Source organism: Aotus nancymaae, unplaced genomic scaffold (assembly GCF_030222135.1).
Source record: "Aotus nancymaae isolate 86718 unplaced genomic scaffold, 86718_ANA_hifiasm-v0.15.2.pri h1tg000111l, whole genome shotgun sequence".
NCBI classification, from domain to species: Eukaryota; Metazoa; Chordata; class Mammalia; order Primates; family Aotidae; genus Aotus; species Aotus nancymaae.
In genome coordinates, this window is record NW_026988526.1 from 892,566 (window position 1) to 1,016,517 (window position 123,952).

The following is a 123,952-nucleotide window of genomic DNA, read 5'->3' on the forward strand; positions in this document are numbered from 1 at the left end:
GCATTTTAGCACTCATATGTAAAAGCTAACTTTTGCCATGTAGCATTTTCACACATATACCTGTATAATGTCTGTGTGTGTTTGTGTGTGTGTGTGCGCGCGCGTGTGCACACAGGCAAAAGAAAAGAGAGAAGGATCTTCGTTACTGCATAGTCTTTTGTGGTCAGCTCACTTTCGCCTTGCCTGCACTCAGCGTAGCAATTAAGCACTTAAAGTTCCCGGTCTATACATGGGGCTGTCTGCCAGGTACCACGTTAAAAACAAAGTTGAGCCTACTCCCAGCTTGTTGGAAAGCTCAGATAAACACAAATAAACAGACACAAATTCAGACAGCTCTCCTGTCACAGCCTATGTTTTGGGACACCCTAGGATGCCTTTCCCAGATTCAACGCTGTGACCCACATAGTCATCATTCGTCGTAATCAAGACTGAACCTCAGGTCTCAGATGTGGTCCTAACGTGCCACTGGTTCTAACTCAAAAGGTTGTTTATCTACCTAAGCAGACTTAGGGGTAAGCAGGATTCCTGTTTCAAATACAGGATTCTGGGAAGTTGGTTCTTTCTTGACTCGGAGCCAAACTAAATGCGAGCATAAGCTTCATCAACAAAGTAGTTGTTTGTATATTATGCAACTTCCTTAATGCCTCTTAATTTCTGCTGAAGACGCAACCAATGCTACAGATAAGAAAATTTAAAAGACACACAGACATAGCATCACAAATCAAGATTTTGCCAAATTAAATTAGTTTTAAAAATGATTTTCGCCACTGACGGGCTACAAGACACTGTTTATCTTTGGCTGCTGTGAACACTGAGGAAAATTCCAGTGGTTTTGAAGCAGTCGCAAGGCAATGTTCTGCAAATGGCCTGGACTCAGAGTCAGAGGGCTTTTAATCCCAGCCCGCCGCTGACCAGCTCAGTGGCCCCAGGATGGTTCTTCATCTGCAGAGGTAGGCTAATGAATCCAGAGCCCCTGTTTCACGGTTGTTGCTCCATAAATGAACACCTAGAAAGTTATGCAACAATACAAAAATATCAGATAAAAATTTACTTGTTTGTAAATCTATCAATCCATGCATCCACTCACCCATCCATCTATTCATCCATTTTTCTAGCCACCCATCCATCTATCCATACACCTATTTATCCATCCATCTAATTATCCATCCACCTACCCACATATCCATCCACCCACCCACCCATCTACCCATCCATCCATTCATTGATACATCCATTCATCTACACATCCACCCACCAATTGACCAGACTCTCCATCCATCCATCCATCCATCCACCCATCCATCCATATGTCCACTCACTTGTCCATGCATTCACCCACCCATCTACCCATCTGTTCATCCATCCATCCATCCATCCATCCATCCATCCATCCATCCCTGAATATGTCCACTCACTTGTCCATGTATTCACCCACCCATCTACCCATCTGTTCATCCATCCATCCATCTACACACCCATCCATTTCCCCATTTATCCATCTGTTTATTAATCCATCCATACATTCAGTCACCCATTTACAAAACCCTTAACTATCCATCCATCCATCCATACATCCCTTTATACACCCACCCACTCATCCATCCATGCACCCACCTACCCATGTATTTATCCATTCATCCACACATCCCCCTACCCATTCACCAAACTCTCCATCCATCCATCCATACATACATCCACCCATCCCTGCATATATCCACTCACTTGTCCATGCATTCACTCACGCATCTACCCATCTGTCCATCCATCCATCCATCTACAAATCCATCCATCCATCTACCCACCCACCCATTTCCCCCTTCATCCATCCATTTATTCATCCATCCACACATTCAGCCACCCATTTACCAAACCCTTAACTATCCATCCATCCATCCATCCATCCATCCATCCATCCATCCCTTTATACACCCACCCACTCATCCATCCATGCACCCACCTACTGCTGTTTTTATCCATCCATTCGTCCCTCCATCCACACATCCACCCACCCATTCATCCAACCCTCCATCTGTCCACTCCTCCATCCACCCACCCATCCCTCAATCCACTCACCCACACATCCACCCACACATCTACCCATCTACCATCCATCCATCCATCCACTCACCCACCCATTTGTCCACACATTCATTCATCCAGCCATTTATTCATTCATCTACCCATTCATCTCTCAATCAATCCATGCGTCGAGCTGTCCGTCCATTTATTTATACATCCACAACCTCCACGCATCCACCCATCTGTACATCCATCCTCCCTCCCACTGACTCAGGAAACTACAGTTGAGCATCTGTACCTCAGACATTGAGTGTGGCTCAGACTCCTCTTAACTGCCTTGGCTGCCCGCAGGACCTCACAGGAGGTCTCTACTATACATTGAGCTCAGCCCCTGGCAATGGAGACCAGAAATAAAAAGTGATTTAAATAACACTGAAACAAACCTGACTTCTTAAACAGTAAGATTAAAAACGTACTCCTCTGTCCTGTAGTGAGATCAGGAGTGTTGGTCTGGGCCTGGCATGGCCATCTTGCAGTGTCACCAGCCACCCTGGCACCTTTGATCCATATACTCTTAGAATAGGATTTCTACCCTCTAGAGGACTTCCTGCTCTAAGCTAGCTGCTGGTGCTCCAGACATCACATCATTATTCCAGGCAGGCCCAGTATGAGGCAGAGAAAGCGAAAAGTGGGCTTGTTCATCATCAGTCCCCCTCTTAAGGGACTCCTCAGAAGTTTCACCCAATAACTTTGGTTTACATTGATTTTATTTATTTACTTATATTTATTTATTTATGAGATGAAGTTTCACTCTCGTTGCCCAGGTTGGAGTGCAATGGCATGACCTCGGCTCACTGCAACCTCCGCCTCCCAGGTTCAACCGATTCTCCTGCCTCAGCCTCCCAAGTAGCTGGGACTACAGGCACCCACCACAAGGCCCAGCTAATTTTGTAACTTTAGTAGAGATAGGGTTTCTCCATGTTGGTCAGGCTTGTCTCAAACTGCCAACCTCAGGTGATCCGCCCACCTCGGCCTCCCAAAGTGCTGGGATTACAGGTGTGAGCCACTGTGCCTGGCCTGCATTGATTCTATTAGCCAGAACATAGATTTTTGGTTACACCTAACTGCAAAGGAGAATGAGGACATCACGTTTCAGCTGTCACATTGCCAACATGAGTAACTTCAAGGTTCCTTGATATAAAGGAAGAAGGAAAGGATACAGGATAGGCAGCTGTAGTCTCACAGGTGCATGAGAAATGGATGGATGGACAGACGGTGGACAGCGGTGTGTATGTAAATACTGTATCAATCTTCTCAGGCTGCCATAATAAAGTGGCATAGAGCGGGTGCTTAACACAAATATACTTTCTCACAGTTCTGGAGACTGGCACGTCCAAGATCAAGGGGCTGGCTGTTTCAGTTGCTGGTGAGAGCTCTCTTCTTGGTTTGCTGCGTTCTCACATCGGGGAAAGAGCAAGCAAGCTCTCTGGTGTCTCTTCCTATAAAGGCACTAACTTGGCCGGGCGCGGTGGCTCATGCCTGTAATCCCAGCACTTTGGGAGGCTGAGGAGGGTGGATCATCAGAGGTTGGGAGTTCGAGACCAGCCTGACCAACACGGTGAAACCCCGTCTCTACTAAAAATACAAAATTAGCTGGGCATGGTGGTGTGTACCTGTAATCCCAGCTACTTGGGAGCCTGAGGCAGGAGAATCGCTTGAACCTGGGAGGCAGAAGTTGCAGTGAGCTGAGATCGTGCCATTGCACTCTAGCCTCGGCCACAAGAATGAAATTCCCCACCCCCCCCCAAAACGGCACTAACTTTACTGCATAGGGCCCTAACTTTATGATTTCATTTAACCTTAATAATTTTCTTGCTGCAAATACAGACACGTGGCGGGCAGAGCTTCGACACAGGAATTTGGGGAGTAGAGACAACTCTGCTTATAGACGCATGCATCCCTGCTACATGGATGTGGGTGCTTTCCGTGAATGGAAAGATAGGAAGCCTCGTTAATAGCACATATGGGCCGGGCGCGGTGGCTCACGCCTGTAATCCCAGCACTTTGGGAGGCTGAGGCGGGTGGATCACGAGGTCAAGAGATCGAGACCATCCTGGTTAACATAGTGAAACCCCGTCTCTACTAAAAATACAAAAAATTAGCTGGGCATGGTGGCGCGTGCCTGTAATCCCAGCTACTCAGGAGGCTGAGGCAGGAGAATTGCCTGAACCCAGGAGGCGGAGGTTGCGGTGAGCCGAGATCGCGCCATTGCACTCCAGCCTGGGTAACAAGAGCGAAACTCCGTCTCAAAAAAAAATAATAATAAATAGCACATATACGCACACATACTATAGGTACGTGTGCCTGTGTGTGTATGGAAAGAGAGGAAGCCTCGTTATCTAAATGCCTAGCCTTTGGGGTGAGCTGATTTTTGTTGTGTATGCATTCAATTGAGCAATTAAGCTTCTCAAAGCCTGCGTTTCTTTGTTGAGCTTTTCGTCAGGTGCTAAGGTACAGAGACGCCACTGCTCTACAACTTACTGGGAGGCTCAGATAAACACGAGGAAGTCTAAATAAACACACATAAATTAAGGGCTATGAAAATAAACACTTGCTGCTCTCAGAAGCACAGCCACGGCTGTTTGATTTTACTGCTGTATCTCACAGAGCAGATGCTCAAAAAGCTTTGTTGTGGCCGGGCCTGGGGGCTCATCCCGGTAATCCTAGGATCTGTGGAGGGCTGAGACTGCAGGACCACTTGAAGCCAGGGGTTTGAGACCAGCCGGAGCAACATAGTGAGTTGCGCACTTTATTTGTATTATGATTACACTGTAATGTATAATGAAATAATTCTACAACTCACCATAATGTAGAATCAACGGGAGCCTGTGTTAGCCCATTTGCACACCGCTATAAAGAACTACCTAAGACTGGGTAATTTATGAAAGAAAGACATTTAATTGACACATGGCTCCAGAGGCCATACAGGAAGCTGGAGGCCTCAGGAAACACAATCATAGCTGCAGGTGAAGGCGGCACGTCTCACAGTAGGAGAGAGACGCTGAAGCGGGGAGGTGATCCACACTTTTAAACAACCAGCTCTCTTGACAACTCACTATCACGAGAACGGCAAGGGGGATGTCCAACCCCATGATCCAGTCATGTCTCGCCAGGCCCCTCGTCTGACACTAGGGATTAGAATTTGCACAGGAGATTCAGGTGGAGATAAAAATCCAAACCATATCAGAGCCCTGAGCTTGTTTTCCTGCAACTAGACGGTCTCATCTGGGGGTAATGGGAGACAGGGACAGATCATCAGGCTTTGGATTCTCATAAAGAACGCACAACCTAGACCCCTCGCATGCGCAGTTCACAGTAGGGTTTGTGCTCCTGTGAGGATGTAATGCTGCCGCTGACCTGACAGGAGGCTGAGCTCAGGCATTAATGCAGGTGATGGGGAGCAGGTGTCAACACAGATGAAGCTTCTCTCACTTGGCCACTGCTCACCTCCAGCTGTGTGGCCTGGTTCTTATAGGGCCATCGACAAATACTGGTCCGTGACCAGGGGTTTGGGGACCTCTGGGTTCGAGTGACTCCATCAATTATTTGGGATCATTCTTCGTGGAGGGGGCGGTTGTCTCTTCTTATTTACATATCTATTCAAACAACACTCTTGATGTACAGAAGTTGTTTGGCACTCAGATCCTCTAATCCCTTGGAGAGCTTTCCGCCTGCAGCCCCTGTTGGCAGAAGCTGGGTTTGATCTCTGCCCACAACACTTTGTGACCTTTTTTGTCATCTGCTTGTTTTTCTAGAACATACAGACAGCATATCCTGGAATGCCAGTGACTCCAAGGATGCATCTCCTGTGGATGGTGATTCTCAGATTCCTTGTCCTGTGTGTGTGTGTGTATATATATATATAAACATATTTAATATGTTGTTTATTAGATTTACTAAATAAAATATAAATGTTATATTTAATTTAGTAAATAAAATACATAAATATATTTAATTTAGTAGATATAATAAACAACATATTTATTAAATATAATAAAATAAAATATTTATTGAGTATATATTATATTGTTATATAATTTAATATTATCTGTGTGTGTGTATATATATATATATATTTGAAAGTTATTGGATTCTTTCTCACCTTCTCCATTCAAGATCATGTGAAATTCTTTCTTCCCGCCTCGGAGCTGCCTCTCGGCTTGATGTGGTTGAGTGGATGAACCTGATAATACCCATGGCATCTCTTTATTTACTGAGGGTGTTTGGTATGCTTGCCTTGAGATTAAAATATGAAATTTTTTGGTGGAAAAGTTATCTTAGAAAAATGAAAATTTATATTCTTTGTAGTATCAGTACTAGAATTAAGTCAGTTCTTGGATAAACACTAATAGGAATCCTTGAATCGACACATTAGAATCTGCTTAAATAGGCTGGGCGCGGTGGCTCACACTTGGAATCCCAGCACTTTGGGAGGCCGAGGTGGGTGGATCACCTGAGGTCAGGAGTTCGAGACCAGCCTCACCAACATTGTGAAATTCTGTCTCTACTAAAAATACAAAAACTAGCCGGATGTGGTGGTGTGCGCCTGTGATCCCAGCTATTTGGGAGGTGGAGGCAGGAGAATCGCTTGAACCCGGCAGGCAGAGAGTGCAATGAGCCGAGATTGCACCATGGCACTCCAGCCTGACTGACAGAGCAAGACTCTGTCAAAAAAAAAAAAAAAAAAAAGAATCTGCTTAAATGAAAGGAAACCTGACCGTGTGCTTTCTGGGAAGTGTGGAATCTGCAGAGGCATTTTGGCAAATGAAATCTTCCTATGCCCATCAGCCAGGCTTTCACCTGCAGAGGTGGGTGTGTGCACATTCAAACTTTGCCTGGCACGAGTAGATATCTTAACTCCAGCTGCAGACCTACCCCCTGTGTCTTGCGGGGTTCCAGGCCCAGCCTTAGCTCTGTGTGTCAGGGGCTGAACTGTGTCAACTCAAAATTCCCAGGTGGCAGTTCCAACTCTGAGGACCTCAGAATAAGACTGTATTTGGAGATGGGGGTCTTTAAAGAGGGGATCACAGTAAAATGAAGTCACTAGGGTGGGTTCTGATCCAATAGGACTGGTGTCCTTATAAGAAGAGGAGGTGAGGACACACACACGCACAGAGGGAGGACCCTGTGAGGACACGGGGAGAAGACGGCGCCTACAAGCCCAGGAGAGAGGCCTCAGGAAGAGCCGGCCCTGCCCACAGCTGGATCTCACAGCTCCAGCCTCCAGGACTGTAGGAGAATCAATGTCTATTGTTTATAAGCCACCCAGTCTATGGTGTTCTGTGACAGCAGCCTGAAATGGGCTCAGATACCTCATAAGAAGAGATGAGGACACAGACACACACAGAGGGAGGACCCTGTGAGGACACGGGGAGAAGACGGCATCTCCAAGCCCAGGAGAGAGGCCTCAGGGGGAGCCGGCCCTGCCCACACGTGGATCTCAGACCTCCAGCCTCCAGGATCGTGATGGAATAAACATCTGCTGTTTTAGCGGCCCCGTCTCTTGGTTTAGGCAGCCTAAGCAGGTGAATACACTGTGAAATCTATGATGATAGGAAATGATGGCTGCCCCTGGCCTGTCTGAAGCTGACCACTGGCCACGGATCTTTGGGAGGCGTCGGCAACCTGGGCCGAGATTCGCTGCCAACCACAAGCTGTTGTTCTCCAGATGCTCTCCCTCCCGTCACACCAACCTCTTCCTTTGACTTCTGAAAACAAGTCTGCCTTTGTTTTAGAAGGCTCCCCAACACTCCCCAGAAAGTCTCCCTGACTCCCCAAAACTGAAGTGAACAGCAGGGTTCCAGGTGCACAGAGGAAAGTAATGTCAAAACTCACCAAAGGTAACGCAGAGAGAAAACCAGTATTTCATCGCCGACAGAACCAGAACACAACCGCACCCGCCTCCCGCAAATCCTGAAAACAACAGCAACAAGAAACATGGACAATCTGAACCAAAAACAAGGGGAAGCCGAGGGAAGACCCTCCTCCTGGGACGTGGACACGATTCTTCAAAAATCATTATTCAGAGAGAAAGAGAGGGCTGGGTGCGGTGGCTCGCGTCTGTGATCCCAGCACTTTGAGAGGCTGAGGCAGGCGGATTACTAGGTCAGGACTTCGAGACCAGCCTGACCAACATGGAGAAACCCTGTCTCTACTATAAATACAAAAATTAGCCGGGTGTGGTGGCAGGTGCCTGTAATCCCAGCTACTCAGGAGGCTGAGACACGAGAATTGCCTGAGCTGAGGTGGAGGTTGTAGTGAGCCGAGATCCCGCCATCACTCTCCAGCCTCAGCGACAGAGTGAGACTCTGTCTCAAAAAAAAAAAAAAAAAGGGCGGGGCGGGGTGGCTCACGCCTATAATCCCAGCACTTTGGGAGGCTGAGGCGGATGGATCACCTGAGGTCAGGAGATCGAGACATCCTGGTCAACATGGTGAAAACCCTGTTTCTACTAAAAATACAAAAATTAGCTGGGCATGGTGGCGCATGCCTGTAGTCCCAGCTACTCAGGAGGCTGAGGCAGGAGAATCGCTTGAACCCAGGACGCGGAGGTTGCGGTGAGCCGAGATAGTGCCATTGCACTCCAGCCTGGGCAGCAGAGCGAGACTCAGTCTTGAAAGAGAGAAAGAGAGAGAAAGAAGGAAAGAAGGAGAAAAAAAGAAAAAGAAAGAGAAAGACAGAGAGGGAGGGAGGGATGGAAGGAAGAGAAGAAAGAAAAAAAGAAAAGAAAGAAAGAGAAGGAGGGGAAAGAGAAAAGAAAAGGAGAAAGAGAAAGAGAGATGGGGAAGGAGGGAGGGATGGGAGGAAGGAAGAGAAGAAAAGAAAAAAGAGAGAAAGAGGTGGGGAGGGAAAGAGAGAAGAAGGAAGGAAGGAAGGAAGAAGGAAGGAAGGGAGGGAGGGTGGGAGGAGACGGGAGGGAGGGAGGGAGGGAGGAGATGGGAGGCAGGGTGGCAGTTTTCTTGAGGAGACCAGCATCATTAGTTGCTTCTCGAATTGCTCTAAAGAGATAACTAAGGCTGGATAATTTCCCAAGAGCTGTCAGGGGCTCATGGTTCTGCAGGCTGCACAGGAAGCAGGGCAGGATGGCCTCAGGGAACCGATACTCAGGGTGGAAGGTGGAGGGGAAGCAGGAATGTCTGACATACGGAGAGCAGGAGGAACAGAAAGCGGGGAGGCACCACACGCTTTTCAACAGCCAGCTCTGACAACAGTCACCCACTCTCTATTGCAAGAACAGTACGAGGCGGGTGGTGCAAAACCATTCGTGAAGGATCTGCCGCCTCATCCGATCACCCCCCGCCAGGCCCCACCTCCAACACCGGGGATTGCAGTTTGACACAAGATCTGCGTGGCGACGTAGCTCCAAACCATATCGCCACCAGCACAGCACGAAGCATCTTGCCGCTCAGAAAGAATGCCTGAATTCCTCCTAGACATATTTAATTTTAATTTTATTTATTTATTTATTGAGATGTAGTCTCGCTCTGTCAGCCAGGCTGGAGTGCAGAGGCGTGGTCTCGGCTCACTGCAACCTCCACCTCCCAAGTTGAAGCGATTCTCGTGCCTCAGCCTCCAGAGTAGCTGGGATTACAGGCACTCGCCACCGTGCCCGGCTGTTTTTTGTATTTTTAGGAGAGATGGGGTTTCACCATGTTGGCCAGGCTGGTCTCGATCTCCTGATCTCAGGTGATCCACCCACCTTGGCCTCCCAAAGTGCTGGGATTACAGGCGTGAGCCCCCGCGGTGCCCAGTACAGACGTATTTCCTTCAAGGGTGCACTTATCGCTGGAAATGGTGCTTTCTGACAACTCCCTGTCTCAGTGCTTTCCTTCCTGTTCCATGGAGCTCTGTGTTCTGAGTTGTGTAGTTTCATTTTCAGCCTTCCTTCGAGTTCTGCCGCTGTGTATTTAGACCCATTTCCCAGGCCAGTAAACAAAGCCCTGTAGACAGGAAACCAGAGATTCCCCCCAGGAGGTGGGAGAAAAGGCCAGTCCGTTGTGATGTGTGCATACGTGTGTGTGTGTGTGTGCGCACGCGTGCATGTGTGTGCACGAAGATGAAATATAATCATAACCTGCATGTGTGTGCAGTTATAAAACTGGTTTGGAGAGCAGGGTGTGAGAAGTCCAAAGTCAGAAGAACTAATCCTTGGCCAGGTGCGGTGGCTCTCACTCGTCATCCCAGCACTTTGGGACGCTGAGGCCGGCAGATCACTTGAGGTCAGGAGTTCGAGACCAGCGTGGCCAACATGGTGTAACCTCATCTCTACTAAAAGAAAACAAGGCCGGGCGCGGTGGCTCACGCCTGTAATCCCAGCACTTTGGGAGGCTGAGGCGGGTGGATCACGAGGTCAAGAGATCGAGACCATCCTGGTCAACATGGTGAAACCCCGTCTCTACTAAAAATACAAAAAATTAGCTGGGCATGGTGGCGCGTGCCTGTAATCCCAGCTACTCAGGAGGTTGAGGCAGGAGAATTGCCTGAACCCAAGAGGTGGAGGTTGCGGTGAGCCGAGATCGTGCCATTGCACTCCAGCCTGGGTAACAAGAGCGAAACTCCGTCTCAAAAAAAAAAAAAAAAAAAAAGTTAGCCTGGCATGGGTGCCCATTAGCCCCAGCTATTCAGGAGACTGAGGCACAAGGACTGCTTGAACCTGGGAGGCGGAGGTCGCAGTGAACCGAGATCGCGCCACTGCACTCCAGCCTGGACGACAGAGTGACATTCTGTCTCAAAAAATAAACAAAAGAACTAACTCTTAAAAATTAAAGACACATGGAAGATTTCCGCAGGAGGCCGGGAGCTACCAAGGGTTACGGTTGAGATGCGCAAAGTGGCCACTTGGGTCCCTTGGAAATGGTCAGAACTTCCTTATTTCCTGAGCGTCCCCTGGTGAAATAAACAGAACACATGGAGGCTGCCCCAGCAGGGAGCTCCCCATCACTCACTCAGCCTGGCTCGTGGCCTTCAAAAGATGCTTCTCATGGCGTCTGGATACAATTCGGAATTCAGAAGTCCTTTTCAATTAATTTAATTCGTCTGGATACAATTCAGAAGGCCTTTTCAATTAATTTTCATTCTGCAGGTGAGAGTCTCCTGGTGCCAGCTGCAGAGTGTCTGCAGAATATTATGGAAATTCGTATTTCGAGCCAAGGAAAGGTAGCATTAAAAACAAGAAAGAAAGAAAAGAAGGCAAAAGGCATCTGAATAAATGAATTACAAACAGACGTGTCGCAAATGCTTATCTGTGTGACCATAAATACAAAGCCTCAAAGCCTGGCCTTCAGAAGCCTCTGTTCTGTCTTTATTATGGCGGGTGACAGCGACCTCTGGCCCTCCCTGAAAGGCAGCCAGATTCCAGGCTCTGCTGGAACAGGACAGACGGTCAGAGAGAGGCTTCAGCTGCAGTGCCGTCCAAATATCAGAGGCTGGAGGCGGTCCAGGCTAGGGCATTTCGTTTGGAGGTAACGGGTGAGAAGCAGCAAGCTCTCGGGGAGAGGGGTGTTTGGCGTTTGAGACAGCACGGAGACCCGGGTTTCTTTTCATCTCTGCTTCATCCCAAGTCGGAGTTGCTTCATGACGCCAAAATCCCTGGCGAGCTGCAGCATCCCCTTGCTTCTCCAAGAGAGCCACCAAGGTCCTCCTGCTTGCCTTGACACAGCCTCCCTCGACCCCAGCCCAGGACTACAGCCATGGAAAAAGAAAGTGCTGACTAGGAGACAGTCAGTGGCACATGGGGGTCGTGGGACAGGTGCAGGAGGAAGTGTCAGGGCAGGGTCCCCAGGTGAGTAGTTCATCCAGGTTCACTACAAGACGCAACACTTTGAAGGTGATGCTTCCATGAAGAACGACTGCATTTCTCCTCATGCTTCTACAGTGCAATCACATCGCTGGGGTTTTGCTGGCTGAAAAGAAAACGAAAAAGAAAACATGTATCCTCCTTATATGCAGGTGTGCAAGGTCACACTGTCAGTTTTGAACACACGCATCACTCACACAGCTGAGCCGGTCCCTGGGGTGCAGGTTTCTGACCTAGGGGCGAAGGTGGCCTAAGAAGGGGTGGGCATGGCGGCAGGCAGGGGATGGCTCAGAGCCCCTGGCCCAGCTGGCTGCACAGCAGGTGTGCCGGGCCAGGAATGGGCCGGTAGATGGCACAGGGTTTTGTAAACCAAAAATACAAGTCTTTGGAAGGCCGGGATGGGCGGATCACTTGAGGTTAGGAGTTCAAGACCAGCCTGGCCAACATGATGAAACCCCATCTCGACTAAAAATACAAAAATTTGCCAGGCTTGGTGGCGGCACCTGTAGTCCCAGCTACTCAGGAGGCTGAGGCAGGAGGATAGCTTGAACCTGGGAGGTGGAGGTAGCAGCGAGCTGAGATCACGCCCCTACATGCCAGCCTGGGCAACAGAGTAAGACTCCATCTCAATAAATAAGTAAATAAATAATAAAATTCTAAGCCCCGCCTCCCCGCCAGTCCCACCTTCAAAACCATCTGAACGGACTTTCTCCTCAGCCACACATCTTTTAAAGTTTAACCAGAGAGACTGTTTGAGGCGGTGATGGGAAGTGCGGTGGAACATGCCTCATGACACCTCTGTGGTGAAAGAAAGCATTTTACGGCCTCTTCTCTCTGAAGTGGCAGCTGAAGGCTGCCTGCTGGAAGGAGAACTTGGGTCTCCACAATCGTTTACCTTCACTCAGACACTCCTTTCCACTGATCCCAGGTCTTTAGAGAAACGCAAGCAATTGTCAATCAGAAAGTTCTAAAATCTACCTATAAGCTGGAAGCGCCCTTGCTTCCAGTTGTCCTGCTTTTCTGGATAAACCAATGTGTGTGTTAAATGTATTTGATTGCTGTCCCATGCCTCTCTAAAATGTGTAAAACCAAGCTGCGCCCCGAGCACCTTAGCACATGTTCTCAGGACCTCCTGAGGGCTGTGTCACAGGTCATCGTCACTCATATTTGGCTCAGAATAAATCTTTTCAAATATTTTACAGAGTTTTTGTTTTGTTTTGTTTTGTTTTTGAGATGGGGTCTCGCTCTGTCACCCAGGCTGGAGTGCAGTGGCCTGATCTCTGCTCACTGCAACCTCCACCTCCCCGGTTCAAGCTTTTCTCCTGCCTCAACTTCCTGAGTAGCTGGGACTACAGGTGCAAGCCACCACACGCAAGACGGGGTTTCACCACGTTGGCCAGGCTGGTCTCGAACTCCTGACCTCAGGTGATCCGTCTGCCTCGGCCTCCCAAAGTGCTGGGATTACAGGCGTGAGCCACCGTGCCCGGCCTAGCTGGACTCTTTTCGTGGGCAGTTTGAAGGGTGGAATGCAAGAATACTCGTGGGCAGTTTGAAGGGTGGAATGCAAGGGTGGGATGCTTCTCAGGCTGCAAAGTTGTTCTGCTGCCCTGCAGGAAAATGGCTAGAATCTTAGGCTTAGGTGTTCACAGAAAGCATATTGTTAGTGTGGGGAGGCCTGCAGACGGCGCGACAGGGGATCTCTAGACTCAAAACCCACTGGAAGGCGAGTCGCCAATGACCAGGGCTAGGGCCCAGGTGCCCCAGAGACGGAGGCGACCAAGTTCCCTATTGTCCCCCACTAATCCCCATGACTAGGAGTCCTCACTCCCAACCTTGTCCTGGGGTTTTGGTGGGGGGAGGTGGTTAAACTGCCTGAGCACAGAGGCGCCTCCAAGGGTCCTTGTTGGTCCTGTGCAAAGGGGGTGTCCGCCCCCGCCCCCGCCAACCCTCCTGGGTTCCGCCCCAGCTCGGATGCTCTAGAAAGGACATGGGGTGGGGGTCGCCTGTGGAGGCGGTGGGGGCCCACGCCTTCCTGAGCAAGGAGGGAATTGCTCTTTGCTCCTCTCGGGGATCCCCCTGAGATCCTCGGGAACAGCTGGGAGGGGCCCCCACACTTTTCCCAGCAGGGGAGCCTGGAGAGTGTCCTTTGCTCCCACTGCAGAGCAGGGGAAGGTCCCTGTTAGGGGCGGCGAAGGGGCTGCAGGGGTGAGGGTGGAGGGCTAGTGTTTCCAAGAAGGGCTGCAGTTTCGTTTCGCTGCAGTTAGAGGCGTGCATTTAGGGGTGTAGACAGGGAGGGACCCGCACTTTCCCAAGCAGGGGACAAAGTTTCTTTAGCTCCCACTAGAGACAGGGGTGTGGGGGTGCGAGTGTGGGGGTGGGATGGGGTGGGTGAGGGGTCCTTGTGAAAGGAGCGACGGGGCTGCAGGGGCAAGTAGGGAGAGTTACAGGTTTTCAAGAAGGGCAGCAGTTTTGTGTTGCTATAGTTAGAGGCGTGCATTGAGTGGGTGTAGGGAGGGAGGGACCGCACTTTGCTGAGCAGGAGACCTGGGAGTTTCTTTTGCTCCCACCACTGACCAGGGGGCGAGGGGGTCCTTGTGCAAGGGGCGGAGAATAGGCTGCAGGGGCGAGTCGGGAGGGGATTTGGGGGCTATAGGTTTCCAAGAAGCGCGGCAGTTTTGTGCCACTATACTTAGGGGCCTCCGTGGGGCGTGCAATTTACGGGGGTGCAGAGAGGTGGGGGATCCGCACTTTCCTTCACTTTGCTCCGGGTCGGCGCCTCCTGGGCGTCCTGGAGACGGGACTGTGGGTGTGGGGACTCCACAGTGTGCTGGGAAGGGAGGGGGTGTCCCGTGCTCCCCTCGGCCCTGCCCGCCTCCTTCTCGGTCCCCTCCCCCGGCCCGGCGTTCCCGCCCCTCCTAAGCGCGCCGAGGCCGGGGTGTGGTGGGGCGGGGCGGGGCGGGCGCAGCCGGGGCTGAGCCTGCGGGGCGGCTCCCCTCACCCGCCCTCTTCGGGTCCTTCCGAGCTCCGCCCCACACGGCCCGGGGGTGCCAGTCCCGCCGCCGCCACCGCCCGCGCGCTGCACTCGGGAGCGTCCCTGCGCGCACTGGGCGCACCATGGCCCGCGGGTCTGCGCTGGCGCTGCTGCTGCTCCTCGGCCTGCTCCGCGGTTTGGTGGCCGCCCCGGGTGAGCCAGCGGCGGGATTCGGGGGGCGCGGGCCGGGCCTGGGGATCCGCTCGCGGGTGCGGAATTGGGGGGCGCCCCGCGGGGACACGGGGACCCCCGTTCCTAACCGCGGCGGGACGCGCTGTGGCCGGGGGCGGGGGGTCCAGGCACGGAGGAGGCGCCCGCTTTCTCCCCAGTTCACTCCCTGGGGCCGGGTGGGAGTCGCATTCCAGAGGGAAAAGGTCAGCGTTTGTTGTCGGAGGCGCAAACTCTTAAAGGTGGGGGGGACCTTGGGAGAGGTGGCATTTCATTCTTCCTCATCCCGGCGACTCTCTAACGGATCCCTGCCCATTGGCATCAGCCCCTGACCCCACCCCGCTCTGTCCCCCCAGGGTCTGGGACTCGCGTCTTTAGGCCGCGCGCCGAGGCCGCGCTGGAGTCGCCTCTCGGAGCCACGCCCTGCGTCCCGGGCCTAAATTTGGAATCGCTGGGAGCCCGGAGGATGGGGGGAGGGGAAGGCAAAGTTGGAAACAAACTTCGAGCCCTGAAACTGTTCAAAGATCCTGTGTGGATGCAGGCCCCGGGGATTTCGGAAGGAAACGCGTGGTTAGGAAATTCGCCATCTGTAGCGCTGGAGAGTTGGGAAAACAGAAGAAGTATCCAGAGAGGCGGGAGCCACGGTCACCCTCCCGCGCCCTAAACCGGGCCTCGTTCTGGTTATTATTATTTACTCGTGTTTTTCTGTTTCCCTCGCGTCGAAAGGGAAACGGGGACCCCGCTGGGTGCGATGTGCTATCCATTCCACTAGCCGGTGCGTTTCTGCCCCTTCCTGTGGGCAGGCTTTTAAGAAGAGCGGCTTGCAGGCGGTGTAGACTTGACCGGCCTTATCAGGGCTGGACGAATTGAGGAATGAGAGGCGGGAACGCCCAGCTCTGGGAGGGCAGAGGAGGCCCGGTCTGTGCCGCGAAATTTCCTGCTGGTGTTGACAGGACGTAGCTCAGCCCGGAGCTGCGGTGACGAGGCCTGGTCTCTGTTTTTAGGGAGGAGCTGCTAATGGGTTTACACGCTCTTTAAACGCTACCCGGCGGCGCTTTCACTTGGTAGAGTGGACAGACGGTGTAGCCGGCTCCGTTTTGTAAAACTTGGAGGCGTTTTACAGCCCGCAGGGAGGTTCCAGACGCGGCTTCCTGTTTCTCTCTTTTTTCCTTAGCAGGCTGCGCCGCCGGCGGGACGGCTCTGTGGGGTTTGATCAGCTGCATTTGCTCCCCAGGCACCTGCAAAGGGCGTTTTCCCTCGTCTGTGTGCTAACGCATTTCTTCATCCTTCATGCATTGATTCCGTCCCTCCTTTGCAGCTGCTGTGTGCTGGGGGTCGGCAAAATATATACAAAAGAGTTCTGGTGTCTGAAGAATGTAGTTTCCAGAAGAGAGGCAGCTAAACAGGCGGACAGGAGACGGGGCGACAGGGACCGCTGTAGTCCAGCACTAAATAACTCAGGCGTTCCAAGTGGTGGAGCTTGGTGAGGGGCTTGGCTGGGTTTTGAAGCCCTGGGGACAGAATTGCCGGCTGGTCCGGCTTTACTAGTCATTAAAGGAGAGAGGGGGGTAAAGCCTTATCTTCTCTGAGCGCAAGACAAGCTATTTGCACACTTTTTAAGCCCACAGTAGTGTTCATCTGGAGCTCCCTGGTTTTGGAAGCAAACTGAGCTTAGGGACCCCGAGACTGCTGAGACTTTGCGTCCAGGGAAGGGTGGCTGCATAGGGAGCGGGTGGGTGCGGAGGGCAGCGGACAGGGAGATAGCAGGGGCCAGTCTCTCCTTCCAATCGCAGACGAAGGCTGGGTCCTCAGCGCGGCTGGATGTCCTTGGGGGACCCTTCTCAGTGCCACCCTACTAGAGATGGAGATGGAAACCCCCTGTCCCAGTCATATTAATACACGTGTTGTTTCATCAGGAAACTTCACCTTTGAGTTGGTGATGCTCAGACACACACAGACACACACATGCGCACACACACAGACACACCGACACACACAGACACACACACGGAGCCTGGGGGGAGGGCCTCACACAGATGCCGACAGCCCTGGCCTGATCTCAGACACACACAGACACACAGACACACACAGACACACAAACACACAGAGACACACACAGACACACACACGGAGCCTAGGGGGAGGGCCTCACACAGATGCGGACAGCCCTGGCCTGATCTCAGCGTTTTGGGGACCCAGGCCCCTGTATTCCTTGGTGTCTTCATAAATACTCAGGGGCATAGATGGGACGGATGGAGGAGGCGGGAAGGCTGCAGAGGAAACGAGGAGGCACCAGCTTTGTAGAGAGGAGGACATCCCCCCCAGGGCGACATTGGCCCTCAGAAGACGGTGGGACCTGCCACCATCCTGCCGTGGAAAAGGCTGCTCAGGGAAGCCTCTCAGAACCCTTTGAGGCCCAGGACAGCTCCCAGCACAAGGAACTCATCTGGTGCCAGGTGCCAGTCGTGTTGAGGGTGGAAAACCGGGAGGAGGGCTTGGGAGTTGTATGTATGCACAGATTTAGGGCTGGCCCTGCGGTTGGGAGTGTCCCATCCCTGACGGTAGCGTAGAACACACCCGATGCATCCCTGCTCTCCAGAAAAGGCTGTTTTGACCCCGGCAGGCACAGCAGCCTGGGCAGTTTGAAAACCTCCAGACGCCTACGTGAGCCACATCTGTGGAACCATACCAGGTCTCTTCAGGATTCCTTCACCCCAGCAGAGCAAGCCTGCGCTTCGCTTTCTCGGCCTCTCCTGCGCTCCTGTCTGCTGCCCCTGGGGGTGCGTAGAGGTTATTAGGGGAACGTTTCTGCCTTCTGGGCAGAGGAAGTGGGTTTTATCCTCCAGCGAGTTTGCCTTGATTTTCGGCCAGCCGTTTGGCTCTGGTAAAAGTTGATTGTTTTGCATTTAACTGCCTGCTTTTAGGCCGGGCGAGGTGGCTCACACCTGTAATCCCAGCACTTTGGGAGGCCAGGGCCGGTGGGATCACATGAGGCCAAGAGTTCCAGACCAGCCTGGCCAACGTGGGAAACCCAGACTCTACTAAAAAGAAAAATTAACCGGGCGTGGTGGTGCACGCCTACAATCCCAGTTACTTGGGAGGCTGAGTCACGAGACTTGCCTGAGCTCGGGAAGCAGAGGTTGCAGTGAGCTGAGATCGTGTCACTGAACTCCAGCCTGGGCGACACAGAGAGACTCGGTCTCAAAAAACACCTGGGTAACACAGAGAGACTCAGTCTCAAAAAACAAACAAGCAAATAAAAAACCTCCCTGCTTTAGCTCTTTCTCCTTTCTCTGTCTGTGAGACACAGTTTTCATGTAAGGACAAATACTTGTGTTTACACTTTGGAGATATTCAAGAACCTGATTTTTCATTTGTTTGTTTGGAAGCCACTTTTCTTCTGGAAGGCCCTACAGTGGTTTCATGCTGTCATTTAGAAAGAAATGCAGCGCATACGACACTTTCACCAATTCAGCACTTAGGAATCGTGGCAGGATTTCATGGATGCGGTCTGGAACGCTTTCTAACTTAGGTATCTTCCCCAAGGGAGATGGACTTCTCACTAGCCACATGGAGCGTGTGGTGCTTTTCAGTTGGGCTGAACATTTTCAGATCACTCTCGTTACTTTAGGGGAAAAGAATCGTGTCCTTTGTGATGTATAGACACGGTAAGAAATAAGACCTGTGTGTCTTTAGGGGTGCAAAGGAAGAGCAGTTTGATTTTGTTTTTTTATAGATGGAATCTCTGTTGCCAGGCTGGAGTGCAGTGGTGCCATCTCGGCTCATAGTTCAAGCAGTTCTCCTGCCTCAGCCTCCCAGTTAGCTGGGATTACAGGCATGCAACGCCATGTCTGGCTAATTTTTGTATATTTAGTAGAGATGAGGTTTCGCTATGTTGGCCAGGCTGAAAAATATTTTTTTGAGGTTGGAGGTCTTGCTCTGTTGCCTAGACTGGAGTGCAGGGGTTTGATCAGGGCTCACTGCAGCCTCCACCTCCTGGGCTCAAGCAATCCTCCCACCTCAGCTTCTGCAGTAGCTGGGACTACAGGCACACACCACCATGCCTGGCCACTTTTACATTTCTTTGTAGAGACAGGGTCTTGCTATGTTGCCCAGACTGAAAAAAAACTTTTTTTTTTTTTTTTTTTGAGACAGTCTCGCTGTGTCACCCAGGCTGGAGTGCAATGGCAGGATCTCGGCTCACCGCAACGTCTGCCTCCTGGGTTCAGGTGGCTCTCCTGCCTCAGCCACCCGAATAGCTGGGATTTCAGGTGTGCACCAGCACACCTGGCTAATTTTTGTATTTCTAGTAGAGACGGGGTTTCACCCTGTTGGCCAGCCTGGCCTCGAATTCCTGGCCTCAAGTGATCTGCCCACCTTAGCCTCCCAAAGTGCTGGGATTACAGGTGTGAGCCACCTGAAAAATCATTTTTAAAATCAGCTGTCCTGCATTCTTACTTGGAAGGGACTCCTGTAACCAAAGACGGCTTAACAAGGGGAAAACAAAGCAAACTTTGTCATGCGCTTTTCACTGATACATGGGGGAGACCCAGGCATGGGTCCTTTTCAAGGAGGAGGGTTGGAATTCCAGCTGCTCTAGTGTCCTCAGCAAAGGACAGTCCGTTTTTAGAGCATTGGCAAGACAAAGACGAAGGACTCTGAGTCTTCCGGGGAGAGAACGAGATGGCAGGGAAGCTTCCTCATTCCGAGTCCTGCGGTTCAGCATCCCGGCCTGTGAGGTTTTATTTTCACCTGCCGTCAGTGGTTCCGTGGTTCCGTGGTTCCCCTGTGTTCTCCCTGCTGGGGAGGTGGGGTGGGGATTGCTGGTGACCGTGGGCTCCTGGAGCTGCGGGCTGCACGCTGGCCAGGGCTTGAGGCTTTGCTGCTGTTCTTTTTTGATTGAGCCCAGTCTCTTGGCTGAAACACGGTTATTCACCACCATTTCTAGTACTGTTTGTCCAACAGATACCTTTCACATCTCTAGAGACCAGAAGGACTTCCTCTTCTTGAATTTCCTGTTGGGTATTCTTTCTTGGCGTGGTTCCTTGGCGAGTTTTGGGGAGATGGCCATGGGCGTGTTTCTCGGGTTTGTTTTTAGAATGAGTCACGGTTGCCACCACGCCTCACCTCGTGCGGTCTCCCAGTCATCGCAAGAACATTTCCGCCAAGCAGGAAGCCAGAAACTTCCTTTCTTCTCCCCGCCGAGTCAGATTCAAACCAGCGTTTTTCAAGTGGGCTGCGAAAGGAGCGTGCAGCCACCGGCTCTGCAAAGAAAATTCATCCGAGGAGAGGAGAAAATCCTCGCGGGGTGCGTGGAAAGCCTTGCTGAAGAAGCAGGACGGGCAAAGCTTGTTCTGCGCTCTCTGTCCGGGTGGGCTGGGCTGAGATCGAAACCCTGTCTGTCACCGCAGGCAGCAGCTGGATGAGTTTGAAAGCGGTTGCAAACCCCTTTAAAGCACTTTGCTTTCTCAACTTTTAGTGGTGTTCTAGGCTGGGGTGGGCCCTCTGTTTTTGACAAGCATCTGGAGGAGTGCTTTGCTGCGACTTTTTGGGGAGCAAAGCCGTTTCTCTGAGGGCACGGTTTAAAAGCTGATAACAGTGTAACTGGGGCCGGGCGCGGTGGCTCACGCCTGTCATCCCAGCACTTTGTGAGGCCGAGGCAGGCGGAGCACGAGGTCAAGGGATCGAGACCACCCTGGCCAACATGCTGAAACCCCATCTCTACTAAAAATACAAAAATTAGCCATGGTGGCAGGTGCCAGCTACTCGGGAGGCTGAGGCAGGAGAATGGCTTGAACCCGGGAGGCGGAGGTTGCAGTGAGCCGAGATGGCGCCACTGCACTCCGGCCTGGTGACAGAGTGAGCCTCCGTCTCAATAATGATAATAATAATGTAATCAGTTGAGCTGCCGGTCCTTCCTGAGGCGGCAGCAGACCAGCCAGAGCTGTTACATTGCAGAGACTCTGCACGCCTTACTCGTGGGACACAGTGCAGCCGGAGAAGGCTCTGTTTGTGTCTGCTTTGCCTGACCCTGCAAAATCATCGTCTAAATGCGCCCTGGCAAGCATTGATCCACGAGGGGATGCTGACCCGAAGGAGCCTTCGTATCTGCGGGAACACGATGGACGGGAATGATGACAAGAATAAACACACTGCACTGTCCTTCAGGGCCAAGGGACTTCTGGAGGCACAGAGATGTTATAACTACTGCCAGGTCTCAAAGATTGCCAGTCAGCCTCTCCTGCGGCTGCTGCTGGTTTTATTCTTCTGGGGGGAAGGGGTTGGTTCTAAATGTGAATTAACACGGGGCTGTCTTCGATGAGTTCAGCACGAAACGTTCTCAGCAGTTGAAGGGACACACACACAGAGTTAGGCATTTAATGCAGAGATTCACACCTAGAATAGCAGGACGGGGAAGGTTTGGATGTGGCAAGCAGGAGACAGATATGAACACGCGACTTCTGCGGACCCTGCAGAGGCCACCATGAAGGTAGAGGGCCTCCCATGTTGAGGTCTTTACTCAAGAGGCTGTGGTTGTGGTCTAACGTAGCGTCCAATAGACACACAACACGGACAGCTACAGCCACGTCTGGGAAGCGGCTTCCACTCTTAAACCGCAAGCCCCTTACACACTCATCATATCATAAACGTATCACTGGGCGGCGGCCTGTAATCTTTTTTAAATTTTATTTTAAACTTTCCCAGGCTGGAGTGCAGTGGCATGATCGTAGCTCACTGCAATCGACCTCCTGGGCTCAGGTGACTCTCTCACCTCAGCCTTTTGAGGAGCTGGGACCACAGGCATGTGCCACGCTCAGATTTAATTTTTTAAATCTTTTTGTAGAATAGGGGTCTCACTATGTTGCCCAGGCCAGTCTCGAACTCCTGGGCTCAAGAACCCACCTCAGCCTCCCAAAATGCTGGGGTTGCAGGCGTGAGCCACCATGCTCAGACTGCAATATTATTATTATTTTTTGAGACAGGATCTCACTCTGTTGCCCAGGCTGGAGCGCAGTGGTGTGATCTCGGCTCACAGCAGCCTCGAACCCCCGGGCTCTGAGCCTCTTGTGTGTAGTTAGAGACAGAGTTTCGCTCTGTTGGCCAGGCTAGTGGGCACATTTTAATATTTTAATCCTACAGAGTCCAGGCTAAGAACACACTAGCATCTGTGACGCCCGTCCCTCCTGCATTCCTGATTTCTGGGTGACGGTTTCAGATGCAGACCTGCTTGACCCCCGTCCATTGGCTCTTGCTGACCTAGATCCGAGGTTCTCAGCTTTGGCCCCGTTGCAGGAAGCTTGGAAAAGTCACTCTTGCCCAGGACTTTCTGGGTAGCCTGCTTTATAGATGTGTTAGGCGTTTTTATTTTAATTTTTTGAGGCAATATTTTTTTTTTGTAGCGACAGGGTCTTTCTATGTTGCCCAGGCTAGTCTTGAACTCCTGGACTCAAGCCTTCCACCTGCCTTGGCCTTGCAAAGTGTTGGGTTTACACCCCGCTCTTAGGAATTTTCAGAAGCTCCTCGGAGGCTCTGCATGTGTGGCTCAGTTGCCAAACCCACTGAATTGTTATTCTAGCGGATATTCTGTTTATCCCCTCCTACGTGCGATTTCCCATGACTGGTTCTCGAATGTGAATGTCTGTGCTGTGGACTACATTATTCAAAGAGCATTCAGTCTGTTCTCTTCAGCAAGCCCTTAAGATATATCTCGTGGGATTTTTGTAGATAAAGACGCTGGGGTTAGAGAGTTCAGGAGCTTGCTGGTGATCACGTAGTCAGCGTGGGGAAAAATGCTCATGGACATGAGTCCATCCATCCGTCCATCCATCCACCCACCCATCCACCCATCCACCCATCAACCCACCTGGGCATAGGGGCTGCTGGGCCTGGGAGTTGGTAGCTGCATGTGCAGGGTGAACAGACCTCTCCAGGCCCAGCCTTGTGGACCCTGAGGGACACCTGCCTTCACCACTTGTGTGACTTGAAGGGGAGGAGAATGTCCTGAATCAGCAATGGGCATTTTGATATGGAAGAAAACTCCCTTGAATCTTGTCTCAGACCAGTCACTGAGGCCTCTCCAGCTCCTCAGGGTCTCTGTGTTCTAGGTGTACATATGTCCTTCCATCCATTTACCCATTCATCCATGCATGTATGCATCCATCCATCCATCCATTTATCCATCCATCCATCAACCCATCCTTCCATTCACTTTGCATCCATCCATTCATCCATGCATCCATCCATCCAACCTCCCATTCATTTATGTATCCATTCATGCACCTGTCCATCCATCCATCCATCCTCCATCCATCCTCCCATTCATTTACCCGTCCATTCATGCATCTGTTCATCCATCCATCTATCCATCTACCCATCTTTCCATCCACACATACATCCATCTATTCATCCACACTTTTAGTTCATCCAGCCACTCATCAATTGGTAGTCATCTATCCATCACTCATCTATCCATCCATTAACCCATTCTTCAACAGTTTACCCGTCCATCCATCCATTCACCCATTTATCCATCCATCCACTTATCTATTCATCCATCTATCCATCCATCCACCCACCTACCTACCAATCCATCCATCCACCTGCCATCTATCCACCCACTCATCCACTCAGCTACCCCTCCATTTATTCATTCATCAATCCATCCACCCACCCACCCATCCACCTATCCATCTATCCATCCATCCACCTATCTATCCATCCATCCATCCACCTATCTATCCATCCATCCATCCATCCACCTACATACCCACCTACTCATCAATACACACAACCATCCATCCACCTATCTACCATCCATCCCATCACTGCCCATCCTTCCACTCATCCAGCCAACTACCCATCCATCCACCCAACCATCCACCTACTCATTAATTTATCCACTCACCCACCCATACATCCATGCATCCATCCATGCATCCATCCATCCATCCATCCATCCATCCACGCACCCACCCACCCATCCATCCATCCACGCACCCACCCACCCATCCATCCACCTATCTATCCATCCATCCATCCACCTATCTATCCATCCATCCATCCGTCCATCCACCTATCTATCCATCCATCCATCCATCCACCTATCTATCCATCCATCCATCCATCCACCTATCTATCCATCCATCCATCCACCTATCCATCCATCCATCCACCTATCCATCCATCCATCCATCCACCTATCCATCCATGCATCCATCTACCTTTCCATCCATCCATTCACCTATATACTCACCCACCCATTCATCAATTCACCCATCCACCTATCCACCATCCATCCCATCACTGCCCATCCTTACACTCATCCAGCCAACTACCGATGTATCCACCCAACCATCCACCTACTCATTAATTTATCCACTCACTCACCCATGCATCCATGCATCCATTCATCCATTAATCCATCCATCCATCCACGCACCCACCCACCCACCCACCCACCCATCCATCCACTTACCTGCCGTTCATCCTCCCTCCCAGTCCTTGGCTCTTTTGTGTATTCCTTTAGCCAACATATGTTGAAGTTAAATGCTCCCTCTGTTCTTGGTGCTGTTTCCTGTGGGCACAGAGAAGACATACCTGGTCCCCGTTTTGTGTTCTCTGCCTGGGCAGTAATGACCAGGGTATCAGTTTGGGCATGGAAGCCCTGAATGTCTGGAAGCACAGAGCAGGGACCACACTCGCGCAGGGGGTCAGAGAGAGTTCTCCCAGGAGGGGTCCTCCCTGGAAGCTAAGCTTCCGAGAATGAGCAGAGGGAGGCAGATGTAAGGAAGACGAAGACTGTCTCACCCTGGTAGAGAAGCAGTGAGAGTGAGGATGGGGAAGCTGCAGTTCATCTCAGACTATAGGAGCTGCAGAGCCATATGGCCGCCTCTGTTGCCATTGCTGAGGAGTGCAGATGTGAGTTCCCCTGAACGGTTTGACGCAGACCCTTAACCTGCAGGCTCTGCAGGGACACTTAACATGCCGAAGGCCCCTCTTTGGGTGGTAGCACGGAGAACAGGTCGGAGGGGCCGGTGCTATTTTTAGCAGAGCCTGGATAAGTCAGCAGAGGTAGAAGAGAAGAGACAAGCTCTCTTTAGACATATTAAGGAAGTAAGAATCTGTAACAGGTGTCTGCCTGCAGAGTTGACCACACGTTTGCATCACATGGGTAGGCTTTAAAATATACACACCTGCATCTCACCTTGGAAAGTTTCTGATTTAATTGGCCCGGGCGTGAGGATTTAGGAAAACCCCTCCGATGTGTGTGATTTGCTGCTGGAGTTGAGAACTGAAGTCTGCAGCCGTGCTCCTTAAACTGTAATGCCCTTACAAATCGCCTCTTACACATGCTTGTGAGAAAGCACTTGGGTTGGCCACGGAAGAGGATCACAGAGGGCTTCCTGGAGAAGGTGACATTCTGCCACAGCCTTGAGGGGTGAGTAGAAGTTTTCCCGGTTCAGAAAGAAGGGATAGGCTTTCGTGGCCTGGTAGAGGATGCAGTGAGGCAGATGAGGGGCCCAAATTCTGTGACCTTCCTTCCACACACCAGGACACGCCTCTATCAGTCCCATGGTGTAACAACCTAATTCACAGGATGTTGCAGAGGGCGAGAGATTTTAAATTTTCTGAGAAAGCGAATGATATATTTTGGACACCATGACAAGTACTGTTATCGTTTTAACCTGTGTACACACAACCTTCATCATTCAAGGATTCTGTATTCGTGAACTTGCCCCCTCACTAAAATGTATTTGTAATCCTCTCATCAGTATTCCTGGCATTTAGTTTTTTTTTTATTTGGAACTTTCATTTTTGATTCGGGGATACACGTGAGAGTTTGTTACATAGGCAGACACGTGTCATGAGTGTTTGTTGTGCAGATGATTTCATCACCGTGGTATAAAGGCCAGACCCAGTCGTTACCTTTTCTGTTCCTCTCCTTACACTCGGCATTTTTTGTACATGCACAGAACAGCAGAAAAACTGAACTTTTTTGTTCAGTTTTTCTGAGATGGAGTCTCGCTCTGTCGCCCAGGACAGAGCTGGAGTGAAGTGGCACGATCTCAACTCACTGTAACCTCCGCCTCCCGGGTTCAAGCGATTCTCCTGCCTCAGCTTCCCGAGTGGCTGGGATGACAGGTGCCTGGGTAATTGTTTGTGTTTTTAGTAGAGACGGAGTTTCGCCATGTTGGCCAGGCTAATCTCGAACTCCTGGCCTCAAGTGAGCCACCCACCTCAGCTTCCCAAAGTGCTGGGATTACAGGTGTGAGCCGCCGCGCCCGACCAGAATTGAGCTTCTCAATACCACGTGTTCTCAGTTGAAGTTCAACAAAGCAAAACGCTGCCTTCTTGTGCCACCGCAGATGGTCGACAGGGTTCTTTTCAAGGTCTACTTGAGTGCTGGGTTTTGTGTTTTCCTGCTTTTTGTCAGCGAATTTGTGCTTTCAAATATCCCCAAGTCTTTGCTGACGTGGTACCTCACCTCCCTAAGTACGGGGAAAGCTAGGATGCTCTCCTGCGGAAATACACATCTGATGAGCTGCATTTAGGCACAAGTTTCAGCGCTGTTAGCTTCGAGACCAGTGCGAGTGGCTCCACGATGTGTATTCACTACGGTGTCTTCAAACAGAAACCCACGCAAGACGTGCTTAGGTATTGATGGGTTGATGACCTCTGGGAAGCCAGCCCGGTCTTTCCCTAGGAGCAACAGTTCACTGTGCGCTGATTCAGTGTTCGCTGAGTCTTCATGAAACGTCACTACTTTGAATAACAAAGCTGTGATGAACAATCTGAGCTGCTTTGTGTGTGTCTGTGTGTGTCTATGTGTGTGTCTGTGTGTGTCTCTGTGTGTCTCTGTGTGTCTCTCTGTGTGTCTCTCTGTGTGCCTGTGTCTCTGTGTGTGTGTCTCTGTGTGTATGTGTGTATGTCTCTGTGTATGTTACTGTGCGTGTGTGTCTCTGTGTGTGTCTGTGTGTCTATGTGTGTGTGTCTGTGTCTGTGTGTGTTTATGTGTGTCTATGTGTTTGTGTGTCTGTGTTTGTGTGTGTGCCTGTGTGTCTGTGTCTGTGTATCTGTGTGTGTGCCTGTGTGTCTCTGTGTCTGTGTGTGTGTCTGTGAGTGTGCCTCTATCTCTGTGTGTCTATGTATCTGTGTGTGTCTCTGTGTGTATGTCTATGTATCTGTGTGTGTGTGTCTGTGTGTGTGTGAGTGTGCCTCTGTCTCTGTGTCTGTATATCTGCGTGTGTGCCTGTGTGTCTCTGTGTGTGTGTTTGTGAGTGTGCCTCTGTGTCTGTGTATCTGTGTGTGTGCCTGTGTGTCTCTGTGTGTGCCTGTGTGTCTCTGTGTGTGTGTCTCTGTGTCTGTGTATCTGTGTGTGTGCCTGTGTGTCTCTGTGTCTGTGTGTGTGTGTCTGTGAGTGTGCCTATGTATCTCTGTGTGTCTATGTATCTGTGTGTGTCTCTGTGTGTATGTCTATGTATCTGTGTGTGTTTGTGTGTGTGTCTGTGAGTGTGCCTCTGTGTCTCTGTGTGTGTGTCTATGTATCTGTTTGTGTGTGTGTGTGTCTGTGTATGTCTGTGAGTGTGCCTCTGTGTCTCTGTGTCTGTATATCTGTGTGTGTGCCTGTGTGTCTCTGTGTGTGTCTATGTGTGTGTCTGAGTGTGCCTCTGTGTCTCTGTGTCTATGTATCTGTGTGTGTGCCTGTGTGTCTCTGTGTCTGTGTATCTGTGTGTGTGCCTCTGTATGTGTGTGCCTGTGTGTCTGTATGTGTCTGTGTGTGTCTGTGTCTGTGTATCTGTGTGTGTGTGCCTGTGTCTGTGTGTCTGTGTCTGTGTATCTGTGTGTGTGTCTGTGTGTGTGTCTGTGTATGTGTCTGTGTGTGTCTGTGAGTGTGCCTCTGTGTCTCTGTGTTTGTCTCTGTGTGTGTGTGTCTGTGTGTGTCTGTGTGTGTGTGTGTCTGTGTATGTGTCTGTGTGTGTCTGTGAGTGTGCCTCTGTGTCTCTGTGTGTGTCTCTGTGTGTGTGTGTCTCTGTGTGTGTGTCTGTGTGTGTGTGTGTGTGTGTTGGCCTTGCATCATTTTACAGAGACACCAAGGGCTCCGTGAAGGGCTAACAGTTGGGACCGGGGATCGGCGGAGGAGGGGTTATTTGGAGCTAGCCCCAAACAACAGGGCAGAGACCAGTTTGAGATAGCAGCTGGGAAGTGACTGGGGATGAGGCTGGAAAAAGTGCTGAGGACTCTAAGACAGTTTCCCGTTTCCACGTTAGCCTTGGGAGGTATGACTCAGTTTCCTGTAGGGACGTGGCCTGGAGCTAGCATCTGCCTGCGGAAGGGGTGACAGGGACAGAGAGTGGGGAGCCCTGGGCAGCCCTGCCTTGCTGTCCTCTGAGCCCCAAAACTCCTGAAGGTAGAGTCCTTCAGCATCACCCTAAAGTTTGTTAAAAATGCAGGCTGGGCCGGGCACGGTGGCTCATGCCTGTAATCCCGGCACTTTGGGAGGCAGAGGTGGGCGGATCATGAGGTCAGGAGATCGAGACCATCCTGGCCAACATGGTGAAACCCCGTCTCTACTAAAATACACACACACAAAAGTTAGCCAGGCATGGTGGCTCATGCCTGTAGTCTCAGTTACTCAGGAGGCTGAGGCAGGGGAATGGCTTGAACCCGGGAGATGGAGGTTTCAGTGAGCAGAGATCGTGCCAGTACCCTCCAGCCTGGGGACAGAGCAAGACTCTGTCTCAAAAAAAAAAATGCGCAGACTCATGAACCTCGCCCCAGACCACAAAATCAAAATGTCTGGGGGTGAGACCCAGGGTTCCTTGTCTCCCCAAGCCCCTCGCAGGAAGATTCCGAGAGCTGCTGGTGTGAGACGTGCTGAGCCCAGACCCAACCTTCACAGCATTCTCTGGCCTCATGTAAAACTTGGCACAGCTCAGGGGGCGGTCCCAGAGTGATGGCACGAGAACAAAAGAAAGCTTCCCACTTCTTACCTAACATATTATAAATTACAGAAAAGAGCTTGTTACATCACCTCTGCACCCTCGTGCTGTCGTCACAGGATAAAGCAGATACAGATGTTACCTTGGGCCACCTCAGACAAGGAATTATATGCAATTGAACCACCTGCATACACACACACACACACACACACACACATACACATAGAAATATATACATATAAAAGGCATGCTCAGCCCAGCCCAAACAAAACTCTTACCTTCAGTTTTGAGGCTCAAAAAAAAAAAAATATATATATATGTTTTTGAAATATATCACACACACATATATATGCAGGTGGTTAAACTGCATGTAATTCCACATATAAAACTGTAATATTTATATATTTTCCAAGTACATATATATATTTCTGAATACATATATATGTTTCCAAATACATGTATATCTATATTTCCAAGTACATATATATATATATTTCCAAATATACATATATTTCCAAATATATATATATATACACACACATTTTTTTTTTGAGACACAGTCTTGTTCTGTCACCCAGGCTGGAGTGCAGTGGCGCAATCTCAGCTCACTGCAACCTCCGCCTGCCGAGTTCAAGAGAATCTCATGCCTCAGCCTCCTGAGTGGCTGGGACTACAGGCACATGCCACCATGCTCAGCTAATTTAGTAGAGAAGGGGTTTCGCCATGTTGGCCAGGCTGGTCTCCGACTCCTGACCTCAGTGATCTGCCTGCCTCAATCTCCCAAAGTGCTGGGATTACAGGTGTGAGCCACCATGCCCTGCCTATTTTTTTGAGGCAGGGTCTCTGTCTGTTCTGCAGGCTGGAGTGCTGTGGTTCAATCTCAGCTCCCTGCAACCTCGGCCTCCCCAGACTCAGGCCATCCTCCCACGTCAGCCTCCCAAGTAGCCAGGACCATGGGTGTGCACCACCACACCTGTCTAATTTTTGCATTTTTTTTTTTTTTTGTAAAGACGGGGTTTCATCGTATTGCCCAGGCTGGTCTCGAACTCCTGGGCTCAAGCGATCCTCCCTCCTCGGCCTTCCAAAGTATTGGGATTATAAGTGTGAGCCATGGTGCCTGGGCATCTGTGTATAGTTTTCAAGCTTGTAAGACAGAGAGGTGAGTTTAACTATCGCTAGAGACATGAAGCCCATTCTTATGTATAGCTCACAGGCAGAGAGAGTTTCCGGAGCCCAGCGGCCACTGCCAGCCTCTGCTTTCGTGCCTTTCCCTGGCGTGAACAGACCGTGTTGGACTCAGTGGTCACATCTAAAGTGTAGGGTGTTGGGTGAACTTGGAATTCCTTGCTCTCGTCCGTAATCTGTTGCAGTGATTACGTCGTGTTTTCTATACTCAGTTATTCAGTCGCTGGCACAAGTCCACTTACTGACAGGACGCTGGAGGCAGCCCTGGGGTAGTTCTGCAGCTGTGATGCTCTGGTGTAGTGTATTTCAGAAACTATTTATGACAACAAAGATCTAGGAGCCAGATTTATTTTAATGAGGTGTTTCTTTCTTTTAATTGACAAATACACGCTGTATCTATTTATGCAGTGGCACGTGGCGTCTTGATGTATATGCGTTTATGGTGAATGACCTCACAGACTTTGCAGGATGTGTGTGTGTGTGTGTGTGTGTGTGGTGAGAACACTCACGACTGGACTCTTGGTCATTTGCAAATACTCCAGGCGCTGGCGCTAACTGCAGTCGCCATGGTGCGTCTCAGCTGCCCTGAAGTTACTTCTGTCTCCTGGAAACTGTATCCTGTGACCAGTCATCTCCCCGGTGACACATCTTGAAAAAGAGGACAGTACTTCCAGAGCAATTGTGTTTTTAGCAACAGAAAAATAAGGGTGTTTCGACTATTTGAATAAAATAGTAAGAAATGTGTCAGCTGCCTACTGGTGTTACCACACGAGACTTCAGCTGCTCCCTCCAATGTGCAGGCATTTTCTTTTTTCTTTTTGAGACGGAGTCTAACTGTGTCGCCCAGGCTGGAGTGCGGTGGCTCAACCTCGGCTCACTGCAACCTTTGCCTCCCGGGTTCCAGCTATTCCCCTGCCTCAGTCTCCCGAGTAGCTGGGTGTACAGGTGCTCACCACCATGGCCAGCTGATTCTTTCTTTGAGACGGAGTCTCGCTCTGTTGCCCTCTAAAGGGGAGGGGAGGGGAAGGAAGGGGAGGGGAGGGGAACAGAAAGAAGAGTATCCAAGTACCAGCTCTCCTCCTTAAAAAAAGATAAAAGGAAACAAGAGGAGGGGAGGAGAGGGGAGGGGGAGAAAGGAGAGGAGGGGGAGAGAGAAGGGGAGAGGTGAGGAGGGGAGGAGAGGGGAGGGGAGAGGTGAGGAGAGAGGAAGAAGGGAGGGGAGAGGGGAGAGGGGAGGGTAAAGAGGACGAAAGGAGAGGATGGGAGAAGAGTGGATGGGAAGAGGGGAGAGGAGTGGAGGGGGAGTAAGGGGAGGAGAGGGAAGAGGAGGGGAAGAGAGGAGAAAAGGGAAGGGGAGGGGAAGAGAGGAGGAAAGGAGGGGGAGAAAGGAGGGGTGGGGAGGGAAAGAGGGAGAAAGGAGGGGTGAGGAGAGGAGGAGAGGAAGGGAGAAAGGAGGGGAGGGGAGGAGAGGGGGAGAGAAGGGAGAGGGGAAGGTAGGGGAGGGAAATCCAGGTATTGGAGGTCAGGAGAGGGGAGGGGAGGGGAGAGGGAGAGAGGAGGAGGGGAGGGGGAGAAAAGAGGGAAGGGGAGGGAGACGGGGAGAGAGGAGGGGAGAGAAGGGAGAGGGGAAGATGGGGAGGGGAGGGGAGAGAGGAGGGGAGTGGAAGGGAGTGGGGAGGGAGAGAGGGGGAGGCAAGGGGAGTCCAGGTAGTGGAGGGGAGGGGAAGGGAGGGGGAGAAAAGAGGGAAGGGGACGGAGATGGAGAGAGAGGAGGGGAGAAAGGAGGGGAGGGGAGCGGGAGAGAAGAGAGGGGAAGATAGGGGAGGGGAGGGGAGAGAGGAGGAGAGGAGGGGAGTGGAAGTGGGGGGGAGGGGAGGGGAGGGGAGTCCAGGTAGTGGAGGGGAGGGGAGGGGAGGGGATGGGGAGACAGAGGGGAGGGGAGGGGAGGGGAGGGGATGGGATCGGATTGGATCGGATCCATGTAGGTACTCTGGGTTTGCCCAGGTGGAGCACGTTCCTGCCATTGCCAGGGTGGAGGGCATTCGTACTTTGTGCAAGCCCTGCTCACCTTCCGCAGGAGCTCAAATGCCCCACATGGCCTTGGGGACTTCACTGTGGGTCCCTCCTGTGTTTTGAGTTGCCTGGCTGATGTGAAACGAAAAACACGGTTTGAATCAGTAGAAAGTGTGTTCTCAGGGTGACTCATGACATCTGAGGTCCGTTCCGCCTTGTCCTGATGAGTTATGTGGCCTCGTCCCAGAAACATCTGGAGCTGCGAGGGGGCCCGTTAGAAACCACAGTGGCGGTCGGGGGTTCTGCTGAGGGTGGGGTGTCTTCGCAAGTTTGCAGAGAAGCTGAACGTTCCACACCGGCACCTGCGTCCTCTCCCGGGCTCCCTCTTCCTGAGGGCCTGCTTGCAGCTCCTGCTGGGTGGGTTTTGCTGGTGTTTTTTTCACATTTGTGGACCCTGGAGGTCAGTTTCAGGAGCGAAAAGGGAAGTAGGGGTGTCTGTGGGGAGCCCACAGTTTCCTGCCTACCACCCAAAAAGCCCAGGGAATGTGAGGAATTGGAAGACGAGGCCTCGGAAATAAAGAGAGCAGTGGACTTTGTTACGAGGTGGAAGATTCATTTAGAGAGATGCATTTACTCACTCTCGGGATCGGTGACTGGGTGTGCTTCCCCATGAGGCTTCAAGCCCATAGCACGTGCATTGGCATTCGTTTATACACACCTGGGAGACTGCAATTAATTTTAATTTTTAATGAAGTCCATATCTTGTTGCCATTTTGATGGCTATTTTATATATCTTTGTGTGTGTGTGTGTGTGTGTGTGTGTGTGTGTGTGAGACAGAGAGACAAACAGAGAGAGAGACAAAGAGAGACAGAGAGAGAGAGAGAGACAGAGAGAGAGAGAGAGAGAGAGACAGAGAGGACAGAGAGAGAGAGAGAGAGAGAGAGAGGACAGAGAGACAGACAGTTTCACTGTTGCCGCCCAGGCTGGAGGGCAATGGCGTGATCTCAGCTCACTGCAACCTCCGCCTCCCGGGTTCAAGTGATTCTCCTGCCTCAGCCTCTCAAGTAGCTAGGACCACCGGCACCCGTCACCACCCCTGGCTAATTTCTGTATTTTCAGTAGAGACAGAATTTTACCATGTTGGCCAGGCTGGTCTCGAACCCCTGACCTCAGGTGATCCGCACACCTCTGCCTCCGCAAGTGCTGGGATGACACCACCCCAGCCTTAGGGGGACTCCATCTTGAAAGCGGGCTGGGAAAAATGAGGCTGCCTGCATTCCCAGGAGGTCACACACACCTGGGGGGCTCCATCCCTCACACACACCTGGGGGACTCCATCCCTCACACACACCTGCGGGAGTCCATCCCTCACACACACCTGGGGGAGTCCATCCCTCACACACACCTGGGGGACGCCATCCCTCACACACACCTGGGGGAGTCCATCCCTCACACACACCTGGGGGAGTCCATCCCTCACACACACCTGGGGACTCCATCCCTCACACACACCTGGGAGAGTCCATCCCTCACACACACCTGGGGGACTCCATCCCTCACACACACCTGGGGGACTCCATCCCTCACACACACCTGGGGGACTCCATCCCTCACACACACCTGGGGGAGTCCATCCCTCACACACACCTGGGGGAGTCCATCCCTCACACACACCTGGGGGAGTCCATCCCTCACACACACCTGGGGGAGTCCATCCCTCACACACACCTGGGGGACTCCATCCCTCACACACACCTGGGGGACTCCATCCCTCACACACACACCTGAAAGGTCAGCCTCAGAGGTATCTGCCGCACCAGAGTCCAGCAGGGAGTGATCCCCTGAGTATGAGTGATGCAGGCTGCTATGTGAAACCGAGAGCTGGTCCCCTCCCTTTCTCCCCTACTCTCTATCACGTGGCGTTTGGGGAGCTGTCTTAAGTGTCACTCCTGGAGAAAACGGTGAGGGTGGAACTCCGTGTCTGGGGAAAGGAGGCGTTGCAGGCAGCGGAGGGCCTGCCCTGCTGTGGGAGATGGGGTCTGAGGTCCAGGGCCCGAGCTTCCTGATAGAGTGCTTGCGCTTGTCTCTCCTGTGGTGGCCTTGTCCTTCGGACGTCATGGAGTGACGCCGGCCCACAGATAAGACTGGGAGACAAGCTCCTGCCGCGGGACCGGGGGAGTTCTCCGGGGACGGGGGTTGAGCGCAGACGGCGGGAGAAGGGGCGGAGGCCGGGAGCGCACACTGTGTCCTTTGCCATGCACTCCCAGGCTTGTCTTGGACCCCGTTGGCTGAGCGTGGGGTCCCAGGAGCGGTGGGTTTGGGTACGCGGTGGTGACGTCAGCCGTAGCCCTGAAGCACTGGGAAAGCTGGCAGTGCGGACTTGGGCGGGGTGATGCCGGTGCTGGCAGGTCCTGTGCCCTCCCCTGCTACTGGGTTTGTGTGAGAGCCATGGAGGAGGGGTTGGGGTCAGTGGAAGGAACGCTCAGTGGGCCCGGGAGTCCTCACTGTGGGTGCAGCCTTGGAGGGCAGGTGGAGCAGGGGAAGGAGGGAGCGTCCCAGTGATACCGGGTTCCAGGTCAGTGGCTATGAACAGGATGGGAAGTCATGTGGAGGACGAGGCCGGCAGACTCGGGATGATGGAGGAGGATGGGAGGGGCAAGCTGGGCCAGGGAAGTGGCGGGCCATGGAGACGGTGTTATCAAGCAGACGGACAGACACACGTGTGCATGCACACATATACATGTGCGTGCACATACAGCAAACCACACATACACAGGCACACACACGATGCACACTCATGTAATGCATAGTCACATTAATGTACATGTCTTCTCCCACACAGCAAGCCACACGTGTACACATGAGCACACATGAAAACACAAACACATGCACATACTCCTGTAATGCGCAGGCATGCACATACATGCATGCACACTGGTGTGCATATTTCTCACACATATGCACACAAGCACACAGGCGCACACACACGAACATTTGCACACATACGTTCATGCAGTGCATTTGCACACATACACGTGCAAACAGATGTGCATTCAGCATACTCACATGGGTGCACATGAATGCATACGCACGTGCACATACATGCAACTGCACACACATATATGCATGCACACATATGTGCCCGTACCACACACCCACACATACCCGCATGAGCACACACATGCGTACACACACAGAAACCACATGAACACATAAGCATGCATCTGTGAAATACACGTGCACACATGAGCACATCCTCACGACGTGTGCACACACATGCAATGCACATACAGACACATAGGTATGCACACGTGTGTGCCCACACCACACACCCGTGCATACACACCTGGACACACACATTCCTGCACACACACAAACCACATGAACACATAAGCATGCATCTGAAATACACGTGCACACACGATCACATCCACACGTGCACATGCGCGTACACAGACATGCACACACACACCCAGGGCCTGCGTTGGAAAAATCCAAATTGTGTCTTGGTTGCAAAGAGCACATGAGGAGCTGGTGAAGCCAGAGGCTGCCCAGCAGGAAGCATGGATGGAAAGCCCAAGGTGGTTGGGGGAGGATTGGAGACATCTGGGTGTGCAAAACCCACCCTCTCCCCCCCAGCATACCCCCCCGCCCCCTTCCAAGGCCCAGGGACAGATGCAAAGACTCAGCAAACCAGGAGCCCTTTCCTGCCTGAGGGAAGCGTTGAGATCATGCTGTGTTTCCCTGGTGCCCTGCGATTTTGCACCTGACACGCCCTTTCGGTGGAAATGCGCAGCCATCCTCAGGCTTGGACTGCGTATTCTGTGTCCGGTAGCTGGGCGTGGCAGTGAAGGGGGTGGGAGGGAGCCTGAGAGGAGAGGTCCTGCTTTGTCTTCTGGTCGTGGGGCATCCTGGGGAATGAAGGCCACTATCCCTCCCCTAGCCCCCCCACCCCCAACAGGCCCAGGTGTGTGATGTTCCCCTCCCTGTGTCCATGTGTTCTCATTGTTCAACACCCACTTATGCGTGAGAACATGCCGTGTTTGGTTTTCTGTTCCTGTGTCAGTTTGCCGAGAATGACGGTTTCCAGCTTCATCCATGTCCCTGCAAAGGACATGAACTCATCCTTTTTCATGGCTGCATAGTATTCCACAGTGTCTATGTGCCACATTTTCTTTATCCGTGGTCTTAGAAACCTTCCGAGGAATGTGTCTCCTTCCCCGTTGACTGCTGTTTTCTGAGTATTTCCTGAAGCTTGCGAGGATGAGTCACTTGAAGGGGATTGTCCTATTTTGCTTTGTTTTGTTTCTTTAGTGATGGTGTCTGTGATCATCTCCTCTTTATGAGGGTGAAATTACAGAGATAAGAAGGATGACACATAAAAATAATACCCGTATTTCACTTTCACATGTGTGGGTTTGTTTTTTTTTTTTTTGTCACTGCTGCTGCATTTTTTTTTTTTAAGTATTCTGAGGTTTCTCTCTGTTTATTACTGAGTCCTCCTATCTTTCTAAAGAGCTTGTCTTTCCTTCTAAAGAATACGTTATCTACTCTTGGAATCTCTTTGTTGGGGCAGAGAGGGTGGGGACTGGCCGTCACTTGCTGGGAATACCCGTAAGGTTTAGAAGTCATGCCTATCGCTGAGGCAGTCACAGAGGTAAGCCTTCAAGGCAGCTCACGGTTCTGTCATTTCCGGGGAAGAGAGTTTCGAGGAAATAGAAACAAGGATTGATCTAGCAGTGTCTCTGTTATATATCTACATATGTAGACTTGTAGAGGTGACTTTGAAGCCTTCGGGCATTCCCAGCAAGTCAGGGCAAGTCCCCATATATAGATAGTTGGGATAAGAAAGGGAAAGGAATTCAGGATGTCAGAGAGACACTCTGCATTTCCGTGTCTATCGCATGCCATTGACAGCAGCCAAGACACGCAATCCACGGAACGGCCCATCAGGGGATGAACGCGTAAAGAAAACGGGGCACATCAACTCTGTCCATTCACTAAAAGTCAGGAATTTGCACACCTCGAATGAGTGCATTTCGTGGTAGGTAAACTGTGCCCCCATAAAGCTATTAAATGAAGAAAGAAAATATGGTATAGTCACAGTGGAATAGTATTCAGCCTTGAAAAAGAAGGAGGTCCTACCATTTGCAACAACATGGCTGGAACTGGAGGTGCTGGTGTTTGGTGAAGTAAGTCACGCACAGAAACGCTAATACCCTACGACCGAAACACACTCAGATGTAATCTAAAAACGCCCAGCTCATAGGAGCAGAGAGTGGCATGGTGGTTACCAAGGGGCTGGGGGAGAAGTGGGGAAGTGACGCTTAGTTAAAGGAGACAACGTTTCCACGACAGAGGAAGAGACCAGTTCAAGGGCTCTGTTGTACTCGTAGTGACTGTGGTTAGTAAGAACGCATTGTATGGCTTATCATCCTTTGGGTATATACCCAGTAATACGATTGCTCGGCCAAATGGAGTTTCTATTTCCAGGTCCTTGAGGAATCGCCACACTGTCTTCCACAATGGTTGAGCTGACTTACACTCCCACCAACAGTGTAAAGTGTTCCTATTTCTCCACATCCTCTCCAGCATCTGTTCTCTCCAGATGTTTTAATGATCGCCATTCTAACTGGCGTGAGATGGTATCTCAATATGGTTTTGATTTGCATTTCTCTAATGACCAGTGATGATGAGCTTTCTTTCTTATGTTTATTGGCCTCATAAATATCTTCTTTTGAGAAGTGTCTGTTCATACCCTTCACCCACTTTTTGATGGAGTTGTTTGTTATGTAACATTCAACTATAAAGACACATGCACACATATGTTCATTGCGACACTGTTCACAATAGCAAAGACTTGGAACCGACCGAAATGCCCATCAGCGATAGACTGATGATAAAGAAAATGTGGCACATATACACCGTGGAATACTATGCAGCCATAAAAACGGATGAGTTCACGTCCTTTGCAGGGACATGGGTGAAGCTGGAAACCGTCATTCTCAGCAAACTAACACAGGAACAGAAAATCAAACGCCACATGTTCTCACTCATAAGTGGGTGTCAAACAAGGAGAACAGATGGACACAGGGAGGGGAACATCACACACTGGGGCCTGTTCCCGGGTAGGGGGCTAGGGGAGGGACAGCAGGGGGTGGAGGGATTAGGGAGGGCTAACATTAGGAGAAATACCTAACGTAGATGAAGGGGTGATGGATGCAGCAACCACCATGGCACGTGTATACCTGTGTAATAACAAACCCGCGCTTTCTGCACATGTACCCCAGAACTTTATAATAATAAAAAAAGAAGACATAGTATGCTTGAAAATGCCTAAGACAGTAGATTTGAAGTGTTTGCACCACGAATAAATATGTGAGGTAAGATGTAAATAAATAAAAAAGATAATAAAACTTCGAAAAAGACAGTTAAAGATTTCTGTGTAAACATATGAACATGAATGGATGTATATACGTGTCTGTGTGCCTGCCTTATGGTTTACTCAGGATCAGTGGGATCCCCCCTTGCTGCTGTCTAAAGATCTGCCGTGAGCTGGGAGAGGAGCTGTATTTGCGTTTGTTGTGTCTGGCAAGCGCTCTGTTATAGAAACAGCCGTTTTGAAGCTCTGGGGTTGTGGAAAGGACTACTCTCTGATAGCTGGCACGGGGCCACAGGGGCTGATCTGTGGGTTTCCTCTACTTTCTACTCATGTTGATACACACGGAAGCACACACGCAGCCATAAGCACACACAGACACACACACAAGCATACAAGGAGACACAGGCACAGCTACACATACGGACATACTCAAAACACACCTATACATGCATATACAAACCCTTACACAACTACACGTGAGCACACACAAAACATGCACCTACACATATGCACAGATAGAAACACACCTGCACTCTATACACATCTACACATACACACACAAACCCATACACACATGTGCATACACAGTGACACGTGCACACACACAAAATGCATGCACACATGCACCTACACATGTGCACAGATGGAAACATCTGCACACTACACACATTTACACATGCACACACCCACAATGCACACACCTACACATGCACACACAAACACCTACACCTATACACACACTGACACATGCACATACACATATATGCCACTGCACATCTACACATGAAAAAGACATATACACACTGCACACACCTACACATACACTCACAAACCCACGTATACATGCATCTACACATAGGCACACATAACACCTACACCTGTGCAATACGCAACCCACACATACATGCATCTATCCATAGGCACATAGAAACACACACACTACGCACACCTACATATGCACACACAAACCCACATGAACATCCACTGACACCTATGCACACAAAAAACACCAATATACTACACACACGCATGCACACAGAAACCCACAGAATACACCTCTACATGTACACAAAACACATCTACACATATGCACACACAAACCCACATGAACATCCACTGACACCTATGCACACAAAAAACACCAATATGCTACACACGCATGCACACAGAAACCCACAAAATACACCTCTACATGTACACAAAACACATCTACACATATGCACATACACAAACCCACACATACATGCACCTGCATATATGCACACACACAACCACATACACATATACATACACAGAACCCACCTACACACCCGTGCATGCACACAAAACCCACACATACGTGCACTGCAGATGCCCAAATATACATGCACACACACACACAGACACACACCCCTCTGACATATACAGGCACACTCCATTTATGCACACAGAAGCTTAGACTGCTGGTGTGCACCTGCTGTGGAACTGGACACATCCCAGTGTTCATGGGGCTCCCGCGGGTGGTTTGTGGAGCCCTCACCACCCGCCACCTGCTGCTTCCTGACACTTGACAGATGTTCTGTGCGTTTGGTGCTGAGGAGTGGGATGCTGGATGTTGACGATTATCCTAACTCTTCCTCCAGTTGACCAAACAGTCCAAGTCGACTTTTCCAAATTTTCCCGAATTTGGCTTTTCTTCAGCATGTCGCAGACGGCCATGTTGAAGTAGTGTTGAAATTGTTTTAATAAAATATAGAAACAGGAGCCTACATCCATGCATGCATCCATCCGTCCATCCATCCATCCATCCATCCATCCATCCATCCATCCACCTGTCTATCCATCCATACATCCACCCATCCATACATCCACCTATCTATCCATCCATACATCCACCTAGCTATCCATTAATCCACCTATCTATCCATGCACCCATCCACCTATCTATCCATTAATCCACCTATCTATCCATCCACCCATCCACCTGTTTATCCATCCATCCACCTATGTATCCATCCACCTACCCGCCTATCCATCCATCCCTGCACCTTTCTACCCATCTATCCATCCACCTGCCTATCCATCCACCCATCTACCTGTCTCCATCCATCCATCCACCTGTCCACCCACCCATCTATCTATCCATCCATCCATCTATCCATCCACCTATCCATCAATCCATCCATCCATCCATCCATTCACCTACCTACTTACTCACCTACTCATCCATCCTCCTGTCCACCTGTACCTCCATCCATCCCCTCACTGTATTTCCTCCCACTCATCCACCTAACTATCTGTCCATCTGCCCAGCTATCCACACAACCATCCACCTACTCATTAATCTATCCACTCACCTACCCATGCATCCATGCATCCATTCATCCATCCATCCACCCATCTATCCATCTATCCACCTATCTATCCATCTATCTATCCATCCATGCATCCATCCACCTGTCTATCCATCCATACATCCACCTAGCTATCCATTAATCCACCTAGCTATCCATCCATCTACCTGTTTATCCATCCATCCACCTATTCATCCATCCACCTATCTACCCATCCACCTATCCACCTGTCTATCCATCCATTCATCTATCCATCCATCCATCTATCCACCTATCCACCCACCCATCTACCTGTCTATCCATTCATCCATCTATCCATCCACCTATCTGTCCACCTATTCATCCATCCATCCACCCACCTATCCACCTATCTATCCATCCACCTACCTACTCACTCACTTACTCATGCATCCACCTATCCGCCTGTACCTCCATCCATCCACTCACTGTACATCCTCCCACTCATCCATCTAACTACCTGTCCATCCACCCAGCTATCCACCCAACCATCCAGCTACTCATTAATTTATCCACTCACCCAGCCATGCATCCATGCATCCATCCAACCATTCATTCATCCATCCACCCACCCACCCACCCACCCATCCATCCATTTACCTGCCAGTCCACCCACCCTCCCAATTCTCATTATGTGGGATTTCATGAGATTTTTTTTTTAATGCATAATGGTGTGTCTTTCTGGGTTGTCTAGTGTTTCTACTATATTTTGGTTTGTAATGGCAGGAAAAATGTCAACAAAAAAGGGAGAATTTTGTTTCCCATGTTCTTTTCAGTACATAATCAAAATTGTTATTCATCTATTTCAAAGGAACTGCCTTTTAGGAATAATACTCACACAAAATGATCACGTTTTCCCACTATTTTAATTTCTACTCAGTCCGAAGGTCATCATTTATTTAAAACCTGGGCTAACATATTCTTACTTTTAGGCGTGAAGGTCAATGTTTAGAATGAGAAGAGAAATCACAGCACATTGTAAATTTTTAAAGTTGCTGTTTTACATATCACAAAAAGTCAGAAAATTGTATATCATTTATTGCTCTAGTTTTCGAATTCACTTTCATCTTCCTTGTATCTAAGTTGAGTCTTTTTTTCTCTTTCAGATGACGATTTTGATTTATCCGAAGCCCTCGGTGGTGAGTAACATCATTTTTTAAAATCCCGTCATTATTTGATATTAACATAGTAAACACAGGCACACCCCATACGTTCCTGGCTCGGTCCCAGACCCCCACAGTAACGGGAGTCATAGCAATTTTTGTCTTCCCAGTTCATATGTTATGTTTACTCTCGACTGTACTCTATTAAGTATGCAATAGCATTATCTCTTTTTGTTTGTTTTTTTTTTTGAGACGGAGCCTTGCTCTGTCGCCCAGGCCGGAGTGCAATGGTGCTGTCTGAGGCTCACGGCAACCTCTGCCTCCTGGGTTCAAGCGATTCTCCTGCCTCAGCCTCCCGAGTAACTGGGATTACAGGTGTGCCACCACGCCCGACTGATTTTTGTACTTTTAGTAGAGACGGGGTTTCACCATGTTGGCCAGGCTGGTCTCGAACTCCTGACCTTGTGATCCGCCCGCCTTGCTTCCCAAAGTGCTGGGTAGGCGTGAGCCTCTACGCCTGGCCAGCATTACTTCTAAAATCAGTATACTCTCATTGAAAATACCTCATTAGACCGGGCGCGGTGGCTCATGCCTGTCATCCCAGCACTTTGGGAGGCTGAGGCAGAGAGTTGCTTGAACCCGGGAGGTGGAGGTTGCAGTGAGCTGAGATTGCGCCGCTACAGTCCAGCCTGGGCTACAGAGTGAGACTCTGTCTTAAAAAAAAATAAAATAAAAAAAAAATACCTTATTTTTAAAAACTGCAGATACAGAGATGAAGTGGGCTCGTGCCGTTGGAAAAATGATGCCGAGGGTCTGGCTTGGTGCAGGGTGGCTGCAAAGCTTCCGTGTATAAAACACACACTATGTGCAAAGCAGCATAGGAGAGAGTGCGGGGAAGGAGGCCCGCCTGTGTGTGTCAACCTGCCTTAGGACAAAAACTATCCTCTTACGTGAGGAAGAAAAGCGAGATGCCCTCGTTAAGATCAATGGACCACCCTGGTGGAATAATTCACACTCCTGTGATGGTCCAATGCTGAGTCCCTTGGGGCTAGAGGAGGTGAGCAGGGGGAGGTCCCCAGGAGAGAGAGGGGCGTCCAGTCTTGTCTTCCTCCCTCTCGAAATCAGTACTCGCTCTCTCCATGGGTGTACGCCTTCCTTTTTCTTTGCTTCCTTTTTTTTTTGAGACGGAGTTTCACTCTGGTTGCCCAGGCTGGAGTGCAGCGGCTTGATCTCGGCTCACTGCAACCTCCGCTTCCCGGGTTCAAGTGATTCTCCTGCCTCAGCCTCCTGAGTAGCTGGGATTACAGGTGCCTGCCACCACGGCTGGCTAATGTTTGGATTTTTAGATTTTTAGTAGAGACGGAGTTTCTCCATGTTGATCGGGTTGGTCTCAAACTCCCGACCTCGGGTGATCCGCCCGCCTTGGCCTCCCAAAGCGCTGGGATTACAGGTGTGAGCCACAGCGCCCGGCCACGCCTTCCTTTTCCTGCAGCTCTTCCCGTCTCTCACTCCTCATCCACAGCCCTCACGGAAGGTCATGGGAAAAAGAGTGGAAGGAATTCCGTCTCATCACTGTCTGGCTCTGGGTCTTGTCGTCCCTTTGTATCTGTTTTCTGGGCTGCCATAAAAAAAGTACCACCAGCTGGGGCTTAAACCTCAAGGATGTGTTATCTTCCAGACCTGGAGAACAGAACTCTGAAATCAAGGTGTGGACAGGCCCACGCTCCCTCTGGAGGCTCCGTGGGAGGGTCCTTCCTCCCTCTCCCTGCTCCTGGGGGCTCCAGGCGTCCCTGGGTTTGTGGCCACATCACTCCAGCCTCGGCCTCCATCTCCAGGTGGACTCCTCTTCTGTGTCTCTGCCTCAGTTTCTTTCTCTTACAAGGACACTTGTCATTGGATTTAGGGCCACCTTACTCCAGGATAAACTCATCTCAGAGACTTGTATCAGACCCTATTTCCAAATCAGATCTCATTGACAGGTTCTTGGCTTTAGGATGTAGACAAATCTTTTTTGGGGACCACTGTTCAACCCACTACAGGTATATCCAGTTCTTTCGGCGGCTCTAGGGGAGGACCCTTCCTGCCTCTCCCAGCTTTTGAGGGCTGCCGGTGTCCCTGTGCTTGTGGTGCTCTGCCTGTGTCTACACTGCCGTCTTCCCTGTGTCTCTGTATATCCAAATAGCGCTCTGCCTGTGTCTACACCGCCGTCTTCCCTGTGTCTCTGTATATCCAAATAGCGCTCTGCCTGTGTCTACACTGCCGTCTTCCCTGTGTCTCTATATATCCAAATAGCACTCTGCCTGTGTCTACACTGCCGTCTTCCCTGTGTCTCTGTACATCCAAATAGTGCTCTGCCTGTGTCTACACTGCCGTCTTCCCTGTGTCTCTGTATATGCAAATAGCGCTCTGCCTCTGTCTACACTGCCGTCTTCCCTGTGTCTCTGTACATCCAAATAGTGCTCTGCCTGTGTCTACACCGCCGTCTTCCCTGTGTCTCTATATATCCAAATAGCGCTCTGCCTGTGTCTACACTGCCGTCTTCCCTGTGTCTCTGTATATCCAAATAGCGCTCTGCCTGTGTCTACACTGCCGTCTTCCCTGTGTCTCTGTATATCCAAATAGCGCTCTGCCTCTGTCTACACTGCCGTCTTCCCTGTGTCTGTGTATATCCAAATAGCGCTCTGCCTGTGTCTACACTGCCGTCTTCCCTGTGTCTCTATATATCCAAATAGTGCTCTGCCTGTGTCTACACTGCCGTCTTCCCTGTGTCTGTGTATATCCAAATAGCGCTCTGCCTGTGTCTACACTGCCGTCTTCCCTGTGTCTCTATATATCCAAATTTCCTTCTTTTTTTTTTTTTTTTTTTTGAGATGGAGTCTTGCTCTTGTTGCCCAGGCTGCAGTGCAGTGGGGCGATTTCAGCTCACTGCAGCCTCCACCTCCCAGGTTCAAGCGATTCTCCTGCCCCAGTGCTCCCTAGTAGCTGGCATTACGGGCATGCACGACCATGCCTGACTAATTTTTGTATTTTTAGTAGAGACAGGGTTTCTCCATGTTTGTCAGGGTGGTCTCGAACTCCCAACCTCAGGTGATCCACCCTCCTGGGCCTCCCAAAGTGCTGAGATGACAGACGTGAGCCACCGCACCCGACCCAAATTTCCTTCTTCTTAGGACATCAGTCACTAGGACCTGTGCTAGTCTCTTATAACCTCATCTTAAGTAATCACAGCTGCAAGCACCCTTTTTCCAATTAAGATCACATAGGAGCTTTAGGGCGAATGTGGATTTGGGAGGAGTGAGCTTCAACCCAGGACCGCGTCCTCTTCACTTTTTCATGTTTTACTTTTTTTTTCCTTTTCTTATTTTGGGGGACAGGGTCTCGCTGTGTTGCTCAGGTTGGAGCGCAGTGGTGGGATCTTGGCTCCCTACAGCCTCCACCATCTGTGCTCCAGCAGTCCTCCCACCTCAGCCTCCCAAAGTGCTGAGGCGTGAGAGGACGGCAGACGTGAGCCAGCGCACCTGGCCGGCTTTTTAATCTTACATCCTGTGGTTGAATGCAGATGGTTTGAGCAGACACCATGCTGATGGGGATCATCTTTTCCTGACACCTACCCTTTGTTGGGCACTGGGAGGCGCCCTTGCTCTTTCTGCCTCCTCCTGACTGACTTCCATTCTCAGAGCGGGGCAGCTTGGGCAGAGGTGTGACGGAACCAAAAGTGTGTCTTCTGTAAGAAATGTGTTGGAAGTAGAGGCTCAGTGCCGCAAAACAAAATCAGCACTGAGACAGATGATTTCTCAGCAACGCAGTTTTTACTTCCTGGGCTGCAGGAAGGGGACCCTCACTAGCCATCTTGGCACGAGAGTACAATGAGCAAAGGAAAACACACACATTTATCCTTTACACATTTCGGGTCGTCCTTCCTGCCGTGTCTGATCTCCGTGGGCTGGAGCCAGACCTCACCATCTAAACTAAAACCCGACCGGCTGGCACCTTAAAACTTTTCTACACAGGTGAAAGCCATGGAGAGCTGGGGCACGCCTGTGAGCACGTCCAGCACTGATATCTCGGTGAAAGTACAAGGACTTAGAATGTACCACGTGCCTGTGAGCTCGGCGTGTCTAACAGCTACATAGGATGGGGCTTCACAGAGAGTTTTTAGCACACTTATTCTTTAACAAGAAAGGAAAGTTTGAAAAGCAGCTTTTCTGCTTCCCACAAATGTGAACAGCCTTTCAGCCGTCAGTCCGGTGTCTCTTGTCATGCGTACATCTCGGGCTCTGAAAGGGCAGTTCTTCTGCTAAATTCCCCATGCTTCTGCCTTCATGGCTTACGTCTCACTCACAGTCCCATTCAGCTTTGAGAAGTGGAGAAGAGGCGCCTGGTCCCTCTGGAAGTCGCGGCCGGCGGCGGCCTCTGTGCCTGTCTTCTGGGCATGAGAGTCGTCATGTAAACCTCAGCCCCGTGTGGGTTGGTGAGAAAAAACAACGCTAAACACATTCTCCGGCTATTTCCAAGAAAACGAAACATCCTTCCCCACAGAAGAGCTGGCACTCGTTTCCCAGCTGCAACTTTTACTGACCGAAATGTCTTCTCTCCTTAGACAATGAAGAGAAGAAACCCACAGCAACCCCCAAGAAGCCCAGCGCTGGTAAGAAAGATGTGTTCCTAGTGTGCAAAGGAAAACAACAACCCATTCTCTCTGACAGCAGGGCGGCACTTAGGCAACCAGAAAGAAGAGATGACTGATTGGAGTGGTCCGGATGGAGCCTGGTTAAGATTTGAGTTGCGTTGTGATGTTGATATTTCATGCGGTGATTCCAGTAAGAGAATGGTTGCTGATGTGAAATGTTTTGCGGCCATTTGGGCAACATCTCTGGGTGTTTTTATTCCAAGAGTGTCAGTTCCTCTGTCTTTAGTTTTGTTTTTTTATTTTTGAGACGGAGTCTCACTCTTGTCTCCTAGGCTGGAGTGCAGTGATGCCATGTTGGCTCACTGCAACCACGCCCTGCCCGGTTCGAGCGATTGATTCTCCTGCCTCAGCCGCTCGAGTAGCTGGGACTACAGGCACCAGCCACCATGCCCAGCTGATCGTTGTATTTTTGGTTGAGACGAGGTTTCACTATGTTAGTCAGGCTGGTCTTGAACTCCTGAGTTCAGGTGATCCACCCGCCTCAGCCTCCCAAAGCGCTGTGATTATAGGCGTGACCCACTGCACCTAGCCTTTGTCTTCAGATTTCCGGGAGATGAAGAATTTGGTGCTGACACCCCCCCATAATGACTAAACTGGACTCATCTCTCAACCTGTGGGTGCACACCTCACTTGTTCTCAAGGCTGTTCTTTCAAGCAAAACTCAGAAACGAGGGACAAATAATGGAATTGCCCAAGGCTAAAGCCCATTGGTGGATAAACGGAGTAAAAATTGCCCAGGCGCGGTGCCTTATGCCAATCACAGCACTTTGGGAGGCCGAGGTGGGCAGATCACGAGGTCAGGAGTTCAAGACCAGTCTGATCAACATGGTGAAACCCTGTCTGTACTAAAAATACAAAAATTAGCTGGGCATGGTGGTGGGCACCTGTAATCCCAGCTACTCAGGAGGCTGAGGCAGGAGAATCACTTCAACCCGGGAGGCAGAGGTTGCAGTGAGCGGAGATTGCACCACTGCACTCCAGCCTGGGAGACAGAGTGAAACTCCATCTCAAAACAAAGAAAAAAAAAAACCAGAGTAAAGTGATGCAAAACTTATGGCATCACTGTCTCGTCTTAGCACTTCTGATTTTTCTATATAAAATATTAATAGCTCCACTTGATCATTGGACTTCCTGTCTAGAGTGTCAGCTCATGAGCAAAGGGACCCCATGCCCCCAGATCCTTGAACTATGCAGTCATCCAGACAACACTGAAGGAGCAGTTTTGAGCGTCTGAATTTGTATGATCATGGTTTCCTTGGGGAAGGGAGTGTAAGTTCCCATACGTGACTCATCGTGGCTCAGTACGTGCTGGCAGGTGGATTGCCAACAAGCATTCCTCAGTCTCGGTTGGGTTTTCAAAATCGTTCTTCATACAAGAAGGCAAGACCTGAAGCCACGGCGAATTGTCACGTCTGTGGTGGCGCCCATGTGGGTTGTCAACGTCTGTGGCGGCGCCCATGTGGCACCTGTGTGGGTTGCTAGAGGCACGTTCTAGACACCCTCTAGCCTAAATCCGATCACAGTCACCTTGTCCCCACGTCTTAGGGTCTATCTTTCGAAAGGTGTTCGGGACCTGGGAGGAGAGGGTGGTGGGTTGGGGAGTCAGCAGGAGAAAATCCTGTGCAGGCAGAGCTAGAGTTTCAACCCCGTCCAGATGACACAGTTGCTTTATAAATTATTCTCTCTCTCTCTCTCTCTCTCTCTCTCTCGCTCCCTCTCTCCCCCGCCCCTCCTCTGAGAGCTGCTCTCCTAGCTCTTTCTCTGTCTCTTTCTTTTTACCCTTTTCATCTGAGAGAATACTGATGCAAAAAGGGTCAGGAATTCACTTTTTCTGATGAGATCCTGGTTGAGCTGATATTCAGAGAAGTATTCAGGAAGATGGGGCTGTGGTGTTTTCTGGGTCTGTGTATGAGGTGGTTCCTTCCTGGTTTCTCTCCGAAATTTGGTGTTAACGCCTCTTTTCCGTCTTTTAGGGGATGACTTCGACTTAAGTGATGCTCTTGGTGGTGGAGGGCACAGTGAGTATCTCCTTTCGTCTCCTTGGTTGCTGACCTGCTTATCATCACCAAATTATGATCGCTTTGGAGATTATTGCCCCATTTAGATAGTAGCGGGAACAGGTTCTCACAGTGGAAACCCAGGGAACAGCTGTGTCGGTTTGTTCCTGCCGTTGCCGTTGGTTTTGCTGACAACCTGGACACGTGTGTGTGTTTTAAGACTCTTACACTCTTTAGAAGGACACGAGACAAATGTGCTGTGGGAAGTAGAAAAGTTCCTTTTTAAAGTTTCCTTTCTTGTTAAAGAATAAGCTTGCTAATAACACTTTGTGAAGCCCCATCCTATGTAACTGTTAGACACGCTGCGCTCACAGGCACGTAGTACATTCTGCGTCCTTGTACTTTCACCGAGATATCAGTGCTGGACGTGCTCACAGGCATGTCCCAGCTCTCCGTGGCTTTCACCTGTTTAGAAAAGTTTTAAGTTGTCAGCCAGTCGGGTTTTAGTTTAGATGGTGAGGTCTGGCTGCGGCCCACGGAGATCAGACACGGCAGGAAGGACGACCCCCAAATGCATAGGGAATAAATGTGTGTATTTTCTTTTGTTCATTGTACTCTCGTGGCAAGATAGGGGTCCCCTTCCTGCAGTCCAGGAAGTAAAAATTGTGTTGCTGAAAGATCCTTTATCTCAGTGCTCATTTTTCCTTGCGGCACCGAGCATCTGTTTCCAACATGTGCCTACCATGGCCACAGCTGGCTTCACGAGCATGTGACCCGTGCAGTGGGTCCCATATCGGTTTCGCGTGGGCGCCATATTGGTTCACTGCTCTGTGACTGCCATCTTGGAATACTTAATAGAATTTGAAAAATGAGTCCTGCATTTTTATTTTGGCCCCAGAAATTCTGTAGCTGGTGGCGACAACACTTTGATTTTTTTCTTAATTATACTTTAGTTCTGGGGTCCATGTGCAGATCGTGCAGGATTGTTATATAGGGATACACATGCCATGGTGGTTTGCTGCATCCATCCCCCCATCATCTACATTAGGTATTTCTCCTAATGTCATCCCTCCCCGATTCACCCACCCCCTGCTATCCGTCCCCAATCCCCCCACCCCCTGCTATCCCTCCCCTACCCCCCCAGCCCCCAACAGGCCCCAGTGTGTGATGCTCCCCTCCCTGTGTCCGTGTGTTCTCATTGTTCAACACCCACTTATGAGTGAGAACATGCGGTGTTTGGTTTTCTGTTCCTGTGTCAGTTTGCTGAGAATGATGGTTTCCAGCTTCATCCATGTCCCTGCAAAGGACATGAACTCATCCTTTTTTATGGCTGCATAGTATTCCATGGTGGGTATGTGCCACATTTTCTTTATCCAGTCTATCACTGATGGGCATTTGAGTTGGTTCCAAGTCTTTGCTACTTTAAATTAAGAAGTGTGGCTCAAAGTCGAGAGGTGGAAATTGGCAGGAGGCTCTCTGTGTACGGGTATCCGCACCGGGACAAAGGACAAGGTCCAGTTTCCATTCAGGGAACCATCTCTACATAAACTGATGTTTCATTTTCTTTACTGCAAGGCACTTACAATCGCAACTCTCATCTTTCACAAACAGATGACCCAGCACCACCAAACCCACCCAAACCAAGGCCAAATCCAAACCCCAAACAGCCTCCTTCCACTGGTAAGTGCCTCTGGCCCTGTGGGACGTCTCCATATCATTCAGAATTCCGTGATATTTATGTCAGCTGAGACAAGGTGATTTCAGATGAGTGTGTGCTGATCGTTGACTGCCGGTACAGGGTAAGGCCCCTGTTCACATAGTGGAAAACGTACTTTTCAAAACATATATTCAGCTTGGATTTTACTTTTAGTTTGCTACTTTATTTTTGAGACAGAGTCTTGCTCTGGCACCCAGGCTGGAGTGCAGTGACGCCATCTTGGCTCACTGCGACCTCCACCTACTGGGTTCAAGTGATTGTCCTGAATCAGCCTCCAGAGTAGCTGGAATGACATATGCACGCTGCTGCACCCAGCTCATTTTTGTATTTTTAGTAGAGACAGGATTTTGCCATGTTGGCCAGTCTGGTATCGAACTCCTGACCTCAAGTGATCCGCCCACCCTGGCCTCCCAAAAGTGCTGGGATTACATGTGTGAGCCACTGCGCCTGGCCTAGTTTGCCACTGTTACTTCCAAGTTCAATCTTACGGAACTTCTAAAAAATGGAATCCAAGAGTTTAAATATAGACTAGATATAGAGAAAAGTATTGGCATACACATTCCTTACGGAGAAGCCAGTGTGTTCTAAATCTTTTGGCTTTTAAATATTTAAGTCAGTTTTTCTGACACATCATAGCATTTTCAGATAGCTTATTTCAATAGCACCAGTTTTTTTTTTAGCTGAATGGTTGTTGAAAGTTTATTTTTTTTTGAGTTTTTTTTTTGTTTATTTAATTTTTAATGAAGTCCATATCTTGTTGCCATTTTGATGGCTATTTTATATATCTTTGTGTGTGTGTGTGTGTGTGTGTGTGTGTGTGTGTGTGTGAGAGAGAGAGAGAGAGAGAGACAGACAGACAGAGACAGAGAGAGGACAGAGAGACAGAGAGAGAGAGACAGAGAGACGACAGAGAGACAGAGAGAGAGAGAGACAGAGAGAGGACAGAGAGACAGAGAGAGAGAGAGGGAGACAGAGAGAGAGAGAGACAGAGAGAGAGAGACAGAGACACGGGGTCTCACTCTGTTATCCAGGCTAGAGTACAGTGTTGTGATCATAGTGAATATAATAGCATACCACAGCCTCAAACTCCTGGGCTAAAGAGATCCCCCTGCCTCAGCCTTTCAATTAGCTGGAGCTACAGGCACACAGCACCGTGATCAGTTAGTTTTTATTTTTTGTAGAGATGGGGTCTCAGTATGTTGCCCAGGCTGGTCTGAAACTCCTGGCCTCCAGTGATCCTTCCACATCAGCCTCCCAAAGTGCTGAGATTACAGGCATGAGCCACCTCACCCAGCCTATATATTAATGTAAATGAAATAAATGTTCACTAAAGTTCCAAGGTTTTTGTTTCTACTGCATTGTAACATTACCTTTTGCTCACTGATATTCCCTGAACGTTTTTTCATGTCATTTAGTCATTTTTGTTGCATGACTTTTACTGATAACTATGTACTATTTCCTACTATGTATATAATTAAATACTTTAATACCTAATTCTGAAAATGTCATGTTTCTTCTGGCAGTTTAGAATTTTGAACGAACAAGGCAAATCTGAGTCAACTCCATGCACTGTTTTTATTCCTTTGAGGAAATTTGTAGCATTCAAATTGTTCAGATCAATATGTATGAGTACTATTTTTTTTTGAGACAGTCTCGCTGTGTCGCCAGGCGCCAGGCTAGAGTGCAGTGGTGTGATCTCGGTTCACTGCAGCCTCCACTTCCCGGGTTCAAGCAGTTCTCCTGCCTCAGCCTCGGAGTAGCTGGGACTACAGGCACGCACCACCACACCCAGCTAATTTTTGTGTTTTAGGAGAGATGGGGTTTCCCCATGTTGGCCAGGATGGTCTTGATCTCTTGACCTTGTGATCTGCCCACCTCAGCCTCCCAAAATGCTGGGATTACAGGCGTGAGCCACCACGCCCCGCCGTGTATGAGTATTTTTATAGCTTTTGACCTGGTTGTTAGTTTGCTGCAGAATTTTACCAGTTTATTCTGATGCCGGGGCGTGTGCAGATGTGCCTGTCTTCACACCGTGTCCAATATTAGTTATTACCTAGGGAACCTTGCAAACACTGTGAAATGTGATAGCAACTTTGTCCTAGTTTCATGACTTTACTTCTAAAATTTTTAAAAAATGCGTCAATTGGCTGTGGATACTTCCTTTGTGTACTGTATGCTTTGCCTTTCATTCTTACATTCTGATACGACATGCCTTCCTCATTTATTTACGGATGTTAAATATTGCAGCATGCAATATTAGGCTCATGTTTTTCCACTTTATTTATGTTTTGTTTTGTTTTGAGACTGAGTTTCGCTCTTGTTGCCCAGGCTGCAGTGCAATGGCACAATCTCGGCTCACTGAAACCTCCGTCTCTCGGGTTCAAGTCATTCTCCTGCCTCAGCCTCCCGAGTAGCTGGGATTACATGTGCCTGTCACCACACCTGGCTAATTTTTGTATTCTTAGTAGAGACGGGGTTTCACCGTCTTTTATGAGTTTTTCGTTTGTTCTGAGACGTGAAGAGCCATGGAGGAGCTCTGGGTTGACAGATGATTCTTTATTTTCCTTCCTAGGAAGCTTTTCAGATGCTGACCTTGCAGACGGCGTTTCTGGTGGCGAAGGTAGAGTTACCTTGTTCTCTGTGTCTTTTCTCTCTCCATCCCATGATGCCCACCTTCTCTGCAGAATCAGTGCAGGCTCTAAACTCAGCCCTCCGTGAAGTCACAGTGAAATGTTTGGCCGTCTCTGTGGGAACTCTGCCCGTTTGCTGAGGCTTCAAGGCTGCGGGAAGTAGAGGCTGCCCCGTAGAGGTTCGGTCCCTGGGAGAAGAGCTCAGGGCGCTGGCAGCTGCCTCACTTTCCTGAGGGACAGGGCCCGTCGAGTGGACCCTTCTCACCACCTCCTCACCCATCTGTTCACCTGGGTGTTCTCGCCAGTAGCTAGTGTGCTTTCAGCTGTGTTTTACTAGGTTGTTTTCTGTAATTTAAGGAATATGAATAGTAAAGGCCTGAGAATAAAGTGATAATACCTGAAAATGCAGGTTCTCAGTGGACCCCTAGAGTGTAACAGGCAGCACCCCAGCTCTGTAGCTGTGTAACACGCACTCCCACAGAGGGTAACAGGCAGGACCCCAGCTCTGTAGCTGTGTAACATGCACCCATAGAGTGTAACAGGCAGGACCCCAGCTCTGTAGCTGTGTAACACGCACCCCCATAGAGTGTAACAGGCAGGACCCCAGCTCTGTAGCTGTGTAACACGCACCCCATAGAATGCAAGAAGCAGGACCCCAGCCCCTTCCCAGCCCTGGCTGTGTATTGCTCTTTGACCCCATAGAATGTAAGAAGCAGGACCCCAGCCCCTTCCCAGCCCTGGCTGTGTATTGCTCTTTGACCCCATAGAATGTAAGAAGCAGGACCCCAGCCCCTTCCCAGCCCTGGCTGCGTATTTCTCTTTGACCCCATAGAATGTAAGAAGCAGGACCCCAGCCCCTTCCCGGCCCTGGCTGTGTATTGCTCTTTGACCCCATAGAATGTAAGAAGCAGGACCCCAGCCCCTTCCCAGCCCTGGCTGTGTATTGCTCTTTGACCCCATAGAATGTAAGAAGCAGGACCCCAGCCCCTTCCCAGCCCTGGCTGCGTATTTCTCTTTGACCCCATAGAATGTAAGAAGCAGGACCCCAGCCCCTTCCCGGCCCTGGCTGTGTATTTCTCTTTGACCCCATAGAATGTAAGAAGCAGGACCCCAGCCCCTTCCCGGCCCTGGCTGTGTATTGCTCTTTGACCCCAAGTCTTCCCGGTGCAGGTTGTCAGCAGACGTTGCTTTTGTGTTGCAGGAGCAGCAGGCGGTCATGGCGGAGGGAGCCAGGGGAAAGAAGGGGAGCAGGGTAGGTGCCCCCGGTTTTTGCCTTCGTTCTTCTTATCTCTCCCACACGGTGTTGAGAGGGGTGAGAGCTGACGGTGCATGGGCATCGGCCTCCTGCAGCTGCTGGCGGGACGCCCAGGCGTGCCGTGCCAAGCGCCCCCCTGATGATGTCGCCCCAGCAAACCAGCCCAGCTCCAGGTGCCCAAGTGAACCAGATTTTAGATTCCGTCACCCGCCCCCACGATGCCCTGGCTGGCGATCTGACGCTCAGCCTTGTCCTTGTGATCAGTGAGGCTCCCACACTCGTCCTAAGGATCGGAAACTTGAGACGCCCTACCCTGGGTTGCACTTGGTCCTAGAGAACGTCAGTGACCAGGTGGGAGGTGGACATGTGGGTCACTCCCACCCTGGCTGTAACAGGCGCTGTGTTCTCCATGGCAGTGCCAGGGAGGTATCTCCTGCCTCCTTTTTCATAACCCTTTCCCTTAGATGGAACAAGAACATGCCAGAGAGAATTGCCTCTATACCTGTAATGAAAGCGACAGAGAGAAATAAGTAGGCAGGAAGAATAAAAGGAAGGAAGGAGGGAAGGAAAGATGGAAGGAGGGATAGAGAGAAGGAAGAAGGAAGGGAGGGAGGAAGGAAAAGGGAGGGAGGGAAAGAAGAAAGGAAGAAAAGGAAGGGAGGGAGGAAGGAAGGAAAACGGAGGGAGGGAAAGAAGGAAGGAGCGAAGGAAAAGAAAGGGAGGGAAAGAAGGAAGGAAGGAAAATGGAGGGATGGAGGTAAAGAAGGAAGGGAGGGAGGAAGGGAGGAAGGGAGGAAAAGGAGGGAGGGAGGGAAGGAAGGAAGGGAAGGAGGAAGGAAAAGGGAGGAAGGGAAAGAAGGAAGGGAGGGAGGGAGGAAAAGGAGGGAGGGAGGGAAAGAAGGAAGGGAGGGAGGAAGGGAGGAAGGGAGGAAAAGGAGGGAGGGAGGGAAGGAAGGAAGGGAAGGAGGAAGGAAAAGGGAGGAAGGGAAAGAAGGAAGGGAGGGAGGGAGGAAAAGGAGGGAGGGAGGGAAAGAAGGAAGGGAGGGAGGAAGGGAGGAAAAGGAGGGAGGGAAGGAAGGAAGGGAAGGAGGAAGGAAAAGGGAGGAAGGGAAAGAAGGAAGGGAGGAAGGGAGGAAAAGGAGGGAGGGAAGGAAGGAAGGGAAGGAGGAAGGAAAAGGGAGGAAGGGAAAGAAGGAAGGGAGGGAGGGAGGAAAAGGAGGGAGGGAGGGAAAGAAGGAAGGGAGGGAGGAAGGAAAAGGGAGGGAAGGAAGGAAGGAAAATGGAGGGATGGAGGGAAAGAAGGAAGGAAGGAAAAAGGAGGGAACGAAGGAGAGAGGGAGGGAAAGAAGGAAGGAAGTTGGAAAGGGGGGAACAGAAGTAAAGGAAGGAAAAAGGGAAGGAGAGAGAGGGAGGGGCGTGGACAATAGGTTTGTACTTGAGTATCTCATGTGTTAAAAATTTTCAGGGACTTTGCTTCCAGCAAAATCTCTAGTTTTAAGAAACTTCCTGGGCAGGAGAGATACTAATTTGGCCAAAGACTTTGTCACCTGTTTGCCATTTGAATCAGCGTTAAAATGTGGATTCTTAAAATACCAAACGAATGTTTTTGGAAAAAGAAAAATGCCCAAAGCAAGGTAGTGTACCCTTGCTTTGGGTATTTATTATTTTTACAGATAAGTTCTTGGATTCTAGGCTTTCTTTGGAGAGGTAGCGACCTGTCTGTAGCCCTCACCTAGGACTGCAAAGGCATGAAAAAAAGTAGCTAAGAAAACATATGTCAGGCATGTTTATTTCAGGCCGTCATTCTTGGCCTTCTAGAGAGTTAATGTTTAATTTGTCATTTCATCAGGGAGGGGTAGTTAGGTTGCAAAAATCTTTCCACGACCGTTTTCTGCACACGTTGAAGACTGGTTGATTGAAGACACCACCCACAGGCCATGTTCAGAGCCAGTGTTTTCCTGGAAGTCAGACAATTCTCCTGCCCCTCGTGGAGGGCGGAGAAGATTCTGTCTGGAGAAGGGGCCTCTAAAGCTCACATCTGGCATATGGAATTAAGAATCTCTTCATTGGCCGGGCACGGTGGCTCACACCTGTCATCCCAGCACTTTGGGAGGCTGAGTCGTGAGGCTCACTTGAGGTGAAGAGTTCAAGACCAGCCTGGCCAACATGGTGAAACCCCGTCTCTATGAAAAACACAAAAATTAGCCAGGGCTGGTGGCGCACTCCTGTAATCCCAGCTACTCGGGAGACACAAGGATTGCTTGAACCTGGGAGGCAGAGGCTCCAGTGAGCTGAAATAATGCCACTGCACTCCAGCTTGGGTGACAGCTTGAAGTAAGACTCCATTAAAAAAAAAAAAATTAGCCAGTCATGGTGGTACACACCTGTAATCCCAGCCACTTGGGAAGTTGAGGCAGGAGAATAGCTTGAACCTAGGAGGCAGAGGTTGCAGTGAGCCGAGATCGGGCCACTGCACTCCAGCCTGGGTGACAGAGCAAGACTCGGTTTCCCAAAAACAAAACAAAAAAGAATTATTGCTGGAATGACATTTAAAAAATAGGCTGGGTGTGGTGGCTCATGCGTGTAATCCCAGCATTTTGGGAGGCCTAGGCAGGCAGGTTGCTTTAGGCTGGGAGTTCGAGATCAGACTGGGCAACACAGCAAGACCCCAGTTCTACAAAACCACACTAATTAACCAGGCATGGTGGTGCACACCTGTAGTCCCAGCTACCCGGAAGGTTGAAGTGGGAGGATCTCCTGAGCCTAGGAGTTTGAGGTTGCTATGGGCTATGATTGCACGACTGCACTCCAGCCTGTGCGACAGAGCAGGAACCCATCTCAAAATAATGACAATAATAATAATAAAATAGATAGAGGTGGATTTAAAATCTTTGCATGCAAACACAAAGTCATTTTCAGGGGGTGAAAAAGGAGCATTCTAATGGCACAGAACGTTATCGCAACGCACCAAGCATCGCAGGTCTTTGCTTCATCTCCTGCCCCTACCCAGGCTCTCCTCCTGCTTCGATGCCTAGCTCGCTCTCTCTTCCTGTCTGTCTGTCTTTCTTCCTTCCTTTCTTTCTTTTTTTTGATGGTGAATTGCTGTGTCACCCAGGCTGGAGTGCAGTGGTGCGATCTCGGCTCACTGCAACCTCCAGCTCCCAGCTCCTGGGTTCAGTGACTCTCCTGCCTCAGCCTCCCGAGTAGCTGGGACTACAGGCACCCGCCACCACGCCTGGCTAATTTTTGTATTTTTAGTAGAGACAGGGTTTCTCCACGTTGACCAGGCTGGTCTCCGACTCCTGACCTCAGGTGATCCTCCCGCCCTGGCCTCCCAAAGTGCTGGGATGACAGGCGTGAGCCCCCACGCCCTGCCACAGCTCTCTCTTTCCGTATGTCTTGGTCTTTCTTCGTCTCCGCCTTGGTTCTGGCGAGCTTCTCCCCGCACCTCGCCGGCGTCTCTTCATGTCTGTTTTCTCCCCGCTGCACTCTGCCCAGGTGTGTCCACCACGACGGGCGATCGGACACTGTGCGCTGCTTTGAGTTCCCATGTGCCTTTCCCAGCGTGCTCCCTTTGCAGATCGGTCAGCTCGGGCAGCTCACATGTTTTGAGGTTCTCGGTGCTCTTGGACTGACTGACTGTGCCAGCGAGCACCTGCTGGGATCTTCTCTGCACCTTGCGTGTCTCATCCCGATGCCATGTGCTTCCTCCTGCAGCCGACGCCCCAGGCGTGATCCCCGGGATCGTGGGGGCCATCGTGGTCGCCGTGGCCGGAGCCATCTCCAGCTTCATTGCTTACCAGAAAAAGAAGCTGTGCTTCAAAGAAAACGGTAAGGCTCGCTCAGCTGGCGCCGCTCCTTCATGCCTTGCCGACTTGAAATTGTGCTTTCTTTAAAAGGCAGAAACAAAACTCGGGCTGGCCAGAAACAGGTGCACAATGGCTGATCGTTTGTGAAACCGCTGAAACTCTGGAATCGCACCTTCTGGCTTCGATTCCAGGGCTGTCCTGCCTGGTGTTGTGTTGTGTGAAAGTCTGCGAGTTCCTGACTGCTGCTGCGCTTGGGTTTTACGTGTGGAAAGTGGGAAACGGTTGGTATACACGCAGCGGAATTGTGGCGAGGTTAGAGACGATCCTGCAGGACAGCCTCAACTGGTTGCCCTGCAAACAGGAAAGGCGTAAGACATTTAGCTCCCATGGTTCCTGCCGTGTTATTTACAATTGATGTCATCGTTAGGAGGAGACCCATGCCCACGGGGCCGCCATGGTCCTTTCCCCGCCCAGGAGAGTTGAGTTAAAACCCAGCACGGCGGATTCCCTTTCTGTTAGTACTGAAAACTCACAGGCACCTGGGACCTGGGAAGTTGGAGGGCCACTGACGATGGCAGTCCTCCTGAGTCAATCAGCAGGCTCCTTGGGACTTTGTATTCAAAAGTCCCTAAATCATTTAGTGTCCGCTGTGAAGTCAGTTGGTAAGCACCGGTGTTTTGAACACAGCTAACGTGCATGCATCGCCGGCCTTTTGGATTTAGGGCGTGCCTTCTCTCTTGCATGACTAAGCACTGTGGTTTGCAGGGATCCCCTGGACCAGGGATGGCTACGCTTAGTTTTTATTTTATTTTATTTTTTTTGATGCAGAGTTTCGCTCTGTCGCCCAGGCTGGAGTGAAGGGGCGCAGTCTTGGCTCATTGCAACCTCCACCCGCTGGGTACAAGTGATTCTCCTGCCTCAGCCTCCCAAGTAGCTGAGATTATAGGTACCTGCCACCACGCCTAGCTAATTTTTTGTATTTTCAGTAGAGACGGTGGGGGGGGTCTCACCATGTTGGGCAGCCTGGTCTCAAACTCCTGACCTCAAGTGATCCACCCAGCTCAGGCTCCCAAAGTGCTGGGATTACAGGTGTGAGCCACCGTGCCCGGCCCACAGCTACTCTTTTATGGAGGAGCCTCTGGGGTCCCTCAAGCCTCTGGGTGTCTGAACTTCTCACCCTATTTGGATCTTAAGTCCTTATTCATTCTTGGTCACTGATGCCATCCGCCCGAAGCACTGCTTCTTGAAGATTTTAGGACGATTCCTCGAAGATTTGAATAGATGCTGGTGTGGACAAAGTTAGACCGTAAGGGTGGAGTTTCCCCTTAATCTCCCGTCATTCCGGCATTTGACATCCACAAACATTATTTATAGCGTGAAACCGAGAGTCCTGAATGGCGTTCGGATCTCATGACTTTAAATGAGCTGCTTGCTTGCTGTGGGGTTTTAGGCAGCGCATGGAAGGTAGCTGCCTCCCACCTGCTGGGCGGACCTGTGGGTAATGGTTTTTTTTTTTTTTTTTTTTTTTTGAGACAGTCTTACTCTGCCGCCCAGGCTGGAATAGTGCCGCAATCTCGGCTCACTGCAACCTCCGCCTCCCGTGTTCTCCTGCCTCGGGCTCCTGAGTAGCTGGGATGACAGGCATGCACCACCATGCCAGGCTAATTTTTGTTTTATTTTAGTAGAGATGGAGTTTCGCCATCTTGGTCAGGCTGGTCTCAAACTCCTGACGTCAGGTGATCCGCCCGCCTTGGCCTCCCAAAGTGCTGGGGTTACAGGCGTGAGCCACCGCGCCTGGCCTCTAGCTCTTTTTCAGAATCCCAGACTATTGTTGAACACTTGGCATTAAACTACTAAATCTGTGATGGATGATTCTCTGAAAATCTTTGGGTCAGCCTGAATTGGATTCACAAGTTGCAAAGGATTTTTATTACCTTGTGCATGGGATTCTTAGGAACTTTTGAGATCTTGTAATGCGATTTCATATTCACAGTCTGTATTAGGCCGTTTTCATACTGCTATAAAGAACTGCCGAAGACTGGGTAATTTATGAAGGCAAGAGGTTTAACGGACTCACAGCTCAGCGTGGCTGGGGAGGCCTCAGGAAATTTACGGTCATGGTGGAAGGGAAAGGGGCTGGAAGGCCACAGGAAGGAGAATGAAGCAGGAGGAATTACCAAACACGAAGGCATCAGATCTCCTGTGAACTCACTCGTTACCATGAGAACAGCATGGGGTAACCTCTGCCACGATTTACTGACCTCCACCTGGTCTCTGCCTTGACACGGGGAGGTTATGAGAGATTTCAATTCAAGATGAGATTTGGGTGGGGACACGGAGCCTCGCCATGTCACATTCCAGGACACGCAAACCTGGGAAAGCATTCAGGAGGCTTAACAGACGTGATTGTGTGAAAAATTTAGAAATAGAGTTGGGAAAACGAAAAACAATTTGTCTTCCACCTTATCCGCCCCCACCTGCCATCCCTGGGTGTTGGTCTTGGGTGGAAGCATTACCTTCCTTAATTTGTTGCAGGAGCTGGGGCAGGCACAAAACATGAAAGCTCTCGCTGGGTGGGAACAGTTTCCCTAGATTTTTCACGAACGAAAGCAAATGTTACCCCAGCACTTTGGGAGGCCGAGGAAGGAGGATCGCTTGAGCGCCCAGGAGTTGGAAATCAGCCTGGGCAACGTAGTGAAACCTCATCTCTACAAAAAATGTGAAAAATTAGCTGGGAGTGCTTGTGTGTGCCTGTGGTCCAAACTACGCAAGAGACCGAGGCGGGAGGATTGTTTGAGCCAAGGAATTGGAGGCTGCACCGGCCTGGGCGACAGACTGCACTCCAGCCTGGGCGACAGACGGAGACCCTGTCTCTAGACATAAAAATTAACAGAAGGTCCGACTTTCAATTCCTGGTTTGCTTTCTAGTTGTCCTGGGATTGATTTTCTCGGCCTTTTGTAAATGTACAAAAGAAAAGGCCAAAAAGAACATTAAAAAGCATAACAGGAGAAGCCAGTTCAGTGCTTCAGACTTCTGTAATTAGGCTCTTACTGTGTACAATATCATTCCCTGTGTAATGGGAGACACGCCTCACGTTTTGAAAACAAGGCGCAGTTCTGTAGACACCAGGACCCTACCTCAAAAGAGGGTCTTCCCAACTGCTTCCACTCGCATCTTGCTTTTTATACCGAAATTATAAAATGAGTTTAAACCGTGTCATCTCCGTGACACAGTTTCGTTAGTAGACAGAGGATTGAGATGTTGGATCGGAGTATCCGGAAACAGAAGATGTCAGAGTGCTCAGCCTCTGTGGCAGGGTTGCTTTATGGGTTTCATTGCTGGGATGGTGATTTTGAGACGTGGCCGCCTCATAGGTTCAAGGGGAGCTTGGAGATGTCATAAGCAGGATGTGAGCACAGCATGCCCCGGTCCTTCAAGAAACCAGGCACCGTTCTGGGGATACCCTTATTCTACAAGACAGGCACATCTTCCCGGACTGTGTCATTGGATTGAAATTTGTGCTGTTTGTTGAATTTTCATTAAAATGAGTCTCAGGCAAGTGGGGAGATATCTTGAATCTTCTGTATCTTCCCAAGGAGGAGATGCCTTCATCGAATCTTGTGTCTTGATAATAGATTGACTGAGAAGCTTTGCAGTGTTCAGTTTTGGGTCCCACAGATGAGAAACACCCACGCCTTGTGGAATCACATGCCTCTGTCTGTTATAGATGGGTGCAAAAGTAACTGCTGTTTATGACATTAAAAGTAATAGCAACGTAGCAAGACCCCATATCTACAAAAAATGTGAAACAGTTATCTGAGTGTGGTGGCTCCCTGCTAACTTTTTTACGTTTTTTTGTAGAGACAGAGTCTTGCTGTGTTGCCATTACTTTTAATAGCAAAGACGACAGTTACTTTTGCGCAAATCTCCCTTCCTCCTTTCCTGCTGATCTGAGTTTGCGTGCTGGGGGCTTCTCCTGGTCTTTGCCCACGTGATACGGAGGGGCCTATTTAAGCTGCTTCTCCGTGCACTCCGGGCTCGCGACTGTGCATCTGGGTGTGTTGGCTGCACCCAGGACCTGGCTCAGGCCACTAACCGCATGGAGCCTGACTGCTTCCCACAAAGCCCAGCTTCCCACGGTTGGTATGGAGTGTTGAGGACGCTGTGCTTTGAGTGTGCTGGCTGGTTCTCCTGCTCTGTTTACCGGGGTCCCCAGCTCACAATGGGTCTCTTCAGGCTTTGGCAAGATGGGCTGTCGGCTCTCCCCGCCTCCTCCTTTCTCTTTCTTCTTCCCTGCCTTTCTTCCTTCCCTCCTCCTTTCTTTCCCCACCTCCTTCCTTTCCCTCTTCCTTCCTGGCTTTTCTCTTTCTTCCTTTGCCCTCATCTCTCCCTCTGTCGGCCTTTTCATTCTTTCTGGAGCTCCCCTCTTTTTTCCTCCCTCCCTCCCTTTCTTCCAGCCATCCTCCTTTTCCCCTTGTCTCTTCCCTTTTCTCCATCTTTTCCTTTCTTCCTTCTGTTTTCTTCTTACATACCTCTTTCTCTTTCTTCCCTCTTTCTTTCCTTCCATCGCTCCCTGACTTCCTTTTTCCTCCCTCCATCCTTCCCTTTTCCTCCCTCCATCCCTTCCTTCTTTCCTACCCTCCTTTGTGTTCTTCTCTCTATCCTTCGTATCTCTCTTCATCTCTCCTTTTCTTACATCCCTCTTTCCTTCCTCCTTTCCTCTCTCCCTCCTTCCCTCTTTCTTTTCTTCCTTCCTTTCCTTCCTCCCTCCCTCCTTCCTTACCTCCTTCCCTCTCTTCCTTCATCCATCTCTTCCTTTCTTCCTATCTTTGTTAATTTCTTCTTTTCTTTCATTCTTTCTCCTCCCTCCCTTTCTCCCTCCTTCATTTCTTCGTCCATCCCTTTCTTCCTTCCAGCTTCCTTCTTGTCTTTGTTAATTTCTTTTCTTTCATTCTTCACCCTCCCTCCCTCTCTTTCCCTTTCTCCCGCCCTGTCTTCCTTCCTTCCTTCCCATCTTTATTAATTTCTTTTCTTTCATTCTTTCTCCTTCCTCCTTCACTTCTTTCTCCCTTCCTTCCTCCCTCCTTCCATACCTCCCCATTTCCTTTTTTCTGACCTCCTGGTGGCCTCCTTCCCTTCCTCTCTTTCTGCCTCCGTCCCTTCCTTTCTTCATCCCTCCTTCCTTCCTCCCTCCCACCCTCCCTGTTCCCTGCCTCCCTGCCACCCTCCCTGCTCCCGGCCTCCCTCCCTGCCTCCCTCCCACCCTCCCTGTTCCCTGCCTCCCTCCCACCCTCCCTGTTCCCTGCCTCCCTGCCACCCTCCCTGCTCCCGGCCTCCCTCCCTGCCTCCCTCCCACCCTCCCTGCTCCCTGCCACCCTCCCTGCTCCCGGCCTCCCTCCCTGCCTCCCTCCCACCCTCCCTGCTCCCTGCCTCCCTCCCTGCTCCCGGCCTCCCTCCCTGCCTCCCTCCCACCCTCCCTGCTCCCGGCCTCCCTCCCTGCCTCCCTCCCTGCCTTCCTCTGCCTCTCCCTCCACTCGCTAATGTCGGTTCCCACTTCCCACTGTCCCACTTTGAGACTCTATCCCGTTATCTCCCCACTCAGAGCAGCTCTTTCTAACACCTCCCTGCTGCTGCTGCCGGGGGAGAGCCCAGCGCACAGCAAAAGCAGACCCAGTGCCAGTTTACTTTTTTTTTTATTATTATTTTTTGTCTCTTTGAACCTCCCATTTCAGATGAGCTGAAGACCTAGGGGCGAGCAGAGAACCCAGCCCAGGCCTGCACAGCGTCCTGACCGCACTTGTTTATCTGCTAAGACGCAGCCTTAAAGCAAACCCTTCCGTCGGCCGCTCCCCTCGCCCCGCTGGCAAATGACCACCGTGATGGGACTCTCGCTCACGTGGCAGATTGCCTGCCTGCAGCTCCATGCGCCCTTCCTTTCTTGATGCATAGAGGCTCACTACGTCAAATCGTATTATAGTTCTGCACAGGAGCTTCGGAAGACGAAGAGAAACGCACGTGCTTTCTTTTAAACTTAAAATCCAATAGAAACAGGGCGGTGACTTCCATGTTTTATGAGCTTTGTCCCCAAGTCCATCCCTGCCCAAGGAATACGCTGGGGACCGGGGCGGGCACCCTCTTCCCCGCAGTGTCCTACGTGAAGCTCAGTCGCGTCATAGGGATTGGACCTTCCCGGACACGCGTGCGTTTTAAGTCTTCCGCCTTTTCAGCCCGTGCCTTTTTGGGCTGCGTTCTCGCTCCATCTCCCAGGAAGCCGTTCTTAACTCTTTCTGTGATCAGTGCTCCAAACAGGTGCAGTCTCGGTTCCCAGAAACACAAAATCCCTATGTTTAGGAATGACCTAAAAGTCTGAGGATCTTCACACTCTAAGGCCTGTTGGGAATTGGTGGGGGGTCAGGTCCCTATTGTCACATCTGCACAGGGAGCCTCCGTGGGCCTCTTCCTCAGATACTCCCGCGTCCCTGAAACACGCGCATCGTACCTGGATTTTCCTCCCATCCGCAAACTCCACCAACTTGTTTTTCCGTGTAATTGATTTTAACTTTTTTTTTTATTATTTCTTTTCCTTTTTTCTTTTTCTTCTATTTATTTACTTATTTTGTTATATGTTATTCTTTTTCTTCTTACTTTTCTTCTTTGTTTTTTTTTTTTTTCTTTTTTGAGATGGAATCTCACTTTGTTGCCCAGCTGGAGTGCAGTGGCACGATCTCGGCTCAGTGCAGCCTCCGCCTCCTGGGTTCAAGCGATTCTTCTGCCTCAGCCTCCTGAGTTGCTGGGACTATAGACGTGTGCCACCATGCCCTGCTGATTTTTGTATTTTTAGTACAGACAGGGTTTCACCGTGTTGGCCAGGCTGATCTTGAACTCCTGACCTCAGATGATCTGCCTGCCTCAGCCTCTCAACGTGCTGGGATTCCAGATGTGAGCCACCACACCCGGCCCTTTTCTTTTTCTTATTTCTTTTTCTTTTCTTGTTTCTTATTTTTTTCTTTTTCTCTTATTTTTTCTTGTTTTCCTTTTTTGCTTTTTCTTTTTATCTTCTACTTTCTTTTTTACTTTTATTTCTTCTCCGTTTTTCATTTTTTCTTTTCCTATTTCTTTGACTTTTTTCTTTTTCTTTCTTATTTTTCTTTTTTTCATAATTCTTTTTGCTTCTTTCTTATTTCTTTTACTTTTCTTATTTACCCTCTTGTGGAAATGTGGCACAGCCTCCCTTATGGTTGAGCCGTAGTTGTAGCTATGCATGGATGGTTTGATCCTCCTGTGCTGGGGCGCTGTGTGGTATGGGAGCACAGAACCCTGACCCACACGGGTGTGGTCACCTTCACACAGTGGTCACCTTTACAGCCCCCACTCTTTGAAGGATGTCTCCCGAGGTGTCTCAGCTCTTACACAGTGAAAGCTGCCTCCCAATGACGGCAGTACTGAGTCCAGAATGTCCTGTGTTTCCCAGAGTGTCTGTGCTAACACAGCTTAAACATTAGCCACTGCTGGACAGTGATCCTCAGGGATACGGTCTCAGGATTGGCCCCAGTGCGTGGTGTCCGTGTATAAATACGTATTCACAAAGCGTAGGGACCCATTAAAGCCATATTCCTTTGCTTAACGGTTCTAAGAGCTACAGATGGTTTCCAGCCTGAAAGAAAAGCAGCACGAATTGTTTGAAGTTGACTTGTCAGATGGGGCACGCTTGGTCTAACTTTCGATGGGAAGGGTGTGTGGGCGGAGGTGTATGGAGCATCTCACGAGGCCGTTTCTCCTCCTGAGAGGTCCGTGATGTTGGAACATTTGCCACAAATGGACTTTGCCCTTGTGAGACTTTATACTTCTCCCTCCCTCCCTCCCTCCCTCCCTCCCTCCCTCCTTCCTTCCTTCCTTCCTTCCTTCTGAAAGAGTTTTGCTCTGTTACCCAGGCTGGAGTACAGTGGTGCGATCTTGGCTCACTGCAGCCTCTGCCTCCCGGGTTCAAGCAGTTCTCCTGCCTCAGCCTCCCAAGTAGCTGGGACTACAGGCATGTGCCAGTATGCCCGGCTAATTTTATGTATATTTAGTAGAGATGGGTTTCACCATGTTAGCCAGGACGGTCTCGATCTCCTGACTTGTGACCCACCCACCTCGGCCTCCCAAAGTGCTGGGATGACAGGCGTGAGCCACCGCGCCCGGCCTGAGACTTTCTACTTTTCAATGGACTTTTTCCCTGTTTAAAAGTTGCCAGCTTTTGTGTAGTGTTTTATAATATTACAAGAATAAAAACAATATCTTTTTGCTTTTTAAGCAGTGAGCGGGGAGGGAGAAATTATTTGTCCTCTGAAATGAATGTAGATTTTCCATTTCTAGCTAGGACCGTTTGCTCCAAAATGCATCCATGTTGACAATTTGGCACCTGCAGAACAAATGACATTTGTGATGAACATTTTCAGATGGTTTGGAATGTTCGCCTCTTTGGGGGTTTTTCCTCTCTCTCTTTTTCTTAAATCTTGGAATTTTGGCCTCTTTATGTGGGCAGCGTTTAGTGATTAGGGGAGAAGGGCTGCAGACCCCCACGTTCATGTCATATAAACTGCAGAGCACCGCCTGCTGCTGTCATTATAAGTTAAGCTGCTGCGCCGTGCGGACGTGTTCCTTTGCGAAGGCATTTGACCCACAGACGGGGCTGTTTTACACACATAACAGTCTTGGTGAGGGGGAAGCTCAAGCCACGGATTCCACGAGCTCCGGCCGGTTCCCTTTGTGTTGAAAGCGTGGGTGTTCCTTCACACCAGCTCTGGAAAGAAATAAATATCTATGGATCTGTGCCTCTCGCGCGTTTCCGAATCTGTTGGCTTATCCTGTGCGTCGGGAGGGAAGCTGGACCAACGGCGTGTGGGGAGACCACTCTGTGTACATTGCGGCGTGTCTGAAACACTTTTACACAGAAAGCTGGAAATAGAAGCAGCCCTGGGGAAAAATGCTGGAGGAGGAAGAAAACCAGGTACACAAGACCCCTTGGCTCTCCTGACCTTCAACGGCTGGGGCAGCTGTTAGTGGTCTGAGGCCTCGCTCCCCTCACTCTGTGTTCTGGGGAAGGTGGAAGGGACTCTAGGAGAGCTGATTCAACCTCAGAAGGATGATCGGGGCGCAAAGGGAAAACGCCCTCTTTTCCCAGGTACCAAAAAGGTCCAATCTGCTGAGATTCTCTGCATTTATTTTTATTTATTTATTTAAATCTTTATTTTTAAAATATATAAATTTGTTTTAAAAAATTAATGTAAAAAATTATTGAAATTTTATTTTTAAAATACCTTTAATAAATTTTATTATTATTTAATAATAAATAAATTATTATTATTTAATAATAAAAATAAATTTAAAATAAATAAATCTGTTTAAAATAAATAAATCTGCCGCCCAGGCTGGAGTGCAGTGGTGTGATCTTAGCTCACTGCAGCCTCTGCCTCCCAGGTTCAAATGATCCTCCTGCCTCAGTCTCCCTAGTAGCTGGGATTACACATGCCCACCACCACACCCAGTTAACTTTTGTATTTTTAGTAGAGATGGGGTTTCATCATGTTGGCCAGGCTGATCTCGAACTCCTGACCTCAAGTGATCTACCCGCCTCAGCCTCCCAGAGTGCTGGGATTACAGGCGTGAGCCACCGCGCCCAGCCAACTGCATTTGTTTGATGAATCTGGGGGGCAGGTATAAGTAAGAATCATACTTTCATAGATGCATGCTCTTTTTTTTTTGACAATGATGGCTTCCATGTGCATGTCCCTCAGTGTTTAGAGAGAGGAAAGCAACCCTGAAAATAGAGGAAAATAAAACTGCTTGTATTACTCTAGTGAAGTTCATATCTGCCTGTACCGTCCATGATAAGATACTGTTGACCCACCAATCACATTACTGGGTATATACCCAGAGGATTATAACTCATTCTACTATAAAGACACATGCACACGTATGTTCATTGCAGCACTGTTCACAATAGCAAACACTTGGAACCAACCCAAATGCCCATCAGTGATAGACTGGATAAAGAAAATGTGGCACATAGACACCATGGAATACTATGCAGCCATTAAAAAGGATGAGTTCGTGTTCTTTGTAGGAACATGGATGAAGCTGGAAACCAGCATTCTCAGCAAACTGGCACAAGAACAGAAAACCAAACACCACATGTTCTCACTCATAAGTGGGTGTTGAACAATGAGAATACATGGACACAGGGAGGGGAACATCACACAGCGGGGCCTGTTGAGGGGTGGGGGGATAGGGGAGTGATAGCAGGGGGTGGGGGGATTGGGGAGGGAGAGCATTAGGAGAAATACCTAATGTAGATGACAAGTTGATGGGTGCAGCAAACCACCATTGCATGTGTATACCTGTGTAACACACCTGCACGTTCTGCACATGTATCCTGGAACTTCAAGTATAATAAATAAATAAATAAATAAATAAATAAATAAATAAAAACATACGCAATGAGGCAAAAAAAAAAAAATACTGGCAAAGTCATCACTTAGATGAGCGTTAGACTCAAGGTTTCCAGCGGGTTCGGGGTTTAGGAGTCAGCACTCTGGTCCAAGCTATAGGAGCGTCAATCTCAGGAAAGCCCAGGTGTCTGGTGTGCATTCTGAGGAGTGGGTTCTCTGTTGCACTGAGCCTCTCTGCGTGTTTTCTTCTTGTTTTCAGCAGAACAAGGGGAGGTGGACATGGAGAGTCACCGGAACACCAGCGCAGAGCCAGCTGGTAAGGAGGATGGGGAACGGCGGCTCGCACATGCGGCCAGTGTTCCTGTTTTATCTTCTCTACCCGCTCCCGTCTTGCCGTTCTGCTCACGTTCTCAAAGTTGGTTGCTTGGCTGTGAACGTGTTCCTTCATGTCTGGTTGCTTTTGAGGGATTCTTTCAAGAGACGATGAATGTACCAACTCCCTAGGGCCTGGGGCTCCAGAGAAGAAGTATATGTGCCTAAGTAAAGATTGAGGAAGTTTTCCCGGGAGTTCGAGACCAGCCTGGCCAACATGGTGAAACCTCATCTCTACTAAAAACACAGAATTAGCTGGGTGTGGTGGCGGGTACCTGTAATCCCAGCTACTCGGGAGGCTGAGGCAGGACAGTCACGTGAACCCGGGAGGCGGAGGTTGCAGGGAGCCGAGACCGTCATATTGCACTCCTGCCCGTGACGCAGTGAGACTGCAGCACACCATCGGTGCAGCATCAGGAAGTCCACAGCTGGCTGCTGTGCACTCGGGATTCAAAGTCGACCTCCTGAAATAGAGCTTGTCAAGTTTTGCTGGAAACTATTGTTGTGTTGGCAGAGATAGGGTCTCGCCATCGTCCAGGCTCAAGTGCAGTGGCACGACCATAACCCACCGCAGCCTCAGCCTCTGGGCTCAAGGGAACCTCCCACCTCAGCCTCCTGACCTGATTAGCTGGGACCACAGGCGTGCAGCATCATGCCTGGCCAATTTGTTTTTTTATTCTGTAGAGACAAGGTCTCACCAGGTTGCCCAGACAGGGTCTCACCGTGTTGGCCATCGTGAGTTCAACCTCCCGCCTCAGCCTCCCAGAGTGCTGGGATTCCGGGAGTAAACTAGCGCACCCGCCTGCTGTCACTTTCTAAAAATCCTCCCAACCAGGTGGAAAATGTGGTCAAGAGGAGTCTCTTTAATTTGTGAGAAGCTTCTCAGGGTAAAAGACAGGCATTTTGCCATCAGATCCACTTTTGAAAATGACAAGAAGGAAACGCATATGTGTATATGTATGCATGTGTATATGTATGCATGTGTATATGTATGCATGTGTTTCTTTCTTTGATTTGTGCATAAACTGGAACCTTTTGCCTGAGAGGTGCAACATTTATTTTTAATAGGAGCCATCAAATTGAGATGTATTTTTAATTAAATGATTTAAAGTATTCTAATGTGTGTGTGTGTGTGTGTGTGTGTGTGTGTGTGTGTGTGTGTGTGTGTGGAGATGGAGTCTCTCTCTGTCACCCAGGCTGGAGTGTAGTGGTGCGATCTTGGCTCACTGCAACCTCCGCCTCCCAGGTTCAAATGATTCTCCTGCCTCAGCCTCCTGAGTAGCTGGGACTACAGGCACGCACCACCATGCCCCACTAATTTTCTTGGTATTTTTAATAGAGACGGGGCTTTCACCATGTGGTCTGTAACTCCTGACCTCAAGTGATCTGCCCACCTCAGCCTCCCAAAGTGTCAGGATGACAGGCGTGAGCCACCGCACTTGGCCTTGAATTTTAAAGATAGAGACTTTTAGAAAGTTAGTGTCTCGCTGGTGTGGCATTTCACACCTGTCATCCCAGCACTTTGGGAGGCCGAGGAGGGAGATCACCTGAGGTTGAGAGTTTGAGATTAGCCTGAGCAACATGGAGAAACCAAGTCTTTACTTAAAAAAAAAAAAATTAGCTGGGCATGGTGGTGGATGCCTGCAATTCCAGCTACTCAGGAGGCTGAGTCAGGAGAACTGCTTGAATCCAGGAGGTGGAGACTGCAGTGAGCCAAGATCGAGCCATTGCACTCCAGCCTGGGCAGCAAGAGTGAAACTCCATCTCAAAAAAAAAAAAAAGTTGGTGTCTTGCTGACTGCTCTTTCAACTCAGGGAAAGATGTTTTTAGAACAAGCTATTATCTTAAAGAGAGAAGGAAGATTTCTTCTGCCCATCGTAATGAAGTTGCCTAGCTTCATTAGCAAGCACGTTGGTGCACATGTGTGGGGCTCTTGTTACCCGAAGGGCTTTGCATTCCAGCGTTTCCTGCCAGCCTATTTGGAAGAAAAATGCCATTGTCTTTAATTCCTTCTTCCAAATCCCAGCTTCTCCCTCCAAAATAGTTTTAAGACTGACATGCAAAATAAAGTTTCCAAAACTTAAATGAACAGACCAGAAAATCTCAACCCTGTGTCTTTCAGATCAATAAAAACTGCACACTCTCATTGAGAACATGTATTCTGCCATTTGGTAAATTACAGACATTTGTTACTGTCCCTGTGACATCGTTAGTGGAAAATGTCTTCCCTGGCTTTCCTTCTGCTTCTTCTGCAGTACCCTTTTTTTTTTTTTTTTGTATGTATGGCATCGTTCAATGAAATTGATCGAATCGGTTGAGATTTAGGGTTTTGCTTTTTTCGTGATGACCTTTGGACCCATTTTTCTTATGCGGAAATAAAATCATCGGCTCCTGAAAGTTTTAGGAAGCCGTGTTCACGTGAGTACTCGGGGAACTGGGAATGACTTTCTTTTCTCCCTGCTTCCCACAGTTCAGCGTACTCTTTTAGAGAAATAGAAGACTGTCGGCGGAAACAGCCCAGCTGTTGGCAGCAGGGTTAGGACACCTGCCAGAGGCGCCTCCCCAAAGAACAGCTGCATGAGAGCAGAGACGGAGGCCTTCTGTTCACGGCGGATTCTTTGTTTTAATCTTGCGATGTTCTTTGCTTGTTGTTGCTGGGTGGATGTTGTTTACTAACGACGAATTTTACATCCAAAAGGGGACAGGGACTTGGACCCCCATTCTCCAAGACCCAGGGGGGTTTCCCATGGGATGTGAAAGGCTGGCCATTATTATGTCCCTGTAAGTCAAATATCAACCCCACCGAGGCACCCCTAGCCGGAATCTCGGTTGTTTACAAATCACGTGTGCATTGAGCACGTCTGAAACTCCATGGTAGCCTTGACCTTTTTTTAATTAAAATAAGATAAGCCCTTCAGTTTGTTTCTTCGGTATTTCTTTTATTTGTGAGGACATTTCTTTTTCATGTCAGACTAATAAAAATAAATTAGAAACCAAGTACTTTCTCTTACCTAAATGTTTTGCCGAGGGCAGATGTTAAAGAAGGCTGTAGTCGTTTAATTGGATGGATTCCGAGTTCTCTTTTTCTGGGGCTTTAAGGCACAATTTCAACCTAACTGCCAGCTCTTTATTTCCAAAATTTCCTTTTAGGGCTCTTTTCCTTTCCCCTGTCCTGCCACACCGTGACCAGTGCTCTTCTGCACCCAGATACTCCAGCCAGATACTCTCATCCATCCAGATACTCCCTGTTTCGAGATACTCTCCCTGCAGCTAGGTTACTCCCCAAGTCCAGATACTCCCTGCTTCCAGATACTCCTCTGAATCCAGGTAGTCCTCTGAATCCAGGTAGTCCCTACATCCAGATACTGTCGTCCATCCAGATACTCCATTGTATCCAGGTACTCTCCCTGCATCCAGGTACACCCCTGAGTCCAGATGCTCCCTGCTTCTAGATACTCCTCTAAATCCTTGTGCTCCCTATATCCAGATACTTCCTCCATTCAGATTCTGGTTTGTAGCCACGTGCTCCCTGCATGCAGATATCCCCTACATTCTGGTACCCACCCCACCCCCAAGTTCAGATACTCCCTGCTTCCAGTTATTCCCCTGAATCCAGATACTCTCTGAATCTAGGTACTTCCTGCACCCAGATACCCCTTGTATCCAGGTACTCTCCTCCATCCAGATACTCCCTATATCTGGATACTCCCTGCATCAAGAGGCTCCATTTCATCCAAATACTCTCCTCCATCCAGGTACTCCCTTTCATCCAATTACTCCCTTCCATCCAGATACTCTCCTCCATCCAGATACTCCCATCCAGATATTCGCTTCTAGTCAGTTACTCTCCTCTAGCCACATACTCCCTTTAAAATCTAGTTACTCCCTTCCATCCAGATACTCTGATCCAGATGCTCCCTTGTATTCAGATACTCCCATCCAGTTGCTCTCCTCCATCCAGATACTCCCTTGTATCCAGGTATTCCCTGCATCCAGATGCTCCTTGTATCCAGCTACCTTCTGCATCCAGGTACCCCCTGAGTCCCTGCTTCCAGATACTTCCCTGCGTCCAGGTACTCCCTGCATCCTGATACTCACCTGCACCCAGATACTTCCTTGTGTTCTCTTGAGTTTCATATGGGTTAAATATCCAAAATTTGCTAAGAGTCTGTCCAGTCTTCACACAGTGTTGAACTACTTTGATGTAAAAAGTGGGTTGAAGGTGGGGGCCACACAGCTTCGTGGTCAAGAAGACCCTCATACCCTTTCTAACAAGTTGGGATTAACTGAAAGCCTGTTCTCTTCTCTGCAACACATGACAACTTTTCCACATGGAGAAGTGGGTCCCCACTGAGGGCAATGCACACATTGCAATGCTTCCAAAATGCGTGTGTGTCTATAAAAGCTTGGAGAGAGCTCCGCTTGCCTTTTGTGCTAACCTCATAAAGATCTAATGTCCTGATATTCGGGGTGGGATTGGCTTCATCCATAGACTTCCCTCCACCGGAAAATTAGAGTATCTTCAGTTGTCTGCGGTGGCACAGGCAGGTTAACGTGAAGCTGTTAAAACAGTCATCCAGAGAAAGACAGTTTCAAGGGAATGTTTCGTCTTGCCGCTGATGATGGTGTTGAGAGCTGCTGCGTGTCGCAGAAGCTAGGTTTCCCATCATGCCCTCTACACTAAGGTACGGTGTTGCCATGCTCATGTCAAAAGTCGTCTGATTTGGGGAAAGGGGTTGGATGAAGGAGTCAGTTATAAATGCTGGGCCTTTCCCATTTCTAAACTCAGAAATACTGTCTTCAATTTCAGTTCAGGACGGGGGTCATCCAAGCAGTCTGCCTGCTGTTGAGAATTCGACACCTTTTCACATCCCATCATTCTCAGGATATTGATGGGCACACTCAGCTGGCTTTTCCCGGCATTGGAGTTACCGCTTCTGATTTTGACATTCCTGATAACTTGGAGTGCATACAACTGGGTGAGCACAGTGACAGGAGCTCCTTGGCTATTTATGTTACCCTTTCATTGCTTCCTTGAACAAATACCTATAGGATGTTACCTGTGGTTCAGGTGTGTGGAGATGACATTGTAGATTCTCTAGAATGTATTGACACATCCCAAATGCCGTATCCTCTCCACCCTTTGAGAGGGTCAACCAGGGATGTACATGTTTAATTGTTTACGGACACCATCAGACCATTCCCCATAGAAGTTTTGTAAATGCACAAGACTTAAATGATGGCTCAGATCTGTCGCCTAAGAGACTTACAAACTTTCTGATTATTGCCAGTATCTTAGTTGAAAAATGATATCAACTAGACTATCTTACATTGTAGCTCTCTTATCTTGAGTGAGAATCCGTGTGTTGAAGATTATCTGTGTTCCATTTCTGGAAAACATTTGAATTGCCTTTTGTTTTTATATGCGTGATGGGTCCTTTTCTTATTGATCTATAGGGACTGTTTACATATGTAAGGTAGTGCCCTTAGTGAAATAGGTGGCACATAGGCTTTTTCACTTAATTCTTAGTCTGTTGAATCTTTGACAGCTGAAGGGTGGGTTAACCAGCATGCCTGAACACTTTGCTGAGTGACCAGCCACCCGTTATAAAGTTAGAGGGTGGTGTTTCTAGTTCTCCCCAATGAATCATCAAGAATTGTCTTTGAGATCAGATTTTTCACACTGACCAGCTTTATAATAATAAAAAGAAAAAATACATTAAATTTGTTGTCATTCTATGAATAACATTGACATTTTTGTAAGTATTGTAATCATACTATCCACAGAAATAACTCATTAAACGAGAAGCAGAAAAGTAAAAAGAATAGTTAAAAAAGAAAGTATTTTTTAGATATGTCAAATTAGGGCTTATTTATAAATAAATCTATACTTCCAAGAAATGTGTCAACAAGACTTATATTTTAATGGAGGGTGGATGTCTGTCTTTGTAGATGATTCATTTTCATTCCTCGTGGACATACACGATTTTATCGAAGGTGGGTTATTGGAAAAATAGAGTTTCAATTATGTGGCTTGTTAGATCATTAAATACCTTGGTAAAACCAGTGCTTGTTTCATTATTTTGGAACTTCCATGTAAAGAAAGTCCAATGGTTTTGAGAATGATGATTAAAAAGTTATTTAAGGGTTGGGCTGGGCTCGATGGCTCACACTTGTAATCCCAGCGCTTTGGGAGGCCTTGGCAGGCAGATGACTTGAGGCCAGGAGTTTGAGACTAGCCTGGCCAACATGGGAAAACCCTGGCTCTACTAAAAATACAAAAATTAGCCAGGCATGGTGGTGCACACCTGTAGTCCCAGCTACTTGGGAGGCTGAGGCAGGAGAATCTCTTAAACCCAGGAGGCAGAGGTTGCAGTGAACCAGGATTGCCCCACTGCACACTCAGCCTGGGTGACAGAGCAAGACTGTCTCAAAAAAAAAAAAAAAAAGGCATTTAAGTCCCAACAGAACATAGAATAAAATACTTTATAAATTTTCCAAATAATAGTATTTGGAATAGTATGGTACTTGTTGGTATCAGAGCCAATCTCTAACTTCTTACGGAGAGAAATTTTTCTGTGATTTATTCTGCAAGTGTTTACTGAGCCTCCGTACATGCTGGGCAGTGTGAGTCAACAAAAAGACCATTGGCTCATTCATTCTTTTTAACAAGACAGAGGATGCATTGCAATCCGGGCCGTAATGTATTTAACCAGCCCACTTAAGCTGTGGTCAGGTGTTTACTGTCGGGGAAATGCTGCGATGACCATCATAGGCAGTACATGATTGCTAGCTCAGGTGAGTGAATTTATTGTAATAAATGTCTAAAGGTAGCATATATATATATATATATAGTACTTTAGGTTCTGGGGTATATGTGCAGATCATGCAGGATTGTTGCATAGATACATGTGTGGCAATGTAGTTTGCTGCCTCCATCCCTCCGTCACCTATATCTGGCATTTCTCCCCATGTTATCCCTCCCCAATCTCCCTACCCCCTGACGTCCCTCCCCTAGTCCCCCGCAACAGACCTCAGTGTGTGATACTGCTCTCCCTGTGCCCATGTGTTCTCACTGTTAAACACCTGCCTATGAGTGAGAACATGCGGTGTTTGATTTTCTGTTCTTGTGTCAGTTTGCTGAGAATGATGGTTTCCAGGTTCATCCATGTCCCTACAAAGGACACGAACTTATCGTTTTTGATGGCTGCATAGTATTCCATGGTGTATATGTGCCACATTTTCCTTGTCCAGTCTATCATCGATGGGCATTTGAGTTGGTTCCAGGTCTTTGCTATTGTAAACTGTGCTGCAATGAACATTCGTGTGCATGTGTCTTTATAAAAGAATGATTTATAATCCTTTGGACATATATCCAGTAATGGGATTGCTGGGTCAAATAGAATTTCTATTTCCAGGTCCTTGAGGAATCGCCACACTGTTTTCCACAATGGTTGAACTAACTTAGCTTTCTTAGGTAACAAAGTGTTGCATGTTTAATTGTTCATGGACACTGTCAAATCGCTCCCCCTAGACATTGTGCAACTTCACAGGACTCGAATGATGCCTCAGATCGGTTTCCTAGGAGCCCTGAAAACTTTCTGATCATGGCCAATCTCTCAGTTGAAAAATGATATCCAATCAACTCTGTTAACACTGCATTTCTCTTATCTTGAGTGAGGTTGAGAATCCATGTGTTGTGAAGCCATTTGCATTTCATTTCCAGAAACCACTTGAACTGTACTTTGTTCATTTTTTATGTTGTCAGTCCATTTCTTATTGATCTGTAGGAACTCTTTACATATGAAAGATAGTGCCCTTAGTGAAGTCGAGAGCAAATACGCTTTTTCACTTTATCCTTAGCCTTTTGAATCTTTAAGTGGCATTTTACTTTTCATTCTAGTATTTATTATTTTTATGTGTTAAATTAATGGTTTCTGGTCTCTCTGTAATATTTAGAGCAGCTTTGTCCAAACTCAACATTATTGAAAAAAAGGAACACTCATATTTTTCTAACACTTTTGTGGGAATTTTTTTCTTTATTATGTTAAAATATTTGGGTTCCCAGGGTTGCACTTTTTGTTTAGGAAGTGAGGAAGAGATGCATGCATGTCCAGAACTTTTCCCCCCATGGGATAGTCTCATTATCCTCAAACTGTTTATTGAATAATCCATGTTTTCCCCACTGATTTAAAATGCAGTTTACATCATATACAAAATTCGTGTATGTCCCAAGGTTGGTGGGGAGACTTTCTGTCCTCTCCTCTCTCTCATTGATCACTCTGTTTGCAAATGAGCTAATGCCACCTGATTTTAATGACTGTAGCTTGAGAATTAGAGTTTTTCGTATGTGACAAGACTCACTGCCTTTCCCATTCATCTTGTCAGGATGTTTTTGGCCGTTTTTTGCTGTTTGGTTTTTCATTTATGTTTTTGAATCAGCTTGTCCATTCTAAGAAAAACCCTAATATTTGGATAAAGATTACATTAAATTTAAATTTACAGAGTAATTTAGGAATGTTTGTAGAGTCAGTATAAGAATAAGATACATCTCTTTTTTTAATGGACTTCTTTTATATTTCTTCATTAGCATTTTCATATTTTTTCTTTTTTTCTTTTTTTTCTTTTGAGCAATGTGATGGTTAATATTGAGCATTTTCATATTTTTATATTGATTTGTACCTTTCATATTTTATAAATTTAAACTACCTACTTACGTCAATTCTGTGCTATGCTAACTCCTTAATTCATGATTCACATGGGCACACATACAGTGATGGATACAACAGGTTTTCATATATAAAATTATGAAAAAATGTATCTATTCTTTTAACATTTTTGTGGGGATACAACAGGTTTTTATATATAAAATGAAAAAAATTTTTCTCTTCTAACACTTCATGGGGATACAACAGGTTTCCATCTATAAAATCATGAAAAATGTATCTATTCCTTTGTTAAGAACGTTTGTCGGGAATGGGTATTAAATTCAATCAGGTGCTTTTGCCGGGGCTGCATCATGATGATTGTATGGCTTTCTAGCCTGGTCCATTAATCTGGTGAATTAAATATAATCACATATAATGCATCACATTATGTTAGCCATCTTTCTGTTCTTCAATGTTATCTAGTGTTAGGCTTTTGTTATTTTCTTTAGGATTGTTGTGTCAATATTCACAAGTCAAGTTCATGTGTGTTGTATATTTGCATGTAACATTTCAGTATTGTGCTTCATACATAGATTTTGATAGACTTTCTTCTTTCTGTTGTACAAAATCTGAATGGCTAAAGTTGTCTTGCCATGGGGGGTGTGTGTGTGTGTGTGTGTATGTTTTAGAGGGGGCAAAGGTTTTTTGTTTCTCTCTAATGGAGAGTTATTTATTTATTTGTTTGTTTGTTTATTTATTTGTTTTGAGACAGAGTCCCACTCTGTCGCCCAGGCTGAAGTCCAGTGGTGCCATGTTGGCTTACTGCAACCTCCCAAGTTCAAGCGATTCTTCTGCCTCAACTTCCTGAGTAGCTGGGATTACAAGCATACACCACCATGCCCAGCTATTTTTGTATTTTTAGTAGAGATAGGGTTTCACCGTGTTGGCCAGGCTGGTCTCAAACTCCTGACCTCAAGTGATCTCCTAACTTGGCCTCCCAAAGTGCTGAGATTACAGGCATGAGTTTTCTGTATTTCTACTTCTTCATTGGAAATTCATCTATAGTTACGTAAGTTTTCAAGTATCACACCCAGCTAATTTTTGTGTTTTTAGTAGAGACAGGGTTTCACCCCACGTTGGCCAGCTTGGTCTCGAACTCCTGACCTCAGGTGACCCATCTTCTGCCTCGCAAAGTGTTGGCATTGCATACATGAGCCAGGGCGCCCAGCCAGAAATGGTTTTTATGTGTCTGAATAATTTTTAAAACTCGAAAGAACAGCAATATTTTGTAATGCATGAAAACTATGTGGCAGTCAAGTTCCAACGTCCATAAATAAGGTCCAGTCGGCACACAGACACTGGTCACACTGCTGCAGAATCCGTGCAGTTTGCAAAGATAAACACCTTTGCCGTCTGACCTCATACAGAAAAGCTCATCTACTCCCACCTTAAGCGTGTAGAATCCTTACAACACTGTCTAGCACATGTTAGGATGGTGGAAATCCTAGCAATTATTTTACACCTTCATTTCATCTGAGAGGATGTCCTGAATTAACCATTTAACCTAATTACTCACTTTTTTTGAGAAACATCTTTTTTTTTTATTAAGGTGAATTTCACAAATCATAGAAATAACCTGTTTTATTTCTTTTTCGTTTTTGACACTGAGTCTCTGTCGTCCAGGCTGGAGTGCAGTGGTGCGATCTCATCTCACTGCAACCTCCACTTCCCAGGTTCAAGCAATTCTCATGCCTCAGGCTGCCAAGTAGTTGGTGTTACAGGCACGCACCACCACACCTGACTAATTTTTATATTTTTATTAAAGATGGGATTTCACCATGTTGGCCAGGCTGTTCTTGAGCTCCTGACCTCAGTGATCCGCCTGCCTCAGCCTCCCACAGTGCCTGGATTACAGGAGAATTCACCATTTTAAAGTGAACAATTCAGGGCACTTGCTGCTTTTACGGTGTTGTGTGACCACCACTTCTGCCTAGGTCCAAGACGTTTTCACTGCCCCAAAAGAAGTCCCCTGAGCAGATGTTTCCTATATTGGCTTCCTGGGGCTCTCATAAAAACTTGCTTCAGGCCAGGCGAGGTGGCTTACACCTGTAATCCCAGCAATTTGGGAGGCTGAGGCAGGTGGATCACTTGAGGTCAGGAGTTCGAGACCAGCCTGGCCAACATGGTGAAACCCCCTCTTTACTAAAAATACAAAAATTAACCGGGCATGGTGGCATGCACCAGTTTAACCAGGCAGCTGAGTGCTTGAAGGAGAATCGCTTGAACGTGGGAGGCAATTAACAATTTAACCAACAAATTAATTTAATATAACAGGTTTATAAAAGGTTTGTTTCATGTGTCAGTGGGAGCACGTGGCTATGGACTCAATTTTTTTTTTTTTTTTTTAGCAGGGTCTCACTCTGTTGCCCAGGCTGGAGTGCAGTGGAGTGACTGTCGCTCACCGAAGCCTCCAACTCATGGGTTCAAGCGATCCTCCCACCTCAGCCTACTGAGTAGCTGGGACCACAGGATCCTATCTCAATGCTCCAGTATTTCATAGAGCAACCACAGGCCCCAGCTTGCAGAACAAGAATCTGTATACAGCTTCTTGTGACCCTAGAAGCACAGCAGCTTCAAACACCTCATCCTACCTGGGTCAGGCTGGCTCATCAGGCAGTGACTGAAGCCGCCAGCCCAGCCCTAAGCTCTTGAGCCCCCGGCCATGGCTTCTTTCGCCACCCCCGGCTGTCAGAGGAGCCCTGGTCTTAAGAACACAGAAGTCTGACTTCCCTCTTGGGGACCCAGAGGGCCAGGAACCAAAATAACCCATTGGTGCCTGAGGTTGCCATTTTTTGAATTTTTGCAATCAGACCTTGGCGATGACCTTGAGCAGTAGGATATAAATAACTCCCACATGCTTAGCGTTCCAATAATGGAACACTAGGCATCAATGGGAGTTTCGATCGTTTCTCTTCCTGTATCTTATAGTTTCCACAGCTCATTCGGCTACGGAATAAACTGAGGTACAAACGGAACAGAGCTTGAGCTCAGCTTTCTCCACACACTGCCTACTATCTATTGCAACTTGGTTTTGGAATATGGGCTATTCGTAAAAATGGAATGAATGGACGTCCGTGAGTGTTGGTGCAAATTCATACCCTACTCTGATGGTCAAGAAAGCACCAGATCTCTTTGTTAATTGCACTGTTGCATGCCAATTGCAACAGCATTGAGGTCCATTCCGTAGACAGGTGGAAATTGTTGGAAATCGTTCTCCAAGCCCTGCAGAGACAAGTGGCAGAGTAGTGCAGACAATATGACTTTCAGGGCACAGAGACTGTTAGGAGCCATCCCTCAGAGGCTGTGAGGTTGACATTAGCTAATTCGCCTTTTCTCTATGTCACTGAGGAATGGGGCAAATGTTGGCTGGTCAGTAGTCTGGATGATTCATCGTAGCTAGCGTATTTGTCAGCTGGGGCTGCTGTAACCAAGTGCCATGGACTGGGTGGATGAAGCGACAGATGTTTATCTTCTCTCAGTTCTGGAGGCTGGAAGTCTGAGATCAAGGCACTTGCGGCTTTGATTCCTGGGGAGGGCTCTCTTTCCGGCTTGTGGACAGCCTCCTTCTTGCTGTGTCCTCACATGGTGGAGAAAGAGCTTTGGTGTCTCTTGTGTTTCTTATAAGAACCCTAATCTCATCACGAGGACTCTACCCTCATGACCTTATGTAATGCTGATTACCTGCCAAGCGTTACATCTCCAGGTACCATCCCACTGGGGTTTGGAGTTTCAGCATATGAATTTGGGGAGATAAGCATTGACGACGTTCATGGATTTGGCCCACACAGTGGCCCTGGGCTCTTCTTCCTGTGTCCTCATTACTCTCCACCTTCCTCTGCCCACGGACATCGATCCTCCCAGCCTGCTCCCTTCACCCTGCCCATCCTGTGTGATCACCGCCCTCTGCAGAAACCTGTTCTAAAACAAAGCTGAGTTCAGAACCTCTCAGGTACCCTAAGACCTCAGTGTGCATCCCTCACATCCTGTAATATCACACTGCCATTGTCCGCTTTCACTGTTTGTCTTTGTTTCTTTCCTATAAACCTATCTTTTTCTTCTTTGTTGCATACCTGACACCTAGCACATGTGTGAGTCAGAAGAGACGTGCCTTGCTTGTGTCTTCATTGCCACTCTATCCCTGGTAGCAAAGACCTGAAATCAACCTAAATGTCCATCAGTGGTGGAGTGCAGAGAGGAAATGTGGGGCATATGCAGCATGGAATTCTATGTAACCATAGAAAAGAATGGAGTCGTGTCTTTTGCAGCAACGTGGATGGAACTGGAGACCTTTATCCTACGTGAACTAACACAGCAATGGAGAACCAAATACTGCTTGTTCTCACTTATAAGTAGGAGCTAAACACCGGGCACTCATGGACATAACGATGGGAACAGCAGACACTGCGGACTCCAAAAGGAGCGAGGAGGAAGAAAAGGAAGCACGGGTTGCAAAGCCGCCTGTTGAGTACTATGCTCACTATCTGGGTGTGATTCATCCATGTAAACAAGCCTACACATGTACCCTCACATCTAAAATCAAAGTCGAAATTGAGGCTGGGTGTGGTGGCTCATGCCTGTAATCCTAGCACAAGACAGGTGGATCACCTGAGGTCAGGGGTTCGAGACAATCCTGGTCAACATGGCAAAACCCTGTCTCTACTAAAAATACCAAAAAAAAAAAAAAAAAAAAAAAAAAAAGGCCGGGCACGGTGGCTCACACCTGTAATCCCAGCATTTTGGGAGGCCAAGGTGGGTGGATCGCTTGAGGTCAGGAGTTTGAAACCAGCCTGACCAATGTGATGAAATCCTGTGTCTACTAAAAGTACAAAAATTAGCTGGGCATGATGGTGGGCACCTGTAGTCCCAGCTACTTGGGAGGGTGAGGCAGGAGAATAGGTTGAAAGGAGCGGGGAGTGGAGGTTGCAGAAAAAAAAGTTGAAATTAACAACAAAAAAGAGGTATACATTGGATGGTAGTTGGGTGAATGCGTGAACTAATTAGGTACTGCACACGCAGAAAGCAAAGCCTACGATTCACGAATCTAGGACACTCAGCCACATCCAACGAGGCTTAAGTGAAAGACACAAAAAGCCACGTGTCATCTGCTTTTCCTGAACAATGCCTCTGCTGAAATATTAGTTCTGCCAGTTACAAAGACCACTGAGGTCTGAGGATGATGAATGCCTCTTGGAAGTCGCTGAGTTTGTTAGGTATAAAAGCCAAGACTTCAGCTGAGCTCTGTGCACTGATGTGTGCGTTAATCTACGCTGGGTATCACTGTGCTGTCACGTCCTGCAGGAGGAGGGCTGCAGGCGGGCAGTGTCTTCCCTGGTTTCTGGGTTGGTGGCTTTGAACTTGCTGCAGCACCCACGCCCTCAGTGAGCAGAGTTGCCAAGCAGGTGTGCCAGCTTCCAGAAGCCCAAGATGCCCATTGGTGCTTGGTAACCTCCCCAGTTTCCCCATCCTCTGCGCTGCTGCAGATTGGTTGGGGCGGCCGGGGTAGGCTGGCTCCAAGACATGACTGAGCATGCACGCACTGGTCCCACAGGTTTTCAGCTGTGGAGTTTGGGATCTGGGAGCTGGGAGCCCATTTGTTTCTGGCAGTTCAGTTCATATTTTCCACTTGAAGACATCGCCTCCCTTCCTTCCAGGCTGGGAAACCAGAAGTCGACAGGAGGAGCGTGGAGAGGCTGGGTCTCACAGCCCGCCTGGTCGGGGATTCCGCTGAGGACTTTGCATCCTGAAGCAAAGCATGGAACCCTGGCGGGGACTCCACGGCCTGACAGTCCTGTGTTTGCTAATGCACGCCCGAGGTAAGAGGCTTCTGGCTTTGAGGGAGATCCCCACGTGGGATTACAAAGGAGACTAAGAGAGATGGGTGGCTGAGAGGGGAGGGAGAAGACTGGCTGCTCCAATTTGGGATTTGGGAGTTAGATCCACGAAGGCAGGTTGCTAGATGACAGCACTTAGATATTCACCGTATTTTCTGGTTTCAATCTGCGTGTCCCAAACCTTTAAAAAAATGGCCTATTTAGCTCCATGAACTAAGCACAACTGGGCGTGTGGGGAATGTAAATGATTTCCTTCTGATTTTAAAAATGAGTCCTGACCATTTCCATATGGCAAAAATAGAGTTGAAATGACTTTACCCCATGGGACAGATTACTAGAGATTCCTTTGCCTGAAAGGTTGCATTTGTTCAGATGTTTAAACCTTTTCATAAACACTGTCATTCCTTCTTGCAAATTAAAACCACCTGAAATGTTTACATCAAAAACTTCAGTATGAACCTGCAGGCTGGCTGTCCCACACTCCAAGATCAGAGTTTTTAGTGCCATGAGAGAAACTCTAACGAGCTCATAAAGTATAGGATTTGAATAACAACTGAGTAAGTTTCTCTGGTCATTTTAATGTGGCGATTCCGGAGAATGGAACACTCAGGCGAATCTCAAGAGTGAGACACCATCATTCTCAGCAAACTGACACAAGAACAGAAAACCAAACACCGCATGTTCTCACTCATAGATGGGTGTTGAACAATGAGAACACACGGACACAGGGAGGGGAGCATCACACACCGGGGCCTATTGGGGAGTGGGGAAATAGGGAAGGGATAGCAGGGGATGGGGAGACTGGGGAGGGATAGCAGGGGGTGGGGGTCTAGGGGAGGGATAGCAGGGGGTGGGGGGCTAGGGGAGGGATAGCAGGGGTGGGGGGATGGGGAGGGATAGCAGGGGGTGGGGAGCTAGGGGAGGGATGGCAGGGGGTGGGGGGCTAGGGGAGGGATGGCAGGGGGTGGGGGACTAGGGGAGGGATGGCAGGGGGTGGGGGGCTAGGGGAGGGATAGCAGGGGGCGGGGGGATGGGGAGGGATAGCAGGGAGTGAGGGGCTAGGGGAGGGATAGCAGGGGATGGGAGGCTAGGGGAGGGATAGCAGGGGGCGGGGAATGGGGAGGGATAGCATTAGGAGAAATACCTAATGTAGGTGATGGGGGGGATGGAGACAGCAAAGCACCAGGCAGGTGTATACCTATGTAACAATCCTGCATGTACCCCAGAACTTAAAGTATAATAAAAAATATATTTAAAAAAAAAAAATTTACCTCTGGAAAAGAAAGAACAAGAGAGCCAATAAAAACTTGAGGAATTTGTTGAACAAAGAAAGAGAGAGAGAGAGAAGTATTTCTGTTCGGAATTAAACAACGTCATTCAGATGCTCCGGAAGCAGCACTTCCTGTTTATCCTGCTGAAGGATTTGGAAGTCATGAAGGTAGGAGTCTGCTCTTTATGGGCGGAGGCACTGCCGGGATAAACAGATCCTGGTGTACGTCGTCTATGGTCTGCATCAATACTCTTGTATGATTCCTTGCTGTCTTGAGATCTCAGCTAGTAACTGGACAGCACAGCAATGCATTCATTAGCTTCTGTTTACAGGGAGACGTTGAACAGTGAACCCACCTTCCCAGAAAAGCACTTCCAGGAGCGTATTATCATTCACAGTAAGAGCCAAAGGTTAACCATAGACCCTCGGGCAAGTCGCCTTCTACAAAGTGTAGCGTACACACAGCTCCCGCCTTACGATGGCTCCATTTAAGATGTTTCGACTTTACAATAGTGCAGAACTGGTAAGCATTCAGCAGAAACTGAAACTACTGTCAGTACCCATACAACTTTTTTCCTTTTTTTTTTGGAGACGGAATGTCACTCTGTTGCCCAGGCTGGAGTGCAGTGGCGCAATCTCAGTTCACTGCAACCTCCACCTCCTGGATTCAGGTGATTCTCCTGTCTCAGCCTCCCTAGTAGCGGGGATTACAGGTGCCTGCCACCACGCCCAGCTAACTTTTGTGTTTTTAGTAGAGACAGGGTTTCACCATGTTGGCCAGGCTGGTCAGGAACTCTTGACCTCAGGTGATCCACCCGCCTCAGCCTCCCGAAGTGCTGGGATCATAGATGTGAGCCGTCACGCCCGGCCCATACAATCATTCTATTTTTCAGTTTCAGTACAATATTCACTATATTACATGAGAGCTGCAACACCTCATTATAAAGTAGAGTTTGTGCTGGATGATTTGTCCGACTCTTGGCTAATGGAAGTGTTCTGAGCACGTTCAAGGCAGGTAAGGCTAAGCCGCAGTGTTTGGGAGGGTAGTGGAATTAAATGCAGTTATGACAGAAGTTGTTTTCTTTCCTTAAATGTGTTTTAATTTTTTTGAGGGAGGGTCTCCATGTGTCACCCAGACTGCAGTGTAGTGGTTCCATCATAGCTGACTGCAGCCCTCACCCCAGGGGTTCAAACAAACCTCCCACCTCGGCCTCCAGAGTAGCTGGTAGTACAGGCATTGGCCACCACGCCTGACCATTTTTTAAAATTTTCTGTAGAGACAGGACCTCACTATGTTGTCCAGGCTGGTTTTGACATTACAAATGTGAGCCCCCACACCCTATCCTGTGCTAAATTCTTTGAATGACAGCAGCACTTCTTATGCACTTTGCATGTTTATTAACTTAGTTGATTGTCCCTCAGCCCGATGACGGGAGTGTCGTGCTCGACGTCATTTTACGGATGGTGTATTAGTCAGCATTCTCTAGAGGGACAGAACTAATGGAATCAATGTATAGAGAGAGGGGATTTTATTAAGTATTAAGTCACATGATCACAAGGCCCCACAGTAGGCCGTGTGCTGGGTAAGGAGGAAGGAGAGCCAGTCCAGGTTCCAAAACTGGTTAAGAACTTGGAGTCTGATGTTTGAGGGCTTGTCCAGCACAGCAGAAAGATGGAGGCCTGGAGACTGGGCCGCTCTCTCTTTCGACATTTTCCTGCCCGTTTATATCCTGGCCACGCTGACAGCTGATTAGACGGTGCCCGCCCAGATTAAGGGTGGGTCCGCCCCTTCCAGGCCACCGTCTCAAATGTTAATGTCCTTTCGCAACACCCTCACAGCCACACACAGGATCAAGACTTTGCATCCTTCATTCCAATCCAGTTGACATTCAATATTAACCATCACAGATGGGTAAACTGGGGCACTGAGGATTTGGACGGGGGCAGCTGGCCGCAGATTCTCAGCTGTCTTGCATGTCTCTCTGGGAAGGCTCCCTATGAGCATCCTTCTCTATCCCAAGGCTTGTCTTTGAAAATCAGAATCGTTCCTTCTCCAAGAGTTACATGAAGGGAGTCCGGACCCAGACCACAAGACAGGCTTCTTGGAACTTGCGCAAGAAAGAATTCAGGGCGAATGGTAAAGTGAAAACGACTTTGTTAGGAGAGTAAAGGAATAGATGGCCACTCCACAGCCAGAGCGGCCCCAAGGGCTGCTGGCGGCCTGCTTTTATGCTTATTTCTCGATGATATGCTAAGCAAGGCGTGCATTATGCATGCCTCCCCTTTTTAGACCGTGCAGAATTCCTGACGCTGCCATGGCATTTGCCAGTGCCACGGCGCTGATGGGACTGTAACAGTGAGGACATCCAGGGGGCACTCTCGTCACTCTTGGGCAGCTTCTTCACTCAACCTGTTTTATCAGCAAAGTCTTTATGACCCGTGTCTTGTGCAGACCGTCAATCTCGTCCTTCGCCCTCTGGGAATGCAGCCCAGTAGGTCTCAGCCTTATATTACTCAGCCCCTATTCAAGGTGGAGTCGCTCTGGTTCCAGTGCCTCTGACACAAGGAACGCCCCATAGGGAGGCCGCAGGAGGGACAGGAAAGGCAGTGAGGTCTGGATCGGGGCACTTCTGTGTAAATGAGATGACGTGCACGCAGCAGCCGGGTGTGTCCTGGGTAATGAGTTACATGCATAGATGACACTGTTACATCTCCGGCCATCACTAGCTAGAGATGGGGCACATTTGCAAGACCCCAGAAACATTCTGCAAGGCTGGTGGGAGGATTGCTACAAAGCACTTCAGGAAACAGAGTATTGAGAGTATTGGTCAGGATAAATAGTTAATACACGTGGGGCTTCATACCTCGCTGGTGAGTGGACAGGTGCACCTCACCACCGTGGCACGTGTATACCTATGTAACAAGCCTGCACATCCTGCACACGTATCCCGGAACTTAATATAAAACAAAGGAAACAGAGTATTGTTAATGGTTAATATACTGTAAAAAATATTGTAATTACTAAATTATCAATACAAAACCAGATAATAACAATATGGCTTATTTCTAATGAATAGAGGTTGACATTCTAGCAGCCCACATTTCAGTTGTCTTTAATTGGTATTTGCTGTCAAATCCAGAGGGTTATGAAGGGAAACGCCACACGATCTGGTCTTCTAACAGCTGAGAAAACCAGAAGGTGAAATCCCGCAGGGCAGTGTATGAAATGTCATTTATTGAGGGGAAAAAAAGAAAATTGTAGGGTTTGATAGAAGAAATAGGTTACTACTGTTTGGTAGATTCATAGGGTGACGTTAGCTTACAACAATCTATTGTATATTTCAAAATTGAAGAATGAGAGTGGTTCTAATATGAAGAAAAGGCCAATGTTTAAGGTGGATGGATATTCCAAGCATGCTGATTTGACCTTTACGAATTATATAAATGTATTGAACTATGAGGTGTACCCTGAAGCCGTGTACAGCTGTTATGCATCAATTAAAAATAAATTAAAAGAAAGGGGTATATGTCCAGGACAGTCTCTTCCAACTCTGTTGTACATCGTGCTCAGATGGGAAACCAGGGAGTTCCCTGATTCCCCTCACAGGATGTGTGGCACGGATGGGTTCATCTGTTCGACCACCGCACACTGAAATCTCTTACCAGAGGCAGAGCTTTCAGATGGGCAGATGCATCAGCAGGGCGAGTATTTTTGAAATAGAACCAATAACATACATTTCTATCTAACTCTATATGTACCTGTATCTCTATTGGTCTTTCATCTAAGAAATGTACCTATCTGTTTATCATCTATCCATCTATCTCTTTGTCTATCTGTCTGTTATCCATGCATCTGTTCATCCATCTGTATCTCCAATATCTACCTTCAATATCTATCTATCACGTATCCCATCTACCTATCTATTGACCTATCTATCTAAAATACGTTTGTTTTCCTTACTCGTGAGGCTGAGGGAGACAGATCACTTGGGCCCAGGAGTTCGAGGCTGCGGTGAGCTGATTACACCACTACACTGCAGCCTCAGTGCAGAGCTAGACTTTGTCAGAAGGAGGAGGAAGAGAAGGAGGAAGAAGAAGGAGGAGGAGAAGGAGGACAAGGAGGAGGAGGAGAAGGAGGAGGAGGAAGAAGAAAGAGGAGGAGGAGAAGGAGGAGGAGGAGGAGGAGGAGGAGGAGGAGGAGGAAGAAGAAAGGAGGAGGAGAAGGAGAAGTAAGAGGATGAGGAGAAGGAGGAGGAGAAGGAGGAGGAGGGGGGGAAGGAGGAGGGGGAGGAGAAGTAAGAGGATGAGGAGAAGGAGGAGGAGGAGGGGAAGGAGGAGGAGGAGGAGGAGGAGAAGGAGGAGGAGGAAGAAGAAGGAGAAGGAGGAGGAGGAGAAGGAGGAGAAGGAGGAGGAGAAGGAATGGAGGAAGAAGAAGGAGGACGAGGAGGAGGAGAAGGAGGAGGAGGAGGAAGAAGAAGGAGGAGGAGGAGGAGGAAAGGGAAGGAGACGAGGAAGAAGAGGAAGAGAAAGAGGAAGAAGCAAAAGCAGAAGAATGAAAAAGAACGGAAGGAAGGAAGGAAGCAAGTGAGGGAGGGGAAAGAAGAAAGAAAGAAAAAGAAAGAGAGAAACGTGCATTTCAACCTAAGAACATTTCTTTAAACCTGAATGAATGCCTCCTGAGATTTTTTTAAATATTTTCTTATTTTATTATAATCACAATAAAGCATAATTATAGCCCCACACAGACCTGCTGACCCAGAATCTGCATTTGGCCAGATTCTGGGCTGATTCTCACACCCTGTAGGGTCTGCGAGGCATTTGGGCAGATGTCCTGAGGCAGATACTGCAATGGCTGTGTGAACCTGGCGCTCCACAGATCTGTGCTAGAAGCCTGTGTTTTTCATCCAAGGCCCGGGACTGGGATGACTTCCAGAGTCATCACGTAACAGTCGGTGGGTTTCTATATATTAATGACAATTCCTCCATGCTGAAGAACGTCTAGTTTTGCAAAGCTCTTTCCCCAAGCTGTCTACCTTTGGGAGGCCGAGGCGCGCGATCGCCGGAGGTCAGGAGTTCGAGACTAGCCTGGCCAACATGGCGAAACCCCATCTCTACTGAAAATACAAAATATTATCAGGGTATGGTGCTGGTGTGTGCTTATAATTCCAGCTACTCGGAAGGCTGAGGTGAGAGAATTGCTTGAACCCAGGAGGTGGAGGTTGCAATGAGCTGAGATTGCACCATAGCACTGCAGTGAGCAGAGACTGTACCCCTGCACTCCAGCCTGGGCAATTGAGCGAGACTCTGCCTAAAAAAAAAAAATTAAGGGAGGTATTGTTGAGGGCGTGGGCCAGGTACGCGATGTGGCTGAGATGAAACTGCAGATCCCCAAACCCGGGCTGTGTGCACTGAACCGGGCTGTCCAATGGCATGTCCATTGCAGCTGACTACGTCCCGTGGTTTCAATCTGTCGTGAGCCAAATCGTACCCTCCTCATTTTTATAAATGGAAGCCCGCAGGACCTCCAATCGCGACTGTGTTTGCAGACAGGGTCTTTACAGAGGCGATTCAGGTAAAATGAGGTCACAGGTGGAGCCCTGCTCCAGCTGGACTACGGGCCTTATAAAAAGAAGAGATGAGGACACTGACACACACAGAGGGACGACCACGTGGGGACTCAGGGAGAAGACGGCATCCACAAGCCAAGGACAGAGGCCTCAGGAGGAGCCAGCCCGCCCACACCTGGATCTCGCCCTTCCAGCCTCCAGGACTGTGGGAGAATCAGCGTCTACTGTTTAAGCTGCCTGGCCTGTGGGACTTTGCTACGGCAGCCCCAGCAGACAAACACATTCCTATTCCAATGAGTGAGTTATCTCTGTTAAGGGCTGAGTTGTGTACCTCCGAAATTTACATATTGAAGGCCTAATCCCAGGACCTCAGAACGTGACTGTGTTTAGAGAGAGGGTCTCTAGACGGGTGAGAAGGGTACAATGAGGTCTTTATAAAAAGAGGAGGCGAAGACACAGACACACACAGAGGGACGACCCTGTGAGGACACGGGGAGAAGACGGTGTCTGCAAGCCCAGGAGAGAGACCTCAGGAGGAGCCGGCCCTGCCCACACCTGGATCTCACACCTCCTGCCTCCAGGACTGCGGGAGAATCAAGGCTGTTGTTTAAGCTGCCTGCCCAGTCTGTGGGATTTTATTGTAGCAGCTCTGGGAAGCCATTGCCTAGTCTCTGTCCTGCAAAGTGAGATGTATGGATCTGCAGCCTCAACGTCCCCCAGGAGCTGATGAGAAACACTGTGTCCTCGGCCTGGCCAGACCTGCTGAAGCATAGTCCGCGTGTCACCCAGGTCCTGAGGAACCCATGTGCACACGCCACTCGGGGGAGACTGGATTGTCTGTCTAGACTCCTCTTGGCCTCTTGGAGCAGTGGTCCTTCCTGCTGGGTGTGGGGGCGGGACCCTTTCTGGGATGCGGGTCTTAGGACACCCAGACCAGGCAGGTCAGGGAATTTCCCTGTGGCCAGTCTTGATACAGATAGGATGGAGGGAAAGTTAGAGTCCTGTTTTTAGGTTTTGTGGCTGGCTTTGGGGGAAAGGCATTCTTGTTTCTAGGACCCGCCTGGGGGAAGAGAGATTCTAGTTCCTATAGTGCCTCAGGGGAGAATGGGACTCAGACACAGGAGGGCTGGAAAAGTTCTGAGAGCAACTTCTGCTTCCGAGGCTGCTGAGGCCTGCACTTGGGGTATGGTTTCCTGAGCCCGAACAACTTGTAGGTCTGAATCCACGTAAAGAATGCGGGCAGCAGGCGAAGTCCAGTAAGAAGCATCTTTGAATCCAGCAGGGGTTTGGTGCCTGTGGGCTACAGAAGAACGCCTCCAAGCCGACATCTTGTGGTTTTGCTCTGGAGGGTCCCAAGGGCAGCTTTACTGGGGGCTCCTCTGTCACGCGCGGCCTTCCCACCCACCCACAGGAGCCATTTAATCGACATCTCCAGGACACCAGCAACCGAGGACCAATGTCATAGACCCAGCAGAAAATGAGGATCCCAGAACACGAGGATTTGATTGAAAGCCGATGAGTTCACTGAAGCAAATCGGCGAAGCAAATCGGAAACACATCTCCTGTTCCTGCCCTGTCTTATGTTCCCAGTGGAAAATGAACCCCAGGAAAGCAAAAGCGTCACGTGCACCTCCTGACCTTGGAGCCAGACACCCCGGAGTCAGCGTGGTCTACCTGGGACGTCTCCCAGCCCATGAGGACCCCAGCCGTGGCTTTGCTGCAACCTGCCTGGAGAGGAGAGAGGACGGGGGCCCCGCCTGTGAGATAGATTTCCTGCCTGGCGGGCAGGACTGGAGACTCTCTCAGTGCCCAGGCCGCCTGACGCTGCCAGAGTCCGCCCGATTTATGTAACGAGGGCTGGGTGTGACCGACAATGGCCTCGTGTGTGTGAGTCACACATGCAGCAACTTCTGGCTGCAGTGCAACCCCTGAAACCTAGCAAAGCCCCAAACCACCCTCCTCCACTTTCTCTGTGACACTCCACCCCGTACAATTCCTGCCACCACCCAGGGCCGTCCAGAGCATCTCAAAGTTGAAGGAGCCTCCTCTGCAACCTGGCCCCCTGCTGCAGGGTGAACAGAGCTGCCACCTGCCTGGTTTATGCAACCGCATTTCACAGAGGAGGGGCTGGGAGGGGAGAGAGAACACCGAGGCACCTTTGGTTATTTAGGGAAATAGGAGGGAGGGGCCGGGTGCACAGACAGGAGGAGATTGTAAAGTGGTTGCTTAGCGGATACCTGGAATTGCTGGGTTGGCCTGAGATACAACACAGTGAAGGATATTGGTCAACAGTGAACGGGGACTGGAGTTCTCAGGGTGCGTCCATAGCCGAGATGCTGAACTCCGGGGTCCTAGACAGGTGTCTCGACTGGAACTGCTGACAGCCTTGGAGGGGAAATATCTCACGGATCCAGGAGGCTGACGTGGCTCCTGTCCTGCAGCCCAGTCTCAGCAGCTTGGACAATGATGACCAAGACAGCTGGAGGAGGCCGGGCGCAGTGGCTCACGCCTGTAATCCCAGCACTTTGGGCGGCCGAGGCAGGCAGATCACTTGGGGTCAGGAGTTCGAGACCAGCCTGGCCAACATGGTGAAACCCCATCTCTACTAACAATACAAAAGTTTGTTGGACATGGTGGCGCATGCAGTTGTAATGCCAGCTACTCAGGGGACTGAGGCAAGAGAATTGTTTGAACCCAGAAGGTGGAGGTTGCAGTGGGCCGAGATTGTGCCATTGCACTCTAGCCTGGGTGACAGAGCGAGAGTCCGTCTAAAAAAACGAACATACAAAAAAAAAATACAGAGAGAGCTGGAGGAAGCAAAGAAGACCCGGGTCGTTCTTAAAGGTGAGCCTGTAGCCATCACTGGCAGCAGAGAACGTCATCTGAGAGGTTGGAAGGGAACGGCTGTGTGGGACCAGGGGCAGCTGCTGTGTGCACTCCTGCCTGGGGATACACCTTCTGCTCGGAGAGGCCCTCATCACCTCCACAAGGGGCCGCAAAGCCTGCCCTGGCGGCATCTGGCTGGAGCCATGCCACAGGCTGTACGAATCTATGTTGTAGCCCTTGAACCTTCCCCCAGAGCAAGCAACACCCAGGCAGACAGATTTCTGGGAGGGAGACAGACATCGGAGGCGGAGGAGACCCAGCACCGACGGCTTACCTGGTTCCCCCAGGCTTAGCCTCCTCCAGGGCTTAGTGTCTGAGCAAGAGGTTGTTTCCCCTGGACAATTCTGCAGATTCTGACTGTGCTCCTGCCTTGTCCTGAACCTCCCGGAAGCTCAGGTTCTTCCTTTGGGAAATGTGCATGCTGGTGATAACAACATCCTCGGGTGGGCAGATGAGCTGCTTGGATGCCTGGTATTACTGCAACAGAACTCAATGCATAGGGAGCGCTGATTCAATGCCCTCCCGCCTGCATCCTCTACCTCCTGATAAGTTCTCTGGTGGTGGTTTCTCTACAGGGGTAGTACTGGCAGGGGGCAAGGGAGGAACAAAAGGCAAGGTGTGCATATATATCAGTGGGAGGGACCCTTCATCCTCACGAATTCTGCAGTGTGTTTTCAATGATGAGTCACAAAGGTGGGAATGTTCTCCTCTCTGCCGCAGACACATTCATTAGGTTAACTGCTTTTGGATCAGGTGGGAACCTCAGCTTGTGCACACAGGTTGCTTCCTGACCCTGTATTTGTCAGTATAGGCTGGCTGCTGTAACAAACAGCCCCGAAAGAATTAAAAGTTTATCTCTTGTTTGTGTTGCAGCCAGGTGCGGTGGCAAAGGTGTCCTCTGCTCCATACACTCTCTCAAGGATCCAGGGTCCGCATATTGTTCTGCTTCACCTTTTCCTAGGGCAGCCCCTCTCAACCTAGATTCTCTGTGTGTGTGTGTGTGAGAGAGAATGAGTGTGTGTGTGTGTGTGTGTGTGTTTATGTATGGGGGAAATGCCAGTCCTAAGCTGTGAGTGGAACGGTCCAGGAGAGAAGTCTATGTGCTCGGAGAGAGGCTTCCTTCAAAGTTCCCTGGCCATGAGCAGGAATAAAATACTGGCATGGGCTGCAATGTGGATGCAACTCAAAAGCCTCATGCTCAGTGAAAGAAGCCAGGCACAAAATACCACACATTGTAGGATTCTATTTATACGAAATTTGCAGAACAGGCGATTCATGGAACAGGCGATCCAACAGAAGGTGGATTAGTCGTTGTCAGGGGCTGGGGAGGCAGCAGAGGAAGTGACTGCTGAGTGGGGACAGGGGTCTTCCTTTGGGAGAGAAGTATGTTCTGGGAGTAGATGGAGGTGGTGGTTGCATCTTCCACATAGCTCATGGTTAGTCGTAGTGCTCTGGCGACCCTGGGCTTGCAGGAGGAGGGAAGCAGCGTGAGGTGAGGAATGAGGGGGATTCTGGCCTTTCCATCACGGTGTGACTTATGCCCTGTTTGCTCCCAATAGGTCAAAGAGACTTTGACTTGGCAGACGCCCTTGATGACCCTGGTAAGTGCCAGTATTTCAAGGGGAGCCTTCTCCTTTCAGCTTGAGTCTAATAGCATCAGCTGCGTAGTGACTTTGGAGTTGGGTTGGGCCGGTGTTTGGAATTTCTTGGTGTTGAGATGTCTTTTCTTCACAGGAGATTACAGACGCCTTGAGACAAACTTTTACACACTCTCTAAAAGTCTCAGACTCATTTCTTGGTAGGTCTGTGCTTCTGAAGCCTGTAGTTTAGAAGTATGCTGGTATTTTATTATTTTATTTTATTTTATTTTTTATTGAGATGGGAGTCTTGCTCTGTTGCCCAGGATGGAGTGCTGTGGTGCAATCATAGCTTACCATACAGCTTTGACTTCCTGGCTCAAACAGTCCTCCCACCTCAGCCTCCCAAGTAGCTGGAACTACAGGTGTGTGCTCCCATGCCCAGCTAATTTTTTTGATTTTTTGTAGAGACGGAATCTCACTACGTTGCCCAGGCTGGCCTCAAACTCCTGGGCTCAAGCAATCCTTAAGTTCCCACAGCCTGATCTGAATCTATGGCCCCCAATCTCCCCTCCCAGAGCACACTTCTTCTCCATTCTCCCATCAGCTTCTCTGCTCACCTTCACTTACAGAGCTGCCAGTGAAAGTGAGCGCTCCCGACCTGAGGTCCACATCCACACGATCCATGTTTGCTGAATGAATACATTCGTGAATGAAGGAAAGTGAGAAAAGCTGTCATTCTAGAAGCTGCTCTTGCCGCCCTCCCTGCCCCGCCTACCGTCCGGCTCTGTGGTGGCTCTGGCCATCCTGTGGGCAGCCTCACAGCCTCGAGGGCAGATTGGTTTTGAATGGATTTTAAGGGCATTTCCTTGCTTTCTTTCCCGAATATACCATGGAATTTGTGTCCATTGCTTTGTCGTTTACTTTTTATATTTCATCGGGGTGTTAATGGCCTTTTTTTTTTTTTTTTTTTTGAGATGGAGTCTCACACTGTCACCCAGGCTGGAGTGTAGTGGCGCGATCTTCGCTCACTGCAGCAACCTCCATCTCCCAGGTTCAAGTGATTCTCCTGCAGCAGCCTCCCAAGTAGCTGGGACTACAGGCGCCTGACACCGTACCCGGCTAATTTTTTGTATTTTTAGTAGAAACAAGGTTTCACTATGTTGGCCAGGCTCGTCTTGAACTCCTGACAGTGTGATCTGCCCATTTCGGCCTCCCAAACTGCTGGGATTACTGGTGTGAGCCACAGTGCCCGGCCCTTTCTTTGTGCTTGTGATGAATCTTCAATGCATATTGCATTTATTTTCTCTCTTTGTTCACAGAACCCACCAAGAAGCCAAACTCAGGTGAGTGACTCTTCGGCTGGGAGAAACTGAGGCAACGTCCTTGAACAGATGCTTATGGCTGGATGCTTGAGGATGTTTTACAGATATTAAGAGCAAAACGTGGTGATTGGGGAAATGCAGATTACAACCACACTGAAGCAGCACTGGGATGGCTAAAATCGAAAATGGAAAATAACAAGTGTTGACAAGGATGTAAGGAAACTGGAATGCTTGTACATGACTGGTGGGAGTCTAAAATGGTACAGCCACTGTGAACAAATACTTTCGTGGATCCTTAAAATGTTAAATACAGAGTTATTCTATGAACCAGCAATTCCACTCCTAGGTGTATACTCAAAATAATTGAAAACAGGTGTTGCAAGAACAACTTGTACACAAATGTTCACAGCAGCACTATTCATTATAGCTAAATGGTAGAAATAACTCACATGTTCATCAGTGGAAGGAATGGATAAACAAAACGTGGTCCACCCACACAATGGAGTATTATTTAGCCCTGAAGAGGAGTGAAGCACTGATCATTGCTACAAAGTGGTTGAACCTCAAAAACATTTTGCAAAGAGAAAGAAACCAGACACATGTAAGATCACATAGCGGATATTTTTATGAATATGAAATTTAAAGAATAGGCAAATCCCTAGGACCCAAAGTAGTGTTGTGACTGCCAGTAGCTGGAGGGAAAAGGAGAGTGACTGCTCGATGAACTCCAGGTCTCCTTTCATGGTGGCTGCACAATGTTATGAATGTTCTAAATGCCCCCGAAGTGTTCACTTTTAGATGGTTAATTTATGTGTAAATTTCACCTCATTTTATTTATTTATTTTTCAATTAAAAAGGTAACTTTTGGTCCAGGGCAGTGGCTTACGCCTGTAATCCTAGCACTTTGGGAGGCCAAGGTGGTTGATTACCTGAGGTCAGAAATTCAAGATCAACCTGGCCAACATGGCAAAAACCCATCTCTAATTAAATATACAAAAATTAGCCAGGCATGATGGCATGCACCTGTAGTCCCAGCTACTCAGGAAGCTGAGGCTGGAGAATCACTTGAACACAGGAGATGGAGGTTGCAGTGAACCAAGATCATGCCACTGCACTCCAGCCTGAGTGACAGAGCGAGATCCTGTCTCAAAAGAAAAAAAAAATGAAAGCCATAGCTGAGAGACAGAGAAACTGAGCAATGCATAGGTTCAGAAGGGCTGGAAACAGTGACTAAATTGTGTCTTGGCATTTGAGAGAGGTTGCAGCTATAAAACAATGAAAGAAGAAACCAAATTCTACGTAGGCAGGATTGAGCCCGTTGGCTCTTCTTGTGGATGATATGTGATCAACTGTCAACCTCATGCAATCCTTTCACCCAGGTTGGAGTGCAGTGGTGCGATCTTGTCTCACTGCAACCTTTTCCTCCTGGGTTCAAGCAATTCTTGTGCCTCAGCTGGGACTACAGGCATGTGCCATCACGCCCCGCTAATTTTTGTATTTTTAGTAGAGACAGGTTTTAACCATGTTGCCCAGGCTGATTTCAAACTCCTCCCAAAGTGCTGGGATTACAGGCGTGAGCCACCGCTCCCTGCCTGAAATATTTTCAATACAAGCATAACCTTGCCTGTAGTCCCAGCTACTCAGGAGGCTGAGGCACAAGAATCGCTTGAGCTCGGGAGGTGGAGTTTGCAGTCAGTGGAGATCGCGCCATTGGATCTACAGATGTGGAAATTCTGGTTAGAGAGCACAAATTGTGGATACATAGCTCCTACCCCAAAACAGAAGGATGGCAAGAAAAAAAAAAGAAAATGGAGGAGAGCGACTATGAGGCAACTAAGAGGGATATGATCATTCCATTTGCTGCAAAGAAAAATTCAAAGAAGACGGAATCACACAGTTGACCAAAATGGATGAAACAAGTCTACTGGGTTGGGCAGCGGCGGTGCCCTGGGAGCCGAGAGAGACAGGGATGGTGCTGGTTTCAGATAAGATAGTTGTGCAGGGACTTGAAAGGGAAAAGGGGAATGGGTTGTGGGGACCTGGGGAGCTGGACTTCTGCCTTGGGGGTGGGCAGGTGTAGGGTCCAGCCCTACGAGGCTCTGTGAGCTCCTCCCTGCTGGTTCCAAGACGAGAAATTGTAGAAATAAAAGGCACAAGACATGGAGATTGAGAAAAGAGAGTTTGGGCCCGGGGGTCCACAGCTACCCAGATCGCGGAGACCAGCAGTGGCCCCGAATACCGGGACGCCCTGACTTTTATTGAGTTGCAAATCTGGGGGCAGGGAAGGTAGGGCGTAGGTAGGGCGTGGTCTTGGTGGTCGGTGACTAGGGACAGGGTAAAACAGGGCGTGGCATGCAGGTGGGGCTCAGGAATTTTGCACCCCAAGTGAGATAAGGAGCATAATTCATCAGCACTTTTTCCATACTTGTCAAGAAATAACAAGGTCACTAAGATTTATGTTACTATTATTAATTCATATCTTCTAAGAAAAGAGGAAGCAGGTGCAGAAGCAGAACTTGACAGTAGCCATGGAACGTGACCGCTGAAGCGCAGCACCACAGAGACAGTTAAGTCCCCGGAGGTCCGCGGGCCTCCCGGACGGCGGTCGGGCTTACCACGGGAGCTTGGAGAAGCGGACTTTTCTCCTCACGGCCCTGAGGAAGGAGATGTCTCGGCCATCTGGGACATCTTCCCTAGCTGGCTGAACAGCAGGCGCTTTCACAGCGCTGACACTGTCGCACAGCCGAGGCGCCCTCCAGCAGCCCTTATGCGGGCGTGACAGAGGACTTAGAGCACCTTGCCTTAGGGTCATTCATTTCACGATGTCACCCCAGGTTCACACTTCCGACCTGAGACGCATTAGTAAAAGAATAAAGATCACCTATAAATAACTACGATCCCATATGAATAACTAATAACTACTAACTACTGTTATATTTCTAGTTACTTTCTTCTTCATTATTTATAGGGAAACAGGCTGAGGCCTTCTGCTCCTGCCTCCACACTTATGGGGTCTTTTCCCTGCAGGCAGGGGGTTAGGAGCCTGCCTGTGGTGATGGCGAAGCCCGCGGCGGGTGCCTAGTTGATGGGCCAAGAGGAGCCGTCAGGAGAGAAGGAAAAGCCCCAAGTCTCCTTCAGCCTTGCTTCAGGACTCGGGGCAGGACAGGACATGGTGGTGGAGGATTCTGAGCAGGGGACGGCCTGGGTGGGAGCGGGACAGAAGGAGAGCTGGAGGGGGACGTGGTGACAGGCGACGCTGGCTCATCCAGGAAGGACGGCCAGGAGGGAGGAGAGGGAAAGGGGCGTGCAAAGGTCCAGAGGCAGGAGCAATGGGAACATCCAGGGAAGGAGGGAAGGGCACGGGATTGTGAGACGGGGCACCCCGAGAGAGGGGTCCAGGCCGCAGGCAGACACCATAGCCTGAGCTGCACCCCAGCTCACGGTCAGCCCTGGGAGGGCTTTGAGCAGAAGAGGGCAAGCGCCCACACTATGAGGCCACCCTGCCACCGTCCTGGGCCCTGCACATGCCTCCTGCAGGCTGGGCGGCCACCAACAAGGTCATTTAATGCCTGGTGCCTGTGGGCATCCTGCCAAGAGCCCGTGGGCATCCTGCCAAGAGCCCATTGGCATCGAACGCTCTCCTCCAAAACCTGCCCCAGTGCCCCCAACGCGGACCTGCTGTGAAGGGGACCTCTGGAGAGGACGCGTTAGCAATGCCATGTGCTCCACCCACAGGGTACTTCAATGATGGGGACCGCAATGACGGACACTACCCTCCCAGGCCCAGGCCCAGGCCACCTGCAGGTAGGTGCTGAGCCTCTCCAGGCGGGACATGTGGATTTGCTCAGGGAGGGTGGTGAGAGGCCTGAGGTTCGGGAGAGAGGGACGCCCAGTCCCGGGGCAAAGTTGGTCACGGGTGGACGATAGGCTGGTGCAGGGGCTGACGGAGAAGGCCCGGTGGCTGCATCGGTGGCGTCACGGTCTGGGCATCTGTCCGCCTCTCCGGGCTGGTGGACGGGATGGAAACAAAATGAACAGATTCAGGCTCCATGCAAACACGTGTGAGCATCTCTGCTTAGACTCCACATGCGGAAGTGTGGCTGTCTGTGCCTCGACACAGCTTCATGCACACGCGTGCTTAGCCACCTCCATCTGTGCGTACACGAATGTTCGCACATCGATTATTTGTGTCTCTATATGCTTTAAATATACATAAACACATTTACATATGCATGTATATGGGTTTTTTCATGTGTGTGCATACATGCTTTTGTATATCTACACTACGTAGATACCTTTCAGTTTTCACATGTATATTCCTGACTTTATATATATGCTTATATATATCTTTACATATGTACATGTTTTATATGTGTTTATTTATCTTTATGATTATATGCACATATATGCTTTTTATATATTTATGTATCTATATGTATTTCTTTTAATATATCTTTATTTTTTAATATGTTTATGTATATTTTTAAATACATATGCATTTTATGTACATTTTTATATTTTATGTGTTTTATATAAATATATATCTTTACATATATAATTAAACATATGCCTTTATTTATATATATCATTATATGTGTACATATATACCTTTATATATGCTTTTATATATTATGTATATATTTATATATGTATGTGTATATCTTTATACGTTATATATATATAGACCTTTATGTGGATATACTTTCACATGTGTTATACACATAACTTTATATATACATGTGTATACATATTTATGTAGGTATACAAATGTCTTTCTATATGTATATAAATATCTTTATAACTCTATATACAACTTATATATGTATAAATATCATATATAAGTATATATTTTATACGTGTGTATATGCAAACTTTATTTTACTCATTTTCTTTTTCTGATATGAAGTCTTGCTCTGTCACCCAGGCTGGAGTGCAGTGGCCCAATCTCGGCTCACTGCAACCTCCGCCTCCCGGGTTCAAGCGATTCTCCTGCCTCAGCCTTCTGAGTAGCTGGGATGACAAGAGCCTGCCACTACGCCTGGCTAATTTTTGTATTTTTAGTAGAGATGGAGTTTCACCATGTTGGCCAGGCTGGTCTCGAACTCCTGACATTGTGATCCACTCACCTTGGCGTCCCAAAGTGCTGGGATTACCGGCGTGAGCCACTGCGCCCGGTCCCCTAGCCCTCGTCTTGAAAGTAACAAGACAGGCATGGATTCTGTTTGATGCAGCTGTTATGGGGTGAATTATGTCTCCTGGCAAATTCATACGATGAAGTCCTGACCCCGAGTTTCCTCAGAATGTGACTGTCTTTGGAGATGGGACCTTCAAGGAGGAGATTCAGATAAAATGAGGTCACTAGGGTGGGTCCTGATCCAATAGGACTGGTGTCCTAGTTAGAGGGGTGAGGACACAGACACACACAGAGGACACAGGGAGAAGACGGCGTCTCCAAGCCCAGGAGAGAGGCCTCAGGAGTAAGCCCAGGAATGAATGCAGTCGGAGGTTCTGTGTGTGACTGGACGAGGGGAAGCTCACAGAGGAAGTCATTTTGAGGGCAGGACAGGCTGAGAGACGTCCTGAACCAAGCCACGAACGCGGCTCCTGAGCTCCGGGCAGTGTCTTCTGCCCTGGAAACCAAAGCTCCCTCGTGTCTGGTCCCCACTCCTCTGTTTGGCCCCCAGGCTTCCATAATCCCCACAGCTGTTTCATTTTAGAGGCCTCGAAAGAGAGTCTAGGCCAGGCATAGTGGCTCACACCTGGAATCCCAGCACTTTCTGAGGCCGATGCGGGTGGATCATCTGAAGTCAGGAGTTCAAGACCAGCCTGACCAACATGGTAAAACCCTGTCTCTACTGAAACTACAAAAATTACACGGGCATGGTGCTGTGCACCTGTAATCCCAGCTACTCTGTAGGTTAAGGCAGGAGAATTGCCTGAACCTGGGAGGAGGAGGTGGCAGGGAGCTGAGATTGCACCATTGCACTCCAGCCTGGGCAACAGAGCAAGACTCCGTCTCATAAAAAAAGGAAAAAGTAGAATCCAGGCAGAACATGGTGGTCCACGCCTGTAGTCCCAGCTATACTCAGAAGACTGAGGCAGGAGGATCACTTGAGCCCAGGAGGTGGAGGCTGCAGTGAGCTATGATTGCACCAGTGCACTCCAGCCTGAGCAACAGAGTGAGAAAGTTTCTAGAGAAAGAGAAAGAAAAAGAGAAAGAAACTATTCGGAGAAATGACAAACCAGTCATTCTCAGCCCAGATTTCCAGTGTTCTGATGTCTGTGCTGAAGAAGGACTTTGAGAACAACATGGATGGGTTTTTTGTGAATTAATTTCATCTCGACCCAATGTGGGTAAGCACTTGCCAGGTACTGGGAGTGCCAGGTACAGGAATATAAAATGGGTACAGAAAATAGTTTCTAGCCCAGCAACAAAAAGGTACTGGAGATACAGACTCACATTGTGCAAAGAACTCGCATCGATTATTTCATTTTGACTGCTTCAATAGGATCAAGGGACATTTAAGCTGGGGCAGGAGGGATGAGCTAATGCTTTTCCAGGTGACAAGTGGGTTCTTCAAATATTTAGGGAGTGTGTAAAGTGATGGACAGGGAACAGGAGGGAGGTCATGGCAGAAAGAATGTCACCTGCAACAGTCCTGGGGCAGTGCTGGATAAGGTGGCTCACTCCCGTAATCCCAGCACTTTGGGAGGCCGAGGCAGGCGGATCAGCTGAGGTAAGGAGTTTGAGATCAGCTTGACCAACATAGTGAAACCCATCTCTACTAAAAATAGAAAAATTAGCCGGGCGTGGTGGCGGGCGCCTGTAATCGCAGCTACTCGGGAGGCTGAGGCAGGAGAATGGCTTGAATTCAGGAGGCAGAAGTTTCAGTGAGCCGAGATCACGCCACTGCACTGCAGCCTGGGTGACAGAGCAAGCCTCCATCTTAAAAAAAATAAAATAAAGAAGAGTCTCTGGGAGACAAAGCTCATAGTAAACTTCACAAACGTGCAAAAGTCATTGCAAAAGTTTTAAGAAATTTAAATGAAGCCGGGCTCAGTGTGGCTGATCCCTAGGCTCTTAGCCCTTTGGGATGACAGGACAGGAAGATTGCTTGAGGCCGGGAATTTGAGACCAGCCTGGGCAACATAGCAAGACCCTGTCTCCACAAAAATTAACAAAGTTAGCTAAACATGGTGCTGTGCACCTGTAGTCTGAGCTACATGGGCGGCTGAGGTGGGAGGATCGTTTGAGTCCAGGAGGTCGAGGCTGCAGGAGCTGCGATTGCCCCACTGCACTCCAGCCTGGGCCACGGAGCAGGACCCTGTCTCAAAACAAGAACCAAATTCAAATGAAAGGGTGTGAACCAGCAAGATGGAAATATGACACACTAGCAAAGGGTCAGACGCTTTCATCCTCATACTGGTGACTGACTTCTATAACAGTGGTGGCATTTGTAATAGCCCTAAACAGGGAAACGTCAACAGAAGACTTTCTGCCCTGTTAATCTCAGAGATCCGCAGATTCCTTGCTGGAAGCGCCAGTGGGGTAAGCGTAGAGTACACAGTGAAAGTGTTTTTTAATTGTGAGCTCTGAAATAGTGTTGTGAATATTGTCTAAATGATTAATAAGCTCTGTGAAGGGGATGGGCAGTGACAGCTTTTCTGTTTATAGATGGTAGCTACCTGAAATATGTCGTTATGTTTCTAAAATCATCCTGTTTTCCAACAGTTATCTACCCAACGCTGAAGCCACGCCCTCAGCCCCAGCCTGGCAATTCCGGCAACAGTGGAGGTAATGAGTAGTATTTATTTATTTATTTTACTATTTTATTTTATTATTTACTTTGGAAACAGGGTCTCGCTCTTTTGCCCTCGCCGGCATGAAGTGATGTGATCGCAGCCTCGGTCTCCTGGGTTCAAGTCATCTTCCTCCCTCAGCCTTTCAAGTAGCTGGGACTACAGATGCACACCACCATACACAACTCTTTTTAATTTGTTTTTTCAGAGACAGGATCTCGCTATGTGGTCCAAGCTAGTCTTGAACTCCTCGTCTCAAACAATACTCTCCCTCAGCCTCCCAAAATGCTGAGATTTCAAGCGCTAGCTATGGTGGCCCAGCCTAGTAATAAGTATTAAAACAATTTTATAAGTGTTTTGGGCCAGGCACCGTGGCTCAAGCGTGTAATCCCAGCACTTTGGCAAGAGAAGGCAGGCAGATCACTCGAGGCCAGGAATTCGACAGCAGCCTGGAAAACATAGTGAAACTTTGCCTTTATTAAAAATACAAAAATTAGCCAGGGATGGTGGTGTACACCTGTAATCACAGCCACTTGACAGGCTGAGGCAGGCGAATCTCTTGAACCTGGTAGGTGGAATTCTGTCGGAGCTGCAGTGAGCTGAGATCATGCCATTGTACTCCAGCCTGGGCAACAGAGTGAGACTCCATCTCAAAAATAAATAAAAATGAAAATTAAAAATCTGTTTTAGCAACATCCCTGTTTTTATTATTGTTTTGAGACAGGGACTTACTGGGTTGCCCAGGCTAAAATACAGTGGTAGGATCACAGCTCACTGCAGCCTCCACCTCCTGGGCTCAAGCAATCCTCCCACCTCAGCCCCCTGAGTAGCTGGGACTACAGGCACACAGCACCCCACCTGGCTAATTTTTCCTTCGTGGTTGTTGTTGTTTGTTTGTGTGTTTAGGGACAGGGTCTCGCTATGTTGCCCAGGCTGGTCACAAACTCCTGGCCTTAAGTGATCCTCCTGCTTTGACCTCGCAAAGTGCTGGGGTTACCGACGTAAGCCACTGCGCCCAGCCCTAGGAAACAGCCTTTTAAGCCAAGTGCAATGGCTCTTGCACTCCCCAGAACCTTTGTGCCTGCTACCGGGACTTCAGCTTCACAGGCCTGTGCCACTGCAGGATCCGATTAGAGGCACTCACTTGCCCGCTGGAGAGTCCTTGCTGAGGGAGCGTTCCTGCTGAAGCAAAGCACAAGCAGCACCCTGCGTTTTGCATTTTATACATTTTCTTTTCTTTCTTCCTTCTTTCTTTCTTTCTTTCTTTCTCTTTGTTTCTTACTTTCTTTCTTTCTAACAGTCTCTGTGCTACTCAGGCTGAAATGCGGTGTGATCATAGCTCACTGCAGCCTCCAATTCCTGGGCTCAGCCTACTGCAGACAGGACTACAGGGGAAAGCCGCCACACTCAGCTCATTTTTTTGTTGAGACAGGGGGGTCTTACCATTTTGTCCTGGCTGGTCTCCAACTCCCGGCACCAAGCAATCCTCCGGACTCCACCGCCCAACAAGCTGCGCCTCTAGGCGTGAGTCACAGCAGCTGCCTTGGCTTTCACGTGTTTCATAAACCGACTCAGCATTTTCCTACCCCAGAGTGACGGTGGTGCACGTGAGCATGGATTTCTTGTAGACGCCCAGAGACCTAGTTACTTCTCTATGCGCCAATCTTGGAGAGGAAAGGTGGAGTGCCAGGCTTAATTAGGAGTCCAGGAACCACACGAGGAAGGTCTCCGAGGCTCTCATTTGAGCCTGCAGTAGCTGAGTCTATGGCAGAGGCCGTCAGACGGCGGAGGCCCACGTCAATGCGGCAGTGGGACGTTTGTGAGGGCCGCAAGGACGTTGTAGGAATTGAGGCTTGTGGGCGGCCTTCGGTCTTGAGAGAGCTCTTGGGCGGAGTCTCAGGGCTCTGGGATCTTCTCCGTCTTCCACGTACCTCTTTATTTTTTGGGGAGGAAGCAGGTAGGTCTCGTGTCGGGGCAGCAAGGAGCAGGAAGAAATGGCTGAAACAAGCCTACTGGGGCGGGCAGCGGCGGTGCCCTGGACGCCGACACACAGAGGGATGGTGCACGTTTCAGACAAAACAGTTGAGCAGGAACTTGAAAGGGAAAGGGGGAGTGTGTTGTGGAGACCTGGGGAATCGGCCAGTGCCAACACCGGGGGCAGGGGTGGGCAGGGGGTTAGGAGCCTGCCTGTGGTGATGGCGAAGCCCGCGGCGGGTGCCTAGTTGATGGGCCAAGAGGAGCCGTCAGGAGAGAAGGAAAAGCCCCAAGTCTCCTTCAGCCTTGCTTCAGGACTCGGGGCAGGACAGGACATGGTGGTGGAGGATTCTGAGCAGGGGACGGCCTGGGTGGGAGCGGGACAGAAGGAGAGCTGGAGGGGGACGTGGTGACAGGCGACGCTGGCTCATCCAGGAAGGACGGCCAGGAGGGAGGAGAGGGAAAGGGGCGTGCAAAGGTCCAGAGGCAGGAGCAATGGGAACATCCAGGGAAGGAGGGAAGGGCACGGGATTGTGAGACGGGGCACCCCGAGAGAGGGGTCCAGGCCGCAGGCAGACACCATAGCCTGAGCTGCACCCCAGCTCACGGTCAGCCCTGGGAGGGCTTTGAGGAGAAGAGGGCAAGCGACCACACTATGAGGCCACCCTGCCACCGTCCTGGGCCCTGCACATGCCTCCTGCAGGCTGGGCGGCCACCCACAAGGTCATTTAATGCCTGGTGCCTGTGGGCATCCTGCCAAGAGCCCGTGGGCATCCTGCCAAGAGCCCATTGGCATCGAACGCTCTCCTCCAAAACCTGCCCCAGTGCCCCCAACGCGGACCTGCTGTGAAGGGGACCTCTGGAGAGGACGCGTTAGCAATGCCATGTGCTCCACCCACAGGGTACTTCAATGATGGGGACCGCAATGACGGACACTACCCTCCCAGGCCCAGGCCCAGGCCACCTGCAGGTAGGTGCTGAGCCTCTCCAGGTGGGACACGTGGATTTGCTCAGGGAGGGTGGTGAGAGGCCTGAGCTTCGGGAGAGAGGGACGCCCAGTCCCGGGGCAAAGTTGGTCACGGGTGGACAATAGGCTGGTGCAGGGGCTGACGGAGAAGGCCCCGGGGCTGCATCGGAGGCGTCGCGGACTGGACATCTGTCCGCCTCTCCGGGCTGGTGGACGGGATGGAAACAAAATGAACAGATTCAGGCTCCATGGAAACACGTGTGAGCATCTCTGCTTAGACTCCACATGCGGAAGTGTGGCTGTCTGTGCCTCGACACAGCTTCATGCACACGCGTGCTTAGCCACCTCCATCTGTGCGTACACAAATGTTCGCACATCGATTATTTGTGTCTCTATATGCTTTAAATATACATAAACACATTTACATATGCATGTATATGGGTTTTTAATGTTTTTCTATATGTATATTTCTGACTTTATATACATGCTTATGTATCTTTATACATATATGTGTTTTATATTTGTGTATGTCTGTATATTTATATATCAATATAGGCTTTTATATATAATTATGTATCTATATATACATCTTTTAATATATCTTTTTATATTTTTAATATATCTTTACGTATATCTTTGAATACATATACATTTTATATACATTTTTATACTTTATGTGTATGTTATATAAATACACATCTTTACATATATAATTAAATATATCCCTTTACTTATACATATCTTCATATATGTACATATATACCTTTATGGATATATGCTTTTATATGTGTATGTGTATATTTATCACTTTTATATGTACACATGGATATATCTTTATATGTGTGTACAAATTTCTTTATGTGCACTTACGCCTTTTTGTGTATATACCTTTATTTACATTATAAATATATATACACACTTTATATACACATGTGTATGTATCTTTATGTCGGTATATAAATGTCTTTATATATGTATACAAATATCTTTATATATCTGTATACAACTTTTATATAGGTATAAACACATAAGTATATGTTTTATGTGTGTGCATATGCATATTTTATTTTATTTCCTTTTTTTTTTTTGACCTGAAGTCTTACTCTATCACCCAGGCTGGAATACAGTGGCACACTCTCTAGTCACTGCAACCTCTGCCTCTCAGGTTCAAGTGATTCTCTTGCCTCAGCCTCCTGAGTAGCTGGGATGACAGGTGCCCTCCACCATGCCTGGCTAAATTTTGTATTTTTGGTAGAGATCGGGTTTCACCATGTTGGCCAGACTGGTCTTGTGCAAAACATCTCAAGCACCGGACTTAGGTTTTACAATAGTGACGTTATCCGCAGGAGCGATTTGGGGGGTTCAGACGCTTGGAGCCAGAGGCTGCATGACCCCTAAACCGTAATTTCTTTCTTTCTTTTTTTTTTTTGAGACAGAGTGTCGCTCTGTCGCCCACACTGGAGTGCAGTGACGTGATCTTGGCTCACTACATCCTCCGCCTCCTGGGTTCAAACAATTCTCCTGCCTTAGCCTCCCAAGTAACTGGGACTACAGACGCGCGCCATCACGCCCAGCTAAGTTATGTATTTTTATTAGAGACGGGCTTCCACCATACTGGTCAGCCTGGTCTCGAGCTCCTGACCTCAGGCAAGCCACCCGCCTCGGCCTCCCAGAGTGCTAGATTACAGGCGTGAGTCACTGCGCCCAGCACTAAAACATGATTTCTCATCGTGTAGCTAATCTGTTAGTTCTATAAAGGCAGATTGATCCCCACGCAAGGAGGAGGTGTTTTCAGGAAAAGGCTTTTATCAGTTTTGTTTCAGAGTCAAATCATGAACTGAATTTCCTCCTAAAGTTAGTTTGGCCTATGCCCAGGAATGAACAAGGACAGCTTAAGGGTTACAAGCACCATGGCGTCGGCCAGGTCTAACCTCTTTGGCTGTCATCACTGCCTCGGTTACGATTTTTGCAAAGGTGGTTTCGCCATGTTGCCCAGGCTGGTCTTGAACTGGGCTGAAGCGATCCTCCCACGTTGGCCTCGCTAAGTGCTGGAATCACAGGCCTGCACCACCACATCCGGCCCACCTTGGAGTGTGTTACATGAAGCGAGCCGTCCCCACATCCCTACAGCCTAGGAATGAGCCTTCTGTGGAAATCCTCTGTCTGTCATGGGCTGTTCAGGACGTGTTCTTTTGTTCTCTGGCATTAGAAAGAAATGACTCATCAAGCGGTTCTCCCGAGAGCCCTGATCATTTCCTGTTTTCCTGTGAAGTTAGTCTCAGGAGGTCTGCGCTGTGCCGTTTTTGGGGAGGCCATTATCTGGCTCCCGAATGGATCAGAGCGTACCGGTCAGGGTGCCGCTCTATCCCTGGGGCAAAACTGCAGGGCGCCGCGGCAGCACAGCCAGGTTGGGGGCATGATGCTTGTTTTCAAGGACGCCTGCGCTTCTCTTTCCGCCCGGACGCGTGCTCTCCGGCCCCCACAGAGCGAGGCTGTGAGTCAGCGCTGGGATTGGCATCAGCAGGAGACGCCTGCTGCGACGCCAGCCGCCGCCGCCGCCGCCGGGGCACGAGCCACCCGGCTTCTCCCCAGGGGCAGCAAAGCGCGTTAGGCGTGTTCCCGCCTCATCCGGAGCACTGCGGGGTGAGAGCTGACCTCGCCCGGCCTCCCTCCAGAGTGGGGAGAACGTGCTTCACTCGTTGTTTTTGAATGCTAATGGACAGCTTTCTCATACCCGCTGTTTCGGTCTGCGAAGCCTCTGCCATAGTAAAGTACTACGGTCAGGACTGCTGGCACAAGAGGGGCCTCCTCGGCCACAGACCTGGAGGCTGGGGGTCTGAGATCCACGTGTGGGCGGGGCCGGCTCCTCCTGAGGCCTCGCTCCTGGGCTTGGAGACGCCGGCTTCTCCCCGTGTCCTCACCGGGTCGTCCTGTGTGTGTGTGTCTGTGTGTGTGTGTGTGTGTGTGTGTGTCCTCACCGGGTCGTGCTCAGTGTGTGTGTGTGTGTGTGTGTCCTCACAGGGTCGTGCTCAGTGTGTGTGTGTGTGTCCTCACAGGGTCGTCCTCTCTGTGTGTGTCTGTGTGTGTGTCTGTGTGTGTGTGTGTGTCCTCATCGGGTCATCCTCTGTGTGTGTGTGTGTCCTCACAGGGTCGTGCTCAGTGTGTGTCTGTGTCCTCACCTCCTCTTCTTATCTCCTCTTCTCATAAGGACTATTGTGCTTTCGAGCAGGGCCCACCCTAGTGACCTCATTTTACTTTAATCACCTCTTTAAAGACCTTGTCTTCAAACACAGTCACAGTCCTGATCCCCTGGGGGTTAGGACTCACTCGACCTGTGAATTTGGCGGGGGATACAGTTCAGCCCATAGAACCCACTATTCATATAAGTAATTCCACTTCAAAATCAGCACAAAGCATTTTTTTTAAAAATCTCAAATCTTTTTTTAAAATCGCTTTTAACACATTAGAAATATAAAGAACTTTTTGGTTGTTGTTTTTTCTGAGACAAACTCTCACTCTGCAGCCCAGCCTGGAGTACAGGGACGTGCGCACTCCACCTCCTGGGCTCAAGCAATCCTTCTGCCTCAGCCTCCCAAGTAGCTGAGACGACAGGGGCACATCACCACATCCAGCTAATTTGTTTTTATGTTTAGTAGAAACGGGGTCTCGCTGTGCTTCTCAGGCCGGATGCCCACTGAGCTCAAGTGGTCTTACAGCTGTGGCCTCCCGAAGTGGTGGGAGTACAGGTGTGAGCCACCACACCCAACCGGGAGAAACTCATTTTTTTTTTTTTTTTTTTTTTTTTTTGGCGGAGTTATACTCTTGTTGCCCAGGCTGGAGTGCTGTGGCACGATCTCGGCTCACTGCAACCTCTGCCTCTTGGGTTCAAGAGATTCGCCTGTCTCAGCCTCCCGAGTAGCTGGGATTACAGGCGCCCACCACCATGCTCGGCTAATTTTTGGTATTTTTAGTAGAGATGGGGTTCCACCATGTTGGCCAGGCTGGTCTCAAACTCCTGACCTCAGGTGATCCAACCGCCTCGGCCTCCCAAAGTGCTGGGATTACAGGCGTGAGCCATCGCACCCAGCGAGAAACTCTTTTTTTAATGGGATTTGATTACTATTTATGGCCTGCGTTTTCACCCTATTGTCCTTTTTTAACCAGCATTTGCTGGCTTTTTTTCTTTTTGATGTCCAAGAAAACACATTTGCCCATCTATGTGAGGCCTCCAGACCCTCAGGGATGTACACCTAATGCACCTTCAGCCACCAGGCTTGGGCGAGACGACACCTGTTTGCTTCTGCGAGATCATGTAGACTTCCCGGCAATATCCTGCATTTCATGGTCTCTTTTCTATCCTGAAGAAAGAGTGAGCTGTAGACTCAACTCTCTTTATGGAAATACTGATGGTAAAGGAATTATGTCTTACAGAATGTGTGAGGCAAAACTGTCCATTTGTGAATAACTAGTACACTGTCTGAGTGCTGATTGGAAGCGGGCGCTTTTATCCAATGCACAACAGCCAACTGGCCATCCGGGTCTCTAATTTGCATTTTCCTTTGGCATCCGTGCTGGGGGAGAGGCTGCGCATGCCATGAAGACTTAGTTTCTTGAAAGGAAGCATGGCCTACTTACAGGTGTTATTGGGTGCATGTATGTGCGCGTGTGTATGTATGCATGTGTGTTTGCACACAGGTATGTGTGTGTATTGTGTATGCATGAATGTACACGTGTGCATGTGGATTTTGTAATGTGCATAAATTCATGTGGATAACAAGTGCACGTGTGGAAGTGTGTGCCCACACGCGGATTGAGTGCATCATGTTTGTGTAAGTGGAATTTGCATATGTGCATATTTGTGCTTGGGTCGCATATATATTGCATGTTTCCCATGTGTGTCCATTCACATGCATACATTTGGGGTGTGCAAGCACACGTGTGCTTCTGGGTGTGTGCTACCACATGTGCACGTGGGTACTGCTGAATATACCATATGCATCTGTGCATGTGGACTGTACACATATGCGTGGACGTACACTCCCCAACCCTGAAATGAAAGCTGCATCTCCCTCTCCCTGGTATGTTCCCCATCCCACTGACGACTGTTAGACATGGCATGCACATTCACATTGCTCCGCCTCATGCGGCTTGGCTGTCCCCCTCCCCCGACAAGACTGTGCCATAGTCGCATCCTCAACAGTGCCTAGCAATAGAAGGCACTCCAGAAGCTCGGATGAATAAACACGAGTGTCCTTTTCTGTTTACAGGTGGAGATTACCATTTGGGGCATGACTCCTCAGAAGGTAACTGACTCACCTGGTCCCAACCTTTAAGCAGCGCACAGACTCCTAAATCGATGCTTCCCAACCCCACGGCTTCCGTGGAGCACTCACACTTTCTATGTATGTAAAGTAGCCTCTGAACAAAAGTGTCTGACCATACATACATACACACGACCGATCCGAGTTCACACAAAGGAGGGGCAAGCACAGAGCGAGCCTGTGAGTGCTGAGACTGCTGGATTTCTCCCAATACCACCATTACTCCCCTTTCTTTCACCAGCGCTAACTTGAAACCCAAAAACGACAGGAGAAAGGAAGTTATGAACACTCTGCCCAAAGAAGTCCTCAGAGTGCACTGTCAACCCCGTCTCAGGTCAAAGGAGGGAGAACTTTAAGTGCAGAGGCTGACTTTGTATCCTGTGTGGCTGGGAGAACAGGCTCCTCATTCCTTGAGTCCGACTCAGAGATTTGGGCTGACACCTGCTTGAGTTTAAGCTCTTGTGAGTTTTCACTTATGGGGGAGGAGAAAGTGATTGAAGGTGACCTCTACATTTCAATGCAGAGTACCAGTATCAATATTTTTGGGGTATGCTGGCATCTTTAGAAAAATTTATTGATTGTCCTTTTTCCCTCTGTGTTGTAAAGTGAGGTCTGGAGACGGAAAGGGCAAGGGAAATGAACAAGTGATTGCAGTCAAGTCTGATGAATAATTTTCTGGAATATATGGGATCCTGTAGCAAGGCGGGAGGGATACTCCTAGACTGGGTTAGATGACGGAGGTAGGGCTTCCTGGACAGAACAATAGCCAAGCTAATGCCCAAAATATGGGTGGGAGGTGCCCAGGAGCAGAGTGAGGTGTCAGGGAAGATAGTGTGCTAGGTAGAGTTGGATACACACGTGGGGACACCAGAAATTGTGTAGCCAGGGTGTGGAATGCAACGGGAACCCGGGAAGGATGCAATGGTGACTGGGGAAGATGGTCAGGCCAGGTTTCATCATGTGGTGACCAGGCAGGGTACCAACAGCAGGAGGAGAAGCCTGGGTTTAGAGCCATCACACCTTCACTTCCGTGGCGTTCTGTTGGCTAAAGCCCGGATTCTCAGAATAAAGATGCGGTCCTCCTCTGGATGGGGAACACTGTGGAGTCGTATTGTGGAGTGTGTGCACGCAGGGAGGGGAATACAGGGCTTTCTCTCGCAGGAGGCAGGATGCGGCAGGTGGCAGCGTCAGCTGTAGAACAGGTTCTTGCGTTCAGTGACAATACTCTTTCCCCCAGCCTTGTGTCCCTCAGCTATGTCATGCCACGTATCGGCCCAGGTGTTCAACCCAGTCTGAAGAAAGGCATGCATGGAAAGGGTGGCTATTTCAAATGGAAACAGTGATTTCTTCCTTTTTTACCCTTTGGAAGTATCGATTTTTGTCACATCAAGGTCGTTCTTGTTCTTTGTGCAGGAGGACCAAAGCTCTGGGGTAGTTTGCCATCGAGGCATTGAGGATGCATATGTCTGGTGTGTGCTTGGGTCTAGAGTTCCAGCATGTCTTTGAAAGCGGGCCTATCTGGCAGTTTTTAACTGAACAATATTTATGCATGAGTAAACATTCTACATCTAAAAGGACACAAATAGTTTTGACACATGTCTATCACCCCAGCTACTCAGGAGGTGGAGGCAGGAGGATCACTTGAGCCCAGGAGTTCAAGACCAGCTTAGGCAGCATGGTGAGACCCGATCTCTAAAAAAATAAAGAAATCAGGCCTATAATCCCAGCACTTTGGGAGGCTGAGGCAGTGAATCACTTGAGATCAGGAGTTTGAGACCAGCCTGGCCAAAATGGTGAAACCCTGTCTCTACTAAAAATACAAAAATTAGCCAGGTGCGGTGGCACACATCTGTAATCCCAGCTACTCAGGAGACTGAGGCAGGAGAATTGCTTGAGCCCAGGAGGCAGAGGTTGCAGGGAGCCAAGATTATGCCACTATATTCCAGAATAAGTGACAGACTGGGACTGTGTCTCAAAATAAGAATAATAACAAATAAATACATCCAATTAATAAAAATGCACACACAAATTGAATTCAACAAACAAACAAAAATGCCAAGTGCCTCCTCTGTGCGAATCCTGGCCTTGGACGTCTTCAGTGGTAAAATGTGGTTGACAGGCTTGGCTCTTTGTGAAAACAGAATTACTTTCTAAGTTTTTTTTTCTTTTGTTTGTTTTTTAAAATTAACTTTCTCTTTTTTTTCTGTGGACACAAGGGTGGGAAGAGATATGATGGAGAAGTTATTAGATCGATGCAAAAGTTATTGTAATTTTTGCTATTACTTTCAATGGCAAAAACCGCAATAACTTTTGCACCAACCTAATATTTAAGCAGTATTCCTGCCTGCCGTGTTTTTCCTCAGATGATCTTGCGTTTTCTCCACTCCTGCAGGCAATATGGTAGCAAAAATCGTGTCTCCCATTGTATCCGTGGTGGTGGTGACACTGCTGGGAGCAGCAGCCAGTTATTTCAAACTAAACAGTAGGAGACATTGTTTCAGGACCCATGGTAAGTTTTGCTCTAAACATTGTTTTCCTTGTTATTAAGACTGATTTTTTTAAAAAAATACTTTCTGATGTCTGTCACTAGTAAGGTTATTTCTGGTTAAGTTCAATATATATAACTTGACTAATAATGTGGTTTTTAAAAATTTATTTTCAGTTTTTTTGAGATGGAGTTTCACTCTGTTGCCCAGGCTGGAGTGCAGTGGCGCAATCTTGGCTCACTGCAACCTCCACTTTCCAGGTTTAAGAGATTCTCCTGCCTCAGCCTACCAAAGAGCTGGGACTATAGGCATGTGTCACCATGCCTGGCTAAATTTTGTATTTTTAGTAGAGAGGGGGTTTCACCATGTTGGCCAGGCTCTTCTTGAACTCCTGACCTCAAGTGATCTGCCCTCCCCAGCCTCCCAAAGTGCTGGGATTACGGGCGTGAGCCACCGTGCCCGGCTGACGATTGGGTTTTCATGGCCATGTGTGAGCTGTACCTTCCTCTAAACCTTGTTACAATGACATTGGCACATTATCTGTCTCATGTAAAATACGGGGAGAAAAAAAGGCAAGAAAAAGAACCAAAAAAAGTTTATAAGCATGACAGTTGACTTAACTAGACAAGTGTAGTTCCGTTTTGTTTTGTATTCAGTGAAACTTTCATCACAGGTGAGTCAGGAAATATCAGGAAAAATATCTGGGTTGAATGTGAATGTTTTGCACAGACCCCACCCACAAAGAAACATACAGAACACTAAATGATAAGCCTGTCTATGGAATTCCGAAGCTGTGCTCAGACCATCGGGGAAAGAAAATCTGCTGTGGCTTCCTGGTTCAGTGTTGGCTCCACAGAGGAGTTAAAAGAGCGACTCAAATCTTTAACTGAGGGTCTCTGCAGGTTTGGTTTAAACCTGACGCCACCCACATCAGAATCTGTCTGGAGTTTGCCCAGAGCCCTGTAACTCATACCTTCTTTGTGTCCCTGAAGGAAACTAGAAAGGGAAGCCCATTCCTAAGATGTTTTCTTTAGAATGTGCATTTGGCCTCAAAAAAAGTCCTAAACGTTCCCATGCGCTCCCTCTGCTGGTGAACGGGCAAAAACCTTTCCATGCGCTCCCTCTGCTGGTGAATGGGCAAAAACCTTCCCATGCGCTCCCTCTGCTGGTGAATGGGCAGTATCAACCATTAGCTAATGAACCTCCATTTGGGGTGAGCCTCCGTCTACATTACACCCTGTCCTGAAATTTTGAGAGTAAACTGAGTTTCTGAAAAACAGCCTTATTTCCCTGGCAACCTGAGAGCAGATTCTTGGGTTCAGTGACAACACTCTTTCACCCGACGTGGCAGCCATGATTAACGAGACACCACATGTTAATTTCAGTAGCACCTGTGGCAGTGATGCCTGAGCCTTTGTTAATCAAGGGCTGAAAGTGAGTGAGCAGAGAGAGGTACCCATCTCCACAAGCACAAAATGTCCCCACAGGGGCCAGGGTTCATCGACAAACTCAATAATCAAGACAAATATATTTTACTGCAGTGTTTTAAAAGGAAAATCAAATCTTCAAGCTACAGCCTGCAGGCCAGCTGTCTGTTCATGTAAATAAAGCTTTATTGGAATGGGGCCAGTTGAGTTTCTGAAACAGGTGTAGTTTTGAAAACGTGGACCATGCCTGCCCCATTTATCTGAGGTGGAAGCACGTTTTTGCTAAAGAGATGTAATGCCTTGAAGCCCTTTCATGCCTTTTGGCTACCTGGTAAGTATTTTGTCAATGTTACCTTTACCAGACATTTACAAGCACCAAGTTTAACTTCCCCTCGCTTAAAGTTCCTTAAAGAGATCAAAAGGCAGGAGGATGCAGACAGAGTGAGATGGTGTTAGGGGAATCTCTTCGAGGTGAGCAGTGACTTTTATGTGGACCCTGGGCCTATATCACCCCGCTGGCTCTAAAACCTTTATACTATCTAGGAAATATGTATGGGTTTGGTACCAAATGGGGCTTAGGGATCTGCAAACTTCACTCTAAGGTTCCAGGCTGCTGCCAGCAGTGCCTAGCTGTGCATCTTTCCTTAGTGGAGTCATTAATTTTATCTCTCCTAAAGGATGATGTGCATGGTATACTAACCTTATCCATGATGATGTAGTGCAGTGCACAACCTGTGGAACTGTATGCATGCTGAGGCCATACACTGAAGCTTGCAGTTTCTAGAGAAAGAGTTGTACGGAGCTACATAGATAGCAGCAGATGTCTGTCACTTGATGTGGACTTTTAAGAATCATACTTTGCTTTTATTTTGTAAAGTAGAGCAAATAACAATACCGCTTCAGAAGTTATAAAGACCAGTGAGGCCATATTCGAAAAAAGAAGTTTCTACAAAGATTAGTTTTAACCAAAAAGAAAGTTATGCAATTCATTTAAGATCATCAAAATCCTTAACAAATGGCAAAATGTAAAAAACAATGTTTTGAAAACTAATATTTGTTTGCAGATATGATTTTAACACTTTTAAATACTTTTTATTTTAAATTTTTCCAGGTTTGTTAATGTATAGTTGACAGATAAACATTGTATATATTTAAGATGTACAACTTCATTTCTGCATCATTTATTTCTGTTCTAATCTATTTCCTTCTGCTGAATGTAAAGCAAGTCTCATGTAGACAGCACCGTTGGTTTTCTTTTTTAAAAATAGATTTTTCATTCTTCTAGCTTTTTTAAGGTGTAGGAGACAAACAGTGCATATATTTAAGATGTACAACATCATATCTGCCTTTTTTTTTTTTTTGAGACAGAATCTTGCTCTGTAGCCCAGTCTGTAGTGCAGTGTCACAGTGTCACAATCTCGGCTCACCGCAACCTCCGCCTCCTGGGTTCAGGCAATTCTCCTGCCTCAGCCTCCTGAGTAGCTGGGATTACAGGCACGTGCCACCACGCCCAGCTAATTCTTTGTATTTTTAGTACAGACGCGGTTTCACTATGTTGAGCAGGCTGGTCTCGAACTCCTGACCTCAGGTGAATTGCCAGACTCAGCCTCCCAAAGTGCTGGGGTGACAGGCGTGAGCTATGGTGCGTGGCCCATTTCTGCTTTGTTTCTTTCTGTTCTAATCTACTTCCTTCTTCTAAATCTACAGCAAGTCTTCTGTAACAGCATATAGTCGGATCTTGGTTTTCTTTTTCCGTCCCCATGATGACATTTGTTTCCAATCTTCCTTTCAGAACCAGAAAATGTCTGAAGATGTTAAGATCCCCTGAGTACTTTGAGAAAAACTCAACCAAAACAAGAGCCCCGTTTATCACTGTTGTAGAAATTTCCTTTTATTCTTGACACAATTTGATGAGCTAAAGTGTGTTTTCTTCTGTGTGAAGTATGTGAGCTGCCTCACTAAGAATCCCCAACTCATTGGATGTGATGTGGTTATAAAGATAAGTTAGGCAGCTAGACCCTGCATTGTAAAAAAAAATTGCTTTCTCTGTTGGTTTGTCATTCATTCACACAGAGAGACTGTGGCTCTCTGTTCTGAAAACTTCAGTTACTTCATGGTGCAGTAACACACACACGCTTAACCATGGTGATGTGACAAAGCAGTGAGCACAGTATCTTGGTGGGGAGGGATGTTATCAGCTTCTGGGAGGTGAAGAATGTTGTTGAGGTTCCAAGGATGCTGGACCTATGCTAAATTCTTCAGTGATGTCAAAAATCACCGAGCATTCGTCATTGCAAATGAAGTGGGTATGAATTATTTCTGACACCCACAAGCAAGGTTTGAACCTCCTTTCAGCTCTGATGTATCTGCACGTAAAGTTACTATTACCTGAGAAAATAAGGCTGCATTTTGAAATATTCAGTGCAAAACGACTTATGTTAAAACCATCTGGGGGAAATCCTGGGATACTTTTTCCCGGGAAATCATATACTTTTGATGTGTTTTGGTACATAGGAGACAGAAATGGCGATTATCAGAAGTATTTTCAGTCTTTGAAACTCTGTAAGTACTAGTTCCTAAGGCAACAACATTGCTTTCCTTGCTTTAAACTTTTTCAGTTCACTAGAGTAGGAAGTCTTAAATCCTTACACATCCAATCTAGCTATTCGCTGCTCTTTTAGAAACACTTGTGGGCAGAGGGAAAAGGATGGTTTGGGCCTATTTGCATAGATTGATTAAACTACGGTTAATGTTCATAAAACATTTAGATTTTGCCCTAAATATCAGAACCAAAGATTAAGACATTCATGTACAGTCTGGAATGTACATACAGGACCCATGGAAAGTTCCAGTATTCATGCTTTGTGCTCACCATTATGAATTGGGGTCTTCAAAGGGAGAAGGCTGAAAGTGGAAAGCACTTGAAAGAGCTCCCCAATTTGTAAAATACCTTCAACTAATAATCCACATTAGGTGACTCAGAGTTGTGTGTCTCAAATTGTGGATTCATGCATAATTTGTGCAATTTGAAGATAGCCCATAGTTCCTATTTCAGTATTCCGTCCTGCAACACTTTTTAATTCTTGTAGAAGTTCTTTTGTAGAAATGCTGATGTCTGATGCTTAATTACTATTTTCTCTATAAGAATTTCAACATGAGCTTAATTAAATTCTTCTGAAAAAGTCTTTCTGTTTTTAGTTACATAGACACACACATACCTACTTAAATGGAATCTAAACATTTTTAGCCTTTAATCCATTCCATTTTCTAAACTGTCATAAACCATTTTTAATCATTTTAAATAAAGGTAAGAGAAAAAATACTGGATTTGATTGTTGCATAGTTTTTTCTACATTTCACAAACAAATTTTATGACACAGCTGTAGAAGTGACCCCAAAATTATGAACCTTCATAGCTGTGGATAATATGCAATAAATCTCTTAAAGCTCCAGATAGATTATGAACATATGAAATACACAGCATTACCTAATAATGAGATAAAACTCACCTGGGTGACAAGGATAATGTTCAACCCACTTAAAATGAAAATGTTTGAATAATGATTGCTTGGGGGAACCTCTCTTTGTGGGGTCATAAGGACCACCTTTAGGGTATTATTTTCATGCTGAGAAGGTGATAACTGAACAGATGAGAAAAGCCTTGATAAAATGCCACGTCCTTGGTTGTACAGTTGATCCTTGAACAACACGGGGCTGAACTGCATAGCCCACCTGTATGTGAATTTTCTTCTGGCTCTGCCATTACTGAGGCAGCAGGACCAACCCTCAGTCTCCTCAATGTGAAGATGATAAGGATGAAGACCTTCGTGGTGATCCACTTCCACTTAATAAATAATCCATTCATTAATTTTATCGTCCTTATGATTTTCTTCATAACATTTTATTTCCTAATTAGTCATGGCTTCTCTTCATTCCAACACGATGATATTTATCCATTTACCGTAAAATGCAGTCAAGTCCCCACAAGGAGGAGGCAAGTGTGGCTTTTGAAACAGTTGAAAACCCATATATAACTTTTGACTCTCCAAAAACTGTCAACTTATTATTGCAATAAAATAAGCTAGAGGAAAGAAAATGTTTTTAATGTTTTCTACACAGACTTAAAAATAACTTTTTTTGGTCCAAGTATAAACCACTTGTGAAATTGTTCTAGTTGTAGGAAAGAGGAAAGTATGATTCTGCTGATTCACCTTTGACTACTGGAATTGGAATATCCAGTTACACACATACACACACACACAGTATTAACACACTGATATGAGTTGAATTATGTCCCCTCAGATTCATATGTTGAAGTCCTAGCCCCTGGCACCTCATAATGTGGCTTCATTGAAAATAAGGCTGTTGCAGAGGTAATTACTTTATTGAAATGAGGTCATACTGGAGTAAGGTGGGTCCCTAATCCCATATGCCTGATGTCTTTATAAGAACGTGGGATTTGGATACAGGTAGTCACATAAGGAGAATGCTGTGGGAAGATTGGAGTGATGTTACCACAAGCCAGAGAACTACCCAAAGCAAGCAGAGGACCCTGGAACAGATCCTTTCCTAGAGCCTTCAGAGGGAACATAGCCCTGCAGACACCCTGGCTTTGGACTTCCGGCCCCAGAACTGTGCAAGCATAAACAAATGTCCATTGTTTAGGCCACTCAGTTTGCAATGCTTTGCTGTAGCAGCCCCAGGGAATGAATACATACATTAACACATGATGTGTACATGTTTTTATTTTTCCCCTAATTAAAAAAAATGATGGGGGAATTCATTTAGCTTGCCTATAGAGGTAGTAGGCAAGATTAGTCAGGGTTAAATTTTGGACTCTGAGACTCAATTTATAGATTCACATCCCGGTTTCTCAATTTCTAGCTGTGCTAACTTACACAAGTTATACAACCTCTCTTGGCTATGGCTATCCCATCTGGGAGAAAAACAAGGGAGATTATCTAAAGAGGATCTTCCTCTCCAAGCTGTGTTGAGGATATAAGACTTAATGTGTGAAGGTTGGGTGTGGTGGCTCATGCCTGTAATCCCAGCACTTTGGGAGGCCAAGGTGGGCGTATCACCTGAGGTCAAGAGTTTGAGACCAGCCCGGCCAACATGGTGAAATTCCATCTCTACCAAAAATACAAAAAATTAGTCAGGCATGGTGGTGCACCCCTGTAATTCCAGCTACTCGGGAGGCTGGGGCACAAGAATCACTTGAACACAAGAGGTCAAGTTTGCAGTAAGTGGAGATCACACCACTGCACTCCAACCTGGGTGACAGAGTGAGACTCTGTCTCAAAGAAAAAACAAACCAACAAAAAAAGACCAACATCTCACGTTCTCACTTATAAGTGGGAGCTGAACAATGAGAACACATGGACACAGGGAAGGGAACAGCACACACTGGGATCTGCAGGGGGATTGGATGGGGACAGAGAACATCAGGAAAAATAGCTAATGCATGCTGGGCTTCATACCTAGGTGGTGGGTTGATAGATGCAGCAAACCACCATGGCACATGTTTGCCTGTTTAACAAGCTGCACGTCCTGCACATGTACCCTGGAACTTAAAAATAAAAGAATTACATCAGAAGTCAAGACCATGAAATCAAGACTGCTCAACCTAACTAAAAACACAGAGTCCTAGAGAATGCACATGTTGTCCACCCAAATCCCTTCTATCTGTCTTAGTAGTTTCAATAGTGCTATATTTCTGGTGTACGGAGCTGTGGTCATGGTTCCCCAGCTGAACTACATTTCCCAGCATCTCTTGTGGATAAGTGAAGTGACGTGACTGCACTCTGGCAAATGGTGGGTCACCTCTATTTCTGAAGCTGAAAGATACTTTCATTATTTCACAAAAAGTTGTCTTCTAGCATGAGGAACACCATGGTGAGTCAGTCTTGCATTTGGGGAGAAACTGCTGTCATGACTCAGTAGATCTAATGGAGTAATCTTTTCCCTGTGTTTCTTGAATGCAAAAAAAAAATCTGAGGAATAATTTAAATTTAAATTTTTCTTAGGATTCCAGTTATCCAGAGAATTCCTGGGACCCCTGTGAGAACCTTTACACATCCCCCCATCCTTGCTTTACTTGAACACCAAGAACACAAAGATACTTTTTGAAAATTTAATTTCCCCCTCAATTCTTTTTTCTGTTACATACATTTTCTTATGTTAACCAAGTCCCCAAGTTTTCTCATTAAGTCTTCAAACAACATAAGCTTTGTCCTCTTAGGATAATTGCTAAGAATAATAGTTCTTTCCAATATTTTTGGCTGGAAGAATTTTTGCTTGAATCCCAGAGGCATTCAGTTCCCTGAATGCATAGATTGTAAGGTTCGTTAGGTTCTTGCCGAGTTTAAAAGGAAGAAACTGAGGCCAGCACAAGAAGATCCAATGTGAAGGATTTATTCAGCTCCCGGGTGAGATTCTGCAGTCCGACAGGAGGGGCCGGAGAAGTCGCACGGACTCCTCTCGGACGTGGGGTTTTATAGGAAGTGGAGGTGTTCAATTGGTTGTGGGAGAGCAGGGTGTGGGAAAGACAGGACTGCTATTGGGTAGGGTTACAAGCCTTTGTTTGCATACAGGACTCGACTGCTATTGGCTAGAGTTACAAGACTTCGTTTACATACTGGCGGGTTTTTAAGGGAAAGCTAGGCTGTGCAAGGGGGTGGACGTGTCCGAGCTCTTGGAAAAAAAGGCAGGGGGTGTTTGTCCGAGCTCCCGGTGAGGCGACCGGCCTTACATGGATGATCTTTTGAGTTGCTTGGGAAAGATTGTCCTCCTTCTTTCCAGGATAAATTCACCTTAAATATTTGCTGATCTTCCATCATATTGATGGGAGGAGTACAATTTACTAAGAGTTTATGTTTCTGCAGACATTTTCCAATTTGACTTTCAAGTTGTGTGTGTGTTTTCTGACTTGTTCATTTTGGAGACTTTTCATATAATCTGTATGTGCAACTGCTATTTTATCCACTTTCAGATAATCATATGTAGATTTGGTTGCTTTTTCTTCCAGAGACTTTAAAGACTCATTTATCTTAACACATAAATCAGTTTGATCAACGTTCCTTCTGATTTCTAGCAAGTCTCCACCTTCTAATGCGTTTAGCTTTAATGGCGAGAGCTCACCATCCACCACATCATCTCCAAGAATGGCAGCCTTATCTCTGTCTTCAGCAAGTGTTTTCTGACATTGTTTGTGTGTGTTCATTAAATTCACTCAGTCTTTCTTTGCATCCATTGGCTTCCTGGGAAATAAAGTTTATGCAGCTATGAAAATGGAAATTTTCATTCACACCACCTTTTATTGCCATCTTAAGTGAGACTCTTAAATCTCATAGGTATTTCCATTTTACTCATGGACGTATGTCATGTTGAAGTGTATTGTGATGGGGCCAGTGGATTTCAAATACCATCAAACTTTTTCCTTTCGAGTATTTTGAAACAATAACATTTCTTTTCATGCATGCACAGATATGGTCCTGTTCATTTTAACAGTTCTTCTTTAGGATTCAAATTCCAAAACCATCTGTAGCAAACCATGTAATTCTTTCACCAAAAGCAAATTCTTGCTGTGAATTCATCAATGTTTTCAGTTACAGCCATTAATTTTTTTTCAATTAAGTTCATTTAGATGGTCAGAAATGTCAGTTACTCAAATCATTTGAAGGTAATAACTCACCTTCAAAAATTAGTGACTTGGGTATAGTTTTCCAAAAAATTAGGCTGGGTGTAGTGGCTCACACCTGTTATCTCACCACTTTGGGATTGCTTGAGCCTAGGAGTTCAAGACCAGCCTGGGCGACATACTGAGACCCTATCTCTAGTAAGGATTAAATAATTATCTCGGCT

At 48.4% G+C, this 123,952-nt stretch overlaps 2 protein-coding genes and 2 non-coding genes across 7 annotated transcripts; all 4 read left to right on the plus strand.

Moving 5' to 3' along the window:
- The first annotated feature begins 14,983 nt into the window (after positions 1-14,983).
- Positions 14,984-71,947, plus strand: CD99 (CD99 molecule (Xg blood group)). Of its 3 annotated transcripts, none has more exons than XM_012471706.3 (10): positions 14,984-15,059; positions 42,053-42,085; positions 46,650-46,697; positions 48,713-48,757; positions 50,348-50,416; positions 53,026-53,073; positions 54,285-54,335; positions 58,056-58,169; positions 68,838-68,894; positions 71,421-71,947. In XM_012471706.3, the coding sequence occupies exons 1-10, from the start codon at positions 14,990-14,992 to the stop codon at positions 71,444-71,446; spliced, it is 561 nt and encodes a 186-aa protein (XP_012327129.1). In that variant the 5' UTR covers positions 14,984-14,989; the 3' UTR covers positions 71,447-71,947. The 3 variants fall into 3 exon arrangements, with proteins under 3 accessions (XP_012327129.1, XP_021532958.1, XP_012327130.1); XM_021677283.2 differs by having other exon boundaries at positions 68,841-68,894; XM_012471707.3 differs by lacking the exons at positions 68,838-68,894; positions 71,421-71,947 and adding an exon at positions 63,881-66,961.
- Positions 71,948-83,072: 11,125 nt separating this feature from the next.
- XG (Xg glycoprotein (Xg blood group)) lies at positions 83,073-110,096 on the plus strand. Its single transcript, XM_064370964.1, has 8 exons — positions 83,073-83,471; positions 94,772-94,813; positions 96,112-96,135; positions 99,850-99,918; positions 103,847-103,909; positions 106,790-106,858; positions 109,341-109,498; positions 110,004-110,096. Exons 1-8 carry the CDS (start codon positions 83,411-83,413, stop codon positions 110,094-110,096), a joined length of 579 nt encoding a protein of 192 aa, XP_064227034.1. The 5' UTR covers positions 83,073-83,410.
- Positions 110,097-114,691: 4,595 nt separating this feature from the next.
- Positions 114,692-119,411, plus strand: LOC105730455 (Xg glycoprotein (Xg blood group)). 2 transcript variants are annotated; one of them, XR_010340579.1, is made up of 2 exons: positions 114,692-116,420; positions 117,882-119,411. It is a non-coding gene; the product is annotated as an Xg glycoprotein (Xg blood group) (transcript). The 2 variants fall into 2 exon arrangements; XR_010340580.1 differs by lacking the exon at positions 114,692-116,420 and adding an exon at positions 116,427-117,731.
- LOC135272562 (small nucleolar RNA U13) lies at positions 115,111-115,212 on the plus strand. Its single transcript, XR_010340586.1, has one exon. It is a non-coding gene; the product is annotated as a small nucleolar RNA U13 (small nucleolar RNA).
- Positions 119,412-123,952: the final 4,541 nt, after the last annotated feature.

Excerpts from the sequence above, each read along its gene's own strand:
- CD99 (XM_012471706.3), top strand. The coding sequence starts at position 14,990 with ATGGCCCGCGGGTCTGCGCTGGCGCTGCTGCTGCTCCTCGGCCTGCTC. Across the intron at positions 54,336-58,055 it reads GGGGAAAGAAGGGGAGCAGG|CCGACGCCCCAGGCGTGATC; the intron begins GTAGGTGCCCCC and ends TTCCTCCTGCAG. Across the intron at positions 58,170-68,837 it reads GCTGTGCTTCAAAGAAAACG|CAGAACAAGGGGAGGTGGAC; the intron begins GTAAGGCTCGCT and ends TCTTGTTTTCAG.
- XG (XM_064370964.1), top strand. The coding sequence starts at position 83,411 with ATGGAACCCTGGCGGGGACTCCACGGCCTGACAGTCCTGTGTTTGCTA. Across the intron at positions 96,136-99,849 it reads CACCAAGAAGCCAAACTCAG|GGTACTTCAATGATGGGGAC; the intron begins GTGAGTGACTCT and ends CTCCACCCACAG. Across the intron at positions 109,499-110,003 it reads CTCATCCGGAGCACTGCGGG|GGTCGTGCTCAGTGTGTGTC; the intron begins GTGAGAGCTGAC and ends GTGTCCTCACAG.